The sequence below is a fragment of the Cyrtonyx montezumae genome, unplaced genomic scaffold (assembly GCF_038088225.1).
Source record: "Cyrtonyx montezumae isolate F1298 unplaced genomic scaffold, pur_monq_1.0 scaffold_29, whole genome shotgun sequence".
NCBI classification, from domain to species: Eukaryota; Metazoa; Chordata; class Aves; order Galliformes; family Odontophoridae; genus Cyrtonyx; species Cyrtonyx montezumae.
This window is the reverse complement of record NW_027072033.1, coordinates 319,227-463,405: the sequence shown is the minus strand read 5'-3', so window position 1 is coordinate 463,405 and position 144,179 is coordinate 319,227. Positions and strand designations below refer to the sequence as shown.

At 36.8% G+C, this 144,179-nt stretch overlaps 1 protein-coding gene across 1 annotated transcript; it reads right to left on the bottom strand.

Moving 5' to 3' along the window:
* Positions 1 to 44,368: 44,368 nt before the first annotated feature.
* Positions 44,369 to 112,029, bottom strand: LRRC2 (leucine rich repeat containing 2). Its single transcript, XM_065740592.1, has 9 exons — positions 111,948 to 112,029; positions 100,395 to 100,540; positions 87,554 to 87,764; positions 79,406 to 79,562; positions 68,445 to 68,581; positions 52,184 to 52,329; positions 49,939 to 50,094; positions 49,388 to 49,524; positions 44,369 to 45,394 (listed from the first exon to the last, which is right to left on the bottom strand). The coding sequence occupies exons 2-9, from the start codon at positions 100,517 to 100,519 to the stop codon at positions 45,345 to 45,347; spliced, it is 1,119 nt and encodes a 372-aa protein (XP_065596664.1). The 5' UTR covers positions 100,520 to 100,540; positions 111,948 to 112,029; the 3' UTR covers positions 44,369 to 45,344.
* Between the last annotated feature and the right edge of the window lie 32,150 nt (positions 112,030 to 144,179).

Here is a 144,179-nt window from a genome sequence, read left to right as displayed (position 1 = left end):
AGAACAAATGAAAACAGAAACCACACAGCATCCTTGTCTCTCAATTTTTCTCTCCTTGACTGTGCATAAAAGTATAGTCAGAGAAGTTATATCCAAAACCATTTGAAGTGAAGCAGTTTCAGGAGAAAGGACACAAGTACAAAAAAAAGGAAACGATCCCCTTGTCAGTGCCATAAAGTGTCTGTTTAGATTCTCCATATAAAACTTCAAGTCCCAGTGAAACATGTCCCTTTTCTTTCTCTAACCTATTACCATACTCCTGAACCATACAATGTTTAGAGGTTTACCTCCAATAGTACCTACTGAACAACAAAAAGTTACTTAAGAGAGCCAGACTAATCTGAAATGACCAGCTAGGACAATGTATATAATTGTTTTGCCTCTGCATTAAATACCTTGAACTACTGGTATTTTCACCTCTCCTGACAACAGAAATCTGTTGTGAAATATCTTGCATTCTCACCCAGAAGAATGCAACAATAAAATGTAAACTTTCCTATAATAATAATAAAAAAATTGTAGTGCATTTCTTCATGGACAAACTATGCCTTAGAAATCTGTAATGCACTCTGCTGCAGGGATATGCTCAGATTTAGTTTATTCCCTAATATTCCAACCTCCTAGAGAAGATGATGAAGATGAAGGGGAAAGCAAGAGGCCTCCAACCTCTCTTCGCCATATAGAAAACAAATCAAAGCTGCTGCCATGTTGTTATCAATTATTTATCTGAAGACTGACATTTATTTTTTATGGTCCAATTACAGTGACAGTTTCACAGCTATTCTACTCTGCACTGCTAGATTTCTCTTTCTAAATGGCATATAGTTTGACTGGAAGGATAGAGCATTGGAAGTTGTGTTTTAGGGTAACTAATAATAGCTGTAATGGTCATATAGCATGAGTAAAATGGCAATTAACTTTGTGAAATGCGTACAGTTCAAAATTTTATCACAACAAACATTTAGAAAGCTAACATTTTTTACTATACATCTCTCTAGCCAGTACATTAGTTATAATCTTTGGGATTTTTATTGTTGATCTACAATCATAAATAGCTAAGCAAAAAGAATGCTTTTGAGCTTACCTCCCACCTACAGCTGGCCCACTAGACTTCACGTTGACTGCTCATCTACCTTTCTCCTCCTTTGCCTGTTGCTTCAGGGAGTGCAGGAATACTTTCTTCTTCATGTTGTGTAACACTTTGTAACAATATTGAAGAAGAAAGCTCTAAATATAGTTTCTTGTATTCCCACAAGGAACAAATATATATATATATATATATTTAATATAAAAATAAATAAATAAAAATAAATTATAAAAATATAATTATATAATAATTTATATATATATAATGTATATATATAAATTATTAATAATAAAAATAATGTAAATAATAACAATAATGAGTAAGGCTATATGAAGACAGAATAGTACATTCCCAACATAAAAGAGCTCTGAAGTACTCTCCACCCAGTGTACATGTCTTACACCTCTATTAGTACTCTGCTCCCCCAGATACAACTTGTTTAGTACTCATAGCTCCTCTGGACCTGCTGTTTTTGCTTTATCCTAGAGTAGAAGTGCCAAGATGCTCCAATCTTTTACAGGTCTTTGTTCAAGTCTGGATTGAACTAGAGATTATGATAGAAGATAGTTGTTCAGTCTTTTTTCTTATTTTTACTAACATCCTTCTTTTTCTGCCTCACATACACAGAAGGTGTTGTTCTGGCAGCAACCAATAACAAATCCATTGAAGATAATGTAACTAGGTCTCACCTCAGGATGAAACTGAAGATATGGTCTTAATTGACCTGGCCAGGCCATTTCTGGTCTTGAAGAGAATCTCAGAACTAAAAAAATGAAAAAGGTACCTTTTTCATGGCTAAAAATTCACTCTCAGAAGAAACAGTCGTCCTTTTATGCCTATACTGTGCCTGAGACTGAAGTATTAAAATTCATCCCAGTCATCAAATAATCATCTTTTATTGCTTTCTTTGGAAACAGATTTTCCTTCCTCTGACTGTATGCATAGCTGCAGCTAAATTTCAGATTTACCCTTTGACTGAAAATGATTCTCTTACTATCACAAGGCACCTTAATCCCAGAAACTACTTGTGCTATGTAACTTGTCTTTACACCAAGTAAAGACTTCAGTAGGTTCAGAAGTCACCACTGAGAAACAGGCATGAAGAACACAATCCAAAGTTCTTTGTGAGTGCTATTTGTGAGCTGAGGAGCCTTGCTAAGCATGACCAGTTGTAAGCAGCATAATCTATACCTGTTCAAGGGGAATACACCAACACCATTCTCGGGCACACTATGATTTGCACAGTGCTGCCAACATTTCCCAGACATCTTTAACAGTTTAATTTCTTATTGTATCTGTTACACCGATTGCCCATGAACATAATACTATACTTAGCTAACCTGTTTATCTCATGTTTCTTAATAGTAATTCACTAATTGTTTTTCCAGCCTAGAATCGCATGGCAGTTATACCAACATTAAAGCTACTGAGGTGAAATTAGGCATTCCCAAACAAAATGGGACGGGGAGAATTCTTCCCTGAAATGAGAATCCTTTAGAAACAGAAGTCACAATTCCTTTACACCAATGTAAAAAAAAAAAAACAAAACAAAACAAAAAAAACCCAACCAACCAACCAACCAACCAAACAAAAAAAACACAAGGAGAAATTACCTGTTCAGATGAGCAAGAAAATGATAGTTGTGAAGTAACTTTTCTATAAATTTACCATGTTTATTTCCCTGTTTACACTTCCATCAGAAACTTGGTTTTTGGCAGTCTTGCTACAGGGAATTGAGTGCCTTTGTAAATGGTTTTGCCACTTGTCAAAACAGAATATAAGGAGTCATTTCAGAATGACTAAAACACATCAAAGGCAGAGAAACTGCCTTTCAGAAATTCAAGCATTATTGATATTAATCTGAAGTGACAATGACTTGTAATTTTATATATGTATATATACTGCAGACAGAGTATGTGTGTACAATGTCAGCCTGTGTACCTTATGAAAAAAATACTGAGTAAGCAATACCCAGCAGCCCTTAACCAAAGATATTTTTACTTGGAGAAATAACAAAGATCTCTTTCAAGTTTCAGAGCAGCTGCAAGTGCCATCTGGGAATCCTTATTGTCCTGAGCACCCTCAATTAAAGAGTACATTGCAATAATAAGTAACAGCTGCAGGGGAGGTATGAGTGTTGGCTCAGGAAGGCAGTGAGGAAGATTTTCATCATTTCTGGCAATGCTGACTGCAGAATAGAAGACTGTTGCATCGTTCCTAGATGCTGAAATACTGAAAATGGGAAGATGCTTGCTCTTCTAATTAAAAAGGTATAGCAAAGGGAATCTTTTTTGTCATTATCCTATGAGGGAACATTCCCTTTGAAAGACATATAATTGCCAAGAACCAGTGCTCCAGAAATGTAAAGCTTTTCCCTTCACAGTATGGGTCAGAATTATGACAGACATAATTGAGTAATCACTGTATTAAAAATCAGATAGGTAGGTAGTTAGATAGACAGACAAAAGTTTATCTTGGATCTCATCCAAGCCACGCTGAAGATAATGGAAAAAAAAATTAAATTTGGTCAGACACAATGTATTTGACAACATTTTGTTTTAATTATTTACTTATAGAATTCTCCATTTGCTTGAACAAAAGACAATTAACTGTGTAGAAGTGAAGCAGTTTACAGTATATTTTGTTAATCCATAGATCCCAACATCAGAACATCTTGGTTTTCAGGGCTTATGTTCATTCAGACAACAAGATAGTGGAGAAAATAGGCACAGCTCATCAGAATGATCTCTTTATTGACAAGAGAACCACCAAGTGACTTAAAAAAAAAAAAAAAAGAAAAGAAAGAAACAGATTTCTTGTCCAGGAAGCAGAAAAGATCCCATGTAAAAGAGCAGGAAAAAAAAGACTTCGTTGAGGTAAACACATACACAAATACATTACAGGTCAGTGAGTATACTGGAAGATGAAAGTAGAAATATTTATTGTCTCAGAATTATAAAGAGTAGAAGACAGATAAAAGAGAAACAATTCTACAGAAATGGATTGTACTTAGTTTGCTGAGAGGAAAAAAAAATAGTAAATATTTCATGGAATTTTTTCCACACATATAATTATACTCTTTAGAACAGAAAAAAAAGAAAAAAAGGCAAATTATGTTAGCTGACGCAGCTGATCTGATCAGTGGGATTACTAAAACTGGGAACATATTTAGCAGGGAAAACATCTCCAGAAGAGATACTATGGTTAAAATAGTACGAAGGCTTTATAATATCAAAGCAAAACCTGAAAACCTGTGATGATAAAAAAGAAGATGGGATGAGTCATTCTACACAAAGCTGCTTTTAGACTCTACTGCAAGAAGTTATGCTGAAGGACAGATCAGTCTTAAAGCTAACTGGAAGCCTCCATGTGAGTTAAGATTCTGCCTTGCTTTATCACAAAAGTTAATCCTTTTACAAAACATTTTTTTCTGCTCTGAAACAAGGGACAAAAAACTCAAATTTCAGTCAGGCCACATCTTTCAGAACAGAGTGCACTCTTGGGTCTTTTCTTGTAATATTTTTTAAGATACACAACCAGCAGTACAGATTATCCCCATTCATTCTTGATTTATTTTATTTTTTAATGAGCTAAAGTTTCAGCATTCAGTTTACCCAACAGTGGTGCAAGAATGCAACTAATTTCAAGAAAGCAGTTAGTGATTTTTTTCAGTAGCATTTCCCGAGGTGACCTCAAAATCAATCATTACTTTGCCCAACATCTTTCATATTATTATGAACAGAAAATAGCTGCCTGTGAAAACCAATGAAACTAAACTTAAATCCTGTATAACACTTAAATTTCAATCACTAACAGCTATGAGCTAGGATAACAATAGCTGTACACACCAATTTCTAGCATAACTCTGACAAAATCAAACTGAAGATCTTTCCATTATAATTTTCCCATATAAAAGTAAGAAGAAAAGTGTTTGCCAAATCATACTTACAGAGCCATTGTAGAAGGACTGTCTACCACTACAGTGTTTCCATAAATCCTTTGCGTTTCTGAAATTTGTATTTCTACAAGATATGAATTTATTTATATAGTAAGAAGCAGAAAGATAACTGAGGAGTACTTTTAAAATGTGAAAGAAAAATTTGTATAATATGTTAACTAGTTATAATAGATGCTCAAGCAGAATTGAACACCAGAAGGTACAGAGTTATGTTGTGTTCAGGCTACTTTCTCACTAAGTCTGTTATGTCTACAATCTCACTCTCTTTGAGACTCACCTATTCATAATCATTCCTTGGTTTTGGTCTACAGCCATGATCCCGTCGCAGAACTAAGCATGCAGGCAGTCCTTAGAACAGGATTCTTTCCAGTAGTTATTATTCTCTTGTCATTTTCAAACACTCCTGGAAGCTAAATGCATAGAAAAAATATCATCAACAAAGAAAAACATAGAAAAGAAAGAAAATGCTGCAGCAGTTGCTAGACCAATTAACATACTGTAGGCAAATCTCATCTGCTCTACAATATCATTTTTTGCAGGCACATTGATCAAGAACACAACTATCATACCTACCATTCAATAAAAAGACATTCCTCTTAAAGACTCCAATACTGGCAACCACACAGAGAAAGTTCAGTGGATCCAAAACCAAACTGGCAATGCATGCAACTCTGTTTTCATACCTTTTTTCTTCTAAGAGATAAGAGAATTATTTCCTTAGAAAGAGTGCTGCATATTAAAGCATTTATTTTGGACTGGCTTTCTACATGAACTTCAAGTAGTAGAATGCACTGCAATTCAGTTTTATGAAGGTGGGAAATATGTTAAAACCTTTTCCCAAGCAGTAAGTGTAGCCATGAGATGAGGCATGTGCCACAGGAGACCCCCTGCCTGCCTACCCTGCTTCCCCAGTTCCCTCTTAAGCAACAGGTTTGAGACACTGGAAATTGAAGGGGAGGTGAGTGGAGAGGCAATGGAGGATCTGCCTAGCAGGGAGCCTAAGACAAGGCGGTCACCTCCATGCTTGAGTCTACCTCCATCAGCAAAGAAAGAAAGGTGGTTGTGGTGGGCAACTCCCTTCTCAGAGGATTGGAGGGCCTCATATGAGGACCGGATGCAAGCCATCAGGAAGTATGCTGCCTTTCTGAGGCCCTGGTCAGGGACATAACCAGGAAACTCCCAAATCTGGTTTGATCCACTGATGATTTTCCACTACTGTTCAGGTGGGCAGTGATAAAATTGCTCAGAGAAGCCTACAAACTATGACAAGAGATTTCAGGGGTTTAGGGCACTTAGTTGAAGGAGTAGGAGCCAAAGTGATCTTCTGTTATGTACCTTCGAGGACAGCGGGGGAAACAGAACAGGTTCGGAAGGCACAGGTAATGAACAATTGGCTCAGAGGTTGGTGTTGAGGCAGAAACTTTGGATTCTTCAATCATGGGGCAGTTTACTCTGCCTCTGGCCTGTTGTCTATTCATACAACCCATCTGTCTCAAAGAGGGAGATGAATCCTAGTGCAGGAGATAGCTGGGCTTATCAAAAGAGGTTTAAACTAGCTTTGACTGGGGAAAAGGACAAAACAGGACTCACAAGAGATGAGCCTACGGGAACAATGCTTGAGCTGGGAGTGAGGAAGATGACTTAGCTGGAGTGCATCTACATCAATGCATGCAGCATGGGCAACAAGCAGGAGAAGCTGGATGCAATTGTGTGGCAGGCTGACTATGACCTAGTTGCTATTATGGAAACACACTGGAACCAATCCCATGACTGGAGTGCTGTGATAGATGGCTACAAGTTCTTCAGAAGGGATAGATGAGGAAGGAGGGGTGGTGGTGTGGCCCTTCATATTAAAGACTGTTTTGATGTTGAAGAGCTTGGGGTTGGGAATGACAAAGTTGATTGTCTGTGGGTAAGGTTCAGAGGGAAGGCCTGTAGGGGTGAAATCTTGGTGGACGTCTGTTATAGACTGCCTAATGAGGATGAAGAGAAGGATGAGGCATTCTATGAGCAGCTTGAAGAAGTCGCACAATTGCCAGCACTTGTTCTTCTGGGAGACTTCAACTTCCCTGATATATGTTGGAAATATAATATAGTGTAGAAGAAGCAGTACAAGAGGTTTCTAGAGTGTGTGGAAGATAGCTTCCTTATGCAGCTGGTACAAAAGCTTACCAGGGGTGGTGTCCTGCTAGACATGCTTTTCACTAACATTGAAGGACTGGTAGGAAATGTGAAGGCTGGGGACTGTCTTGAGCAGAATGACCATGAAATTGTAGAATTCTCTATTCTTGGAGATATCATAAGGGTGAATAGCAAAACTGCTATCTTGAACTTCAAGAGGGCAGACTTTGACCTGTTCAGGATGCTTGTTGCAAGGGTCCTTTGGGATTCACTCCTTAAGTGTAAAGGTGTCCAGGAAGCCTGGATGCTCTTCAAGATGGAAATTTTAAAGGCACAAGAAAAGGCTGTTCCTGAGTGCCATAAAGTGAGCTGCAGGAGAAGAATACCAGTGTGGATGAACCAGCAACTATTGTTGAGACTCTGGAAGGAAGCAACTCTATGTCCTCTGGAAGAAGGGACAGGCTACTTAGGGAGATTATAAGGAAGTTGATAAGGTATGCAGGGAGGGGAAGTTAGGAAAGTTAGGAAAGCAAAAGCTGAACTTGAACTCAGATTGGCCACTGCAGTAAAAGAAAATAATAAATTCTTTTACAAATATATCAATGGTAAGAGAAAAACCAAGGAGAATTTCCATCCTTTATTTGATGCAGTGGGAAATGTGACCACTGAGGATAAGGAGAAGGTCCTCAACACCTTCTTTTCATCTGCTTTTAATAGGCAGATTAGTCATTCTCAGGGCACTTTATGCCCTTATCTGGAAGTCCAGTCTGCTACACAGAATACACCCCCAGTGATTCAGGTGGAGACAGTCAGAGAGCTCCTCCTCCATCTGGTTTGTCAAAAGTCCATAGGACCAGATGAGCTCCACCCTAGGGTGTTGAGGGAGCTGGCAGGGTTGATTGCTGAGCCACTCTTGGCTATCTACAAGCTCTCCTGGTTATCTGGAGAGGTTCCAGAGCATTGAAGGCTTGCAGTGTGACTCCTATCTACAAGAAGGCTGTAAGGATTCAGGGAACTACAGGCCTATTAGCCAGACCTTGGTACAAGGGAAAGTTATGGAACAAATCATCTTGGGTAAGATCACACGGCATGTGCGTGGTATCCAGATCAGGCCCAGCCAGCACAGGTTCGTGAAATGCAGGTTGTGCTTGACCAACTAATCTCCTTCTATGACTAGCAGATGAGGGAAAGGCTATTGATGTAGTCTACCTAGACTTCAGCAAAGCCTTTGACATGGTCTCTTACTGTATTCTAGGGAAAGTGGTTGCCTGTGTCCTGGACAGGTATACTTTTCTTTGGGTATGGGACTGGCTATGGGGCTGTGCACAGCAGGTAGTGGTTAATGGAGTTAAGACCAGCTGGCCACCCATTACAAGTGGTGTCCCCCAGGGGTCAGTACTGGGGCCCATCTTGTTTAATACCTTCATTGATGACCAAGATGAGGGGAATTAGTGTATCCTCAGTAAGTTTGCAGATGACACCAAGTTGGGAGGTGGTGTATATCTTTCTGAGGGTAGGGAGGCCCTCCAGAGGGATCAACACTGTAGTTGTTTTAGTCATTCTTATTTTTAAGATATTTGCCAAAAAATAAAAAGGGTTTTCTTGATTAGACAAATTTAAAAGACATTACGCTTCCATAGTTCAGCATATAACTTTTAATAGCAACAGCGTTGCATCTCTAAATGTTACATGTATTTAGCCTTCTTAGACTTTACAGAACGCTCAGTGATTTTGTGTCTTTTTGTTTTGTTTAGTTCTAGTGTTGTTTTTTGTTTGTTTGGTTTTTTTTTAAACACTTACTCCATCTAGTGTCACATTGTCAAGTCAGAATTGCTGTAAGTATAAAATTCAGTATGTAGGAACACAAATGTTTTCATTCATATCATTTTATCTTTTCCCTTTAATGCCTAGATAGAAAGAAAGAAAGAAAAAATTATTGCAAGTCTCAGAATGAAAAGATGAACCACTAACCAGTATAAGCTTAAAATTGTAACTTTTGTTTAGTATAATTGGCAAATATGTGAAAACAAATACATGAGTTTTCAACTCTACAAAGATTTATTGTAATCATCTTTAATGTACTAATCAGAATCTTAAAATACCCTGCTTAATCAGCAAAATATCTTATCTCTCTGACCCATCCTGCTGTAACTGGAAGGTGGTACATATTTAGCTAGGACCTCTCAGTTGACAGTATTTTTTCAGTACATAAGGGAGAAATTATTCTTAAACTAATTACTACAGACTCTAGATCGAAGTCTCTTCTGGCTCAACTCTGTCTCAAAACAATCTTTTGGTAAATAGATGACAAAAGATCTGTAAATTATTTTTGATGCCAGTAACTGAAGTTCTAATAGCTGGAGATTAGCCTTTCAGCAATCTTTTTAACTTCTTTGAATGCATCTTCTATGTTAGATGTATTTTTTTTTTCTCATCTGATAGATGTATTCATTTGTTCCAAAAAACTATGACATATTGATAGCACAGTCAATATTTTTTTTTAATATTTACTATGATACCATGGTCTAAAGCAGGCATTTCCCAACAACAAACGTCATGTAGCCTTGGACAGCCAGTAAAGCAGCCCCACGATTATAAATTTTAACATTATTGTATGATTTTCAGCAATATTTTTCATGAATCAATTGTACATAACTCAAGCACAGATTGTGTAGGCAATAACAGAACACTGTAGAGGAAAGGGTACAGCATAGTGCTAATTCTACCTCTCATGCCCACCACACACATTAAGTCAAATCAAAACTTACATATACTACATGCATGTGCCAATTGGCAAGTAAAACACAGTGATTACCTTTACTAATATTTCAGTCTACCCACACATGTGTGCACCTATGGAGGCAAGCAGTTCTTATTATGAAGGAGAAGTGTAAGTTTTTATTTATTAATTATGAATGTCAGAGCTACAATTATTCAGTTTTTTAACAGAATTTGAAAATTTTCTGAATTGTGTACCTAGCAGTCACATTCTTTCATGTGAAAATAACGTTAGATGTTTGATTATACAATTTAAGACACAGATAAAAGTAAAGTATAAGAAAAAGAAACAGCATATTTATCAAATGTTAGAATTATGTATTTCAAAATTAGAAATAACATACATATCATAATTAGAAATAATTTCAGAATATTCTCTTTTAAGCCTAGCTTTATAGTCATGAAAGCGGTAGCAAATATAAAATTGCCAAAAAATAATCAATAAGACTTCTGGATGCAGACAAATAATGTCCACTAATAACAAATAAAACATACGGTGTATAGAAATTTCTGAACATATAATTTAAAAGGGTAAAAGTGACTGCAAATTCAACATTGTCCACTCCTATGCAAAGAAAAAAAAATGAATTACAGTCAGATATTCAGCTCAAAAGAAAAGATTGTCCCCTTATTGGATTTTTATCAGACCTATCTTATGAGAGAAAAATACCTCTCACTTCACAATCATGCCATATTCTGCCCTATTGATATTTGTTAAAGTAAATATTTTAAAAGTGCAGCTTCCTTTTTAGTCTGAGTTCAATTACTTTAAGCTCACTGAGCCAAAAAATTTATGCTTGGTTGCTTTGGGGATATCAACATCAGAATATTTTAATAGATTACTAAGAATTTCAAAGTGCCGCAAGCACTACTGTCAGTGAATATCCTTGGTTTTAACATCTGTAACCATTACAAGTTTGTTTTCAAATACTCATACTTTAAAACAAACAAACAAACAAACAAACAAACAAACAAACAAAACCCTATGTAATTGAATAACCAAGATTTACAGTGATAGAATGAAAGAGATAGCAGTCAGAAGTCTACAGCCAGAAGCAACTGAAGAAATATTGTTTTGGATTTAACACAATTTCATCTTCTTCTACTTTGATAGAATAAATGTTTAAACTGGGAAAAAAAAAAAACACTTGAAAATATAGACATAAAATATTTCTTTCCCAGCCAAAAAACAGTATCATAACCAATAAATGAGAAGTTAATTCAGAATTTTCATAGAATCGTAGAATTTCTTAAGTTGGAAAAGATCCCCAAGATCATCATCAAGTCCAACCCCAACCTATCCGTACTACCCTAACCCAACACTAAGTCAAGTCCCTGAGCACCACATCCTGACTGTTTTTAAATACATTCAGGGATGGTGATTCAACCAACTCCCTTGGGAGCCTGCTCCAACTATTTCCTTTGACTGATGATGAGAGGTTTTGTTTATAAGGGAGAATGGAAATTCTGCTGGAGCTTTCACAAATGACTATTCGTTAGTGAAAAATCTGTAACCTGAGCATCTTCTCTAAGTACCAGTGCAGTAGAAAATGAGCACAAGTAAACACATTTACATTCACTGCAATGAAAATTTTATGTTAAATGAAAATTCAAGAACTGCTACAGTGATTACCCCACATAGATATTCTGTGAACCAGTATTTGGAACAGAATTCTTATATACAGGATTTTTTATTAGTTCATTAATTAACTATTTGAATAATTAATAATTAGAAGGTATACAGACAACTTGAAGAGAAACTGGGAACAGTAGCCTTCTCAAACTTACAGCATCCATCTGCCTTACCAATTCTAGTACTAAGCATCAGTCAAATATATAGAACAAGGGGCAGAGAATGTTTAACTTCTTTTCCCATTCAGTGTATCTTCATACTGGCTTAAAATCACATCTTTGGCAAACAAGTAAATCAGCTTTTTAGTAATAATGTTTAAAAGCTTTGATGTCTAATAAGTAAATCTTTTTATTTCAGAGGAAGTCAAATAAAGTATTGTTAGCTGATTGGCAACATGCTATTGAGAGAACTCTCTGGGAGCTGCAAATGACCTCTACCCCTGTAAAAGGATTTAACTGTGGAAAGAAGTACACACTGGTCTAGTTTTCTGCTTGCCTCAAAAGTTTTTTAGTATCTATTTTTATAGTGCTTTTATTTTAATAAAGATGAGAAGAAATTCACTTTTCTCCTTATATCAATTTAAATGTTTTATTTAGCATTTAAATCTCTTTGTTTATTTATATTTTCAGAAATTAATGGAAATACAATGCTTTCTGTCTTGTTAGATTTACCTTAAATTAATACTTCATCTTTTTATGAACTTTTAATTTACAAAGCTGAACACTACTGAAATCATCTCAAGGCTTTGCAGTTTCTATGTGGTTGTCCTGCAACTAAATTAGCCACCATTACGGTAGTATGTTTTGACTGAGTTAACCAATCTGCCTAAGCTATAAAAGGATATACATGGAACTCGTCCATCAGGAGAAGATAGAGCAGTAAAAGTAGCTGAACCCTTCCAAACTGAATAGGTGACCTCTCATTAAATCTGTAAAAGAGACAAATGTTCTCCATCTCAAAAAAGTGCATCATAATTCCACATCCACTCCCAGCTGGCACTGGAGCAATTTAATTCTACTTTGCACTGCTGTATATCAGAGTACAAAAAGGCTTGCTGTATAAAACAGGTACATTGGATTTAAAAAGGAAAAACACTGCCACAAAGAGAAATAAAACTGTAGTCTAATCCTAGCTTTCAGATGTACTTCCTAAAGCAAATTTTCTTCAGACAAGAGTAGCAATCTTCCTCCAAATTTTCAGTTTCTTGAGCTATGCCTTCATGTTAGCTTATTTTTTTCAACTTTCATTGTTTTCCCCCCTCCACCATTGAAAGTTTGTTACTCTGCTTGTTTTCTTAATTTTATTATATCTAAATGTAATTAGCTATCTTCCTTGTCTGATCAAGCCATGTCTACCTTTTTTTTTTTTCAGTTGCATAAGCTTGTAGTTTCTGAATCAAGCTGCTTGGTGAATCCCTGTTTCATATTTTCACATGCATGACAACACATTTATTCATATACAAAAGCAAATTTCTTCTAAATTCCTGATGTAATTTTCAATTACCTTCTCATGACTCTCAGCTACATTCCATTCTTGGTCTTTTACCTGCATATGTCCTCTGATCAGTTATGACAAGATTCTCTTCAGACTCAGAAAATAAATAACAGTTTCTCATTATCACTGTAGTTTAAGACTTCATTTTAACACCTCTTCTTTTACTGTGGATATATTTCCTACTGCTTGAAAACTATCAGCCACTGAATAGTTTTTTGGGGTTTTTTTTGTCATTTGTCTGAAATTCAGACTGTGTTATCAATTGAATTGTTCTTTCTCACATACCGACATTTTTGTTATTTAAATGGATTCCTCTGGTATTTAACTTCATGCATTGTGAAGTGTCAAGCAGTTTGTGATGTCTTTTTGATACAACTTAAAAGAAAAACCTCCATCTTAGTCTTGCCCAATCCCTATCAGTTTAGTTATCATTTGTTGGTTGACTATTTCAATCTACCTCAAAGTTTTGATGGAAAACAACTTTCCCTAGTGGCTTCTACAGCAATTCAATGGTGTTAGCAAGATTCTGCAAGAGAAACTGAAACATTACTACAAGTTTCTGGACAGAAGTAACATGAATAACATTTTTCCCAATTTATCAGAAATTAGACATTTTTCACATAAGTTACCAGCTGTGTCATATATCTGGTGGAGGTGCCAGATTTTTACTAGAGACTCATACCCAAACACAACATATGAAACATATGAAGAAAGAACACTCCTTTAAACATTCCTTTTTTTATATTTATTTTTTTTTTGTAATTATTGACATAAATTAGCAAACAAACAAGAAAAAGTCAACAGATTTTTCAGATTTCAGAAAGGTATCTCATTCATACTTTTCTCAAGGGCTGTGAGAAATTCCTGATTATGAGGGGCAATATTCTATTATCATGGATCAAACACTCACTAGAGAACCAAAAAAAAAAGATTAAAATGTCAATATTTGCATGGTACCTTCATGTCTCTTATGAGATTCTATGCAATTCAGGGATCTGGAAATGGAGACATGAGATAGCCTAAAAACTTCAGAAAACCAAAAGCAATTTTGATTAATTACAAATAAAATATGTGAGGAACTTCAGAGACAGCCTTACTAAAATTAGATGACTGGGCAAAATGATGGCAGAAGGACTGACATATCTAAGTTGTGTGCAGTAGAGTGGGAAAAAAAAGCTGCTGATATACCTTAACAGATTGTCCTGCCATCTCTGTATGCAGCATGAAAACTTCTTCCATGTTCCAGCTACAAATGTATATATACACACACGCAAACACACACACACATATATATAATAAAGAAAAGGAAATTATGGTGTTAATTTACACAGTATGGCACAGTGACTAAGTTATGCTCTTATGCTAAAATCAGTGGTTCATGAACTGATTTAAAATAAGTGCTTTTAGAACTTGAACTTAATTAGCTGTTAAATATTATTGACATGGCAGGTTGCAAGGTACGAGAATCTGTACAATAGTTAAATGTACAAAAAGGGATTAGGTATTCATTTCAATATCATAAATAATCATAAATGCAGACCTTCTGTCAAACACTGATTAGTAGCAATAGGGAATAGAGTTAGCTTTAAGGGATTGTTATTAAATTACACAAGCAACAGTGGGTAAAGCCACCACCACAGAAAACATAATGTTTCCCAGTGTGTAAATTACACCACAGACAATGTAATGTAAGGCAACACTTTGGCATTCAAAGCTGTGAGTAAATAGGCTTTAACATACCAGGAGGAATCAAAAAATGAAAGGAAGAAGAAAGATATAAAAAGCATTTCATTTTTATAAAGAAGAGAATGGATGTATTATACTGGTTTGAATGTACTGAATTGTTTACAGAAGGTGATACACCCACCCTCGAATATATATTCTCATCCTCCAAACATGCTTAAGCACTGGGAGACAAGCCAAGTTTCCTTTCTCTTGTTGCCAGCTGCACCTTTCTTGCCATTATGCATTCCTAGTTTCAACAACTGGTGTATACTAGGCCCTATCTCAAAAAAAGCCTGTTAGCATTATAAGTCAGGAGTGCAACAGCACTCAGCATTCGCAGGCATCTTATGCTGAAAAATGGAGTCCCAGTTTATGATTCCCTATTGTTTAAAAACAGCAGACACATGTATACACAAGAATATGCCCTGAAAATATCTCCCCTATATCTCTCCTAGCTATACGTATTTTCTTCATCTTAAGACTTCTCAGGTAAGCAAAATGAGAAGTAAAAGCAGCTTTTCAATACAACAGGAAAATCCCCCCTTCCCCAAAGTCTGCAATTCTCGCTGCAAAAGATACACAGGAAAGTTCACTGATCTTTTGTGTTAGTCTACCATTAAAGGGCACCTTGTCGTATTGGGCCTTCATTTCAGTTCTTACAATGTCACTGGCAGGATGTGAAACATAAGAAGTTGTATTTTCATTCAGCCAAACTTTAACCAAAGCAGTTGCCTATGTTTTGTCTGGAACAGGAAACAGGTACTGCGTGTTATGATGTAAGGAGATGAACACAAGAGAGAAAAGACATCTCCTCAGAGAAAGCAAAGCAGTTTCACAACGTGTGGCATTGAGAAAGCATAGCAACAGGTTTTGTTGTTTGTTTGTTTGTTTTTTTAAAAGGATACTACAACAAAAATGCTACCTTAAATTTACGTTTCATGTAGAAAGGACAATTGTTTTTATTTCTAATTGTTAAATAACATCAGAAGACAGTCTAACCCAATAGCCCACTTCTGTCTATATTCTTCTTGGTTCTGTACTTCTCAAAATGACCAGTGACAGCACAAACATCAGGGCATCAAGTGACCCTGCAGGGTATGTGCTCTAAGAAAGGGAATTATTTTCTCAAGACACTGACAGAAAACTAATTTTCCCTTTCAGAGATTTTCAAAGCATAACTCTCAACATTGAAGTTACAGGTTGTGGTCAAGTCTTTCATGTGAGAGGTGTTTGATAGAATCCTTGCACCGCGATTCTTATCCAGAAGTTTTCATAAATTCACATATACATCTAGGTTCCTCCATATTCTCCAGGTGAAAAGACAGATTGCAGAAAAATTTGCATAAGAATGTGTGTTTTCCATGCAGACAGCATTTATTGTAAAACACCTTGCATATATAGGGTCTTGAACAGAACAAAACATAATCAAGTCACAATACTTCATTTGTGATACAAAGTAAAGAACAGCTGGTGCAGTACAGAAGCAATCGTTTTACAAAAATGGACAACACATTGAAATATTAGCATATGGATCAAGCATTGATTACATATTTACATTTCTAGTACTTCTGAAATTATGTGAAATGTTCTCTAGTATAATGATAACATACACAAAAATGAAAGAAAATTGGTCCTGACTCAAGCACTGCAGTGGCTTTCTGAAAAATAAATAAAATAAAATAAAATAAAATAAAATAAAATAAAATAAAATAAAATAAAATAAAATAAAATAAAATAAAATAAAATAAAATAAAATAAAATAAAATAAAATAAAATAAAATAAAATAAAATAACATAACATAACATAACATAACATAAAGCTAATTGCAGCATTAATAGATATAAGTATTCACGAGAAAACCAGACATTGCAAGAAAAAGAAAAAATATATAGTAAGAAAATGAGAAAAAGGATATGTTTATCTAGGGACTGACATAAAATATTATGCATATATTCTTAATGCTGACAAGAAAATTTAATGCATGAAGCTTTGCTGTTTTTTTTTCAACATTTCTTTGAAAACTATTGTATATTAGGAGTATTAGATTTGTCTCATGTTTGCCAAGAGTTACGTATAACATGATAGTGGAAATTATTATTATCAATAATACTACAATATTCAATGTTAATTAGGATTTCTATCACAACCACAAACTTTTTTTTTTATGTTCATAGAAATAAGTTTTACAAATGTTTCTGTTTTCTAAGGAATGAAATAGTAGAGGGAGTCAGCATATAGGATGAGATTAGTGAGATGGGGAGGAAGAAATCAAAAAATGCATGAAGATTTATTAATGTTAATTAATAAATCTGTTAATGTTGTTATCCTGAGAAATGCCAGCTATTCTGATATGTCAGTCGTTATAAAAGATGTATTGTTTCAAGTCATTTTCACATAGATTATAGAATTTCATTAGAATTTATTATTGTTTTATTAGAATTCATTATTGTTTTGAATTTCACTACTCTAACAAGATTTTAACTGATTTTGAGAAGGAGAATAGACAAGTTTTCATGTTCAGAGTTACACCTGAACTATAACGAATAAAGAATAAGTTAGATGCATATACCTTCCTAATACTTCATCATTGTCAAAATTTTGTCTATTACCAGAAACTGTTGTTATAAAACCTATTTGAATGTAATCACTTATGGACAGGTAATAACAGGTGTTACAACATTCTGCTAAATAACTGAAAAATATGTAAAACTGATTTTGCAAAAAGTTTCTCTGAGACCAATTGCTTCCACTGTGTCCATAGTTACAAAAATAATCAGTAGTATTTCAAAGAATAAATATTAAATTTTATCTATATAATTCCTGCTTTAATTTTTTAGTTAAATTAATTAAGCAACCTGGTCTAGAAGGAGCTGTCCCTGGCTATAGCAGGGTGATTGGAACTAGATGATCTCAACAGTCCCTTCCAACCCAAACCATTCGATGATTCTATGAAATGTTTCCTGATCTTGCTAGAACCACTTAGCCTTGAATTCACTCATTCATTTTTTAAATGAACGTCCAGCTCTGAAGACATTTTACAGCATTTAACATTTAAGCATTTAACACTAACTAAATGTTAACTATTTTAATGAGATGATGTGGGGAAAAATTGTTCCAGTCAGATAAGATTCCATTGTTGTTATTGTTGTTGATTTAACAGATAATACTGGTAATTATTTAAGAAAATATAGAAATGGTCAAGGACAAGACTGGACCTGGACAAATGTCAGAATGCACTCTCTAGCACTTTCTATGATGCTGTGATGAGTTCGGAAATGCTTTTCAATACAGGTTTGTTTCCAGAATTTTTCTTTTTGACTTTTATACTATCACAGCTAAAGTGAGAGTGACAATAAAATTCTGAACTCATCACTTTTCTGTACAGTAAGCATGAAAACCTATGACAACCTTGACAAAAAAACAGCACTTCTCTAAACACCTTGACTTTCTGTTGTGTTAAGCTTTGCACTGCAGTATCAACCTACATACTCAGGTTACTCATGATTTATTTGTCAACAGAAACTTTAAGTGACCTCTCAGCCAGTTTAACTGTATTAAATAAACTTAAAAGCTCTTGCTATTCAAATTTGTTTTGTTTTTCCATAAGGTACTATTCTGTGCTTCTCCAAAGATTTCAAATTTTTATCAACTGAAATGCTGCATCAAAATCTTAGGGGAAGAATATAATTTGAGTAAAATACAAAGCATACACTGGATCATTTTCAGAAGACTTCAGTTCATTGTCTGTTCTTGACTTCAGTTTTGCTTATAATGAGAGAAAGAAAAAAAGGAAAAAATTATTTTTTACTTAGTTGAGAAAAAAACAGATGAATAACAAGCATAAGAGCATAGATATATAGCATAGATATAACTATATAATTTTACACGTATATAGTTACATACTTTACTGAAATGTTCATTTTTCTCAGTAAGGATTAAGAACTCTACTAGTATGTTTCAAAATACTGTTTTTAGCCATTTGCATTCAGAAATCTGTGATTGCAAAACCACACTGAGAATGTTCTCTCCTGGAAATGTCGCTTTCCATTTCTACAGGTTTTCCTGACTATGTTCAGAAGTTAGGCATCTACACAGTTTTTGGAGATACTTCCTCACAAAGCATATAGTAACACCATGGTCCAAATGAATTATTTCTGGCATGGGAGAGAAATCATAACTGGCTTTCTGAAGTCTCGTTGAATGCCACTACACAGAGTAGTGTTGTGCAATAGGGATTGACCAACACATTCAGAGGTATCTGTTATAATCCCAGCTTTTGCAACCTAGCACAATTACTGCTCTACTATGCTAGAAATGCATTAACTGTATTACCTACATTTTATTATTTTTAATTACATTTTTCATTTCTTCCATAGAAAAATAAATAAACATGTATATCATCATTAAAAATATCACTAGTCTACTTCCCGCCCCCACTGAGGCCAACATTAAACTCCTACAGTCTTCAACAGCAGCAAAGCTTGACCATGATCATGTGCTCTCTAATAGCTACATTCATTTCTAGCATATTCAAAATATGAAAAAAAAAAAAGATCAAGTTGTTACTTCATGTATGTCAGAACAAGCAAGAGATGTCAATGTTCCTTGAGTTTAATGAGCTGCAATATTTGGTGATGAAGTCAAACTTACTATCCTAAATGTTTCTACCATACCAGTTCTGATGGAGTGAGCAACTGGGAATTTAGATGCAATGTTAAGAAGGCTGGTAAAAGTGGTGGAAAACACGTCCAGTGAGGAGTGGTTTGAGTAGGCATGTCTGAAGAAGAGGTCAGAAAGTAAACTCATTGCTGTCTACAGCTCCCTGCTCAAAGTAGAAAGGGAGGTGCCACTCACAGAAATGGCACAGGGGGGCACCAGTGGAAGCTTGTACTGAACACTAGAGAAAGATACTTTACTATGGGGTGATGGATGCCCAATATCTGTCATTTTTCAAGAGACATTTGGTAAAACCTTTAATATTTAATACCTTTTAATTTAATATTTAATACCTTTTAATTTAATATTTAATACCTTTTTTTAGCCTAAAGGGACTAAACTTTTCTATTATCTGATCTGTGAAGGTTTCTTCCAATAAGGCTATTTTATTCTATTCTATGTTATTCTGTTTTGATCTGCCCTGTTTTTGTTTGTTTGTTTGTTTGTTTTTCTGAAGAAACCTCTCTCACATCTCAGATCCCCTTGAGCTTATCACATGATAAGGCATCCACCAGAAAAATGAGACAGAATTTTGAAACCCCACGAGTCAATTTCAGCTGTGATTGGGCCAAAGCCTTTCTTACCTTTAGCTTAAGAGTCCAAACCTAAGCAAAACTTACTATTCTTCAGCTCCTGCTCTCATGCATGATATTTCAATTGCTTCTCTATGATGCTATGGCTGTTATCTTTTTCCATAGCCAGGGAAATGGATTGCATGCCTGTTGGACATGAATATAGCTGGCTGCCCACACAAAAGCTTCAACTAGCACCATTTTCCACCCTTTCACTATGCCCACACAGACTATACAAGCAGGAGGACATTTGTCATTGGGAAGCAGTTATCCAACACAGTAATGGTGTTTTAGGGCTTTGTTTTCAGGTTAAGTCTTGGTGGTATGAGTGGGTGTCATGGTTTTATGATTTTTGGTACTGGTATTCCACATCATAACATCATGTAGTGCATTTAGAGTTAAAGAGTTAATGCTCCAGCTCCAGATCCAGCTTGGATCATCAATAGTTATGGGTGTACCTGTCTCAGAAGAGAAGAAGAACTACATTCCCCAGAGGTCTGTGCGATGCTTTGAATTTTTATGTTTTTCCGCTCAGAGGGAAAGATAAAAACTGTCTGCGGTCACGGGACACTCTCTTTCCTTTGGGATGGACTCAGCAGTGGGTGCTCACTGCCGTCCGCCTTCAGCGTTAGCGTAAGGCCTTCAGTTTATCGGATGCTCTCTCTTGCTCATTTTAATTGATTTATTAGCTTTAATTCCAATTATATTGTATTATATCATGTTATTTTGCTTTCTTAAAAAAGCTTTAAATGCACTTTCCTCCTCAGATCACTGCCACTGGTTTGTTTTTTTTTTAGGCTCATCTCTCTTTTCCTTTTCCCTTTTCCCCTTTCCTGGGGCATGGGTCTGTGGATCATGGAACTGGGCTGAACCATCCTGTAAATCGTTGACAGTGGGAAGAAAGGGCAACTGGAGATGGAGGATGCAGACTTCAAAACATTTCAGCAATATCAGATTAGCTTAGAAATGTCTTAAAAATCAAGTCAACTAATTTTTCAACAAAAAAATAGAAGATACTATGACACACAAAAAAATCGATCTGTATAGCCTATTATCTTACAATAATAAATAAGGACAGAACTCTTCAGAAAAGTTCACAGTGGGAAGACCTAAGAATTCATAATAGAAGCAAAAACACAGCTGTGCATTTGAAGTGTTTCCTGGCTCAAAAAATGACAATATCCAGCAATCATTGATAGACTTCCTGCAGCTTCGTGTTTCTGCTACATCATTAAAAAATGTGGGTTTTTTAATCATATCTGCAATGAAATTCTAAATCTCTGCAAAAAGGAAAACAAGGAAAAACTGTTTATTCTACTCAAGTATTAAGGAGATACTCTATGCCTTTATTCCCCTCTTCACCATCAATATTTTAAGTAGGTGATTTAAAAAATAACAGTAAGCATATTATGACTTACATGTTTTGAGAGAGAATGAACTTAGGGACAGGTTGCTGGTAGTGATGGGATTCTGTCAGACATGATGGAGTACTAGAATTATTGACTAATAAGCTAAAGTCTTCTTATTCTTTTATGTAAAAATAAAACGAAAAATACTGCATTCTCTAAATCAATTTCTATATATTTTCACAACCTGCATCACTATATCAAATATACTCATTTCTTCCTACATTCAGCTGCTTGTACTTCAAAATAACATTTATTTAACTTTAAATATTAGTTGGAGACATATTGCACATCACTGCTGCAGGGAATAATAATGGTTTTGGAACTGAAAGTAGATGCTGCTCCCACTGAAATCCACAGCTAAACTGTTCTTGAATCTAGTTGCATGAGGATTAGTCTGCAAGTCTGTGCCCCTCACTTCAGCAAGACAAATTGCCTCTGTGAGAGTACATCTTAACTAGGCAATTTTAAAAAGATTTATATTAATACTGTTTCTATTGCCTAATTCTCTGGCTCCATTACAGCATTGGGTTCATTATTTTTAATAGAATAAAAGTAAATAAATTATGTAGATAGCAAATCTAGTTTAATGACTGAGTAAAATGAAGATATCAGTTGGGAAAGGCTTGGGATTACTGAAGTATTTGTGTGTGATAAAGTCAAGAGAGAATACTCTGCATCTCGTACAAATGTCAATAGAAGTATCAAATTAGTAGATGACTGATAATACATTTTATTTGCTTAAAGCATGCTTTGGAATTGCTTAGTTAATCAATGCCTGTGATTAACTCATGATTTTCAGCTACAAAAAGTAATTTTTCTATGATAATTCCAAGTCATGAATTGGAAAGTGACCAGATAAATGCTGAAATAGTAGAATTATCAAAACAAAATTTTTCACCATAAAAGAAACAAGAAGATACAGTATATCATCAGAATGGCCAGAAACAATCATTAGATATATCTGGGGCTTAACATTTCCATGCAAATATGTCTAAAACTGGTTAACCATAAAGTATGCTCTGCTCAGCATCAAACCAGACTGAAAATTTCTAGCGATCCCAAAAACTAAGAATGGGAACATTGCTAAAAACATTGGTAGTGTTGTTATTAGTACCTATATAATCTTTTCCATGTGTATCACTGGTCTGCAGTACTCTTTAAAATATTTAACAATAATTTCAAAGGCAGCAACTATTTTCAATTTACAAAAATTGTACTGTTTGTATATTTATCAAAGATTTTTCTCAACAAACTCATTGCTGAAATCTAGGCGTGACAACCCCATTTCCAAGACTATAGATTAATATTGTCATGCTAGTTTTACCCTTTTCCTTCCCCACACAAAAGTCCAGAGCCAGCTGATTTCAGAAGTTCTAAATTAATTTCTTCTAGATCTAAATGTAGCTGCTATCTTTAAAATCTTATAAATTTTGACATTGAAACAATTTCTGAAACAGGTAATATATTGATGACTACTCAAACCCAAGAAGAGCCCAGACAAGTTGAATCTGAGAAGGAAGAATTCCATCCAGAATTGGGAACATGAGACATTTTAGGTCCATAGTGAGAGAGAAGATAGCATTTGAAACCTATCAGTATTGACAAACTAAAATTGAAGCATGTAGAAAATGTGTAGTACAAGAATGAGTAATAAAATAAATTTTTCAAAGAGCTTGAACAAACATGACCTATGTGGATCAAAATAGATTAAAACTGTTACCCCAAATAAGTTTTGTCTAAAGAATAATATACCTAAATGTGTAACAGTGGCACTCAGATTGTTAGGAAAAAAATGGAAGAAGGTCAGAAAAAAAAATATATAGAAAATACATACTCCACTGGTTGTACTCATAAACTCTCAAAGATAACTATTTAAAAGACAACTGTTTTGAAGATATTCCCCTAGGTTATTAAATGTCAGAACTACAAAGAACCTTACATTAACTATAGCTCCTTCATATTCAGAAACACATGCCTATAAAATCCTTCTAAAGCTCATGAGTTTTTAGTCGCAAAGTTCCACAGACACCAGAAGATCTGCTCAGGCACTTTAATAGGTTTCCTCGTTTGTTAGACTGAAGCAGATGAGGCTTTTGCCACAAACTAGTTCTTTGGTTATAAAAGTAAAAAGTTCAGATCTTCTGAAACAGACTAAGAAAGAGGGATCTGTCCTCTCTGAGCAGCGATTTCAAAGCCGGCTATGGTATTAAAGAACTGGCACGTGTAATTGGGTTGCACTGAGCTATTTCAGTGATTCAATAGCATAATAAATCCAGCTTAATTTATTGCTTAAACTGGGCTTACAGCTAATGTTTGTTACTGACAGGAAATCGATTTGTACTGCAAGGACTTTGGATTAGAGTCTATCTTTTCCACTATATACTTTTAATTTGCAGCACAAAATGCTTGAGATACAGAACAAAAAATGACTGCAACATGCACAAATAAAGCACACTGGTGAATCAGCTTGACATTTGCTTTTGCCAACTGTTTTAGACTGTTCAGCTTTGGGTCATGTGATCAGATTCATACTAAATATTTACAGAGTGAACCAGTTTTACATCTGGACTGAAACAGATAAATCATAGTTTTTCTGCATGGAATTTACAACAAAATATTTTCGCAGTCTTTGGAGTAATGGGAAAGTAATGTCTTTGGAGACAATAGGTAAGAATTAAAAATGCTCCTTCATGACCAGGAAGCCTCTTTCTAACATCACACTGGAGTTAGAGAGCTTCCTTCCTGGATTTTGGATGACAAAGTGAGTGTGGCATCTTTTACTTTTCTATATGAATTATAATACAATGTCAAGCTGAACAGAAAGAAAAGCCAGAGCTTTAACTACTTACATGTTTTTCTGAAATACCAAATTATACGTTTATTTACAGTATAAGCTATTTTCTTTCTAGATGCAGAAAAAATCATAGCTAGGATAAAAATCCTTGATATTATTTCTATAAATCAATATATATTTGAGTCTTGGAGGATACATGATGTGTGTATGTGTTTACACAGATATAAAACAAGGAAGAGATTTGGCATACATATGTGTATGCACACTTGGGTTGGGGTATATGTACAACCTTTCCTCAGCCTTCCAACACATACATATGTATGCACAGAAATCACCTAAAAGGTGTTTTTTACTTTTTTTTTTTTTAATCGCTTTGAGGATTCAGGATGCCTGCCAGCTTTCTGACTCAGCACACCAGCATAATCCCACAGCTTTCTGAAAGGAATTCTAAGGTTTTAGCCTACCTGAAATCACTCCATTCATGTCAGTAAATGGCAAGCCTTTAGTAAGAAATTTAATACTGTCACAGATTGCTCCATGAGTAAGGCCAATTTTCCTCTATAGAAGCCTGCAGCATTAGCAGATATAAAGCTCTTTTACAGAAAACCCAAACCAAAAACACAGCTCCTTCTTACAGCAGCATACCAGCTCAATTTTCAACCTTTCTTTCCCTCACCAGTCTACTTTAATACAAAACAGCATTTTTCTTCAGTTTTGAGAATTAGGGAAGCAAGCCCTTGAAGAAGAGATTTGAAGCCCAAAAAAATCTAACAAATACTTTTCCAACCAATTAGATAAACAGTAAAAATCTTTACTATTCCAATACCTCTCTTCTTATTGCTCATCTCACCAACACAAAAAAAAATGAAGAAAATATATGAGATCTGACAGCTTAAAAATTAAAAAATCATTCCAAATGGTTCTCTCCTCCACATAATTCAGGGCTACTTAAACACAATACCCCCAATGCACAAGCACGTTTTGTCTAGATCTTCTAGGCTTGCACATACTCCCCTGTATGCTTCAGGAAATCTATTGCTTTCATTCCTTCTAGAGTGGTAGGACCTGCTCACAGCTATGCAGGCACTACATGACACTGTCACTCAGAAGAGCAGCAGCTAGTAATTATCTTCCCATTGAAGAGATTCAGTGCAGGTTACCCAATAAAACTTGCCTGTCAGAGGAAGCCACTTGTGCACATTACTTTTAAAGACTTTTTATTTGAAGTGAGGTGCTAAGGGTGATAGAGCCATGCCAAAGCACTGCATATCCTCCTCTTTTACAACAGAACAAATTTATGGAACACTGTGGAAGGCTTGTATGTATTGCAAGTGGTAAGTATATGATTATACCTTCAGTAGGTACATATAGGTGTCTGCAGGCCAATTAGAAGTCTGTAGTCTGCTAGTTTCATGAAAATTTTCACTGCTGAAAGAAAGTCTTACATAGAGGTAGAATCTTTTACTGAACATCTGCACCTCCTGCTAACCTTGGCCACATTTACCAAGGATGATCACTACACTCGGTTCATAAATATTTATATGACCTATAAAAATGCTTATAGACTCATTCTCAATTCTAATAGCATCTTAGAATGCATTCTACGAAACATCTTAACCCATTCAGTATCCTGTAGCTTAATGGCTAGCAGTGCAAATTACTGCTAACTATTAAAAAAAAAAAAAAAAAAAAAAAACTCTGATAAAAGATAATTGGGCAGTAGAGTTTTGCGTGTCAGCAAAAGACTATAAAAAGTTTTATCCAGGTGACTTCTCTGCAGACATTTTGGTAGTCATTATATCTCCTAAGAAATGCATGGACTCATATTCAGTTTAATCAGTGCAGATGACAAATTATAACATGGAAATCCTTAGAGAAGAACATAAATAAAATAGGATTCCTATAAGTTCTGTAAAATTCTAGTCAACTTGTGCAGTTTCTACTCTACTTTTAGAAAACTGACCAAATTCTTAGATTCAGCATTTCAGAGACATTTCATTGGCCCTGAAAAGCTAACATTACTTCTTAAGTCCTATAAGTTCTGTAGGTTTGGGTCATCATTGACAGCAGTCTTGCTGCTAGAACTGCTTTTAAGAAACTTGCTCAATAAATTCCAAGTCTACTGGTACAAATCCTTCACACTGCTATGTAAAAGGCCATCAACAATTTTGAGAGGTTAATTTTATTTAATAATTAAAGAAAATAGAATCTATTTTAAAATGGAATAACAACAGTAATGAGAATAATAACAGCTGATAATTAGTAAAAACTCATGGGAGACAAGTTTGAGACTGCCTTGATATCTTCCAGGGAGATCAAGAGGTTAAGTACAGAACTACTAGATAACTTACTTTATTCAGCTGCAGCAATTTGTAGCACAATCTGGCTGTTCTATCTCTCCTTCTTAAGCATGAGATTATTGATTACATTATTTATTTTAGTTGCTACATTGCTGGATAGAAGAGATGAACTAGAAATCAAGAATTTATTTACCTCTATAGTTTAATTCACAGTCATAAATTACACTAAATAATAAAAATTTTGTTTTAATAACCACAAAGTACCTATTCATGCTTCTACAGCAGGATGGAAATCTTAAGGGTAGCTGATCCTATAATTAGCAAGCACAGCAGTTTTGTTGTTTTTCACACTTATTAGAAGACATATTCCAGATGGGCTTAAAATTAATGAAACACTTATTAATAAGTATACATCAATATTCCCTCTCTGTGTATTAAAGAAAAAAATAATAATAAAACCCTTCAGCCTGTTGCTATGTTTTTTCATTTTGCACTGAGCTACTGGGAAACATTTTCACATCTGTACAACCTGTCAAGATCATCTTAAGACTTTTTCTTTCTGCTGTATCATCCACAGTTTTACTTCAGTACCATCTGTTGTATAAACAACTTAGGAATTAAAAAAAAAGTCTTTTCCTTCAAAACAGCATCATTTGGAGGCATAAAAAGCATTACACAATCACAAGTTTCATGTAATGCTTCTCCACTTACTATTTTAATTACATTTTTTCATTCATTTTTATTAACATTCTAAGCCAAGGCATACTAGATAGAATTGCTCTCTCTTTTCCTTCTCATCTAAAAGTGATAAAGCTTAACAATGATACAGCATGAAGAGCATGTTAAATTTTCTGTGCTGCTGACACTTTCTGTTGCCCAGATGTTTGCAATGACTGATCAGCTTTCTGGAAAGCTTTCCCCTCCGTTCTTCAATTTTTAAGGACAGGGAAAGATGTAATATCTGGCACCAAGCTTAAAACTTCTATTCAATGTAGTCCAAAACAAGTGGTGTCATTGGAAGCAATGCTTAGAAATCTGTTCGATCAGTCTGAAATCACTTATTTCATCCATTTCCTCAAGACTGGACAGATAAACAAATAAATAAATAATAGATTTATATTTATATATATTCTAAAAAGAAGAATATAAAGTATATATATATATATATATATATATATATATATATATATATATTTTTTTTTTTTTCAAAACTGCTCCTAAAACAAGCTTTATTGTGGCTCTGGGCTACAGCAATACTGAGCATTTTGGAGCCAGAGTCTCCATACCCAGCGTGTTACATGTGCTTCATGTAGTAGCAGAGGTGTATAAATTTTATTTAAACAAGGGAATTCATAGTACAGACATCTGCTAGTGATACAAATGATAGAGTAAATCAGCCTGCAAGGAGCTGTGAACTGCAACAGGACAGACTCTGGTATCAGAAATGGCTCACCCGGATCTGTTACTTATACAGCTTGCACTGTAACCCATTCATGGAAAAAATGTGGGCTTGGGAGGATTATTCATTTTTTGTCAGTACCCAAACCATATTCTAATGTGCAATCTTTGAACACAGAAACATAGAATTGTTCAGGTTGGAAAAGACCTTCAAGATCATCAAGTCCAACCTCAACCTAACTGTATTACCCCAACTCTAACAACCCACCACTAAATCATGTCCCTGAGCAACACATCCAGACAGTTTTTAAACATATTCAGAGGTGGTGACTCAACCACCTCCCTGGGAGCCTATTCCAGTGCTAGCAACCTTTTCCGTAAAGAAGTTCTTCCTTATATCCAACCTGAACTTGGAGCAACTTAAAGCCATTTCCCCTTGTCCTGTCACGTGTTACCAGTGAGAAGAGACCAACCCTGTTCTCACTGTAATTACCTTTCAGGTTTTTGAAGAAAGCAATAAGCATACAGAGTTGCTGCTGTCTCCACAGTTCAGTAGTGCACAGCACAAATATTCAGTGAGCTGATTGATTTTTTTGATAAATAAATAAGCAAAAACAAATAAACAAAGCCTCAGGACTTACAACTTCACTTCTTCACTTAATTTGAAGACTTTTGAGAAAACAAGTTGTTGTCTTTTGCACTTTAAATAAGTTACAGGCTTGTACCCCTGGACAATTACATAAACATTTACGGTCCGTATCATCACTTGCTCTTTGACTTTCATTTCTTGTTCCAAGGCAGAAGTGTGTGTTATGAGTCGATTCAGCCCTCTTGTCTTCTCTTGAAACTGAATGTCAGAATTAGCAACAAAACAAGTTATTTTTGGTAGCTGAACATGAAAGGATTCTAAAGAGGGCAGGTGGAAGACCAAACAAAAACATTTGGGTCTTCTTTATGCAACGATTAAAAATCTGTGCTATTCATTAACTATCCTTAAATATCTGAAGAAACATTAATCTTTATCTGGCTCAGTGGAAAAATTATGAAAATTCATCCTGCTCTCTGACATTGGACAGGAAAGAAGAATAGGATGCTTCAACCCTGTGCATCTAGATCATAATCTTCTTACATTTTTTAAGCAAAATTTAAACAAGGACTGTGTAGGATCTTAAAAGCATAAGTAGATTTACTATTTATAAAGATTCCCTGGAAAATATGAACTTCCATACTTCATCTATCAGAATTTGAATGTGTATTAATCATAATTTAATAAATTAAAACAATTATGTTTTAGATCATAGTTCTCTTTGACCTCAGAAGTTGCAAAAATCTTTGCACAAATGCAGAATATATACATGAGATCCTGTACATATCAAGGCAAATTGTCATGATTACATTCATTGCACAGTCCTGAGGAGACTGGCTGGTGTAGTTGTTGAGCCACTCTCCATCATATTTGAAAAGTCATGGCTATTAGGCCAAGTGCCTGGGGACTGGAAAAAAAGAAACATCGTACCCATTTTGAAGAAGGCTAGAAAGGAAGCTACAGGTAATTACAGAGCAGTGAGAGTCTGTACCCTTCTTTTCTCTCTTGGATGAAAGCTCACTTTCTGTGGCATTTTTTTGCTATAAGTCTCTGACTTATCTAGGTTCATAGGTTCATAGGTTCATATCATTCTTATCTAGGAAGTGAGTGGTGGATGTTGCCATTTGGCAGTCAGCATCACGTTGTGGACAGTTTTACATTTGAAAGCATTTGTAGCTGTTTGCCTTCAGGAGGGAGTGCTCATAAGTGTTTACTGGAGGAAAATCTGGCTTGTGAGCAAATAACTCCAGCTTGGTACAGGAGACTGGAGGGCGATACCATTGTATCCTCTGAAAAACATGATGCAGGTGGGCACCTCCTTGCTCTCCTCTTATCTGTTGTTAAGGCCCAGAAGATGAGAACGAAGGACTTCCTGCTGAGGTCCACAAACCTCCAAAGAGAGCTGACTCAATCTCTTTGGACTTAGAAATTATAAGTTTGTACTCTTGCTGGAAGAAGTCATCAGCAACTGAACAACACAACCTCAAACAATCCATCACTACTGAATATCAATATTTAAACAATGGTGTTGACTATCTCTCTCTTGGTTCCTACAAAGACTCCTTGTTTTTATTTCCTATCTCTTTTCTATCACCTGTCTTCTCTTCCCCATTTCCCTAAGCAACTGGGCTAACTAGGCTTGACCCATTGTATCTTAATCTCACTGTCAGGTACACATATATCAAAAGAATCCTCTCTTCCTCCTATAAATAGAAGTGTGACAGTGAGCCTCATGTCTGTTCTAGCAGACACAGAAAGATACTCTTGGGAGAGACGCTAAGGTACAAGAAACAAGAAGGATCCAAGACCGCCTTTCACACAGCCAGCACAGCTTCATAAAGGGTAGATCATGTCTATCCAATGTGGTGGGCCCCTATGCTGAAGTGACAGCATCAGTGGACAAAGGAAGAGAAATTGTTGTTGTCTACCTGGATTTCTGCAAGGCTTTTCACATTGTCTCACATGACATAAAAACTGGAGAGATGGATTTGAAGGACTGATGATTGCTTGGAAAGCCACAACCAGAGGATTGTAATCAATGGATTTATGCCCATGAGGAGGCCAGTCACAAGTGGTATTCCCTAGGGATCCATCCTGGGACTGGTGCTCTTTATCATCTTTATCAATTATGTAAACCATGGGATTAATAACATCCTCAGCAAGTTTGCAGACATCAAGCTGAGAGGTGCAGTTGATATAACAGAGGGAAGGTATCCATCCAAAGGAACCAGAACATGCTCAAGAAGTGGGCCCACATGAACTGAATGAGGCTCATCAAGACCATGTACAAAACACTGCACTTGGGATGAGGCAATCCCAGATATATGAACAGACTGGAAGAACTCCCTGAGAGCAGCCCTCCAGAGAGGAACTTGAGGGTTCTGTGGGAAAAAAGTCTGAGCATGAGCCACCTTGGAAAGCCTGGACTCTTACAGCCTGGAAAGCCAACTATATCCTGATCTGTATCAAAAGAGGGGTGAGCAGCAGAGTGAAGAAGGTAAATTGACCCCCCATATTTGGCCCTCATGAGGCATCATCTGCAGTAGGCTGGGTCCCCTGAACATGAAAGATATAGAGCTTTTGGAGTAGGTCCAGGTGCAGGCCAAAAAGATGACCAAAGGACTGATGTACCTCTCTTAAGAAGAAGAGCTGAAGAAGCTGTGCTTGTTCAGCCTGGAGAAAAGAAGGCTTCAAGGGAGACCTTACTGTGACTTTCCAGTACTTAAAGGAAATTTATGATCAGGAGAAAGATCAACTTTTTACCCAGCCTGATAGTGACTGGACAGCACAGAACAGTTTTAAACTAAAAGAGGTGAGATTTAGAGTAGACATTAAAAGAAAAATTATTTCTTTAAAGGGTAGTAAGACACTGGAACAGACTGTCCAGAAAAGCTGATACCCCACCCCTGAAGGTGTTCAAGACCAGACTGGATGAGGCCCTGGGATGCCTGATCTATTGGGTGGCAATCAGCACATGGCAGGAGGTTTAAATTAGATAGTCTTTAAGATCCCTTCCAACCCAAAACATTCTATAATTTTATGATCATGCTGGTAATACACTAGTTTCATTGACAGAGAACATAGGAGTTTATTGTGAGTTGGAAAAAAAATGGATAGAAGCATTTGAAGTATATTTCAAACCAATAAAAAGAAACAAAACACAAATAGTAAAATAATAGCTAAGTTAACATATGACTGTAATTTATGCTTTAAGATGATAATTCCCTTGTTCATTTTCTCTTTTACTATATCTAATATATGAAAATCTCTTCTGAAAAGAGGACCACCAACAGAGTAACCATTTCATTTTATGGATGAATTCTGTTACAAAAATAATAACAAAAATGGGAGACATTTATTTTGTGCCAGCTTTGGTATAAATGGAATCTGTTCTGTCATGCACCTCTGGTGGCTCCTAGTACAGGTAAGTGCATGTTGAAAATGGAAGGATGAAGGAGAAAAAATATTCTCTTACTAATTGCAAATAAGTCTCTCTCTGCTCAATTAAAATTTAAACTAAGTGGAATAATTGTACATATGGCATGCATAATAATGCCAACAATAACATCCTGTTCAATTCACTGTAATGAAAATCTACAACTGCTTCTAATGGTATGTAATAGCACCAAATTAAAAGAATTAAATGAAATAGCAGATTAAAAAAAAAAAAAGTCCTTCAAGAATGTACCTCACAGCAGTCCAAAAAATAAGTTTGTGATTGTAAAATACAAGGACACTTAGTAAATGAGGACAGTCTTTTCTTCACTGCACAGGTCTTACATTCTGTCTTTGCAATGAACTTCTCACAAGTAATAATGTCCAAGATACAATTGCACCAGCCAGAATTCTAAGCTGTATGCACTCACAACTATGACACAGTAAGAAAGAACTTCAAATTCTAAGTCACATCATATTATATAGGCTATCATAGGCTCTATAAATAAAAGTCACATTAATCACAATGATGGTTCACTGGACAAGAAATTGACACCAAGCTTTATTACATCTCTTGCAGACTCGCTAGGAAAAATATTTTAATTCTGACACCAAAGAAGTATTGTATTTATAATCATTCAGAACAGAATACCAAGTATTAATGTAGTATCTTCTTTTCAGCCTATTTGGCAGGATTAGTTGGCCCATTTCCCAGTAAAAGCCCTCTTGCTCAGCTCCTTGATAATTAATAAACTCTAAAACAATAGTTGCTATGAAATTAATTGACTTATTATTCCTTAGTATCCAGTTTGCATACTGGCATGATCATACACTTTATACTATTAGCCACAGATATTTCAGTGCTTTCTCTCTACAGGGCAATCCTCTAATTTTTTAATCTTGGCAATTCAAGTTATAGAAAAGATTGGTTTCACAGGAATTCCTTTTTCTTATAGATTATTTAACTCTAATTCAACTTACTGCCTTGGACTTGACTTGACATCATTTCCCTTTTATTCTTATTTCTTACAATATTTTGCAACAGTTTTTTTGTTTTGGTTTTGGTTGTTCTTTTTTGTTTGCTTGTTTGTTGCTAAAAAAGCAAAGACAAAATATACCAAAGAAGTAACATTCCTTCATTTGCCCAGCATGGTCTGCCAGACCCCAGGGCTGAGAGAAGGAGTAAGAAAGGAAGGAGAGAGCAAACATCAAGGCATCCACCAGTCAGTCTTGATTAGGTTACTGACAAGGCTTTATTTCTTCTTTATCTCCTGAGAAAGTGATTTCTTCTTGAAGATAAGTTGCATTTAAGTCTCTGAGGCAAAGAAAGACATTGTAGGCATGGAAACAAAGTTCTGGCATCGCTTCAGGGGAAAGGCAATCTGCTGGCTGTAACCAGTTAACATGTAAACATCTGATAGACACTTCATGGTTATTTGGAAATAACTATCTAATAATTATGCAAATCAAAACTTCCTCAGTCAGATTGTAGAGATTTACATAATTGAGAAATAAGCATACAATTATGGGTCAGTAGTGGCACAGTATTGAGACGCTTGAGAGAAATTGTTCCAGTATCAACACTATTTAAACTGTAAATGTGCAATAATTGAAGGAAATAGATGCAACATTCCTGAGTTTACAGAAATAAGGTTCCTATGAAAAGTTTCATTCTATACATCAGAATAAAGCATAAAATCCTCAGCTCCTGAGAGCCTGCACAGCTTCATTGAAACAGAGCTTCATAAATTTCTATAGATAGAAACAGAGCATTGGTAGAACAACTAGTTTGCTGCGCAAACAGGAAGATAAGAAAATGAAAGCAGGGAAAAATTTCTCACAGAGACTTGCAGGATTTTTTAACTTCCCCTGCAGCATGAAATGTGCCCTTCTACTGTCTAAGAAGCAAGTACTGGCAGCAACCCATTTTCCCAAGTTCTTTGCTTGCCCTGTGCACAAACATCCACAGGACTGGTGTGGTTCAGGCTTAGTGGCAGGTGTTTGCCCAAAACTTTGTCAGATAGAATTAAAATACTTAGGAATGTTTTCTGTTGGAAGCTTTCTCTAGATACAGCAGGTTTGTGTCTGGTTATTAAATTTGATTTTAAGTTCATTAAACGCATTAAAAGACATTAGAAATTTTTAAAGGTAAATATGATTTCTTTATGCATCAGAGTAATATTTAATTTTAAAAAATTAACCTGCCCATTTTTTTCCCTGCATTTTATTTAAGACACCAAAACACTCTCCTCAGAACTGTATGAGTTGATTTTCAACAGACACCTAAAGAAATGTATAACCTTCTATATGTTACCTCAACCTTGGACACGGTGGACCTCAGTTCCCACACATGTCATTCAAATTTAGATCTGATCCATGTCTATGAATATCTAATGAGCAAGAGGCAAAGGGACAAGTCCAGACTCTTCTCTGCAGTGTGTGGTGATAGGACAAGGGGAAATGACCCCAAACTGATGCAAAGGAAATTCTGCACAAACGTGCGAGGGAACTTCACGGTGAGTGTGATGAAGCACTGGCACAGGCTGTACAGAGAGGTTGTAGTCCCCTTCTTTGGATATGTTCAAGACACACCTGGATGCCTACCTGTGCAACCTGGACTACGGAGCTGTTTTGACAGGGGGGTTGGACTAGATGATCTCCAGAGGTCCCTTCCAACCTCTACAGTTCTGTGATTCTGTGATTCTGTGATTCTATGAAATTTGTCTTTCAGCATTATCATTGAGATTTTTCAGCTCTACTATCATAATTTCAAATTACTTTATCTCTTGCCAAGTATTGTTTCCATCTCTCTTGCATTGTTCATGCTGGAACTGATGGTACCCTTAAATCTAAGGCAGGAAAAAGAAATTTACATTAACTATGTATCATCATGCATTATCATAATTAGTTATATATAATCATTAATCATCATGCAAATGTCAGATTTTATGGGAAATTTTTAAAGTACCAATAAAAAAAAATAGAAAGTTACGAGTTTCAAGACAAATTTTAAAGCACATTCACATCTGTCCATTGGGACAGGGAAAAAAATCCCTGAGATGACAATTATCATCAACTATCAGGCATGTCCAATCCATGGCCCACAGCTTTGTTCTTATCATTATCACTTTTTTACTTTTCTGTTGCAAGTTCTTGTGTACATATATTGGGCAATAAAAAGATCTATCCTGTCACTCCTTTTCTTCACATGTTTGTTTGATTTCTTTTTTTGTGTGTGAAAGGTTAGAAAAAAATACAGAATTATGCCTTATTATGTAGCTGAGACATGTCTAAGGCTGAAAATTTATCATGCCAATTCAGAGCATGGCATCAGATCAGTTTTACTTATTTACTCTGTGAATACTATGTTCTATCCTCTATGATATAGGAAGTCTTCTTAAGAATTCTTCTGCTCTGTGAAGTTTCTCCCCTAATATACTGCTATTCCACTGGCAATTAAACACAACACAAAGAATTGGAAAAAAACGTCATTTTACAGTTCAACTGAAATGTCTGAAGGCTATTACTTGTCAATAAATGAAACATTGATTTCACAATCACAAACTACTGGTTGTCATACAAATCCTCTATCTCATACTAGGTTTATAAGCCAGGCTCACGATATACAGCAATATTTTTTTTAAAGGAACAATAGAAAGTGCCACATTAAAAGCAAGAATGTGCACCAGGCACTATACAAGTTATGCTGTATATCAGCTCTGATGTTAAAGAATTTTCTCCTTTTTTTTTCTTTTTTTTTTAGTTGATATGGTTCTTCTAATTTTACTGTTAATACAGATAAGAAGGCTGCTCCAAAATAATGCCTCTTATTTTATTATGTTGGCCTACAATGTTAGACATGGATGTTGGTTGTACGGTAGTAGAGGTTGTACCATTTTGCCAGTATCACATTTTAATTTGTTACCATGTGAGAGACAGCAGCAGAGAAGCAAAGTGCTGTCTGATCTAGAAGTGCATTTGAAGCAAAAATATGTAATTGAATTCCTCTACATGGAAAAATTAGCAACCATTCATAGTCATTGATGCTTGCTGAATGTTAATGGAGAGTGAATTTAAGCACAGTGTGGTGGTGGGTGAGGCGTTTCAGCAATGGCAACAGTGGGTCACCTCTGCTGATACAGGTTTCTGCAAATGTGGCGCACAGGCTTTTGTTCAGCTGTGGTGAAAATGCATGGCTAATGGTGGTAATTACCTTGAAAAACAGCATTTTTCTAGCTGAGAATGTTCTCTATCATTAGTGTCATTGTGCTCTTTGTACTGTGCCCTGTTGTAGTTTCCATGGAAATAAATGGGTCTCACGTGTCTCAAAGGGGTAAACTGATCCTAGCCCAGGAGCTGGCAGGAATCGGTGAGCAGGCTGTAAACTAGGCATGAAGAGGGAAGGGTATAAAACAAGGCTCCCTATAGATGAGCCTAGGAGAACAATGACAGGTAAATGACTTAGCTGAAGTTCATTTATGTCAGTCCATGCATCATGGTCAACAACAGAAGGAGCTGGAAGACATTGTGCAGCAGGCAAACTACTACTTAGTTGTCATTACTGCAATATGATGGGATCACTCTCATGACTGGAATTCTGTTATGGGCAGATACAAGCTCTTCAGACGGGATACGCGAGGGAGGGGTGGTGGCATGGCTCTCTATATTAGAGAGTGTTTTGATGTTGTTGAGATCAGGGCCAGTAATGTTAAGATTGAATCTCTATGGGTAAGGACAACAGGACTGATATTCTGTTAGGGGACTGTTATAGACCCTAGATAAAGAGACAGATGATGCATTCTGCAAGTAGCTGGTGACAGTTGCACAATCACCAGCCTTTGCTCTCATGGGGGACTTCAATTTCCCTGATATGTACTAGAAAAATAATGCAGTGCAGAAGAAGCAGTCTAGGTGTCTCTAGAGTGTGTGGAAGACAACCTCCTAATGCAGCTGGTAAGAGAGGCTACCAGGGGAGGTACCCAGCTTGACCTGCAATTTAAAAACAGATAAGGACTGATGGAAGATGTGGAGGTCAGGAGCTGTCTTGGGTAGAACGACCATGAAATGGTGGAATTCTCTATTCTTGGTGAAGTCAGAAGGTAGGCCAGAAAAACTGCTACAGTTGATTTCTGGAGGGCAGACTTTGAACTATTTAGGACCTTGGTAGAGAGGTAGCATGGCTACATCACTTCCATTCCACCACACAGGAATACTCCACACTCTCGTCTTTCCTGCAGCCAGTTGAGCTAGACACTGTTCTGTGCTTGCTGTTCACACAGTTTGCCCTGTGTGGATGTGTCTGACACTGTTAGAGTAGTGAATGCCTTTTTCACATCACACAGGACAGAAGAACTTATCCATGGAATTTTCTGTAACAGAAGCAGTTGCGCAATTTCCATGTTCACACACAGCCTACTGTAAAACTGAAATGAAAACCTCTTTATCACAAAGACAAGACCAGAAGGATTTAGGATAAATTTCCCCTTCAGTGCCCAGACTACTATTTCCTAATATAAATATTTGTTGAATCATAAATGCCTAAATTTTTTCTTAAAGTGACACAAATGGGAAGGAGTAACTAACTGTGTTCTGGGATAAAAATCCTTGAAACCTCATAATGCAAAGTTCAGATAAGATCTAAGGTGCACTTTTATTTATAGACCTCTAATAAATGGTAAATCAATAAAAGCTTTTTGTGCTGAAAAGAAGAGTTAGAAGTAGCATGTCCAGTAGATCCAATCTATGTGACTGTGAAACAGTACCCTGCCTACCATTCTGAAGACTACACAGAGCCTCCAGTATCTCTGGTTCCTGTATTGCAGCCCTTCTGCTATCTTCTGAAGCTGCATTGGCCTAGTTGTCATTTGCCAACAGGTGCTGAAATTTTACCTGCAGAAATAGCCAGATGAAACCAAACCCTAATTAGCTGGTTCCACGTTACATTTTACCACAGATTTTGATGCATCTAGTCAAAGGTTACAAGAATGGTCAGAATAAACATAAAACATTTGTCCCAGAAGTTGCTTAGCTCAGTTGTATCTCAGATTTTATTTATGAAATACAGTTAGTGTTGCAGGCTACTGATATTGATTGAAATAGTCAACAAATCTTAAAATTCAGTAGTTCATCTTGTCTCTGTTAAGTTGTTGCTTTTGTTTGCTTATTGTTGTTTTTTATTTTGCTAAACTGCTTTTCTTATCAGGTTAGAAAAATAATATTGTACACACATTTAGAAAACCTTCAATAAGACATGAAGATAGGGAGCCAGAAAATTATCCATTTCTAAATAGAAATTTACCAGCTTTGGCTGAGCAATTACAGAGAGGAGAAAAGTGCATAACTCACACCCAGTTCCTAACAGGACTTCTGAATGAAAGAGTTTTTAAGTTATGGATTGTGAACAATTTGACTTTGGAAAAACACAATAATGTGTCAGAATCATTTTAACCTCAATAAGAATGAGAGCTTATAGATTTAACAGTATTCCAATATTTTTCAAGGAACAAATTCCATCTATCTCTTCCAGTCCTACAACAAACTAAGAAAAGGACCATTTTTCTTACCTGTGTGGGGAAGAGACAATCAAGAAGACTGAAAAAGACTGAAATGATTTCTACTGTTGTTACCAGAAATTGCAATACATTTTAAACTGAAAAGGTGGTTCTGGATAACGATGTGAATTTTTGATTCTTTCCAAAACTTTTCTCATGCATCATGAAGTAATTATTTCTCTAATATTTACAGCCACCTGAAAGAACTTCTGACTATGAAACAAATGAAAACTTTGAAGTCTCAGACGTATGAAAAGTATTAACATAAATTAAAGCCTTCCCAAAATTCTGAAATGTGAATTTATGTGTTCAAACATAGGCTACTCATTTCATTCAAATAGTACAATAAAACCTCCATTCTATAGACTTCATCTTCTACATACAGTGCAATCTTTATTCCTGAAAATAATTTTACCTCCTAGAGATTCATAAAATAAAGCAAGAAAGAAATAGCATAAAACTGGAAGGTCTTTAAAATGGTAACACTTTGACTTTGGATCCCAGCAAGATGATGAACAGTGATTTGAAAGTTTATATGTATACCTGTGTTTCCATCCAAGTAATTAAGCTTTGATATTGCCCTTAGAATTAAAGCCTTGAGCTTATTAATAAATAAATAAATAAAATAAAAAAGATAATAGCACTAGAACATTCACCATTTTTCACAAATATCCAGAATACTACATAGGTCACTCTGAAAATAATGCCTCATATTTATTTTCATGGAAATTACAACAGAAATTGTACACAAAGCACAATAACAGCATTTAATCAGTATTTAGTAGAGCAGATTCTCAGCTACGAAGCACTTTTTTTCAATATGTTCACCACCTAGCTGTGCATTTTCACCAGTGATAAACAAGAGCCTGCAGCTGTGCTCATAAAAATCTGCATGAGGGGAGGAGACTCACCATCACTGTCACCAGTGCTGAAAGGTACCACCCACCACCTCACTGTGCTCACATCCACTCTTTGGTCTCCATAAACATTCAACAAGCTTCAATGAATGTCAGTGAGTGCAATTTTTTCAGCATGGGGGAATTCAATTCAACACATCTTTGCTTCAGAAACATTTCTGGTCTGATGCCATTATGTCAGACTGCCTTTTTACTGCTGTCTGTCAAGTGGAAACAAAATGTAAGGGAATGCTGATGGGAAGGTTCAACCTCTACTGCTACACCACCAATATCCACCTCTGACATTGAGAGCCCATATAATAAAATAGGAGGCAGTGCTTTTGGAGTAGCCCTATTAGTTTCAATTTAACTAAAATTTTTGGTGGAAAACTGCTCCAGAAGTTAGATTATTTCCTTCCTAAGTAAGTGAAAGAAGGATCATTTAATTCTGTGCAGAGCTCTTGTTGCCCAGGCAGTAATTAATCTTCCGTGGATTTCCTTAACTTTTTGCATTTTTATGTATATATGTTTTTTAGATAGGCCATGAAGAATTCATTATGAGGTTTTGAGGAAAGAAAGTAACATAATCAGACAGATGTGAAAGCTTTTTGAATTAGAAATTATTAGGAATTACATGCAGAACATAAATGGTAGAATACAATTCCCAAAAGATCATCCATTAAATAAAATACTTAAGTACCACCTGCACACCTGAAATTTTGTTTTTCAGATTTCTAACTGTGCTGATAGTGTTAATTATAGTTATTATTTTGATAATTTAAAGTAGCACTTTCAGTGTGTATATTGTGTTTATGTTAAATTGGTTTCAAATAGATTGCATAATTTCAGGAGCCAGATCTAACTGGATAGTCTAGATCTCCTATATAGCCTGGTTGCTAATTCAGCAAGGCTACAGTTTTGTGAACATTTATCTCAGAGGCAATGCATTTCGAAGCCTGTTTGTGATAGCAGATAGTGAAATAGACTGAGGAACAGATCTGAATTTAAAATAACTCATAAAAGCTTAACCTACATCAGTTCACTCAAAAGGAAAAAAGCGATATGAAGAACTTATGCTGACACTACCACAAAAGGAAATGAATATAAAACTCTGACCAGAGTACCTTATTAGCTCCTTCAGAGATTCCGTTTGCAATTTTTCTCCTTTTCACTGTCTTTTATATTTAAAATAAATTCACTTTCTGATCAGAATCTTGAAAGCAAAAATATAGCCAATTTTTTATCCACTGTGATCCCCTAGCCAAATCCATGTCTCTACATTTTGAAGACAATGGAGATATATGGCAGTATCAAAGGCTTTGTACAAGTCCATGTATGTGATGTCAGTTGTTTTTCCCTTGTGCAAGAAGGCATTATAGAAGGCTAACACATTTGTCTGATCCAATTTCTCCTTGTGAATCCTTGTAGGCAGTCACCAATCATCTCTTTGTCTTCAAAGCACCTTAGCATATTTTTCAGGAGAGTCTGCTATGTGATCCAAAGAAGAGTGCCAAGACTGGTGAAGGATGTGGAGAATATGACTTATGAGGAGTGACTGAAGGAACTGGGGCTGTTGTCTCTAGGGATAAGAAGGCTGAGGAGATACATTATTGCTCTCTTCAAATACCTAAATGGTGATTGCATCGAGAGCAGGATTGGTCTCTTCTCACTGCTGACAAATGACAGGACAAGAGAAAATGGTCTCAAGTTGCACTACAGGAGATTTAGGTTGGATGTAAGGAAAAACTTCTTTACAGAAAGAGTTGTTAAGCACTGGATTAAGCTCCCGAGGAAGATGGTGGAGTCACCATCCCTGAATGTACTTAAAAACCATTTGAATGTGACAATCAAGAACATGATTTATATAGGTGGGTTGTTAGAGTTAGTGTTGTATGGCTAGGTTGAGGTTGGACTTGATCTTGAAGTTCTTTTTCAACCTGAGAAATTCTATGATTCTATGTTTCTATGATCTTGTGGAGCTGAAGAGTCAAACTGCCTTCCCTGTAGTTCTCTAGGTCTTCCTTTTTCCCTTTTTTAGAAACAGGGGTTATGTTTCCCCATTTTCAGTCATTGGGGGCTTCATCAAATTGCAGAGAAATTTCAAATAAATGGATAGTGGCTTAGCACTTTCATTTGCCAGTTCTCTAAGGGTCTTAGATGTATCTCATCATATCCCATGGACTTTCAGGTTCCTTAGATGGTCTCTAACCTAATCTGATCCGATCTGAGATAAAAGAGGCATAAATGAATTCCCCCAGTCAGGAAACAGTATTTCTCTATTACGAACTTACAAGTGCACAAGCACTTGTTATGCATGCATTATTTTTCAAATGGTAGTTACTGCACCAATTCAGGGTTATCCCATAGCAGTTTATTTTCAATACCAGATAGTTAAAAAGCCCTTGAAAACTGCAAAATTCCAACCTAGACTAATGTCAGGCATAAGTATAGACTGGGAGACAAGTGGCTGGAGAGCAGTTCAGCAGAAAGGGATTTGGGGGTGCTGGTCAACAGTAGGCTCAGTTTGATTTAGCAGTATGTTGTGGCAGCCAAGAAAGCAAACTGCACTTTAGGATTAATTTAAAAATTCACATACAGAGATAGATTAAGATAGATCAAAAACATTGATTCTCCTGCTATATTTAACGTTGATATATTGGGCTTATATGGTACAGTTTTGGTAGTAGCGTGGGCTGTTTGAGTCCTGGATGAGCAAACATTAGCAGCTGCCTCATTTCAGATCAGAACCAGCTCCAGCTACTTCAAAAACAACCCGTCACTGGCCACAGCTGAGCCATGAGCAACGCTGGGTGCAGCCCAGGGAGGGAAGATTTAAGAAAGGAAAAATACTGTTGCACAACAGTAGGTGAGAGAGGGGCTTAAGAAATGTCAGAGAAACAATCCCACAGCTACCAGTGTCAGTGCACAGGGAGGGCAGGAGGAACTTCAGAAGCTGAGCAGAAGCTCTCATTCTCTCGTCCCAGAAGAGGCCATGGAGGATCAGGCTGTCCACTGCAGCCCATGGACACCGCACAGAGCAGATCTCCACATGCATCCATGGAGGAGCCCACTGTGCAACAGTGGATGAGGTCTGGTGGAGCCACAGTTCATGGAGACTCCCTCAGTGCTGGACCTGAGCTGCAGCCCTGGAGAGCAGCCCATGGTGGGGCAGGGTGGCTAGGGGAGCTGCTGCCCCTGGGGACACATGTGGAGCAGTCTGCAACTGAAGGATAGACCTGTGGTACCAACTCATGTTTAGCATTGCTTGGAAGCAGCTGGGTAAGCCCATGCAGGAGCAGTTCAGGAAAGGTCATCCCATGGGAAGGACCTCATGCTGGAGCAGGAAAAGAATGACAATGGAGGAGCAACAGAGATGAAGCATTATTGACTCACTGCAGCCCCCATTCCCCATTCCCCTGTACCTTGCGGGAGAAATAGGTAGAACATGGTGGAAAGTTAAAAAGTTTTTAGTTTGCTTTTAGTTTATCACTGTTCTGGTATGTTAGTAATAGGCAATAAACTAGATAAATTTCCCTATGCTGAATTTATTTTGCCCATGACAGTAATTGTCAAGTTACATCCCCAACCTTATCTCTACTCTTGAGCCCTTTTCAGTCATATTTTCTCCACCTGTTCCTTTGAGGAAACTGAAAAAGCAGTGCAGTGAAGTTTATCCAGGCATCAATGTGAAATCATCATAAGTAGCACATCTTCAACCTGAATATTATGTGAAGTTCTGGTGCTAAGGTACTTGAGAATGTCCAAGGGGCAACAAAGCTGGTAACAGGGCTTGGAGCCATGTCCCATGAGAAAAGACTAAACACATTTGTGCTGTCTAGTCTTCAGAAATTGAAGCCAGCAGGCAACTTCACTGCTCTCTGCAGCTCCATGAGGAGTGGAAGCAGAGGGAAGTGCTGTGTTTTGATTCCTGGAAACCAATGGCAGGAACATGGCAATCATACAAAACTGCACTAAAGGAGGGTCAGACTGGATATTAGGAAAGTAGTCTTTGCTATAAGAGTGGCCAAACACTTGAACGGGCTTCCTAACAAAGAAATTGTTGCCCCAGGCATTTCAGAGTCCAAAAGGTACTTGGATAATGCCATTAATATAGTTTAATCATAATATGATTTAACCTTTTTTTAGCCTTGAGGTGGTCAAGCAGATGGACTAGACGGCCCTTATATGTTCCATCCAGCCTCTAGTTTATTAGAGTTACAAACACTCAAAACATAGATCTCCTTCTATAAACACAGCTGCTATGATGTTCATGTGTATGATTATCAGTGGATCATATTATAAAAAAAATAAGAAGTCTAGAAATAGAATTTCAAGCAATGCCAGATCAAACATCTTACAGAAGTTTACTGCATTGATATCAATACCTAATCAAGCAAATTTATAATTTCATTGAAACATTTTTAAGTTAATTTCAGATAATACGATTTCTGTAAGTCAATTATTTTATCATATTTCAATTGTCTCTTATTAAACCTATTTCAGATCTTCCATTATTCTGTTTCAGATGATTCTCTAGTTGATAGGCATATAATTGCTTGAACCATCCCTATGATTCTTCAAAAAAAATGTTATATAGTACTGTTTTTTTGCAATTGTTTTAAAATTTTCCATTGTTCCAAGATTTGTTTAAAATCAGCATTAACACTCAGAGACCTACTCTGAAAGGTTTCCTTTCAGGTAGTGATATGACTGTAGAAGCTTGTGGCTAGAATAAAAATCAAATCTAGTATTTAAATATTTTCTTCCTTTAAAAGAGATCATTAAAAATAATTTTAAAGAGAAAAGTTCAAAAGCAGTATTTTTTAAATGGAAATCTTGAGAAGAATGCCCTCTGTTGCTCTGATTTTAAAATATAACTTAAGTGGCATCAACTGCAAAAAATTGGACATAGTTTGTAGACAGTAAAAAATTAAGATGTAAATATAATTTCTCCATCTGCATAATCTGCATATATCAAAGTTTAGAATTATTTAAACTCCCATATTTGATACTAAATTCTCAAAGTCTCAAGATTTTTAAGATTAAAAAGTATAGATTTATTACACAAAAAAATAGGTAGATCTAGATTTCTACAGTATATACACTTCAATGGTTATTTATAAGCATATTATTAAATAGCAAGCAACGGAACATTTTTAGGTAGCAAATACATTCAGCTTAGAAAATCCCCATCAATATCCACAAAATCCTATATTTTTAAACTACTAGTAGAATGAACATATTTATCAGTTTTGCAGAAGGTACTTGTTCACAATGTTTAGTCCTTAAAATCTTATTACCTACAACATTATATTATAAAACTGTTTTGCACGGAAGTTTCAGTCACATTGGTACTTCAATATGTGAACAGGGAAAAGTCTATAACATTCTTCAAAAAGGCTGTAGAATTTCTACAGGATCTATTTGGATAGTAAATGCAAATAACTATGTATCTGTTTGTGATTAAAATATTACAAACATTAAAATGAGTAATTTGGTCTTAAGAGTATAACAGATCATATTCATCTCCTATATTAATCTTTCTCTTTTATGAAATCAGATTATTTTCTGCCATGATTTATGTTTCACTTTTTCAACTACGATGTACAGTATATTTGTCCTGAGGGCATCTACACTCACATACACTTTCATTGTGACAATTTAGGGCTTGTTATGGTGTACATAAAAATATATGTGGATTTAGAAGGGTGAAACAGCATCGTATGATGATTCTCACACTTTCTGCTTTATCTGTAGTTTCTAGGAGCAACAGTGGTAAATAAAAAAAATCCATGATGATTTTGAAGTGCTTCAGGCAGACTAATTTTTCAGTTGGATTAAAAAAAAGAATTATTCTGGTATCCCCAAGTGATTTAGAGATTTTTGATCTTCAGAGCTGAAGACTGAATAATACTTTTGTTGTGTAGGAAGGAGCAGAATCTGTGAAAAGAGAGAAAAAAAATACATCTCAAACCTCATCTATGTAATCAAGCATTACATAGAAACAGCTAAAGAATATTTTTTGTTTCAAAAATATTCTACAAATGATGTTTGTGAAGATTTCATATGAAGAAATTCACTTAATCCATATTATACAGTAGCCATTGCTTTTCCAGTCTGCTTTTCAGAAGCTGACATTGGCATAACTTATAACACAAGCTCAGAATCCGTGTGTGAATCTCAAACTAAATAGCATCAATAAAAAAGGATGGAGATAAGTTTAGTCTGGAAAGGCAGGAATGTGTCCCTAAGCTGTTTTGATCAAAAGAAGTATAAAGGTTGACTATGATCAACCAGGTTTCAAGCAGCTTGGCAGGCACTGACACAGGCTTTGCATTTCAAACTTCATGAGTATCTCCAAAGTAAAATAAGGATCTCAGTTTCCCTCCATTCCTTCTATTTATTTTAAGAAACAATTTTACCACTACCATGATCTGTTACTTTCATAGCAAAAATGGTTTCACTTTAATAGAGGAATGCTTATCAGCAACAAGGAGCAAATTTAATTATCAAAACTGAAAAGCTTTCTTCAGGCAAGTCCCATTGTATTTTCCCACATTTCCATTTTACCAAATGCCACTACATAGACCACTCAATCACAGTATCATACAATGGACTGGGTTGAAAAGGAGCTCAAAATCCGCCCAGAGCCTTCTCTTCTCTACGCTGAAGAGCCCCAGCTCTCTCAGCCTATCCTCATAGAGGAAGTGCTCCTGCCTTCTAATCTTCTTTGTGGCACTCCTCTGGGTCTGCTCAGTGTCCTTATTGTGTTGGGAGCTCCAGTACTGGATGCAATACTCCAGGTGGGGTCTCAAGATAGCAGAGTAGAGGGACAGAATCAACTCCCTCAACATGCTGGTAACACTTCCCTTGAAGCAATGCAGAATACGGATGGCCTTCTGGGCATGCTGGCTCATGTTCAGTCATTCAACAATTGATGGTACTAAATCCTTCTTCCTTGGGCTGCTCTCGAGCTGTTCTCTGCCTAACATGTATCTTTGATTGGGATTGCTCTAACCTATGTTACAAGACCTTGCACTTGGCCTTGTTGAACTTCATAGCTTGACATGGGCAAATCTCTCAAGTGTGTCCAACTACCGCTGAATACAATTCCTTCTCTCTAGTATATCAACTCAGCTTGGTGTCATCTGCAAATTCATCAAGGGTGCATTTGATCATAGAGTCATAGAATTATAGAATACAATGGGTTGAAAAGGACATCATAGATCATCTAGTTTCAACCCCCATGCAGTGGTCATAAGCAATAGAACAGCAGCACAGTGCCACATCCATCTTTGCCTTGAATGCCTCCAGGGATGGTACATCCATAACCTCTTTGGGCAATATGTTCTAGTGCACTACCACTTTCTGAGTGAAAAACTTCCTCCTAACATCTAACCTAAATCTCCACTGTCTTAGTTTAAAACCATTCCCCCTTCTCCTATCAACTCGTGTACACAGTCATTCCCCCTCCTGTTTAACCACTCCCTTTGAGTATTGGAAGGTCACAATGAGGTCTCCCCAGAGCTTTCTCTTCTCAAAGCAAAACAAGCCCAGTTCACTCAACCTTTCCTCATAGGAAAGATGCTCCAGCCCTCTGATCATTTTAGTGGCTCTCCTCTGGACCCATTCCAAGGACTCAGTCCCACTGTCCCTGTCACCTACAAAAACTTTAAATAACACTTGTCCCAGCACTGATCCCTGAGGAATGTCACTTGTCACCTGTCTCCACTTGATCACAACTCTCTCAGTGTGACCATCCAGACAGTTCCTTATCCACCAAATCCATTGTTTCTTTTTTCAATTTGACAACCAGGATGTCATGCGGGTCAGTGTCAAACACTTTGCACAAGTGCAGGTGGATGATGTCAGTTGCTCTTCATTTATCCACTGATGCTGTAACTCCATCATAAAAGGTGACCAAGTTTGTCAGGCATGACTTGTCCTTGGTGAAACTGTGGCGGTTGCCACCAACCGCTTCATCTTCATTTTCCATATGCCTTAGTAGGACCTCCAGGATCTGCTCCATGACCTTGGCAGGCACAGAGGGGAGAGTGACTGGCCTGTAGTTCCCTGGCTCTCCTTTTTTTCTTTTCCTGAAAATGGTGGTTGTGTTTCCGCTTTTCCAATCAATGGGAACTTCACCAGAACTTCACCATGAATTTCACTTTCAAATATAATAGAAGATAGCTTGGCAACTTTATCTGCCAGTTCCCTCAGCACATCTGGATGGATCTCCCGGGTCCCATGGCCCTGTACGCCTCCAAGCTCTTCAGATGGTCTCAAACCTGATCTTCACTGATCTGGCAGGCAGATCTTCCTTCTCCAACTTCTTACTTTTGCTTTCCGAAGCTTCAGCAGTGTGGCTAGAGCCCTTGCTGGTGAAGACTGAGGCATAGAAGTCATTGAATGCTTCAGCTTCTTCTGTATCCCTCATGACCAGGTTTTCAGTTCCCTTCTCGAGAGTGTCCACATCTCCCCTGGCCTTCCTTTTGTCACTAATATACATGTAGAATTCCTTCATGTTCCCCGTTACCTGCCTGGCTAGATTTCATTCTGTCTGGGTTTTAATTTTTCTAACCTGATCCCTGAGTGCTTGGATAACTTCTTTGTAGTCCCCCCACGGAATCCATCCTTGCTTCCACTTCCTATAAGCTTTCTTTTTGTGCTTAATTAAGTGCTTAAATATGGAGAATGAAAAGATCTCGTAGCATTTGTTTCAGAAAAAAAAATTGTATACATACAATTTCAATGAGACTTGAACAGCCTCCATGAGTATTTTGGCTCACAAAAAATATTCCCTTTATTTCTTAAAATACTTCACTCAAGAGACTGACAGATATTTCACAATAGAAAAATAAAGTAATATATTTATAAAAATTAAACTTTTAGGTACTGTGTAATTAAAAACAGAAGCATGGTTTTATTGCGTTAATGTTTCACTGGTTACGTAAACAATACTATTATACAAATGCAGGAAGAAAGATCTAAAAAGAAAGAACATTTATATGTAGTTTATACGTTTTATACTTCTTCCTCAGGAATTGTAGTATTTGTTCTTGTTCCCTTTACCTCACTGGCTGGATTTAGTTCTATCTGGGTTTTAGTTTTTCTAACCTGACCTCTGAGTGCTCAGACCACTTCTTTGTAGTTCATCCAGGTGATCCGTCCTTGTTTCCATTCCCTATTGACTTCCTTTTTGTGGCTACAGAAGTCGAGGATCTCCTTGGTGATCCATGGAGGCCCCCTAGCATGCTTCTCTGCCTTCCTTTTTCTGCAGATGCACTGCTTCTGGGCTTGGAGTAGTCTGCCCTTGAATAACGACAGTTTTTCTTGAGCCCCTTTTTCCCTTCAGGGCATTATCTCATGCCACAGATATCTGTGAATTGTTGTTACCTGATATTGTTGTGGATATTTTTTACTCGGGCAGCTTCCTTATTCTTTGCAGTCTAAAAATTTATATAATAAAATACAAAGTCCCTTTCTATGAATTATTTATGCTTAGATCATCATAATTTTAACTATTCTATTAGAATTTAAACATTAAGTTTTCCAATGACAATAATTATGCCAATGTAATGTTAAACTTCAAAGTAGACAGTTTGTTATCAGAATAACAGCATCTGTTTGTGAGTTAATTCTGCAAAGGATTTAGAATTTTGGCTTTACAAATCAGAATAATAACACTTAGGTAAAGATTTCTACAGATTTGTTCAATTCCAAATGACTCAATCTAAAAAACAAAACAAAACAAAATGTACAATAACAACAAAAAGAACACATTTGAAATATTCACTTTTAGTTTTATTTAATACTTCGTCTGACAATTGCTCTCTTTTTGTGTATTGCTTTTGCTTGTAAAAAACATTGTTATATGTGTATGTTTACATTTATATTCTAACAGGAGTATGTTTACCATAAGTTAACACATACCTCTTTCCTTTAAGTCTTCAATGTAGGCTTTCATAAACTCCTTCTCAAATTGCTCTCGTTCACGTTCAGTTTCTATAATTTCTTCAGTGTCTTCACATACAATAGTTTCAACTGGGCTGTCCTTGAGACTTACAAATCTAAAAAGGGAAATTAAAGCAAGAATATATGGAGCAAGTTTCTGAGTATCACTGGGTAAGATTAATGTAATTTTAGAAGCTGCTACTAAAGACAAAAGGGGAAACGCAGGGAATATTCACTCAATTTTTTAAAAAAGACGAAATACTTAAAGATAAATTGTTTCAACTAATCACATAGCTTGTTAATATCTCATTAATTGTTCTTTCAGTTTCCAAGTGAACATCACTTGCAGAAATGCACATTCACTGTACATTCAGACAAAATGACCGTTAGTTTTATACTGAATGTAGTAACAAAATTCTGTTTCATAGAAAAATGTGCATAAACTACTAAATTTACATGCCACTATTTACCCTTTTAACTAGCTTTGTTTCACTACCAAGGCATTCTTTGTATCTCTCACTTCTACTTACTTTAAACCTGTGTCAGACTCACAGACAGCTGTGGGTATCTCAACCAGGTCATCACCGCTGACAACTAGTAAACTGAGTTTTGGCATGTTGACCAAAGCTCGTGGAAGATAAGTTAACTTGTTTTTCTGTAGGAGAAGTGTCTGGAGTTGATCTAATCTAGAAAATTTTAGAAGATAAAATTATAAAGTAAATAAAATAATAATATAAAATATATAATAATAGTTAAAAATTAAAAACATTAAAAACATAAAATATTTATTTCAGACAAGATCATCTGTCTTAAATGGTAGTACAAACTTAATCTAGTGTTGTAAAAAATAACTATAACTCACTTCATCTATTGTTTCTTAAACATTACTTGTACCACTTTTCCTAAACTTTGTCTTCAAATTCACTGTAAATTTCCATTAATGGTTCAACAGTATAGATACTAATAGCATGTCTGTGATGAGCAATCAATACAAAAGGTTACAAAAATTACTGCACTTCCATACAGAAGTATTGACAGAATGTAATATAAAGCCTCATTTTGAATATGCAGGAACAAAAGATAACTGTCGATCACCAGCTCACACCTTTACTGGTTGCTATAAATTAGATATATCTGTAATAGGCAGTATATTCTCACCTACTGTTTTTTGCTAGTAATTAGTACTGTGATGAGCAAAAAAAAAAGACAAGCTCCTGATCATGTGGTTCTCACATGATTTTGAGACAAATTTTCCCCACTGAAATCAATTTAATGACAATGTTTTGTGGAAGAAGGCATTAGAGCTCTTTTGCTTTATTTCCCCTGGCTTTTCCAAATGCAATAGTAATTTATAATTCCACATTTATTCCTCAGAGTAAATAGAAGACTAAAAGGACAGCAACCGATGAAAAAGGTTTATTTAATGTGACCAGAAGGGTTCATTCTCAAGTAGGCTAATGCTGATCAGGCCTGTGTGTTTTGTTTGAATTCAGGGAAAGCTGTTGAAGTTCAGTATACTTCCAACTTATCTTTTCTGATCGCAGATGATATGGTAATTTTTGACAGCCTTTGACAATGCTGGCAAAGACACTGAATGAAAATATATGTTTACGTTAACAGGGTGAAAATTTCTGAAATTCACTTGTCTTCAAAACTTGTCATGGTCACGTGACCTTAAGAGCTCTACATATTCAGAAACTAAAATCAGGTAATAAAAAAACTATTCTGTGATGTCTAGGTGTGATGTTTTAGTACTGAGGTTTGCACCTCAATTCTAAATGGTAAAGAAAAGGAATATTTTAATATGAATACATATAGGTTGCAAGTTATAAAGAAAAAATAACTAATAAATCAAATAGGTATCCATCAACAGAATAAAAATATTGTCTTACAAGCTTGTGTGAATTAATCAAACCTCTGCCCATATTCCTGGGAGCAGTGAGGGAGCAGCTTTACATTACTGTAACTAGACTATTTGACTGTATTTGAATTACTAATACAAATTAACACTTCAGCCTTTCTGTCAGAGAAATCTGTGATTATGCTGTGTCCCCAAGAAGTCTTTTTCCCAGCCATGTATTTTCTGAGAATGAGAAAGATACATGACTTTTCTATGAAGTCTCTTCCTCCTAAGGAATTTCTGTTGCCTAATCAATAAATAATTCTCTTTCTTTTCTTTGTTTTCTGTCTTTTTTAATAAACTTTAGTTAGTATGGGTTTTGGACATCTAAAGATTTCTAAACCCAGTTACAAATGGATTTCAAAATAAATAAATGGGTCTGAGGATGAAAAAAAATGCATTCTTAGCCTCGCAATTCCCATTAAAGGGATCAGAATTACATTAAAAAAAAAAACTTTCAGGGAGATGAGCATATACACTGAATAGAAAAGTCTGAATAGGAAAGGAACATCTTCAATGCCTTTTTCAATTTTAGCATTTTTCTGCTTTGATGGCAGAAGTTCAACAGCTTTCAATAATTGTGTGGACACAATGGTAAATCAGCATATTGTCATGACTATGGCAGAAAATATAATTTGTTAACTGAACAGTAGAGGAATTGACTGTGCAGCCTAGCATCAGTAAGCTAGGAAATGTAGTTTCTGTTCTCTGACCCAGACCACAAATAACAATTAGCAAAGCAAAAGTGTAGAACTATCTAATGCAATTTGAACTTTTATATCTGATTTTTATTAATGGCATCCTCTGGGAGTTTTTTACTTTCTAGATTTTCTTTGTAGTTCACAAGCCTGCCCATGAATTAAAATATAAACTACCTGTCTATGTCTTCTGGGAGATCTCTCAGGTTGTTGCTGCTAATGTCCAACCACTGCAAATTAGACATCCGGAGTACACAAATTGGAATAGAATGGAACTTGTTTGCTGACACATCCACAACTGTGACTTGCTTCAGGTTACTTAGCTGGAAAGAAGTTTTGCTTTATTTTAGTTACATTTTGCAAATACATGAAAACATTTCAAACTTCAAACAGCCTTTGTTCTCTCAATGCACTCAGAAAAAAAAAAAAAAAAAAACAGAATTGCACTATTTTTTATTCAAGCTTTAACAGTCTTTTATTTTACTCACCAATTCATTATGAAAAAAATATTTCAGGAATATCTACCTCAAAATCTGTTCATCACATTCTTAACATCATCATTTTATTGAATGAAATTTTCATTTTGGAAGATACACATAATTCAGACATCAGCAAGAAACAAAAAAAATGTCTTGGATTCTACCTAGGCAACATATGAACTAAGTTTCAAAATGAAAAATTGAAGTGTTGACCATTAATAGATGCAAGGTTGTCATTCTCAAAACCAGAGATTTTGCAATTATCATGAAAAAATACATTGATTTCCCTCTTTTATGTACAAAGAACATATTACAAGGGACTCCTACAAAATGAAATTTCCAATTAAAGCCAAGTGAAAATTTTGTTTACTATTTTCAATATTTCAAACTAGATACATAAAATGGTGTAATAGAGATTTTAACTCAATATTTCTGGAAGGAATCACATGTTCATTTAACTTAGATATTACTAATGTAATGAAGGTTAACTACAAATGTACAATATATTTTTTAAAGAAATAGAAGTTTTAAACAAAGCTTTTCATGTACTGAATCAACTAGTCACACTATCAGTGTTCACAAAACCATGTAGCTAGCTAATATGAATCATATATTAGTATTTTAATCCAGCCCTACAAATGTCAGTGCAGAAGAGAGTATAGCAGAAAGTATTATTAGTCTTTGTCAAAAGAGCCATTTTTAGAATGCAGATAATAATTAGGGGCTTCCAAATACAAGCAACAGTATAATGAAAAGTAAATAAATAAATTAAAAAAAAAAAAAAAGTCTGCAAGAAAATTCATCTAGAGTCTTTGGGAAGGATTTTTTTAATCAAGTCCTAGTTTGTTGCATTCTATTACCAAACTTCTATTTACTGCAATACTATTAAAATTACATCTAGTTACATTTAATTTGACCACTGTCATTGAAAAAACTCACATTGGTACTGTGACAGAGCCTGTTTTTTTGTTTGACACTTTTTTTAATTCATATAGCCATGAGACCTTACAATTTGGGAAAATCTTTTCAGTGAAAATTATTGAAAATACTGTAGCAGAAATCACTACACAGATACTTTATATTTCAGAAGCAGAGTTTGAGTCCCTCTGAACTGTCCATCACTGAATTAAAACAACCTTGGTGAGGCATTACTCTGTAAGTACTGATTGAGAACAATCAAGTACACATTTTATACTGACACTTTTCACTTTCTTCCCTTTTTTCACTTTGAGGACAGACTACTAGAAATGAACATGCAATCCCTCACTCCTTCACTGTAAATTTTCCAGATATTGACATTTTTTTCCCAAAAAAAGAGAAACTTCTTTTGCAGAAGTAGATCAGAGTGACACTTTCAGATATTATCAATAAGAGAATAAACAACTGACACCATTTTTACATGGCATTTACTTTGTGATTTCAAATAATTTTCACAAATCCAAATCTGCAGCAAATATTTCAAATTTTTCTGCACTCAGTACAAACCATTCCTCAAGAAGAAAAGTCAAGTAAAAGACTACTGTAAAATAAACCAACGTCATGATTCTTCCAAGTTCTGAATCACTCTTCTTCCATATTCAGTTACTCATCATGCTGAAACATCACCATAACATTAATCATATGTGGTAAAATGATATCTCTTAACAGCAACAACTGGTTTTGTATACTTTCATAAAAGTACCTAATTGCATTAAATATTAAAAGAAGTATCTATATAGCAGAATTATTATTTTTCATCAATGTTTCTGCCATTTTTCACACAGTATTGAACAGAGATTATTCTAATACCTCATTAGATCAAAACTTACATTTTTCATGATCTTGTGCTCCCACAAAAATATGAGCAAAATATGTCTGTCTTTATATGAAGTTTGTTTTAGTGCACCACAGAATATTTGGAGCAATTATTATACTGTGTAAGCTGCAAGCCGCCAGTACTTGCTCTTCTAGGGTAATGTTTAACACAGTCTGTTCATTTTCCCTGGCATGCTGAAACCTAATAGGGTTTTTATTCAATCTCCCTCTGAAATGTTCCCAGAAAACACCTATGATATATGAAGTACTGAAAATTACTGCATCTATGTATTACATTTTCCAAATAAAACCCCTCACACTTTATTTTATTTTTGAGAACAGATGGATTTTTGTACTTCTTATAACATTTCATTTCTGAACAAGTGTGGCTCCTTTATCATTTTTTATGTTAGAATTTATTTTTGTTTGATATTGACTTTTGTTAATTCCTCTATTATCTCATTTTGAATCAATCAGTATATAGGCTTTATGGAAGTTCAGTTTTTAAAAATAGCTGTATTTGATAGTCTAGCTACTAGACCTACTTATAGTGGGTCTTATATTTAATCACTATTGCCATCTTTATTTGACAAATTGCCCTCTTTTGTTTGTCTTAATAACTTTGTCCATGGAAATAACCCAAATAACACTGTAGAACTCCACTGCTTAATACTACATCTTGGGCAGAAGAAGTTATTTGATTAATTTTTGTGTTTCTATTTGTGAGAATTAGATTGTGTTTTTGCAGTGGAAATTTCCAGTATTTCTGTATGTAGCATGGGTGAGTTGCAAAACAGAGTCAAGTTGAGACTTGGGCATTCGAACATAGGTAAAATTGGCATGGATATAAGGTAATTATATAGGGCAGAAGAGAGCCTGGTACAGAACAGGACTAGTGTATAATTTATTGAAAATGTTGCCCTCTTATCATCATAAAAGGTACAGAACACACCTGAAGATGATAGGATGGGTAACAGACATTGTATGGAAATGTGAAGCAGCAACGGTGTCAGAAGATTGTGAGCCTGAGACGCCCAAGCAATGAGTGCTAGGAAAGCCTTTACCTGCGTCGGAACCAGAGTACAAAACAGAATGGATTTCACTGATGAGTTGCACAATATCTCCCTCATCAGGAGGAGATGTGCGTGCACTATTGCAATAATGAATAAAATTGCTGCTGTCACTGAAATCTTTGCCTAACCCCAAATTCTTGACTTAGTGCATTTCTAACATATTTGTGCCTGTTTTTTGTGTCTGTTCTGCCTTTTCTATGACAGGAATTTAGTTATAAGGTTGTATGCAGGTTTATCATGAGTTGAGCACATCATGAGTTCATCATTTTTTGAGCTTAGCATCAACAAATAAAAAGGTGTAGTCATGTCAAGCCTCACCTCAAAAATATTGTTAATTTCAATTACACAGAAATATTCTGTGCCAGAAGGAGTATCCAAGAAAAGTCAATATATGAGAAGACATAAAAAAGATTAACCAACAAATTTCAATCAGTTTACTGTTATACATTTGCTCAGACATTTCAGATAAAATGAAGTCAAAGAAAAATTGATTTCAGTAGGATCAGGCTAACATATATGTATGGGACATATATAAAATATATATGTCCCAAAAAGCATAGGCAGGCAGGCAGTATCTTGGTAGTGTGGTGAAAGCACTGTAGGATATATAACCCAAGGTATAAATGGTACATTTATCCTATATGTTTTCATGCACCTCCAGATTTTCTTTCACAAAGAAGTAGAAGTAACCTCATCCAGAATTTCATTGACAGTCCTGAAGAAAAGCATTAAGTAAGGAATTCTGTAAAAGACCGCATTTTGGGAGAGAAAATACTCTTCATCAAGATAGGTTATACATTTATAGCACAGTCTAACACAGTGTTTCTGAATCAGACTCTTAAAATATAGGAGTCAAATTCATATAACCAGTCACCCTTCAGTGATAGGGTATTCATTCACATATTTTTGACTGAACTTTTGAAGCATAGAAATAAATGAGACCAAACCAGTAAAAACCAATAAATGAGACGTAACCAGTGAAACATTAACACAATAAAACCATGCTTCTGTTTTTAATTACACAGTACCTAAAAGTTTAATTTTTATAAATATATTACTTTATTTTTCTATTGTGAAATATCTGTCAGTCTCTTGAGTGAAGTATTTTAAGAAATAAAGGGAATATTTTTTGTGAGCCAAAATACTCATGGAGGCTGTTCAAGTCTCATTGAAATTGTATGTATACAATTTTTTTTTCTGAAACAAATGCTACGAGATCTTTTCATTCTCCGTATTTAAGCACTTAATTAAGCACAAAAAGAAAGCTTATAGGAAGTGGAAGCAAGGATGGATTCCGTGGGGGGACTACAAAGAAGTTATCCAAGCACTCAGGGATCAGGTTAGAAAAATTAAAACCCAGACAGAATGAAATCTAGCCAGGCAGGTAACGGGGAACATGAAGGAAATCTACATGTATATTAGTGACAAAAGGAAGGCCAGGGGAGATGTGGACACTCTCGAGAAGGGAACTGAAAACCTGGTCATGAGGGATACAGAAGAAGCTGAAGCATTCAATGACTTCTATGCCTCATTCTTCACCAGCAAGGGCTCTAGCCACACTGCTGAAGCTTCGGAAAGCAAAAGTAAGAAGTTGGAGAAGGAAGATCTGCCTGCCAGATCAGTGAAGATCAGGTTTGAGACCATCTGAAGAGCTTGGAGGCGTACAAGGCCATGGGACCCGGGAGATCCATCCAGATGTGCTGAGGGAACTGGCAGATAAAGTTGCCAAGCTATCTTCTATTATATTTGAAAGTGAAATTCATGGTGAAGTTCTGGTGAAGTTCCCATTGATTGGAAAAGGGGAAACACAACCACCATTTTCAGGAAAAGAAAAAAAGGAGAGCCAGGGAACTACAGGCCAGTCACTCTCCCCTCTGTGCCTGCCAAGGTCATGGAGCAGATCCTGGAGGTCCTACTAAGGCATATGGAAAATAAAGATGAAGCGGTTGGTGGCAACCACCACAGCTTCACCAGGGGCAAGTCATGCCTGACAAACTTGGTCACCTTTTATGATGGAGTTACAGCATCAGTGGATAAATGAAGAGCAACTGACATCATCCACCTGCACTTGTGCAAAGTGTTTGACACTGACCCGCATGACATCCTGGTTGTCAAATTGAAAAAAGAAACAATGGATTTGGTGGATAAGGAACTGTCTGGATGGTCACACTGAGAGAGTTGTGATCAACAGCTCAGTGTCCAAGTGGAGACAGGTGACAAGTGACATTCCTCAGGGATCAGTGCTGGGACAAGTGTTATTTAAAGTTTTTGTAGGTGACAGGGACAGTGGGACTGAGTCCTTGGAATGGGTCCAGAGGAGAGCCACTAAAATGATCAAAGGGCTGGAGCATCTTTCCTATGAGGAAAGGTTGAGTGAACTGGGCTTGTTTCGCTTTGAGAAGAGAAAGCTCTGGGAAGACCTCATTGTGACCTTCCAATACTCAAAGGGAGTGGTTAAACAGGAGGGGGAATGACTGTGTACATGAGTTGATAGGATAAGGGGAATGGTTTTAAACTAAGACAGTGGAGATTTAGGTTAGATGTTAGGAGGAAGTTTTTCACTCAGAAGGTGGTGACACACTGGAACTGCAGGAGGATAGGCTGAGAGAGCTGGGGTCTTCAGCCTAGAGAAGAATAGGCTCTGGGAGGACCTTATAGCAGCCTTCTAGTACCTGGAGGGGGCCTACAGGATAGCTGGGGAGGGACCTTTCATAAGGGCATGTAGTAATAGGACAGGGGGAAATGGTTTTAAACTGGAAGAGGGTAGATTTAGACTAGATATTAGGAAGAAATTCTTCACTGTGAGGGTGGTGAGGTACTGGAACAGGTTGCGCAGTGATGTTGTAGATGCTCCATCCCTGGAGGCATTCAGGGCAAGGATGAACATGGCTCTGGGCAGCGTTCTCTATTGGTTATGACCCTACTCATGGCAGGGGGTTGAAACTAGATGATCTTTGAGGTCCTTTTCAACCCTGTCCATTCTATGATACTGTGATTAAATGGCCTATGTAGTGTCATTTGGTAAAATAGAAATATGGGAAAATATGTAAAGGAGAAAAAATGTAACTGCGTATACTTCAGTAAGAATATTTTATTCAGTATGAACTGGTGGTCAAAATAAGGAATGTATATATGTAATGTGAAATGCAATAGTTAACCCCAAATCCATCTGCCATTAAATAAATCAATTGTACACTTTCACTCAAAACGTGATACTTTTAAGTCTTTCTCACAGAAAAATACAGTAGATGGGATTCAGATAAACTTTCAGAGAAACTAAAAGTAACAGAATAGGAGAATCATTTTTTTTAATTGGTGTTCTATTGTTGTTTTGGAGTAGTTCTGGTAGACCTAAACCAAGATTAGGAAAGACTATAACGTTCAAAACCATTTAGTTCCCTGACTTCTAGTCCTGGGATTCTCACATTCCTCCATCTATGTTTCATGAAATATCTCAGACAACTATGAAAACCCTATTAGACTATTAAATTAGTGGGAATTTGTTTTTACAGCATCCTCTGTGCTCCAGTGTCCTACAGTTCTGAAGGATCCATCACATTAGGTCTCAAGTTTACTCAACCTTTTTGTTGTCTGTAATCAGTATTTCAAAGGGCATTCTGTATTACCTAGTAATCTGAAGACCTGGAATAAACTTCTGAGGATAAAAAATATGGCTGTAATAAAAACAGCTAGAGGTAAACTGACCTTGTCATAACCATCTTCTGATCCTGCAAGGAGAGTAATAAAATAAAGAGAAATAAAAAAAAATCAAAAGCAGAAATGGCATAGAACATGAAATTGTGATGATGGAATGTGAACCTGAAACCTTCATCTTTTAATTCATTTCATCTTCTCTGCTACTGTGATCCCACAAGTCAGCCATAACTTTTCACTGACCAGATCGGTATTTCGAGACTGAACAAAACAGCAACATCAGAACAGGTTGGCTGCCAGTTTACACTGTCTGACAGGACAGAGGCTAGGAGTCATAGCTCCCAAGAGTTTTGTGTTGCAGATTCTCCATAGTAGTATAACCATATAACTGTATAACCATGTTATATAATCAGACACATTAGGAAAATTTAACACAGTTACATACATTCACAACACCAACTTTGTACAAACATTGATGACATATATCCAGCATCCACACTACTCGTCATCTGACACATGGATTCTCAAGTTTTGGGTTCATGCAACTTCACAGACATGGTTTTTGACATATCAGTTCCAATTAGACCAGAAGACCCACTGGCAGTTGTGAGAAGAATAAGAGAGAGAGTGGGGTAGTAAACAAAAATTGTGTCTACTAAGAATACAGAGGAAGAAAAAATTACTAAGATCAGTTTTGCAAATAGGAGAATGGGAGAAGAGAAAGGAATCTTATTACTGCAAAGCAATGTTTACATCATAAAACATGAAGGTATTTTAGCTATACTATTACCTCTTATGTTTTTATTCTTCATAAAATTACCAAGTTCCTTCTAAACTCCAGCAGCAGTAACCAATTCTATGGCAAGCCAAATAATGAATTAGATGGATAGGCTAAACAGCAGGTGAAAATAAGCTACTTTTAGCATTTGTTCAGTCTTTTCCAGCCATCAGTTTCATAACCTGAAATTTGTGGAACTTTGCATTGCTCTTCAGAAGCATGACAGAGGCCCAAGCTTGAGAGCTTTCATCTCTTCAGTAAAAAACTGAGCTACATCCTCAACTGAATTGCCTTGCATCTACAGTATCACTTGCATTTCATGCTGGGCATTATTCTAAGCATTTTTTGTTCAGCACTGGTAGAGCAGAGGTCCTACCTGAATGAGTCCCATATGAGGGGAAAAAAAATGAGTAAAATCTACTTTCAGCTCATAGAGACTGGTTCTTATCTGAATGTCTTCCTCCTCAATCAATGATGATGAACTAAAGTCACAGCCAGTCTTATCAAGTGTTGTTTATAGCTGTGAAGAGTTGAGCAATCATGTAACTATGTATGTATGTAAGTAAATATGATTAATTAACAACTTATCAGAATACATTCAGTAATAAATGTATTAACTTCAGTTAGACTTTTCAACTTAATTCTTTACACAGAATAAATTACTTTCACAAGCTCTGCACTTTATGGAATAACTTGCCATGGAATAACTCTCTTTCTGTTAAAGGGCTCTTGTTTCTCGTCAATCCATGCATGTGGACACCAGAGACAAACTCATGTCTCCATTAAGTTAAAATATCCAAACAAGAGAACGCTATGAATTTATCCCCTTTTCCATGCTGCCTCTGTTCAGAAGTTACGTAAATCTGCCAACAATAGATGTGTTGGAGACTCAGAAGCATGCACACTGAGATTCTGGAAACCTTGTTGCTGGATTCAAAGAGATTTTGAACCATTTAGAGAAAGTAAAGCTGGAACAATATCAAGCATACTTTCCAACAGCAAAATTATTTTACAATTAGACTCAGGTTTTTAGTGGCAATATTTTATTGCTCACGTTATGCCCTCTTGCTCATTCTTTTGTGTTGCCTTACCCTATGAAACTATTATAGAAAAAATTCATCCCATGAAGAGTGATATTACTTTCACTGAACTCATGAAAGGTTAAGGGAAAGATCATCAGCACCACAGCATGGAGGTATACACTGATTGGTTCTCTTATGAAAGGAGCTGTTATTATTAGCTGCTGACTTGCTCTAACCATGGAGTGTTTTGAAGTGATGCTATATTAACTAGAAGACTTAGGAAGCCCACTGTCAAGAACAGGATAAACTGATACACTTTCCAGTGCCTAACTGCATAATCCTGTTTCCTAACATAGAAATGTTCCCCCCTTTAGCCCCTTGTCTATTAAAACATTTAAGAGTGCAGAAGTAAGGTCTCCATGAATCTTCTCTGACATCTAATACCTTTGCACCTGCTCTTTTGGGTTTCACACCCCTCCTGCTAATGTCTGATGTCACATCTTTCACCAGCTCCATAAAGCAGCTGTTGCTTTGGATGGATTGACAGAACTTTGGCCAGCCATGACAGAAAGCTCCTTGCCATGGACACTTAGCAAATTTGAGAAGAGCATCAGCACTGAACGAAGGAAGACAAGGCAAAAATCTCTTTAATAGAAATTAATCCAATTCAATCAAACGTTCATTGTTTAATGAAGCTCAACTCACACTGGCTGCTTTTTTTTTTTAGAATTGCACATGATAGTATTGTTAAAAGATTCAAGATACACATAATTAAAATTGTATTTTTCAAAAAGTAGTGAAACTACAGCAATTGTAGCTCCTGTCATACTGAATATTTTGAAAGTCTGTTCTTGATTAGGAGTGAAATCTTCTATGTATCAGGAATACAAAACTAGATTTTATTTAATCTGTTGAAAATGCGGTATGCTAAAACAGTCAGAAAGTATAACCTTGCCATTTAGCTGAAATTCAAGGGTCAGATTATATGACATTGACATGGAAACACAAGTGTATCTAGATAGATTTGCTCTTTCTTCAACAAAGTATTCATACACTGTGTCTGCCTTATTTCCTCATTTTGCAAAACCTAAACCTCACAAAGGATACAGAAATAATTTCAGATTAGTTAGTGTGTGTACTCAGGTGTGGCAGTGAGCACTTAGCAAAATAGAGTAATTTTGTAAACGTTTTTTAAAATTGATTTTGAATACAGAAACATCTATCAGAAACATTTTCAGCTTGTTGCTGCTGGGATGGAGTGATTTGCCTGCCCTGTGACTGACAAGACCACAACAGATGGCACATGTGATATAGAAAAAGAGCACTTCCTCATCTTCCCTCCCTTCTCATCAAAGTTCCTCCAGCTCACATCTTTCAATATGCTTGGCTGGTGTAGCACTACTAACAAAAACCTACAGTATGGAAGCAGATCTGGTCCTTCAACACAACAAAGTTATCTCCAAAATATCAGCACAAAGTAATTATTCTGCCATATGCAGGAAATATTAATTCTGTGATTTAGTAAATAAATATAAACCAATAGTTTTTGAAGGAAGCACACCTCAAAACAAGGTCAGAAGTGTTTTTCAAAAAATCTTATAGTAGAAATTATATGTAATTTACAATATTGTCTTTTTTTAAATAGAAAAACAAATTATTTAAATAACACGTATGAAAACAAAATAGGAATTCTATTCATCAGTTAAAATACCAATATCTTAGTAATTCTTAAGTTCATCTACACATGCACAGGTGGTACAAGAAATTTAAAAACTTATATATCCATCCTTCTTTCTAGTTACAGAGCATTGCACCCAATATAATCCCACTATGGTAGGATAACCAGCTAGCAAAGAGGAAGAGCATGCAACACTTGAGTATCCTAGCTAGAGGAAAAAATTCACCTCCACAAATGAAGTTTATAACTATAATCTTAAGGAAGATTGCATCTAAACTTCATAGTGGATCCTTCTCTTTTAAATCTGCTCTACATATAACTTTTAGTAACTGGCTATATAAACATAATAAGTTCATAAGTTCATAAGTTCATAAGGTTGGAAAGGACCTATAAGATCATCTAGTCCAACCATCCTCCTATCACTATCCCTACCCAACTACTAAATCAAATCCCTTAGCACCTCATCTAAACGCTTCTTGAACAGCGCTAGGGATGGTGCCTCAACCACCTCCCTAGGCAGGCTGTTCCAGTGCCTGACCACTCTTTCAGAAAAAAAATGTTTCCTCAGGTCTAATCTATATCTTCCCCGGCGCAACTTGTGGCCATTCCCTCTCATCCTGTCATAATTTATCAGGGAGAAGAGGCCCACCGCCTCCTCACCACAACCACCCTTCAGGAAGTGGTAGAGTGCAATAAGGTCTCCTCTGAGCCTCCTCTTCTCCAGACTAAACAATCCCAGCTCCCTCAGCCGCTCCTCATAAGACTTGTGCTCCAGACCCCTCACCAGTTTTGTTGCCCTTCTCTGAACACGCTCCAGGGCCTCAATGTCCTTCTTGTAGTGAGGGGCCCAAAACTGAACACAGTACTCGAGGTGCGGCTGCACCAGAGCTGAGTACAGGGGGATGATCACCTCCCTGCTCCTGCTGGCTACACTATTTCTAATACAGGCCAGGATGCTGTTGGCCTTCTTGGCCACCTGGGCACACTGCCGGCTCATGTTGAGCCGAGCATCAACCAACACCCCCAGGTCCTTTTCCTCTCTACATTCTTCAAGCCATTCTGCCCCAAGCCTATAGCATTGCATGGGGTTATTGTGGCCAAAGTGCGGGACCCGGCACTTGGTCTTATTGAACCTCATCCCATTGAGTTCAGCCCAGCTGTTCAGCCTATCCAAATCCCTCTGAAGGGCCTCCCTACCCTCAGGCAGTTTGACACATCCTCCCAACTTGGTGTCATCTGCAAACTTACTGAGGGTACACTCAATTCCCTCATCTAGGTCATCAATAAAGATATTAAACAAGATGGGCCCCAAAACTGACCCTTGGGGGACACCACTCGTAACAGGACGCCAGCTGGACTTAACTCCATTAACCACTACCCTCTGGGCACGGCCCTCCAGCCAGTTCTCCACCCAGAGAAGAGTGAACCTGTCCACACCACGGGCTGCCAGTTTCCTTAGGAGAATACTGTGGGAGACCGTGTCAAAGGCCTTGCTGAAGTCCAGGTAGACTACATCAACAGCCTTTCCCTCATCTACCTGTCTGGTCACCCAGTCATAGAAGGAGATGAGGTTGGACAAGCATGACCTGCCCCTGGTGAACCCGTGCTGGCTGGGTCTGATCCCTTTATTGCCATACTTAGTGGCTATTTATATCTATTTCAATTCATATTTTATTTCTCATCCAGTGACTGACAATTTTAACTTAAAATCGTTGCCAAAATAAACTGAATTCAACTGCAGGTTAATAAACCTGTCATAACAAAGGACTTATTTTGCAACTACAATGGTACTTTGAAATTAATTCCTCCTGTATATTTGCATATAAAAATATATATTTTTGATATTAAAAATACTATTTGACAGAGCAAATATTCTGAACTACAAAACACTATTTTTGAACATAATCATCACCATTAGCTATGCATTTTCACTAGTTATGAAGAGCATACATGCTACAATTGTAAATATCTGCAACAGCAGAAGTGACCCAGTCATTGTCACTACTGCTAAAATGCACCACCCAACACCTCATTGTGCTCAGTTACACTCTTTGGTCTCTATAAATATTCAGCAGTCATTGGTGCATGTCAATTGAAGCTTTTTTTTGTGTGTGTGTAGAATACAATGATACACCATAATACAGAGCTATTAGAGATTCAATAGCAAAAGAGAGAAAAATAGATGCTGACGCAAATTTGTACTTCCTTAGGTGTGATATGGAATAATATGAAATCCTAAATGTTTTAGTAAAAACATGAGAGTATATGCCCTCATTTTTTTATGGAGGATGAGATCATCTCATTTTAAAATGAGCAAGATGGCTTAGTGCCTTTAAAGGCAGATAAGAATTATATACAAAGAATGAAGACACACATGCACATGCACAAAGGTATTGCTACCAGATATTGAATATATCTGACATAAAATTAAATTCCACAGGATTTCAGTAATCAAATAATCTTAACCTACCTCAATTTAAAACATCTGCATTCAAAAATGAAAATGTTAGACTAAAAGGGCAGGAAGCATACTAAGAATACATGTTGTAACCCTTCTTAAAAACTGTAGGCTGCCTGAAAAGTTGCAAAAGCTAAAGCTTCTTAGTGTCCTTCTTGAGCTTTCCCACTTTTTGGAACTTCTTAACATAAATTAGCAGACTTAACAGACCTCATGACGGTTTAGGATTTGTTATTTGGCTGACAAAAAAATTCAGACATGGAAACAATTTATATGATAGCATAATTTTATAAGTAGATATGGCAGTTATTTTCAGAAATTACAATCTTCAATTCAAAATGTATTTTGTTTCATGGTATAGTTTTGCATAATGGACATATGTTCTCCCATTTCTGGGTAGTAGCTACACTCATTTTATGTGATCCATGTCATTGAAATTTCTCTACCTAAAATTCTTTGTCTAAGAAACAAACTAAAATGTATAAATTAAATCTCCAAGTCTTCTCCATTTTATGTGTCTGTCCTGAAGAAAACTGATAGAAAGGTAACAGGGAGACTGCTTATTGAAGGTGTAATTCAGTCTTACAGTTCTGACAATCTCATAAACCTTTATAAGTCTGTCAAAAACTCTTGACTAAATTACAGGCAAGTTGGCAGTCTTTCTGAATCCATTACTGTATATGATATCAGTGTGTCTCTAGCCATTATTATATGTAAAAAACCAAGGTAAAATTAGACTTTGATCATTTTTTGTTAGGTTGAATTTTCCCTTCATTTATTTTAAGTAAGTTTTACACTGAAGAATGCTGTTGCTCTTCTCATGCATTTCTTTAACTTTACCATAAGTTTTTAAGAATTTGAAAGTCAAATAAAACTGAACTTCCTAAAGATGATAAGCAGAAAATAATTTTAGTAATTCTCTACCTTATTTTATGCATCAGTTGCCAATTTTGCTCTTTTCATCCTAAAGTTTTAAAGGGATTTCAGCAACATACTAGAGCAGAGCATACATATACTTGCTACTTTACCCTTTCCAAACCTCACTGTTCCCCTCACTGGGAGGATGGTGACCAATTAACATGAAAATTTTGTTAGAGAAATAGGTCTGAGCAAACCTTCTATTAGAAAATCGAAGCTGTCCAATATGGGGTCATAAACAGTTGTCTTAATGTCTGTGGCAAGGTGTTGGCGTGGGGATTGCTGTGAAGCTGCCCACTTTGAAGACTCTTCTGGAGAATGCCCCAGAAGAGCTACAAGCACAGCCACATTTGTGATGCCATTATGAAAACATATTTAATTAATTAAAAATGCCAGACAGGCAGAGGACAGGGGAACAAAGAAAGTGAAAAAGAAAAGAAAACACCAAAGTCTGAGCAGGAGCATATGCTTCAGCTTGGAGCAGAACTCCATAGTGCATTCCACAGAAGACCCACAGTGAGCAGATGGATATTCCTGAAAGAACTGCAGGCGAGCCCATGCTGCAGCAAAGGTAAAACATAAGGAGGAGATATCAGCAGAAGCAGCTATTTATTGACTGCAATTCCTCCCCATCATTTTTGCACTGCTTAGGACAGAGGGAGGAGTCTGGAGTGAAGGAATGAAACTGAGCTTTGGAGAGGGTTAAGAAAGCTAGTTGTTTGGGTTTTTTTTAATCTCTTTCTCAATCCACAAGTCTATTATTTTTGGCAACAAATTAAATTAATAGTCCCCAGACAAGGTCTGTCTTGCCCATGACAATAATTGTCAAGCAGTTACCCTCCTTCTATTTCATTTCTTGAGGTTTCTTACCCTATTTTCTCCTAGTGGTATACTGAGAAGGAGGGAGCATGAAGCTGGGTGTAAATTTGGCTATTAGCCAAGATTAACATACTACTAAACTTAACATCATGCATTTTCCCTTTTCAGACAATATAGACTAAAGCAGTACTTTAATTCATAAACCTACTAGTGACTACCACCTTTTGCCCATTTAGAAATCAAGCTTTGATGCTATGTATAATACTATTACATTAGCAAGGATACTGATGTAATTGCTCTGAATAACATCAGCCATACTGAGTACATCAAAGGTTGACATTGCAACTTTTAAAATCATTTGACAAAAATGCTTCTCCAATTGTATGTTCAGCTTCCAAAGCTGCCCTTGAAATTTTGACTCTGGGAAACTAATTTTATAAACTAAATCAGTGGAGTTTATGTAGCCTGCTTGCCAGGTCACTTCAATCATAAATTAACTGTTATCCTCCAGAGAAAAAAGGAAATACAATAGAAAATGCCAATATTTATCCTGACTTTTTAGATCATACTGACTTCTAGTTTTCACTGTTATATAAACAGCCATTTGCACTTACATGTGCAGTTTCATAAACAAAGAAATGGGCAGGACTTCGTGCTACAAGGCATTTAGAAACAACTTGGAAAAAATTTAAACATCAGCAACAGAGACTGCTCTGATCCATGAGGTTGAATATACTCACTGTGTTCCTAGATGCTTAGATTTTACAGTTCAACATGTTCAGTATCTATTTTCTATTTATAATCACTGTCTACTTTTGCTAAACCTTTGGACAAGAAGAAAAAGAGAAACCTGCAACTGTATTGTTTGTGTTGTTGCTAGCATTTCTATACAACTGTCCATTTGTCACATGAAGTTTCAATATTGTCTACATCATTTTTGAACAGTTCTTTGCCTTACAGCAAAATGTCAGAGAGAAAAGTTCAATGCTGTTCGCATTTCCTTGAAATATAACATAAGCATGGCCTAAGCAGACCTCACATAAGTTTAATTCATTCCAATAATGCCTGGAAATCACTCATAAGAAATGTTCGGAGAACAAAAGTAGAAATCAGCAAAGAATGGTCTAATAATTCTTCCTGATGTTCTTTCAATTGTTATCCAGAAATCAGGGGTCTGAGAATCTGAAATATTGATTATATCTGAAACTGCCCTCAGATACCAGCTAAAGGTTTCACTTCTCAGTGACTCCTAGTGGCCAGGACAGAGAACATTTATTCATCCAACACAAGAAAATGTTGGTGCATGCCTGGAAGTCATTTTCTCAGTCTTTGTTACATATTCATGCCAGGTCTCACAAGTAATACCCATTTCAGAAAGACATTTACACTCATAGAAACATTCAGTATTTTTTATGTATCTTTCCATATTCTTGTTAAAGAAAATGAACATTGGGAACAAATGAAGGTTAGTAAATGAATTTGACTGCCAAGTACACTTTGCTAAACAGCTATTTGCAGCCTTCTCCTTATAACTACAGGTTAAATTCCCTTTAGAATCTTGTCCTTCTTCATATATCAAAACAAATATGAACAAAATTTAGTCACTTCAAAAACAAAACAAAGAAACTTCATCCTATTTAGCTGATACTAAGCCATTTTCAGCAATATTACTACTATAATTTTATCATGAAAAACTATAAGGAATGTGATTAAATCTGTTTGCATTCTGAATAAGAAGGTTAGAAAAAACAGTTTGTTGTCTTACTTCAAATGGAAGCTCGCTTATTTCCAAATTTCCAGACAAATCCAGTTTTTCAAGATTCTCACAGTCACCCAGTTCTGGAGGGACTGATTTCAAATTATTAAAACTCACATTGAGCACTCTGAGATTTTTTAAATGGCCTGTTAGAGAAAGATAATTAAAATCAGTGAGGGAGAGGAAAAAAAGAAAGAGAGAGAGAGAGAGAAAAAGAGAGTAAAAATAAAAGGCTTATTCGATATAACATACAAAAAACTCCTTAATGTTGTGATGAGAAAGAGATGAATCAAATGAATAAACACTATCTGTAGTGATCACTAACACTGGAGGAGTAGGAAGAGCTCTGTTATATTCATAGAGTTCTGGTAATCATAATGACTTTGGTTTGGATTTGTAAGTAGTAACAACTTGTTAAGATTTTGGTCCTACCAGGGAAAAGATATCTATAGACCTCAGCTAAAACTAAAGAAGTTGGTATCCACCTCAAGGAAACTTGTCTGACAACTGAAAAACATCTTGTCTTAGAAACTCTTGGATAGGAAAAGCTGTTCCTACCTAAGTTACCATACTAGCAGTTCTGTCTCCAGTACAAAGAACTGTGTACTTTTTATTATAAAAGATAAAGGATGTGTTTGTTTCATTATTTGTTTTATTGCAATCCTCCATTGTTTGACAGCTTTACTTTAGGGCACCAATAATATTTTAGGCTACATTTAGCCACATTACGTTCCCTGTTTCTCCTGTTACAGCATTAGACAACCTTCAACAAAAACAGGTTCGAAAGCGTTATTAAAATGCAGAACATGTTATCCTGCAAAAATGTGTTGTGATTTTGCATTTTGGTGCTGGTATTCCACAGCATGCTGGGAATTAAAGAGTTAATGCTCAGTGGGCGAAGGGAAGAAGGGTGGAGCTTCGGGCTGGAAAGCAGCTGCCCTTGCTGGCTGCCTTTTCTTTCAGCTTGCCATGGGGCTAAAGCACGTGTGCTTCCCCTACAGTTTTACTACTGTAAGATTCTCAGATTTTTGAACACTTTTGTTTATCTATTTGTTCAGATGTTTGATTTTGTTAGATCTAGTAAAATTACCGTTCCTCCTCAAATTGTTGCCTTTTTTTTTTCTATACCCGTTATCTGCGTACCTTCATATCTGAAGATACCAAATAGTTGATGCATTAACAAAGGGATCCTTAAGCACACATGTAACAAAAAGTCAAGAGAATGTTCTGTAGATAGCTGTCCTGCTGTATTTCATGGATTATATTCCTCACTAACCAATGAGGAAATACAGCAATCACAATAGAAAGCACTAGTAAGAAATTTAAATGAGATTCTGCAAATGAAAAGGAGAGAATAGCATCTAGTGTCAGCGGGCTTTCAAAGCAGACTATATTATATTGGCAAACCATGTAGGCATGAGAAGTAAAATTTTGTATCATCTTCTACTTATAATCAAATTCTAAAGAAAAAGAAAAAGCTATTTTTAATTGAGATTTGGCTAACAATGGAGAGAATCTCTGCAATACATCACAAGTGTTCAAAACACTGTCATAATAGCAAGCTTATCCTTAAGATACTACACTTAGTTAAATTCCCTTTAGAGCGGGATTGTGGTGGTACTGAGCTATTGCAATGTATTAAAATGGATGGAAGCTGTTACTGGAAGCTAGGTGGTGCTTGCAGACAAACAGAAAAAAGCGCAGAGAATTGAAAGTCTTAAATGTTTTTCTGAAAAAATTTTAGTAGAGGCATGCAATTTGACGATCAGTGCTAGCAGGCTGAAATCACTCAGGCCTGCAGTATTTTACATAGATCACATATTTACTTTTAGACAGAAAATAATCTTCAAAGGGTAAATCTAGATGAACCAGCATCCATCTAAATTTTTCTATGAATTTGCCAGGCTGAATATGATCAGAACACCTTAGAACAGAGAAAAGTATAAATGTTTCCACACAGCTTCTCTCAGTTCTAGTTCTAACAGAAGTAGAAACTGTGGCATTTCAAAACCCAACTCCATCCTTTTAAGAAGGTGACTTTGTCTTTACTCTTTTCTGTGAAGTCTCATTTTGGCTGAAATAGGTCCTGCTTAATCAACCTGATCTCCTTCTGTTACCAAGTGACCCACCTGGTGGATGAGGCTAAGGCTATTGACACAGTCTACCTAAACTTCAGCAAAGCCTTTGACATTGTTTCCCACAGTATTCTCCTGGAGAAGCTGTCAGCCTGTGCCTTCGGCAGATACACTCTGCAGGGTAAAAAAGCCTGGCGGGCCAGGCCTAGTGGGTGATGGTGAGTGGAGTTAAATGCATCTGGTAACATGTTATGAGTGGTGATCCCCAGGGGCTAGTATTGAAGCATGTCCTGTTCAATATCTTTATTGATGACATGGATGAGAGCATTGAGTACGCCCACAGTAAGTTTGTAGATTACACCATGTTGGTAGGAAGCGTAAATCTGACAATCTGACTGGGAAGAAAGGCCCTACAGAGTGATCTGCACAGGCTGGATCACTGGACTGAGGCCAAAGGGATGAAGTTCAACAAGACCAAGTACCAGGTCCTGCACCTAGACCACAAATCCAGGCAGCACTGCAGGCTTTGGGAAGAGGGTCTGGAAGATCATACTGGTGAAACAGACCTGGGAGTATTGGTCAGTGCTCAACTGAACATTAGCCAGCAGCATTCCCAGGTGTCCAAGAAGGCCAATGGCATCCTGGTTTGTAATAGAAATAACACTGCCACCAGGGTAGTCGAAATCCCTCTGCAGTCAGCGCTGGTGAGGTTGCACCTCCAGTACTGCGTTCAGTTTTGGGACCCTCACTTCAAGGAAGAAATTGAGGCCCTGGAATGTGTCCAGAGAAGGGCAGTGAAGCTGGTGAGGGGTCTGGAGCACAACTCTTACGAGAAGCGGCTGAGGGAGCTGGGATTGTCTAGTCTGAAGAAGAGGCAGCTCAGGGGTGATATTATCGCTCTCTATAACTACTTGAAGGGAGGTTGTGGTGAAGTGGGGGACAACCTCTTCTCCTATTTAACTAGCATTAGGACAAGAGGGAATGCCCTCAAGCTGTGCCAGGGACATCTGGGTTGGACATTAGGAAATACTTCTACAAGAATGTGGCCAGGTGCTGGAATGAGCTGCAGATGGTGGTGATGGAGTCACTGACCCTGGAACTGCTCAAGAAATGTTTATATGATGTACTGAGGGATGTGATTTAGTGGGAAATATTTGTGATAGGTGGATGATTGGCCTGGATAATCTTAGAAGTCTTCTCCAACCTTGGTGACTCTATGATTGGCTTACCACCTTACTGCAACAAAATAATCACTGATGGAGATGTGCATCAGAATGAAATAGAGAATGAGACAGTCCCACATTCTTCCTCTCCAGATTAATTCCTCAAGTGAAGAAAAGTAAGCCTGACTGAAGTGAAAAGGTAACTGCTTCTTCATCAGCACAGTAATGTTTTGTTTACTCTTTTAGCAAAGAAGTATTCTCTTTTAGGAAAGTAATATTGTATTCAGTCCATCTGGGATAGAGTTAATTCTCTTCATAGCAGCTTGTATAGTGAAATGCTTTTGATTTGTGATCGAAACAGTAATGATACTACACTACACAATATTTAAACTATTGCTGAACTTACAGTATTTACAAACCATCAAGAATTTCCAAACTGTTTCTCACTCTGTCCAACCATGAACACACTTGAGCTAGGGATAAGCTGAGAGCAGGCAAGAGCCAGAACAGCAGGCCCCAATTAAGAATAACATAGCACATAATACCATAAAATCTCCAAGGGGAGTTGTTCAAGGTGGGTATTGTTCAGTGACTGGCTAGATATCAGTTACCAGGTAGTAACTGTTTGATTGCTTTGCATTATGTGATTTTTTTTTTCCTTTCATCCTTTTTCCTTTGTTCATCGTTAATCAAACTTTTTATCTCAATTCAAGAGATTTCTCATTTTTTTTCCCTTTTGATTCTCTCCCTTCACTGCAAGAGAGTGAGAGATTTAGCTGCCTATTGGGTTTAAACCACAACAACCACCACAGTCTCATTTCCACTACTTTCTGAATCGTAGTCAACGTACCCAGGGTCACAAGCATTCTAGACATCGTTTTGTCTAACTCTGCTTAGAAGATGTATCTATGTCACACAACTGGCAGACATGGAGCTAAAGAATTTAAATCCTTTTTTTGAGTTTGAGTGATGGGTAGGAGCACAGATTCCTATTTTTACTTTCCTGCCTTCTGAAATCAACGCTTTCTTACATTTTGTTATTCTCATTTTCCAGTTTCTGATATATATGCTGATTTTCACAATATGGTTTGCCCCAGCTTGATAGTATGGGAAAGCAGGTAAAAAGAGATGCATCACATTTTTTCTTTTTCATGTTATCTCTGTCTGATCTGATAGAAGAGTATTACAGAATCAACAGTCAGTAACTAGAAACTGCTGTGGGTAAGATTATTAAAATTACTGGATAAAGCCATATGCCTTATGACTGAATTTAATTCAGGGTAAATGAGTTTCCGTTCACTCAGATCTGTCTATGAGAGCCAATATCTGGCATTTCTGTGCAACAGCTGTTTTTTTCACCTCTGATCTCTCCAATGAATGTAGTAATGTCATCTGACTGCTTAAAGGTAGGCTAACGTTAACATCCCCTCTAGAACCAAAACACTTCAATAGGGCACACCAGGACATCCTTAATAAATCTCTTACACCACTACTTACATAAGTCCAGACATTCTATCTTAAAATTGTCTTTTGACATCCGTTCCTCTAATGGAAAAACAAATTTACAGAATTTCACTTCCTACATGATTAGAAATGGTCTTCTAATTGACAGTTTTATTTGTAGAAATTTTGTAACTACTAATTACTTTGTTACTTTTATATTTAAATAGCCCTCTTCCATGCCTGCTCTTTACTTCTTTGATGTTTTCATAAGCAACAGACATATCAAAATTAATTTTACCTATCTAAACAAGGCAATTCTTGCAATTTCCCCTCATAAAATATTCCTCCTCAAATTGTCTTACTAGATTTTTTTTAGTATCTGAATCCATCTCACAAAACTTTTCTTGAATCTGAGTGACCACAGCTACGTGTAGTACTCCATAAAAATTCTTACTATTGTTGTGTATGATGGCAATTAATATTTTTTTGCTTCTACTGAGAATATCTTGCCTTTAGCTTATCTTTTACTGCCTTTTGTGTGTTTATCACACTGAATTTTTCTTCTGTGGCTGTTAGCATAAGGATTTCTCTTCATTAATCTTTTCCATTTAAAGAATGCATGACCTGCTGAAGAAATTAGTAGCTTCTGAGTATATGGCCTTGAACTCTGCAGCTATGAATTTAAACTCTCTTCTTTCTTTGAAACCCATGTGCCAATTCAACATCTCATGTCTTCTCCAATTTATGTAGTGACAATTACTCACAAACCATGTGAGCAGCAGATTACAATAGCCTAATTCCTCAAAATAATTAAGAAAAAACTCCACTGGTTACCTTTCCTGAAATTAAAATTCTTCCTCGCAAACATGCACATTTACACAGGCTTGCACTCAGTTTTACAATTGTTGTACCAAAGTCTGTTATCTTAGGTTCAAAAATTCATTTTTCATAGAATAGAGTCAACATATTATCACCTTGCCCACTAAACCATATCCCTCAGTGCCCTACTCTTGAATACCTATAGGGATGGTGACTCAACCACCGTCACAGGGAAGACTTCCACTGCTTCACCACACTTTCTGAGAATATATTTTCTATTATTGAACCTGAATGTCCCCTGGAACAAATTGAGGCTGACCCCTCTCATCCTATCACTGTTACCTGGGAGAAGAAGACAATCTCCATGTTGCTTCTTTGAGGTCATGTAGAGATCAATAAGGTCTCTGCTGAGCCTCCTTTCTCCAGACTAAATCATCTCCGATCCCTCAGTGGCTCTTTATAAGACTTGTACTCTGAAACCCTCACCAGCTTTGTTGCCCTTCTTTGAACACACTCTAGGGCCTTGATGTCTTTCTCATAGTGAGGGGCCAAAAACTGAACACAGCACTCAAGGTGCAACTTCACCAGTGCTGACTACAGAGTAATGGTTACCTCCCTGCTCTTGCTGGCAACACTATTTCTGATACAAACCACGATGCTGTTGGCCACCTGGGCGCACTGCTGGCTCATGTTCAGCCAGCTGTCAACTAACACTTCAGGTTCTTTTCTTCCACCACTATCAAATGTTTTATGGGATGACAGATAGACAAAATCTACTACTTGAAGCTCAACCGTCTTCTCATGAGGAAGATATATACTAAATGAGTTAGACACAAATTATTTTTTGTGCCATTCAGAAGACCTAAACAGGCTTGAGCAGTGGGCCTAGGTGAATGTCATGAGGTTCAACAAATCCAAGTGCAGGGTCTTGCGCCTGGGTCAAGGCAGACCCCATTAGCAATAAAAACTGGGGGATTAAAGGATTGAGAGCAGCCCTGATGAAAAAGACCTCGGGGTAATGGTGGATGGGAAGCTGGACATGAGCCAGTAACGTGCCCTTGCAGCCTGGAAAGCCAACTGTATCCTGAGCTGCATCAGATGATACAAGACCAGCATGTCAAGGGAGGTTATCCTGCCCCTCTACTCTCTACTGGTGAGGCTTCACCTGCATCCAGATGTGAGGTACTCAGGATGGGTGATACGTAGACCTGTTGGAGTGTGTCCAGAGAAGGGCCACAAAATGATCCATGGAATGGAACACTTCTCCTGCAAGGACAGGCTGAGAGAGCTGGGGCTGTTCAGCCTGAAGTAGAGAAGGCTGAAAGGTGACCTGATAGCAGTCTTCAAGAATCTAAAAGGGAGCTACAGAAAAGAAGGTGACAGAAACTGTAGCTGTGTCAGTATTGATAGAAAAAGGGGAAATGGTTTCAAGCTCAGGGAGAGTAAATTCAGGTTAGAGATTAGAAGAAAATCTTTCACAGTGAAAGTGATGAGGCACTGAAATAGGTTACCTACTGTTGTGGTTGACTGGAGACTGGACATGGCCCTGAGCAACCTGATCCAGCAGTAATATCCCTCTTCACTGCAGAGGAGTTGGACTAGATGGCCCTCAGAGGTCCCTTCCAATTCTAAAGATTTTATGATTCTATTTTTCTTTTATAAACTTTTAATTTCAACATCTTGTATATTTACCTTCACATCCCTAATTACCCCTTCTTCTAAAAAACTGTCTGACATTCTTACAAGTAACAAGAATTGAGATTGTATTGGGATTGGTTTTTATTGGTTTGCAGCCCAGGCTATGAATAATTAGATCTTTTCCTGTCTAATGAAATAGAACATGATTATCACTCTCGTTTTAAACAAGGTCACTAGGTTATCTTTGTCAGAAAACAATTTCAAAAATGCTTATCTATGACACAGTATTCCTGACAAATTAAAATTCTGAAATCCAAGTACCTTGTCAAAGGAGCACAAATGGGGAAGCAGTGGACTTCTAAGAACTCTAAACGCATTATCAGGCAGATTTCCACTATTCTTAGTCACACATGGAGTTTGTTGCTATAACATGTGTCAGAGACAGGAAGGGACGATATTATGATAGGCTTTTGATATGTCCCATAATCTTTATGCAGGAACTTACTTATATATCTTTTCAGATGCAGAAACTCACATTCTTAGGTGTGCTGCCCAGCCATCACTAGATTTTATGAGCATAAAATATAACAATTTACATAGCCCTGGGAGGGGACAGAAGAAGTGACACCCTTTCTGCAGCTGTACAAATGTAGAACAGGATGTGACCAACATAGCTCCCAACAATTCATCCAAGTGACAGTTAAGCACAGCTTCTCTATTAAAATTAGTAATGATAATATTGTCACTGCTACAACGTTGTCATTAACTATGCTTTATAGCACAAAATTTTCAGGTGTATTTAAAAGTTAAGAGATAATAGTCTATTTAAGAGTTAAAAGTCTCTTGTTTTCCAAAGAGGGGCAGTAAAAAGCAGCAATGAAATCCATGGCTTCCCTAGTAGTTTCACAATTAAGAATATTTTATTTTTAAGTGGGAGCTTCAATACCTCAGCTGTTACCTAAGCTAGTATTTATTCCCAACTTAAATTTTTACTTCTTTATTTTTATTTTAAAATTAAACCAGTAATTAAACTCTATAATTTTAATGTGCAACACAGCATTGTAATAATGCCAATGTAATTTCATCGTTTAGACAGACCTACACTGGTGGTTCTAGTAATGTATTGGATATAAAACACAGGTGAGGTTGCAATGAGTTACTGTCTAAGGAATTCATTCAATACAAATGCAAACCTACTTTTAAAAATATAGTAAAACAGAAAGCAAATTTTTTATTGATCGGACATTGTCAAGCCAAATTAGCTAACACAGCAGTTTGCTGTGGGTCAAGACAAACAATTTCCTTTTTCCAGTCCTCTCTGCTGAATCAGTGACACTGCCGTTGATTTACTGGAAAGGTAAAATGGATGTTCAAGCTTACAAGCAACAAGGAAAACAGTCATTGTTTTTTTTTTTATTTTATCTTTTTTTACATCTAATCAAAACAACCAAGTCAAGAGAGGGATGAAATATGGAGTCTTCTCACACTTCTTTAACATAGTAAAAATAAAGAAGCTTTTCCTTTTTCACTAGGACTTGTAACAGATTGAGCCTGGGCAGGTAAAATTTCAGTCATTAACCAAGCTTCATGAGTTCAATTAAAAATAAAAATCAGATGTGTAGAGTGAAAAGGAAAGCAAAAAATAAAAATAAAAAGAATAAAGCTGGGGATTTGGGTCTATGAACAGAAGAGTATTAGTACTGTGTAAGGAGACAAAAGTTTTCTTCTAGCAAAATAGGGGTAAAAAAATTAGGAGGGAAAATAAAAGGCATAAATTAAAGATTTACTGAAAGTACTGAAAATAAAAGTAACATAAACAAAAAGGCAATTAGCTTAACTGAAGATATTTTGGTAGAACAGAAATCCTATAGAAAAACGTGACTTCTGTTTTTCATATTAGTAGATAAGTGGACCCCCAAAAAAGTGTGCATCTTACAAAGGTAGAGAACAGAACTTGTCCCTGAGCTGGAAAACAGCACTTGATCAGCCAAACTAAACATAAGCTGTATAGGAATTGAGTTGTTGGGCAAACACAGCTCATCAGATTAGCTTCTGCTGGATGATTTGTTGTACTAAACTTGGATTCAATTCTGATTGAAGATTAAAGACTCAACAGTGTTCATGTCACTGTGAACTTTAACCATCTGTCATTACTCTCAAGTATGTTTTAGCTGTGATATTTACTTACTTGCAGCTGTTTTGTAAATAGAACACAAAATGATAAATACCTTAGTACTTAACCTTCCAAGAGACCTTATTTTTTGATTTAGCACCCAGTCCTTACCACTCCTTACTCAGAGTTCCCAAAAGAAACCCACATAGAGTCTTTTCCCTGCTGTAATTTAGCAGTTAGTGGACTAAAGACTGAAGTTTTATTTTGAAACAGCATCCAACACTTCAAAATATCCAACATTTTTCATGATATTGTCTTGATAAGATAATAGGCAATTCCAGTACATATTAATGTCTATGTTTGTGTGCGTATGTTACATGAAATGAGAGAAAACTACCCTTCAGAAGCACAGCACTGTACCTGTCCATAAAGGGAGCATTATGCAAATTGAGATAAACAATTATTTGTAATTTACACCATAATGAGGACAGCGTCACTGTGTTACTAACAGGTGGTCAACCAAAAAAAATCATCAGGCAGTTTTGGACAAAAAAAAATGCTAAACAGTTCAGCTACATAGTCCAGACATGGCTTCTTTATATTATTTATTTTTAAACTTCATTAGTGAATCTGAGTCTGGAAAAACTAGAGTTCGCTGTTAAGAGTACAGTGGTGAATGCTATAACATGGTGTCTGAAGTAAGCAAACTAAACAGATTTTAATATTCACTGTCCATTCCAGTCAACTTTTGATTAAAAAAAAAAAAAAAAGCAACAAAAATACTGAAATTAAAGGCAACATTATGAAGGCTTATTCTACACAGATGAGCATAAATTAGAGGGGAAGTAGATGAATTCAGTAGCACAAGAACTACTGAAGAGCAGAATTCCCATCATTTAAGTGCAATTGAAAGAATAGTGATTGCTACTCAGAACATCTCAAACTTAAAACATTACTTTCAAGGTTTTATAGACTCTGGAAGGCAACAGTATCTTTTTTTCCTTTTCATCTTTACTGCCTACTAAAAGGTGTTAGTCCACTAAACTCAACTGACTCATATGAGTTCTGTGATCAAAGTGCTTACAAAGCAGTTATTGTTTATTTCATGTCCATTATATCCTGCTTGTGTTTTCCTTATTATTTGCTATTGTATATAGTTGCCAGGTTGAAACTTTAAAATATATCTCAATGTCAGAGGGGAATTTTACGTTTAAAAGGTAATTTTAGTACATAAATCAAAAATCATTCCTGTTACTCCATTTGACGGAAAAACTAGCACTGGTTTCAGTGCTTCAGGATGCCCACAACCTTTCTTCCTGTTTTTCTCAAAGTGCACATAGTTCCCTCAGATCTCAAAGGAATGACTACTATAACCTTGCTTGTAAATACTTTTTCTACTTTTCTTACTTGCAAGGAACATGAAACACCACTTGTTCTCAGGAAGAATTTTGCCCGTACTCAAAAACAAGCAATAGCTGTTCCATAGACAGATAGCAAAACTGTGTTAGCTTTTCCAATGTTTGAGCCTTACTAAACTCATGCAATTCAGCAATTACAGCCACAACCTGCTAGCTATGAAAATTTAGATACAGTTATTCACTGGGAAAAAAAAAATAAAAGTGATGTTATCATTAAATTCATAAGAACATCCATGAATGCTCATTTTCCTGGAATTTAATAAGATAGAACACACATAAATAACAGTTTGAACCAACATACCTATTTCCACTGGAAGGTGGTTGATTTGATTTTTTGGTAACTCCAGAACTCTCAAATCTTGAAACGAAGCAATGTAGTCTGGAATGGTTTGAATCAGTGTATTGCTTACATGCCATTCCTTCAGATAGGTAAGATCTTTTAGAGATTCTGGAAATTCCTGTGAATTAAATAAAACTATATAAGTAGAAATCAAGATAGAATTTTGTTCAACCATGTTTCTACATAGAATTGAAAGAGCTTTTGTAGCCAAACCTCAACACTTTGCCTTAATTATCCTGATGTGGAGAACAGTTTGCCAAATCCTCACAGGAACTGTTTTCATTTGAAGCACTGCAGCTGTCTGTTAGCATTTTTTTAACTGCTGATGCAGTCACTTTGCTCTGAAATTGAAACCTATCTGAAGCAGTCACCTACTTGGTGTCTCCCATATTATCTCCTTTTTCCAGCTGGAGGATTTTTCTAAAACACACTTTAGTGCATTAATTCACACATCAAGATACAGTCAAATGCAACACAAGAACAGAAGAGTGGGTGTGTATATAATGTCTAAGTGGCTTTTGCCACCAAAACAAAAAATGTTACTGTGTTCTTAATATCTGCCAAAGGACTAAATTTGTGTGCCAAGATGGAAGGTGGTCGAAGGAACAAAAGTGTTTCAGAAAGGCTATGTATACTGCTTTTGGAAGGTCTTATTTTAGATCAGTGAAAAAATTCATAAGCCATTTCAGCTGTTGGAGATACTTTGCTCTTTTTTACTTTTTTCTTCTAAGAAGAATAAAAATACTCTGCATTTATATTAGTCCATAATTGCAATTATGGTTCTTATTTTAGTCATACAAAATTGTTTTCTTCAAAATTTCTAGGATTGTTTCAAATACACAGCAATTGTTTGCTAGTGGGTAACTTTCAGGCAATATTTTACTTGTCTAAAAGCTCCAGTTTATTACAGTTACATAAATAGGGGGTTTTGCAGCCCGTAATTTTTTTGTTCTTTTTTAAATTTTTTTTGTTCATTGTCATTCAGTTCAGACGTATGTATCTCTGAATTATGTCGCCAAATTCCTTGAGCTTGAATCAGCTAAAAATCAATTCATAAAGATGATGGTCAGATCTTTTAAGCTCAACTTTCTAACCCATCACATAATTTACCAGTTTATATCTGGAACAAATAATTTTGATGAGGTGCTATTATTAACTTTATCACATAAGAAGTAAGAGTTACAGTCTTTAGTTCTTTTATATCTTACAATAATGTTTGCTGTGCATGAAGAATTGTACAAGGTTTGTTTCATTCTAAGTCTCGTAGATCCCTCAAGACATTAACTAGGGTGATGCATTTCATATTTATTGTTTGCTTTGTTTTCTTTAACTCTGGAACCGGAAGACTGCTTCTTAACTTGTAACTAAATTTAAACATCTAAGTAATTAAAGCTATACTTGACTGTTAATCACTGTTTTTAGTTTAGTTACTTCTACCATAAATGTCAGTACTTCTCAAATTTACACATGCAGACACTTAGATTAAATTCGCTGTTCTGCCTTGCTACCTGTCCTTTGATGTTTGATATGGACTATTTCATTTCTTTATTCATTTTCCCGTTACACGTAATTGCACTGTGATCCATCTAGATTTACTGTTTTATTGCAGTTAAAAAACAAAATGCCTGAAATGCCTTAAGGGTAGTAATGAGAGATTTCTCCATCTTTATGGTGAGAGTTATTGCTATCATACCTTCAATCTGCACATTTTTTCTGGAGCAAAATAAAATAAATAAATAAATGCAAATAGTAAATTCAGTTAGTATTGTTTTTCCCACCTTCACAGAATTAAAATGCATGACATAGAGAATAGTATTTATCTGGAGTGTCACAGATGCGACTGCGAGCAAGAACACCAATTCATCAAGAAAGAAAATGCACAACATTAATACAGGAGAGAAAAACACCTCTCTGAAACACATATCATTTGCAGCTCTATTTCTGCTGTGCTGTAGTCTAGGTCTGTCTTGATCTATTCCACTGATTATGTTTTTTTTACACTTGTTATCAAAACAAAGTGTCTCCAGCTCCTGACTATCAGATGCAGCAGAGAGCAATGGGGAACACTTGCCCTTGTGAAACAAGTAAACTTCTTGTTCTCCCAGAATGAGGGGGGTATCCCACAAATTTCTTGATACACTTCAAAGACATTATAAAACAAAAATCACTCTCAGAATAAAATCCAACTGTCTGGCTTCTTCATGACTTCAGAAAAAAATTAAAGCCAAAAATTTTAAAGATTAATTAAAAAAATACTTTAGAAAACCCCACAACATTATGTCATTATTCAGTATTTAAATAGCATCAAGATATGTTTGTGCAACTGTTAACCTAAATTCAGTAATAACACTCAAGAAATAGAATTAGATTCCTTTATTATACCAGTTGTCCAGACTTATTTTTCATCTTCAGGTAATTTCTTTACATAATTTTCAAGGAAGAATTTCTTTACTGTCGGAGTGATGAAGCACTGGCACAGGCTGCCCAGAGAGGTTGTGAAGTCTCCTTCTCTGGAGATATTCAAGACCCACCTGGGTGCCTACCTGTGCAATCTTCTGTAGGGAACCTGCGTTTGCAGGGGGTTAAACTAGATGATCTCTTGATGTCTCTTCCAAGCCTTACAATTCTGTGATATTTACATTTTGCAGATGTAATTGTACAAATCCTTTGCTAAAAACTGCTTTTCTTTAACATTCTTAATCTGACAAATACATTTGTCATTGTTACTGAAACATAAATTGATGTGATATTTTACATCATTTACAAATTAGATAGGGATGAGAACTAAAATGTGCAGAAGTTTTATGTCTGCTTTCCTCTCTGATTCCCTTGTGCTCTTTTATAATCCTTTGCTGCCATGCTAAAGCTGGCAGCCTGCTGATAAATTACTCCTCAAAGACTGACACTTGGATGGTAGTCAGGCTTTCATTTTAACAGCAAAACAATACCTCCAAGTACTTTCATTTGGGGAAAAAGAAAAATAGTGTTAAAAGAAAATAAAATGCAAATGTAAAACCACTCCTGATTTTACTACTTCCAATTAAGGGAGAATTTACCTGCTAGATATGAGCCTGAATCAAAGTATTCATCTCTGAAATGTTTATGTTCCTTTTTTATTAGTAGCCCTGTGATCTTATCTATCACTGTCAAAAACAAAACTTTGAGTGCAAATCTCTCTTATCTTTCAGAATCTTTGGATCTTTGAACCCAAAGCTGGATTGGGCATTTTGTAAGTTTCAGGGGAAAAACCTTCTTCGGAAGTGAAAACTAAGAGAGAGGTTTTCTCTATCCATTCAGTGCAGTAATTCTACTCAATTTCAATGGTAAACAAATATGTTACTGTCACTAACAGCTGGAAGTAACAAGTGGAAATTAGCTGTTCTCAGTGAAAAGAGATTGCATGTCAGATGGTAACAATGGCAGAAAAAATATAAATGTAGTAATTAATCTGCCATTTTCTGAGAAGAAATGATGAAAGAAAGGCCACAATTGACTGGTAAAGAATATTTCATCACTGCTTTTTGTGAATATTTCAGTTGTTTAAATCTGTTGGATCCATATTATCTGGTGAGGAAGAGCAGAATATCCAAGTGTGGTTCTGCTGATCTAATCATATGATCTATTTGCCAATACTAATGTCAAAAATTCAACAAATGTCTTTTCCTGAACATTTTCTGAAAATAATTTTATATTTACTGATCCACTAGACAATTCATTACTTAGGCGCAGAAAGCGAACACTCAGAAGGGAAATAACAGTTAAATTCATCAAAAAACCATACAAATATTCACAGCATTATTTTCTAGTTTTTATTCAACTACAATGGCAATGCTGTTCTTCTGAAGAATTTTAGAAAATTCAGAGTTTAATTCAGTAGATATATGTTAACATATGCAAAGGATCTCAATTAAGTGTTTCATTAACTCTCCATCATTTTCTCCTATGCAACTAATTCAGATGAACAATTCAAGAGTCCATAGCCACTAAAGAGCTCCTCTCTATGATGGGTTTGCCTGAAAAACTGTTAGAGAAAGAAGTGTTTCTGAAACATGCCTTTGCAATCTTGAGTTACTTGTGGCACAGTATACTTCTCTCATGATGACAGGTCTCAGGGCTATTATAAGCTCAACAGGAAAGGGAAGAGAAAAGCCTGTCTGACTTCATTCATAGTATCAAATGATAAGACTAGCCTGTTTGTTATTTTAAAATCTTTTTTTTTTTTTGTTACTTACTTGTAACAACAGCTAAATATAAATACTCAGTAATCATTTCTCTCATCTTGCAGAGATGCACCACACAGGGATGTAGACACTTTACACATAAATATTTGGTTGGTATACAGAATAGGAGCTAAGGGTCATTGAACCTCATTGATGTCGTCACAGAGGCTCTTCAAGGTAGAGTTTTGACAAGTAAATCTATCTCATTACTGCAGTAATCAACCACAACTCATAGCCAAAAGCTACCCACTCTGGAGAGACATGGCCAAATCAATAGTTAGTTTACTTTAAGATTCAGAGAGGCTCACTGAGTTTAAGTTACATGCGAGAAAAGGTTCAATGTTGGTATTGCTTATAGTATTTTTGCTTAGAAAATTGCCAGTGCATCCATACTCTTATAATAAAACTACAGTGACTTGAGACATCAACTGGTTCAAATTGCATATCTCAAAAATTTTCCTAAAAGTGAAGCATAGCTAGTAAGAAATAATGTTCCACAAGGAAATATGGATCTGCATATACAGAATACATTTCCTTACAGCTCATATAGTATAAAATCAAGTCCTACCCTATTTAGCTAGAGGTCTGTGCCTATTTATTTAACCTACTATTCATAATATGAATAATTGTCTCAGAAATGATAAATACTTACTTTATAATTTAAACAAACAGCAAGTCTCCACTTACTTAAAATGCAATATAATTTCCATGATATTTAAGAAGTGGAACAGATGTGGCACTGATAGTTTGAAGGAAGGAATTCCTTTTAGGAATTCAATCAAGTGATTTACTTTGAATTCCTTTGCTTCTAAGCTTATTCTAAGGAGATCCAAAATTATTTTCACAAGAACATTCTCCAGATGATTTTTAAAATATTTGTCCAAAATATCCCAGTATATGATCAAGCATTTTATGAAACCCATTATTGAGTTTGTAGTCAACAATGCTGAATCAGTGAGCAACATTTACTGTTATGCTGTATGGATCTAAAGCATGGGACAGTAAGAAGCATCTTTGTTGTAACATTTTCATCATCTATGTAGGTTGCCATGAAAGTAATTTCACCTATTTATTTCCATGGAAAGTACAATGGACACGAAGAGCACAGTAACACTATTTGATAGAGCAAATTCACAGCTATAAAACTGTTTTTGCAACATTTTTGCCAGCAATGAAGAAGACCCTGCGTGACACACTTGGAAAAATCTGCTCCAGCAGGGGTGATCCACTGTTTCACAGCTGCTATTACAGCACTGTTGCTAGAAAAATGTTTCCCATGCAGTCTAACTTTCATCAGCCCAAACAGATGGAAGTCAGAAGGTGCAAAATCCAAACAATACAGCACATGTAGTAGGACAGCACTGCCAAAATTGTCAAGGTGCTCCATGGTCTCAGACTGGTTTGGGGCCTGGCATTATCATGCTGCAAGAGAAAGGTGGTCTTCTTCTCTGTCTTGACTCTGGAAGTGTGAGCCTTCAGCTTAGTGCTGCAACGTTATAGCGTGTTATGCGTTCCAGGAAATGCAGAAGGACCACACCTTTCTTATCCTAAAAGCAGAGTGCACATCACTGTATCTACTGAGATCTGAATCTTGAACTTTTTCTTTGATGGAGAATTCAAACTTTGGCTCATAGTGATAACACTACTCCTCAGCAGTAATGATATAATCCAAGAAATTGTTACCTTCAGAGTGGACCTGGTTCAATAGATCCTATCAAACTTGTATATAGTGTTCTTTCCCTTCCTGTGTGAGCATTTGTGGGACCCACCTGGCACAGAAGGTACAATATTCCAATATTACCACCACTTCTTCCAATGCACTGAAGTCAATATTCAGCTCCATATACAGTTTCCTGAACACAGTCTATCAATTTGCATGGATAAGCTGATGTCATGGTTTTATGATTTTTGTCATTGGTATTCCACATTGCAACATCATGTAGTGTATTAAGAGTTAAAGAGTTAATGCTCCAGCTCCATGGATCATCAATAGTTCCAGGTATACCTGTCTCAGAAGAGAAGAACTACATTCCCCAGAGGACTGTGTGATGCTTTGCATTTTTACATGTTTACACTCAGAGGGAAAGATAAAAACTGTCTGCGGTCACGGGACGCTCTCTTTCCTTTGGGATCGACTCAGCAGTGGGTGCTCACTGTCTTCTCCCCTCCAGATTTTAGCGTAAGGCCTTCAGTTTATCAGACGCTCCCTCTTGCTCATTTTATTGGATTTATTAGCTTTAATTACAACTATATTGTATTATATTGTGTTATTTTGCTTTCTGATATCTTATTTAGTAAATTAGCTTTCCTCCTCAGATCATTGCCACTGTTTTGTTCCTAGACCCATCCCCCTTTTCCCTTTCCCCCTTCCCCTTTCCTGGGGCATGGGTCTGTGGGTATCCTGCACCAATCGTCATGGAACCGGGCCGAACCAGCCCGTAAACCATGGACAGCCAATTAAGACATTTCATTTCATGATGTGACAACTGTGCACGGCCATCCTGAACATGGCTTGTCTTTCGTATCGCTGTCACCACTGCTGAAATGTACCACCCGCTGCCTCACTTTGCTACATCCACTGTTTGGTCTCCAACAATCAGTAAGTACCAATAAGTGTCAGTGGGTGCCATTTTTTTCAGCATGGAGAAGTTCCACATGCTTTCATTTCCACATATTTGCTTAATACACATTTCCATGTCAGATGCCATTGTGTCATATTGCCCTTCTGTTGCCACCTGTCACACAGTAACAAAATGTAAAGGAATAGTGGCAGGAAGATTCAACCTCTACTGCCATACCATGATATGCCTCTGATGTCATGGGTCAACATAACAAAAAAGGAGGCACTACGTTTGGAGTAGCCCTCATAGAAAACATGTGCATTGATGAATATCCAGTAAAAGCTACTATTCTAATTTTCTAACTTAACATTGAAATTTGACATTGAATTTTGACATTGAAAATTATTCCATTTTATCATTTGTGTGCTCTGCTCACTTGCTACTGAAGTTTTCAGACAGACTTTGTTGGAGACCTCAGAACAATACAGTAAAGCTACTTTGTTCTTGCAAAATCCCTATTTCTGGCAATTATTGTACTTTGAGACTTTACAGCATTTAGAAAGAAAATTGCTACAGAAGCAGAAGCAAGCCAGTTCCCGTAAGTCAAAGGAATAATATACAGTTTGATATGTCTATTGTCTGGAGCAGATATTGCTGCTTCATTGACAAAAGTAGAAATACAATAGAAATACTTACTAGCTAAATAAGACGGAGAAAGAGCAGTTAGTTCCCAAATAGACACTTAGCCTGGCTTTTCTCTTCACTACTGACAAATGTAAAAGACCACCCAGTGGAAAACTAAACTGGTTATGCACCTGCAAGACTATACAGGCAACCCCACTTTTGATACATCCTAGTGTCTGAGTGCTTAATCTTCCAAACTTAGTCATTGATGAATTTATGTTCAAAATCTGTAACGAAAACTAGAATGTAATTGATACTACTGCTCTTGTCTACATAAAATACAGGGTTTTTGAACAAAATTTTGATGTTTATAGACATTTTTACATAGAAGTTCTCAACCCATACAGCAATTCATTTTCCTTACCTGCAGTTTCTTGTAATAGAGTAGTAGAGAAAAAGAGATTTGTGTCTGATTCTTTGGGCTAATAATAATAATAATAGATACATTAAGTTATTGTTAATAATAATAATGAATTATTTAATCCTTCAACAAGACAAAATTCAGTTCTAACACAGTGAAATAGTGTTGTTATAACATGCAATGTTATATAAGTGGCGATGAGAAAAACTTTTGGAAGCATTAAAAGTCACAGTGTCAAGCGACAAAAACTTAACAATAAAAGCATGTACTCCATTATATTTACCATCCACTGTTCTCCAGAAAGCTGAAAAATAAATTTGTTTCTTTCTTTGTTTGTTTCATCTGACAGAGCATGCCTCTTTTGTAGCTGAGGAGTCTTTCCACACACATCCAAGATTTTCTCATCAATGTCTACGAAACCATTCTTTAGGTATTTTGATTGGGGAATGCCTTTCTTCCGACACTCTAGTATGAAATTCCATTCCTGCTTTATCCTGAAATAGTACCAGAAAGTGTTTATGAGAAAGAGCTTTATTTGGACAAATACCTTAAAAAAATAATCATGCATCTAAGGTATTTAGCAAATAAATGTGTTCTTGGAATTGTGCTTAGATTTTCTAGACTGACATAGATTTCAAGTTGTCGGGAATTCATATAATCAGTGACTTTCTGGGAATTACAGAGATGTAAAGACTGCCCATCGTCACAGAACAGTGTGAAATATGCCTTTTATTACATATGAAATTAAACAGACGTGATAATATATACTTTCTTAGAGAACAAGTTACATGCATACAAATATAAAGATCTGGTAATATATGCAAAATTTGCATTTAAAAAAAGAAAGCATTTTAACATATTCCCCTTCTCCTGCCCTTTTCTGTTCAAGTATAATGATCCCCTTCGAAATTTTTTAACATTTTCCTACAACATCATCTTAGGAGGGGAAAGGAAATGTCAAAGTTATTACATGCCAACTCATTTCAGTTTAAACTTCATTGTAACTTCAGTCTCACCTTCAGGACAAAGTTTTATCCCTATAACTGCAGGGACAAGTGCAATTTCATATAATTAGGCAATGCTAAAAGCAAACGCTTTATTTTAAGAGAGATTTATTTCAGCTTAGTCAATTAAGGAACAGGCTGATTAATCGAAGTAAACCTTCCTTATACCAAAATAAAACTCTGCAAAGCCCCTTGTGTCATAAATCTTTTCTCACACATTGAATGCTAGATTCCTTTGTATGTAAGGTTCAGTTACGTGACCTCCACCCTCTGGCAGAAATTTTAAGCTAAAGATTTGAAGAATACTGACAAGTGCAGGTGGGCACAAAAGATGAGGATAAAATTCCGTTTAGAGAAAGTAATGTATGACATTTCCTAGAGAGAAAAGCAGATGTAAGTTTGTAAAATTTAAGCAGGAGGTGACAACACCTATAAACATATTCCCAGTTAAGCATGGGATTTTCTCTAAAATTCTAAACTTCTGGTTTTAAATTGTGTACAGGGAATCTGTTACAAAGATAAATACAAGAAACATCTAGAAAACATGGTGAAAATAAGCAATTTTTGAATACTCATAGGAAGGCTTAAGAAACATGAGAGCAGAGTATATTTTCAGGAATATGATACTTTACATTGAAAGTCATATTTAACATATAACTTTGATATAAAAACAAACATATAAGATTCAGAACAGCTCGTTTAAATAGGAAGGGTATTACTGAAACAGCATTAAACTGGCTAGTGCAAATTGTTGCACTTATTAAAAAATTAGGGGGTGCTGGAATGATCTGAGAGCAGGGAGCACAGCAACAGTAGAAAACTTCATGTATCCACTTACACACAGCACAATGACACGATGCAAACACTTTATCACATATGATATTTATCAGAACAGCTAGTCTGAGAGATCACAAGGGACATTATTTAGTTTCAAATTAAGGATGCCATATATGGGTCAACAGAGAACTGCAGAAAACCTCTGTAATAACAATCACAGTGTATTGTTATGCAACATCCTTATAAAGAAAAATATAAGAGAAAAAGTTGTTTACAGACAAGCTACATATTAATGCCAAAGTTCATTGAAGGTGAAGCTCAGTGGGTGCAGTGCAGCCTAATTGCATAAGTACATTCAAATGAAAATATCATTTTTTCCTTCTATTTCTGAAACCAGAGAAAAGCTAAAAGAGAAAATGGCATTTCTGTTTAAATAAAGAAACGGGGAGGAATTATAACTGACAAATTAAATGCAAAACCACAAAAAGACAAGTTACAAAGTGACAAAGGTATACAAATGAATAGGAAAATAATTTCTAGCATATCAAATGCAGATAGTCTCTCAGAAATATGGTGGGAGCAACAACCTAACAATATAGGAAAGAAAAATATCTTAAGAATTCTGTGACTCTGTAAAAGAAGTTATTAAGACAGCAGGATGTTAAGAAAGCAGAAGAAAAGTTAAAGTCACCCTTGGCTTCAGTATTATCTAGAGAGATCAGTATGCTCTTTACAAGTAAAAATCTGGAGAACTTTTAAATTGAAGTGTCAGCAGAAGAGGCTTGAAAATTAAAAAAAAAAAAATTACCTAAAGCAAACATCCCCCTCTCTGTTAGTGCCTAATTGTGGACTGCTTTATATAGCACAGTGAGCTAGAAATGAGTAAGGAAGAAAAAGACTGGACAATCAGAAAATTGACCTACTAATACATTTCTGCTCAGGAATTCTCAAGAGGGGAACTGAATTTGCCAGCACACTCAAGAAAGAGTTCATCACCAACCAAGAGCACCTCAAAATCTTCTTCTAGGATACTTGATGTAACAAACAATAGAAAATGGGTTAAAGCAGATGCAGTTGCTTGGTGCATTTTGTGATCCTTCAAGAAGCTTTATCACTTACCTCCAGTTACAGAAGGACATACTTCCAAGTATGCAATTACACTTGACAGCCCTAGCACAGAATATTCCCTTCAGCTGCAGCCTGGAAGAGCTCAGCAGGAATTCCATATAAGGAGGTGTGAGAGTTGAAATACCTCTTTCATATATTTTTGAGAAAGTAAAAGCTTTCTTTTGATACCCAATTCAGTATTAATGTTGATCTTGCCTACTCAGTCAGTCTTTTGAATCTTAGCGATCACTGCTGAAGTAGAAAGCAGATAATGCAATAGAAAGAGTTCAATAGGAAAAGCTAGTACAATACCATTTTCATATACTATAAGAAAAATAAATAAGCCCTAAATACCTACCATTATTTTGCCAAACTAGTGAGCACATCTAATTAACTATAAAATCTCTCTATTACTGTGTAAGGTGGCTGAGAGGTGTAGTATGAAGAAAAAATTACTGAATTGAGTCCCTGAGGAGGAGAACAAAATAAGGATCTGAACCATTAAAAGGAAGAAGCGGAAAAGAACCGAAACCCTGGCACTCTTCTTTTCTAAAATCTTCTAAATAATCCTGGCTTTATATACAACTGCACTTTCTCACCTCCTCCTCCAATTCTTTACATGCAGCTTTTCAATCAATCTGTGAAGTTGAATTCAGCAGTACTGCCCTATCCTTTCTACTAAATTTCTTCATTTTGAACTGAAGAATAAATAATTTTTGAACCAAGGAATTAAATATTTTATTTCAACGCATAATTCAATGAACTGCAAAAGCTTATTCTCAAGACACCTTTCTAATATTCACTGATCTTCACTTGTGCAATAAATGACTGACTTGTTTCTTAAGAGTATAAACTCTAAGAATGTTAGAAACCTTATCAAACAGAAATAAAATGGCAGAAAGTCTAAGAAAGACAAGAAGTAAAGTACGGAGCTACTGTACTACACCTCAGTGCCAGTTTTGTCAGGTGGGCCCCAGGAATAGGAGTGTAGAAAGCTTAGATCTAAGATGTTACCCTCTCACAATGGATGCTATAGGAAAGAATAAAAAGAGAATAAAAAGATGAAATAATACACTGTTCTCTGACACTTTATTAGTAACACATAGAAAATATAAAACTCAGGAGAGAATGATACATTGCTAAAAAAAATACAATGCAAATAACAAAGAATACTCTTAATAAAATCAGTTGGTGAAATGATGTCCTCAGACAAAAGATAGGCATTAAAAATTAAATACAGTGAGGAATTCAGCATGGATATCACTCACTAATGTGGAAATCCTATGGCAAATATTTTTATTAATCATATATCATATTATGTCAGTGTGCTTTCTTAAACTTTAAAAGAATGCTCTCTTACAGTTACCAGGCTAAATACTATGTGCAAGGACATCTTTAACAGATGGAAAGTGAATCAATAACAGAACAACAAGCATGCACAGTTTTGTACAGAATGAAGACATGATATATGCCAAGGGCAGAAGATCCCTCATTTATGATCCCTCATTGTACTCTTTTGGTATGCACTAACCAAATGAATCAATATGAGCCTTTTTGGCCTGGAGGTGGAACTGGTGTCAAGCCAATATATATAATGAACAAAAGATTACACAGCAGTAATTTGCATGCAGTATTTGAAATCAAATCTAAGGGATCTATTCAGCCACATGGCTGTCACCCAGCTCTATCTAGTCATTGCCAAAGCACAGAACTTCTTGAAGGATCTTTATGAAAATAAAGATCATTTTAAGTTTTTTTTTATTGTGATCCCAAATAAAATAAGATTGCCACATTTTTGTTATCACAGAATCACATAACTATTGGGGTTGGAAGGCACTTCTGAGGATCATCAAGTCCAACCTCTTGGCTAAAGCAGGTTCCCTACAGTAGATTGCACAGGGAAGCATTCTGGTAGGTCTTGAGTATCTTCAGAACTCCACAACCTCTCTGACAGCCTATTTCAGTGCTTTGTCATCCACAAGGTAAAGAATTTTTTCCTAACATTCGTTTAGAGCTTCCTGTGTTCCAGAATTTGCCCATTGTCCCTTGTCATGTCGATGTACAGCATAGAAATTTGACTCCCACACTTCAGATATTTATAAACATTGATAAGATTCCCACAAAGTTTTCTCTTCTCCAGCCTGAACAGTACCTGATGGCTACTACATGAATCTTCAGGGGGGAAAAAAAATTGCCTTTACATATGCTAATATTCTTCTAGAGAGATAATATTTCGCAACTTGGTGCCTTAAAGACTATGGATATTCCAGGACCACAATTTCATATGTGACAAACAAATAAGATGGCTGGAAAATTACAGCTCTCCTGAAGTTTATGGTTTTTTATCACTATAAAAAAAGATAGTAATAAACTATTTTTATCTTCCTCCATAGCTTGATTTACCAGGTGTAGTCAGATTTAAAAGAAAAAAAGTAGGTAACAACTGTTTTATGTGAATGTTAGTCAAGTAAAGCCCAATTTAGGGTGGAGTGTGATCATACAAAATATTTTTTCTGGACTTTGGACCCAGATGAGATCAAGCTCATCTTGCTACTCCAGTATTTCAACACTAATCATGAAATTGTCTGAATAATTGTAATAAGTCTTATTACATGCCATTTATATTTATCAAAAAAGATACGTGTTTCGTACCCTTATTTCTATAACACATTAGTATGAGTTTCAAAGATATCCCACTAACTGGAGAGTAATTGAGTTTATTTGAATGGTTCTTCCTCCTACAATTACTCACTGCTCAATGTCTGTACATGAAGTCTTGAGGAAAAAGCTAAGCATCTGAAGTGAAGAGATGATGTATCACTAGATGGCACTCTTTCCTCTAAACCGGGATGGAAGGAGCAGCCACACCACTACATGGCACCAGGTTAGCACTACTGAGTGACGTTTAATTCAGAATCATTAGCCATGTAGAATCATTAAATAATTCTATTGAATTTTTATGAGCAGCACAGTTAAACTGGAGCTCAGCCCAGACTAATATTACTGACAGATGAGTAACATTTTCCTCAGTTTCAGACAAATTCAGTTTCAGTACTGTCAGGCTCTTCCATGGTTTATTAGAGATTGTGGCTGAGCAGCAACTTTTATCTTTCAATTCACTTGCAAGCATTATATTAAATGTAAGGTCTGTATGCGTAAGTGCATAAGAAAAGCAGCAAATAATATAATGGAATCATAGAATCATTAAGGTTGGAAAGGTCAACAAGATCATCCAGTCCAACCACCAACCAAATACCACCATAACAACTTTCTAGTAGTGAGAGGCCTGAAACTGAACAAAGGCAAACTCCCACTGAGGGAGGATCTCTTGTTAGAGATCCCTCCTTCTGGAGTTCTTCCTCTGCAAACCTACATCCTTGGAGATGGATGAGCATTCGTTTTCCTTCCTTTTGTAGTATCACCTTGTTTGCACTTGTCCCTTTAGAACCAAATACAAGTCTCTTGCAATATTCTCAGTATACTGTTCTCTAGAATCAGATTTCACTGGCCAGATGCTTTGACATGTGTTCTAGAAGCTATAAATTTCCCCAGATCTTGACAAGGTCTCACCATTAATGCAAATACAGTTCAAGCTTTGAGTTTATTTGTGAAGTATATTTACTTGAAAATCTTTAGACAAGAACAAGAAATATCTTATATGTGACTGTTTACTGATCGTGCATGAATTATATTGCCTTGCCTCAAGGTATAAAAAAGTTCCCTAGAGGTTAATTGGAAGTTTTTCCTCAAATAACAGATAATACATTTCACTATATTCAGGTCAATTTTTGTAGCAACACGGCTGATGAGGAGCTGCAAAATCTCAAGGGCACTGGTGAATTTTAACCTTTTTGAAGAAAAATAGGAGATTTTTAATTAAAAACAAAACAAAACAAAAGTAGCAGGCTAGATTCCAACCTCATCCGTTACACAAGTAGATTTGCAGAGTAACTATTAATTTCAATCTTATTTAGTAATTCACTCTGCCTACTGGCAAAAGTAAGTATCCAGTATAATAACTGTTGGAATGCAGCCCTCAGCTAAGGGCTTACTTAGAATATCTTCGTAGAAATAACATTTTCAGTTACAATCCTTTCAAAATACTTTCTGATTGTTAATTGACAATAGGTTCTAGCAGTGATTTTGACAGGCCTATTTGACAGTGGAGTTTAATCTTCAAGTCGGATACAAGAATTTGGCACAAATGCAACTTTCTGAATTAATAAAAACTTTAGAGAGTGAGACATTATTTCTGTTATGTATTTAACCATCACTACAATTATCTATACTTTCAAGTTAACAACAAGGATAATTTTATCCAATATTTTACCCAATCTTTGTAAGCATAGGAAAGCATCTAAGAAATAACCTATAATTACCCTTTAGAAACTCTATACCTCATAAAATAAAGATATTTCTTTTAATTGAATTTTGCATTTTATTATCAAAATTTTTATGACTTTGGTCATCATTGTATCAGATTTATCCATTCTGCAAGGCCCACATTATAAGAACGAACAAAAACTTTGCCATCCATTTCAGTAGGTAAATTACTATTCACTAGCAGGTAGGACAAAAGCCTGTTTCATTATTGATGTAATGAAGATGTACAGCATGACACAGTAGTCACAAATAACAAGCAAGTGGAAGAACACACAAATCTTTTCTGAATGCTTCAAATGTGCTTGGAATTCTGCATCATGTCCTAAATTCACCATCTCAAGTTGATTCAGTAAGATAATGGAATGAATTTGAATATCATTAGCGCAAAAGAGTAGAAAAGCCCATGAAGCTTTACCCCTTTAGCTGAAAGGGTACTGACAAATAGTCACAGATGAAAACAGAAAGGAGAATGCATTTTTTAAATTGAAAACTCAGCTCACAATAAGAAATTAATCTTAACCTGTGCTACTAACAAAAATGGTGAGAGCTGAAATTAGATACCGCTGAGCATACAGGGTTACCCTCTTTCCCTCTTCCATACGTAAGCTCCCCTTTCTGGTTTCCTTTTGTACTAGTGAATCTGTCTTCTGCATCACAGAAAACCAAAACCCAAAGAATACATGGCCAACAGATGTTAACACTGGAACAGACCTCTCATCAGTCCCACAAGTTAATGCGTAGGCAGTTAGAAGTTACATAATCTAACCATAATGTTCCTTTCAGTAAGAAGGCTGCAGTGGCATTCAGAGAACCACTAGATGACATATACAGAAGTGACATAGATTCTTCTGCTTTACTTGCCACATAATTGTACAAAAAAGAAACACTTCTTAAGGCTGAAATAGAATTGAACTTTTCCTGGAATGCCAAGCACAGCAAGAAAGTCTCCAAATACATCAGTGACAGAAGGCAAACTAAGGAAAATGTGTCCCCTCTGCTGAATGAAATGGGAGACCTATTCACAAAGGGCAATGAAAAGACTAAGGTACTGAATGCCTTCTTTGCTTCAGACTTTGTCAGGAAGACAAGACTCCAGGAAGGTCCCAGATACCAGGCTGAAAGGCTGGATTAAAAAAGATGTGCCTTTGGTGGAATAGGATCAGGTCAGTACTTAAGCAAACTAGGCATACATAAACCCATGGGCCCTGATGCAATGCATCCACAACTCAGAAAGAGGTTGGCAGATGTTATGAAGCCACTCAGCAACTTCAGGTCAATCATGGAAAATGGGAGAAGTGCATATAGACTGTATGAAAATAAATGCTACTCCAACCTTCACAAATGTCAAGAAAGAGGCCCAGGGACCTACAGGCCAGTCAGCCTCACATTGATCCTTGGGTAGGTGATGGAACAGCTAATACTAGAAACTATCTAGTTGGAGGTCAGTCACAGGTGGTGTTCTTCAGGGCTTAGTATTGGCTCCTGTCTCTTTAATATGTTAAGCAATTATGTGAATAATAAGGGTATTAAGCTGTATCCTCAGTAAGTTTGAAGACAAGAAGTTAAGCAAAAATGTTGATCTGCTTGAGGATAAGTAGGCTCTACAGAGGAATCTTACCAGGATGGACCAATGGGCCAAAACCAATTATAAGGGGTTCAGCAAGGCTAAAAGCCAGATGCTGAACTTGTGTCACAACCAAGCCTATGCAATGCTATAGCTGTAAGAAAAGTGGCTTTAAAGCTGCCTGGTGTAAAATGGCCTGGGTTTACAGCTTGGTAGGCAGCAGAAATACAAGTCAGCAATCTGCTCAGGTGAGCAGGAAAGCCAACAGCATCCTGGCTTGTGTCAGAAATAGTTTGGCTAGTAGGACTCAGGACATGATTGCATACCTGCATTCAACTCTCTTGAGGCCACAGCTTTAGTACTGTGCTCAGTTCTGGGCCTCTCAGTAGAAGAAGTATATCAAGATACTGAAGCATGTTCCAAAAAGGGCAACAAAGTTCCAGGTCTAGAGGACAAGTCTTGTGAGGAACAACTGAGGGAACTGAAGTTATTTAGCCTAAAGAATGAGAGACACTAGGGAAGACACTATTGGTCTCCATAACTACCTCAAAAGAGGTTGTAGTGAGAAAGGGGTTGGTCTCTTTACCCAAGGAACAATCAGTAGGACAATAGGAAATGGCCATAAGTTGCACAAAAGAAGTTGTAGGTTGGTTATTAGGAAAAAGTTATTCACTGGAAGAGTTGTAAAGCATTGGAACAGGCTCTCCAAGGAAGTGGCTGTATCATCATTGCTGGATATATTTAAAAGGCTTGTACATGTAGTGCACAGGGACATGGTTTAGTGATAGACTTGTCAGTGCTATTTTAATGGTTGTATTTGATGATATTAGAAATCTTTTCCAATGTGATTTTACAATTCCAGGCATGTGAAGGAGAAGATATTAATCAAGAGTTTGGATTCAACAAAGAAAGATCATGCCAGACCAACCTGCAAAGTTATTATGATGAAATGACCAGCCTAAAAATGAGGGGAAAGCAACTGTTGTCATCCTAGACTTCAATAAGGCCTATGACACTGTTTCACGTAATACCTAATAAATAAGCTGTTGAAATATGAGTTGGATGAGCAGCACTGATGCTGATCAAAAACTTTTCAGTTCCCTCTGTGCCTCGGCATTTCTGATCCCATCTCTTAGGTCCATATACCTCTCCTATACTCTTCCCAGGCCAGTCGGAGGGTACTTTTATTCTATCTTCTCTCTCTTATTCAGAAGCAATTGCATGTATCCATTTATTTCACTTATTTTGTTCCTCTTGCAACTTGATAAAAGATTTAACATAGTTCACAGAACTTTTATGAATGTGATTTCATGAATTCCATAATAAAAACTATACTTCCATATAGAATATAAGTGATAGAAAGGTACAAAATGTATTATTTTTCTCTTCAAATTAAATTTTCACAGTAGGCAAGTGAAATACACTGACAGTAAACTACGGTCTACCTTGGAGTGACCAGAGACAAGTGAAATACAACTGTAGTTTCTGCTAAACTCTTAAAATCTTAGTTTTGCAGAATCACAGAATTGTACGGGTTGGAAGGGATCTCCAGAGATCATCTAGTCCAACCTTCCTGCCAAAGCTGGCTCCCTAGACCAGGTTGCACAGGTAGGTATCCAGGTGGCTCTTGAATGTGTCCAGAGAAGGAGATTCCACAACCTCTCTGGGCAACCTGGCCCAGTGTTCCATTATTCTTACTGTGAAGAAGTTGCCACACACATTTATGCAGAACTTTCTATGTATCAATTTGTGGCCATTTCCCTCCATCTTAAAGGAATGAGGAAAGGCAGCATGAAATCAAGAATATCAACCAAAAAGAAGAAAAACTGAATCATCTGATAATGATTAATATATAGCAATATTACTGGATAATGTTCCATTCTGGTTCAATTATTTACAGTCTGACAAGAGGTGAAATACTGTGGGATCTGGTGTTCACGAATGCAAAGATCATTTAAGGCATTAAAATTGGAGGCAGCCTAGACTGCAATAACTGTGTTCTGGTTGAGTTTGTGACCTTGAGAAATGTTGGCCAGGCAAAGAGTGGGGTCAGGACCCTGAGCTTTGGGAGAGCAAACTTTAGGCTTTAGGCTTTCTCTGTTAAGGAATTTTTGGATGAAATATCCTGGTAAGCTGTTGTTGGAGTCAAAGGAGCGGAGGAAAGCTGGTTACTCTTTAAGGATGCCTTTCTGAGAGTGCAAGAGCTCTCTGTCCCTCAGAATAAGAAAGTGGACAGGGGAGACCAGAAACCCACATGGCTTGTTAAGGACCTGCTGGTCAAATTGAAGGAAGAGATTGTTCCAGTTGTGGAAACAAGGGCATGTCACCAGGGAAGAATACAGGGATGATGTCTGCAGTTGCAGAGAGAAGTTTAGGAAAGCCAAGGTGCAGATGGGACTGAACGTGGCGAGGGATGTTAAAAACAAGAAGGGATTCTATAGGTCCATTGGCCAGAAGAAGCAGGTCAAAGAGAGCATACCTTCTTTGATAAATGAGAGAGGAAGACTGACTATGACAGGTATGGAGACGGCTGAGGTATTAAATGAGTTTTTTGCCTCGTTCTTCACTGGCAGCCAGAATTCTTTTATTTCTCACATCTCTGAAGCTTGCATCCCTGGGTCTCCAGATGGGAACTGGGAGAGTAATTTCCCCCCCCCCCACCCCCCACTGTAACAGCAGAACAACTCCAAGGCCACCTCATGAGACTGAACGTATAAGTCTATGGGGCCAGACGACATGCATCCCATCACCATAAAGAGCTGGCTGATGTGGTTATTGAGCTGCTCTCCATCATATTTGAAAAGTCATGGCTATTGAGTAAAGTCCCCAGGGACTGGAGACAAGGATAAGTCACTCCCATTTACAAGAAAGTGAGGAAGGAAGACCAGGGAACTACAAGCTGCTGAGCCTCACCTCTCTGCCTGGGAAGATCATAGAACAGATCCTCCTGGAAGATATGTTAGGGCACATGGGGGATAAGCACACGATCAAAGACAGTCAGCATGGCTTCACCAAGGGAAGGTCGTGCCTGACCAATCTGGTGGCCTTCTATGATGAAGTGATGACACTGGCAGACAAAGGCAAGGTGACTGATATCATATGCCTGGATTTGTGCAAGGCCTTTGACATAGTCCTCTACCTGGTCTTCTCTCTAAATTGGAGAGATATGGATTCAAGGGGTGGACTATTTGGTGGAAAAGGAATTAGTTGGAAGAATATAGACAGAGGGTTGTGGTGAATGGCACTGTGTTCAGATGGAGGCCAGTGACAAGCGGTGTCCCACACGGGTCTGTCTTGGGTCCAGTACTCTTCAACATCTTCATCAGTGACATTGATGACTGGCTCAAGCGCACCTTCAGCAAGTTTGCCAGTGTCACCAAGCTGAGTGTGAAGATGACACATTAGAAGAAAGGGATGCCATCCAGAAGGACCTTGACAAACTTGAAAGGTAAACCTTCTGAGGTTCAACATAGCCAAGTGGAAGGTTTTGCACTTGGGTCAGAGTTACCTCAGAAAAGTGTACAGAATGGGAGAAGAACTCCCTGAGAGTAGCCCTGTGGAGAAGGACCTGGGAATCCTGGTGGTTGAAAATCTGAACATGAGCCAGCAGTGTGCTCTTGCAGCTTGGAAGGCCAATGGTATCCTGTGCTCCATCAGAAGAGGGGTGGTTAGCAGAGACAGGGAGGTGACCACTCCTCTCTACTGTGCCCTTGTGAGGCCTCATCTGGAGTACTGCATCCAGGTCTGAGGCCCCCAATACAGAAAAGATGTGGAGCTGTTGGAGAGAGTCCAGAGGAGGGCCACAAAGGTGATCATAGGGCTGGAGCACCTCCCCTGTGAACACAGGCTGAGGGGGAAGAGAAGGCTGCGAGGAGACCTCATTGCAGTCTTCCTGTATTCAGAGGAGGATTACAAAGAGGAGGGGCATCAACCTTTTACATGGGTAGTTAGCGACAGGACAAGGGAGAATGGTTTTAAGCTTGAGGAAGGAAGGTTTAGATGGGATGTCAGGGGAAACTTTTTACAGAGAGTGGTGAGGTGCTGGAACAGGCTGTCCAGTGACGTAATGGATACTCTGTCCCTGGAGATGTTCAAGACTAGATTGGCTGGGGCCCTGGGCAACCTGGTCTGGTACCAGGTCTGGAGGTTGGTGGCCATACCTGTGACAGGGTGGCTGGAACTTGGTGATCCTTTGGGTTTCCTTCCAACCCAAGTCATTCTATGTTTCTATGATTCTATGATAACAATAACTAATTTACTTCATAAGAATAACAAGAAAGTTGACTTACTTCTCCAATGAGCTTTTTTCTAACCTTTCTTTCTCTTTCCTCTGACGTTCTTTGTTCTTCTTGACTCGGGACTCCCACAGTCCTCTTATGAGAGAAAAGTCAAATATTATCACCTGATGCCCCATACTGTTGACATTAAGCTTCTCCTGCAAGAACAAGCCACCATGAACACTTCAGGCAACCCTTAAGAAAAAATATAACTAAGAGAAACATCATGTTTCATTACACTTACCTGGGAGAAAAAAGAATCCAAAAGAGTATTAGGATAATGTGCTTTCTACATCATAGAATTTTTCTAGGGTTTTGTACCTGCAGTGATCAGTGTAGCATAGAAGGGATTTCTATGCAAAATCAACTACATACTGGAGCTAAATGCTGAATTTTCTGGAGTCCTTGCACTTTTCCCTTTCAAAAATAAAGACATAGATGCAAAGAGCTACTAACTTGATGATAAAAATTGCATGACTTTGTGTTTTTACCAACCTAGAAGAGTAGCATTAAAAGAATTATCAAGGTGTTTATTAATCATAAGCTATGCATTTCAACTTGAGCTCCTGCCATATTGATCATTATGCTCTGTATGGGAACTGTTGAATCACGGCCTGAACCACTGATTGATCACCTGAGGTGAGCACTGAGTCAGCTGCAGGAGCACAGGTGAAGACAACTCACTTGTGTGACCAGAATGGGTGGAGTCTGGCTCCACCTCTCCTAGACCCCATTTAAGGGCTAATCCCCACAGAGGTAGGTTCTCTCTCTGGAGATTGCTCTTTTGGAATTTCCTATCTCAAGCCTACAGCATGGGTGAGCATTTCTCTTATTTCATTTGTCTCTTTTCCATCTAAATAATGTTTCTATTTACATCACCTATAAAACATCTCAGCTAACCATACTGTTTGGTGTTATTCGTTTTGTTAACTTCACACCTTATGTGCATCCACATTAATCATGCTCCACAGTAATTGTGTCCATAAATATATACTTATATTTGAAAGGTGATTAAACACCTGCCCTATGACATGCAGTGAAAGATTAACCACTGCTGAAACAAATGTTTGTGAACCCACGATCCCTGCTTATATGGGCATGTAGAGTTTCCTTCCAGCAGTTCAAAGTATTGGGCTCTGAGAAGATCCTTTAATGTGCAGTTAAGAACTGAACTGAACTAGAGCCTAATTCACCAATCTTTCTCTGCTGAGTTAAAAAGATGGAGAAACTTTTTGCAGGGAGCCTTGTTTTTTCTGAAGTTCAGTGACAAAGTTCTCATTCCTTGTAACAAGCATTATGCTTGAGCTTGGTCAGATAGGAACTCAATATTGTCTTTCAGCTCAAGGAAAAAATTCTGCAGTATCTTTAACAATCACAATAGAAGACCTCATAGTTACATCTCACAAAACATAGTGTGACTAAGAATATAGCATTCCTTACTAATCTGTAGCAAAGGTTCCGTGACAAAAAGGGGAAAAAAAACACCTTCTATATCATTAGCACAAGTTCAGATTATAAATTCTGATAAGTAAAGCAGCACTTTTAGTCTCTTGCTTGGAATCATTGGTGAGAATGTGAGCATCACCAAACTTTTTTTCATTAAATGCATCTACGTTATGTGCCAATGGCTTTTGTCAAGCTTGGTTCTTCAAAAAGTAGTCTGCTAAACCACTGTGAATAAGTCTTATAAAACACAAGTTCAAAGTATTTTAAAAATAATTGCTTCCACTAAGATAAAAACAGTTATTTAAACTTTGTTTGAGGTTAGGTTTTATTAGATGCCACTTTTATTATACCATATATGGGAACTGCCAGGTCACAGCCTGAACCACTGATCAAGCACGTAGAGAGAAGACCTAGTCATCCCTGGGAGCACAGGTAAAGGCAAAATGAACACAAAATTTAAGGGCTGACTGCTACTGAGAAAGGATCTCTTATTGAAATCCCTCCTCTTGGAGTTCTTTTCTGTGAACCTAGATCCTTGGAGATCCTCTCCTTCTTTTTGTAACATTTTTTAATTTGTGCTGGCCCATCTGTCATTATACCATGTGTGAGCTTAAAAAAAATTGTGGAAAGAATACAACTCTCCTGAAATATCTAATGATAATCGACAAAGCAATGTGCCCTTTTATTTTCAAGATTTCTGCTACTATGTTTTCCTCAGACCTTCTGAGATCTTTTTTTTTATTTTTATTTTTTCCAGACTGTAAGTCCTTCAGTTGGGGCTATTTATTATCTATAATTTTGTTATAATACTGGGGAAGAGGGGGAAAATATTCTCCCCCTCTATGTTGTTCCTCTTGTAACTTCATAACTGCCCATTTTTTTCTTCACCGATAAATCTCTCTTTAATACATAACACAAAGCAATAATTTATTCTGAGCCAGAAAACACCTTCACATCCTCCAGAAGACACACAGTGTGTATTAAAATTAATTATGCAGATGTACACCAAGAAGAAAGCTTCCTACCTGTCCACCCTATATGTCATCATTGTAAGGCAATGTAAAACATTATAAGACTCCAAATGCTGGCACAGAGATACTAGTAAGAAACCAATAATTTTGTATGACATTCTTTACCTTAGTATGGTTTTATATCTACTATCTTTGCTGTCTGTAAGGCTTGTTTACATTTACAGGCACTAACAATTATTCAAAAAGTAAGTTTATAGCTTATCTGGTACTGGCTGCTGACAACAGACAAGTTAAAAACATGTTATTATTAGTGTATATAAAATGGTGACCTTATTCTCAGTGAAATGACTTATCTATAATTGGATATACCTTTTTAAATTGTTTTCATCTGTTATCTCCTAAAATAAAACACTCTCCTCGACTGTCCAAACCAAGAAACAGCAGCAAGGACTTCCACCTCAAGGTAGCTGCAGTCACTCTGCAGGATCTAATTCATTTTAATGGAACAATTCATATCTCAGTGTTTTGGTAGAAGAGCTATTGCCAGAGCTGAATTGCTGGGAGATGCTGAAGTGGCAGCTTGATACTTGAGCTCTGCTGGAACTAGATGGCCTTAATCAACACATACTTACAGAATTCATTCAGACTATTCTGTTTCCTTGACTTGTTCCCCACCTTCCTGTCTGCCAGGTTAAGTCACCTGTTCTTTATTAAGACACTGATTTATTAGGGACTCAAGTTGGAGAAGTTCATATGACTCTTATCCACAAATTGGATTAGATTGCAATTCATTGGGATTTCTCTTCAATGGTAAAACCAGGTACAAGAGGAATGCAGCTGAGGGGTAAGACATATCCATCTAAATTCCTGAGGACTGTTCTGTTCAAACTGAACACAGCCACAAATATGATTTGAAGACAGCATCTGCCAAGGCATAATTAAGCTGGCTACAACTTAATTCTATCTTCCCTGGTTAACAGCTACATCTGTAATCTGCCCAAGGTTATCAGTTAATCTATATCTTAACATTTTATAAATATTCTTTCAGTCTTATGAATTACTAGTGAAATATCACAAAAGAAAGGCTCTTCTGTGATGTTATTTATGAGAGATACAGAAGTAATTTCTCTTATTTTATTAGGCTGGCCAGTGACATCAGAGGCAGATGTTAGTTGCATGGCAGTAGAGGCTGAACCTTCCCACCAGTATCCCTTTACATTTTGTCACCATGTGACTGATGGCAGCAGAGAGGAAGCCTGACAAAGTGGTGTCTGACATGGAAGTGCATGTGAAGTAAACATGTGGAACTGAATTCTTCCATCAAAATCAAAAATTGTCCCTATTGATATTCACTGATGCTTGCTGATCATACATAGAGACCAAAGAGTGGATGTGAGAAAGTCAGGCAGTGTATAGTGTGTTTCAGCAGTGGTGACAACATGAAAGACAAGCCACATTCCAGACAGCCATGCACAGCAGTCACACCTCAGAATGAATTGTCTCAATCAGCTCATCCATGCGAATTGATGGATTATGACTAGGAAACTGTGTACAGAGCTCAATATTGCCTTCAATGAGTTGGAAATGATGGTGACAACTTTGAAATATTGAAAATTTTTTGCAAGGTAGATCCCACAGATGCTCACAGTGGAAGAGAAAGAACACTATATGCAAGTCTGTCAGGATCTATCAAACTTACGCAAGGCTCAAGGCAATGCTGACTAAACTGAAGGCTCTCACTTCCAGAGTCTGGACAGAGAAGAAGACAATCTTTCTCTTGCAGCACAACAACACTAGGCCAATGTAAGTATGAAGACCATGGTGCAGACTGCCAGTCTTGGCTGAAATACCCTCCACGCACACCATATATTCTGGATTTGGCACCTTCTGACTTCCATCTGTTCAGGCCAATGAAAGATGGATTGTATGGGCAACACTTTCCTTGCAACGATGCCACAACAGCTGCTGTGAAACAGTGAATCACCTCTGTTGTTGCAGATCTTGACAAGCACAGCATGCAGGCCCTTGTTTGTTGCTGGTGAAAATGCATAGCTAACAGTGGTAGCATGTTGAAAAATGGTGTTTTGTAGCTGAGAATTTGCTCTATCAAGCAGTGCTACTGTACTTTTTATATCTGTTGTAGTTTCCATGGAAATAAATAGGAGGCATTACATTTAGAGCGACCTACCCATCATAATGAGAACACAGAACTTTTCAGGAAAGAGGAGATTCAGTAACATGAAGAGGAAAAAATTTACCATTTACAAGAGAATCACTTGTGGAGAAAATAGTTTTCTGTGTGTGTCTACAAATGCAGATAATCTTATCCATCACCATTACACATCCTAAGAAGTAATCTACTACTTAACATCCTTAAAAGGCAACATTCTTGAAAGTCATTTTGTTTTCTTATTTAATTCTTTCTCTTAATGGTTAGCTCAGGAAAAAAAAAAGACTATTCAAGTTAAAAAAAAATTCCAACATTTGCAAGGTTTTTCTTTCATAAGCTGGTACACATTGCATTTTAGGCAATATTTTTAAGAAATGTATGTTTTAAGTAATTGAAACTTGAAAGTTGTAAAATAGTACAAATCTTTATTACAAAAAATAATAGCAGAGTCCAGTGAAAATTGAACTAATAGCAGAAGACGGGTTTTTTTTTTGTTCTCTCATTCCCTCTCAATATTTTTTATCAGAGAAGAGGGAAAAGATGAACACTATCTTTGCTTTTAAAAAGTTCCCTTTAAGCATTATGACCATTCTAACAACTTCTTTTCCCCACTATTAGTCTAAGTAATCTTTTATTTTCATCAATAACACACTCAAAGGAATCTTTAAAACTAACACCTTTCCTCTCTACATTCTAAACTAGGAATTTATTGTTCTCCCCAGATGAACCCCTTTCCTCAGCAGCTCTCTCAGCTTGCTGTACTATGGGCCTCACATCAACCCTGAAACCATATTTTTTTTTTCTGGGCTGTTTGACAATAGAATCAAGTGCACCTTCAGCAAGTTTGTGGACAATGTCAAGATGAGCGGTGCAGTGAATAACTGGAGGGAAGGGAAGCCATCCTATGTATTTATACAGACTGGGAGAAGAACTCCTTGAGAAGCCCTGCAGAGAAGGACTTGAGGGTCCTGGTGGACAAGAAGCTGGATGTGAACCAGCAGTGTGTGCTTGCAGCCCAGAACACCAACTATATCCTGGGCTGCACTAAAAAAGGGGGTGGCAAGCAGAGAGAAGGAGGTGTCTGTCCTCACAGTGGCCTTCCAGGACTTGAAGGGAGCACAAAAACAGGAGGGGGAGGAGCTACTGTTTACATGAGTTGATAGTGATAGAACAAGTGTGAGTGGTTTTAAACTAAGACAGGGAGATATAGTTTGCAAGTTAGGAGGATGTTTTTCACTCAGAGGGTGGTGATATGCTGGAACAGGTTGCCCAGAGAGATTGTGGATGCCCCGTCCCTGGAGGCATACAAGGCAAGGCTGGATGTGGCTATGGGAAGCCTGCTGTAGTGGTTGGTGACCCCTGCAGGGGTGAAGAAACCAGATGATCTTTGAGGTCCTTTTCAATCCAGGCCATTTTAAGATTCTGTGATTTGATTTAATAATCTCCCAAATCTCTGGGCCAGCAGAAGTTGAATAAAAGTGCAATAACACTCTCACAATTGGTATTTAGTTCTAATTTTCAGATTACCATTCACTGTTCCTATATGTGTGGAAAATAACGCATGATTTTACAGACATTTGTAAGATCTCTAGTTTTGAAAAGAAGACAATACTATGCCTTTACAATCTTGCAATAAATTTATTCATTCAACTATATATATATAAATAGAGATCTTAAAATGTAAGACAATTTTTATGTGTATAAGGATACTGAAGCACTTGGAGGATTAGGTGACAAAAAGAAACTGAGATATTTGTGATGGTATACTCATCATGTTTTCACTTGAACAATTGAGAAAAATGATCATTTGCACTAGATCTGGAAGTGTAACAAACCTGAGCTACAAAGAGCCACTCTGGGTTTTAAAACACTGAAGGAGTTTCATCTCAGTAACTTGTTCATACACTCTGAGATGCCACAATATGTCTGACTTTGATAATCAAACTCTTAAGGACACATGCTAAAAGTAACACAGAAGTTGACAGAAGTGTACTTCAAAGCAGAAGTTGCATTATATGAACAATATACAACATTTTTATAGTAATTTCAGCACTGTATCGGTGCATAGCTGCACTGAAGGGCATACTACAAAAATAAAATTTAAGACAAGACAAGGTCTTCTTTGTAAAGTAGTGAAACAGAGTAAAAGAGCTCTTACGTACAAAAACTGTACAGCTTTACAGGACTGACAATATCAAATTTCCTATGGCTCTTTGTTGTCTATCAGGGTTATCCCTGTATTGATTGGTTTGAATACAGATAGTCAGATGGCAAACTTATATTAGTTTTACTGAATGACATTTTTGCCTCCTCTGAACGTGGTTTTAATATCAGTGTTAATAACAGCCAACAAGTCTGCACTGTGCATTCATAGAATAAGACTTATGTCTTTACCTTAGACTGAAAGTTGTTCTATGTAGTTTTGATATTGCTATAATAATGTTTATAAAACAATAATTTGTTTATAAAACTTGTTTACTTGTTATACTTGTTACTGCTATCCTTCAGAGTCTGAATGGGCTCTGACTGCCTTCAAACCAACACCATGTACACCTTCATTTGCTGACATACCAAAATGTTAACATTTTTGTTCTTCACACCCATGTTCACTTCAGACTTTTTTCTTTTAGATAATCACCGTGGGAGACCCGATGTAATCTTACTGGCTGGATTACATAGGGGAAATGTAGGTGAACATGTTATGAATCCTGCAAATAATTTCTTAGGAAATAAGCTGACTTGCACAGTGTGTGCTTCAGAAGGATTGAGTCATTTATCCCATTATACTTTAAATAATTCAAGAGAACTTGACATTTAGATAGCATCTGAACATGTTTGTTTGTTTGTTTTTATGTGTTTATTATCAAGGAAAGATTAAATTACATAAATATGTTATGATTGAAAGAACAGTAGAAACTGTGACAATGTTCAGAGCCAATGATTTTACAGCCAATGATTTTAAATGTGCAAAGCTTAGATGTGAGGCAGCAATGCATTATGCCACTTTCGATGAGGGAAGAGACTGCAGAACAGGAAGCTGCTCTTCCCTTCCTAGTCTTGCAGCTGATAACAAGCCCTTTGTTGTACACTCTCAGGGCATTATTCTCTGCACTGGATTTCCTGGTAAATTTGTAGCTTAACTTGCCTGTTCAGCATCTTCATCAAAGACCTTGATGAGGGGATAGAGTTCATACTCAACAAGTTTGCAGATGATACAAAGCTGGGAGGAATGGCCAACATGCTGGAAGGCTGTGCTGCCATTCAGCGAGACCTGGACAGGCTGGAGAGTTGGGCAGAAAGGAACCAGGTAAGGTTTAATAAGAGCAAGTGTAGAGTCTTGCACCTAGGGAGGAATAACCACGTGCACTGGTAAAGGTTGGAGGATAACCAGCTGGTGATGATCTCTGAGTAGAGGGACCTGGGTGTCATGGTGGATGGCAGGTTGGCCATGGTACATTGGTGGCCAAGAAGGTTGATGGGATCCTAAGGTGCATTAAGAAGAGTGGCCAGCAGGTCAAGGGAGGTGATCCTCACCCTCTATTCTGACCTAGTCAGGCCTCACCTGGAGTATTGTGTCCAGATCTGGGCTCCCGGTACAAAAAAAGAACAGGAATCTCCTTGAAAGAGTCCAGCAGAGGGCTACAAAGATTATAAAGGGCATGGAACACCTTCCTTATGAGGAAAGGCTGAAAGATCTGGGTCTGTTCAGCCTTGAAAAAAGAAGACTCAGAGGGGTTCTTATCCATGTCTATAAGTATCTAAGGTGCAGGAGGGCAAAGGGACAAGGCTGGACTCTTCTCAGCAGTGTGTGGTGATAGGACAATGGGGAATGGCCACAAACAAGCATAGGAAGTTCTGCACAGATGTGTGTGGGAACTTCTCCACAGTGAGGATAATGGAGCACTGGCATAGGCTGCACAGAGAGGTGGTAGACTCTCCTTCTCTGGAGACATTCAAGACCAACCTGGATGCCTACCTTTGCAACCTGGGCTAGGGAGCTGCTTTGACATGGGAGTTGAACTTGATGATCTCTGGAGGTCCCTTCCAACCCCTACAGCTCTGTGATTCTGTATTTTAACAGTCTCTTTTAGGTAACAGATCAAAGTTGGTTTATACATCAAATCATATATGAATGCATGCATGAGGAGCACATAATCAGGGATCACAGCAGTCCCCAGTCTCCCTGAAGGCATGAGTCTGCAGAAATCCAGAAAATATTAGACTGAAAAAATAAAAGTGGGAAGGGACAAGCTACATGAGGCTGGAGAAAGTTATCCTGACACCTGGACATAAGCCCAGATGTTTGTGGAGTTTGAAATGTTCCCTGCTGCTACCTCAAGATCACGTTCTAAGCCAGCCAGCTCCTAGACAGACAAACACAGACAGCACCACTTCCAAACTATTAATTGGTCCAGCTTTCACCAAAGTTAATTCCAAAAATTAGTGTCTTTGCAAATCACAGGGCTTAACCCTAAATGGTCTGATAAATTCAATTAATTTTTAATTTTCTACTTATACAGAATAAGTATTTAAGAACAGGATCTTAAAATATTTGCCTGTTTCACATACAAAAATAATAATAATAGTAATAATAATTTTGCATTGATAATATATCACAGCTAATAAAGATTTCATGTCTTAATGTATTCCTTATTCTTTAGGTAGGAATAACTGTGAACATAAAAAAAAATTAAAAAGATAGAACAGACATGTAAGGGCTGAGCTTGGTTCCTACATATTTTAATATATCTTTTATATATGCTCAGTTTAATATATCTTTTATGTATGCTCAGCTCAACTTGCACAAAGTTTTACTGACAGTTTTCATTAATTAGTTTGTATTCTAGATGTAAGTTATCAGTCACAAAAACAAGATTTCCCTTTATCACTGCATTCTTCACTTCTTGATTTTCCGACAATTTTTCATGAGGTTATTCATTAATTAGTTATTTAATTATGCTTTAATTAGCGGCTGAAATTCAACATTCCTTATACCTCCTCAACTCTTGTAGCACCAATATGTTTGCTATCAGGCATGATAGACGCTACATATGCAAGGGGATTTATTACTGATGTACTCCCCTAGCACTTCATCGAGGTGACTAATTATTCAAAGCAATTCTTCCACTGACAATGTAGATAACAAAACTCTGGTCTGACATCTGTGACACAAATCTATTACTTATTTTTTCATGGAGCATTTCTGAAGAGAAGTATAACTCTCGTAATATTAAGAAGTTCTGATGTATTTGAAATTGGATTATATTTTACAGTTGTTTCTTGTCAAAGAAATATCAGTGAACTCAAATGTGTATTACATATTTTTAAGGGCTGTTGAATCTACAAATATAGCTGTAGTCATTAGGTGGAAAGAACCATTATAGGTAGTAAATCTGGGAAAGCCTGAGTCTGTACTAAGAAATAATTAGAGATTCCCCACTTCATTAGTTACAAAGATCCGTTGCAAATAAAGATACAGTGAACAAAATATGGAAGCTTTCATATATGATTAGATTATTTTAATTAATCAGAAACCTAAGAGAAGACTCTCAGGTTTCTCAGATCTGTTCTATGTCATCAGGTCTTTTAGCTACACCTAATTGACTTATCTCACTCATCATAAGCATAGTGGACTGCAGCCAACCCAGGAAGCAGCGCTGCTATTGTTACCTTTCATGTACTGGGACCAGCCCAAGGAGTTATCTTTACAGAGGATAATTTCATAAATACTATTTTGGATTCCCTATTCTAATTGAGAATAGCCACAGAACTGAGAATAACCAAAATTTTGATCATGTCCTTTTGTTCCGTGTCCATTTTCCATGCAGCAATCTAACAAGAATCCTATACTACCTTCTGCATTTTTCCTTGTTGCTGAACTAAAGCAAAAATCTGTGACTGACCTATAATTTCAAGCATTTTAGACATTTCTCATTTACTCGTATTCATATTCCTTGATGTAAGATGACAAGCACAAACAATTTAGGTAGGTGGGAAGAGATGGTGCTTTTAACTACTTCAGCAGACAAGTTATTTCAGTTCAAGAGGCTCAAACTCCACCTCACAACTGTGAGGCAGCAGTTGTATTCTCTCTCATTTCTCCTCACTGACCACAGTTATACCTGTAGACTTTCCCAGCAAACTTTCCAAAGCCTCTGTATAGAAGGTGCAGGTGACAGAGACAGATGGACATCCTTCTCATTACAGTTCCCCACCTCCACTCTCTGTCTGAGAAGAGCAAAGTAGATGGAACTCCAGTAGGATCTAATTCTTTGGTTAATATGCCTTATCCATCACTGACCCTCTCAAGTTTGCTGCTTGCTAACTACTACTAAGAAGAACAAGTTAGCCTAGAGAATATAATGTATCAGTGACAGACAGCGCATAAGTACTCAATAGCAACAACAATAATGACAGCATTTGACTTTAAATGATAGGTTTTGCTCACAAAAGATTTAGCAGGTCAGATTTTCTATACCATCTTAGATTAGCTTTAAGTGGCCTTCAGAAACAGAACCTCTATAACTCTTTTTTAGTTCCACTCTAAATTTTGACAGACAGCAAAGATAAATGACCAACCTCTCCAACCATTTTTTTTTTATTGAAAATCATTCTCACACCAGCATACATCCTTGAGATGTAATAGCAAGGGTTTATTACAACTGAGTCATGAAGTAAGCAAGTAGCTGGAAATCTTGAAAACTTCCTTAAATTATAAAGTTTGGATTTGTCACAGATGTGAATCTCCTTAGAGGAACGACATACGGTATGAGTCTTGTTATCTTTAAAGGCATCCAGAAAATAGATCACTTTGGTATAAAACTCTACATTTCACCTATGTTCCCCATATATATTAGCATTTAAAAATCCACAATACAGTAGCAGGAAAGACCTCATAAAGACATTTCAGTTTCACTATTTCCTACCTTGACCCCACACAACTGAAGAAACACAGTAATTAGCAAAACTGTCACTTACCTACTACTAAAGAACACTAATGTCCAGAACTCCTGAGTGTACTCTGTGTTTATTTAATGTGGGACACAGAGGTTGTTTATAGCAGCAGCATAGCTCATGGCCAGCCAAACCTATTTGAAACCCACAGCGTGACTAGCCTTCCAGATGTACTAATAGGCTATATTTGTAAAGTGATAACATGATCTGTGGTCTTACAGCAGAGACATGAAGAGGATAAAATATCTACACTGCATGACTCAACACAGGACAAGAAACAGCAGTGTTAAGAGAGCAGCATCTCATTTGCACCTAGGAAAGTGTGACAGTACTAATGTTATTCATGCTTACGTGTTTTACTTGGGCAAGGACAATAGAAGTACTCTGTATTCCTCTGGGACACTCTTCTTCTACATGTCCACACAAGACGGACTGCATCATGATACAGTTGCCCTGAGTGATAGATTTATAGTGAATACTCCTTTTACTTGCTCATTTTTTTAATGTATAAAGCTCAATATGGATGTTAGTATTCCTATGAATGTTGCCTCTGAAAGGAATATCACTACAATACTTAATATCTGCCAAGATTCTCTGAGGACTAGCAGTTCCCTTAGGGTTCTCCAGGGATTTACTGGGACTGGGTCTCCCCATGGGGGTGGCATGGCAGGACCTGGCAGCTGGGCTGGTTGCATCTCATTAGCCAGAAGCAGGACAGCAGAGGGCTGCACTGGCAGCAGGCACCAGAATGAGAGTGGAACTGAGGCTGGGCCTGGACACAGGCCTGTAGGTGGGTTTGGCTCAGCAGGGCCCTTGGTTGGGCCAGGAAGAGCCATGGGAAGCTGTGGAACATCTCTGCTGCAGCCTCACTATTTCAGGCAGGGGCTGATGACACTGATGCCTGAAGTGAATCCTGGGTAGAGGGCATAAGGGGTGATTAATTGGCATGCTGAGCTCTGAGCATGTTGAAGGGATTTCAACTGAACAGGCAGGGATGAGGATCGTGTGTGCCTTCAGGGCTCTGGCAATTCACCTTAATTAATTGAAATGTTCAGATCCTTATTTCCTTAATGAAATATGACTATTCATATCTAATTATTAAATATTAGTAAAAAAAAAAAACAGGTTTATACCCACAAACTGGAATTTTCAAACCATCTCTTTTTCGTATATATCACTGCCTGTAATAAGCATCAAGTGCAGCAGCTGGGCTTGGCTCAAAATTTATACAGTAGTTTTGCATTGCTATGTTTTCAGTGCCTTCAGTGAAAACTCACTGTATTGGTACAAACAGAGCAAGAAAAGGAGAAACATGAACTGCAGATGTAATCATTCAAGTTTTTCTTCAAGTCTGAAGGAGATACTAGGATTTGCCCTGAGTTGTTTTTTGTTTTGTTTTTTTTTTTTCTTAGTGGAATGCCTGAAGAGTCTGCATCACAAATCCTTACTATTTGGTCAACATATTTTTAACAAACATTGGTAATAAAATATGATAACCACTAATAAAATATGATCACCACTACCACATCTGAGATGCCTAAGATGTATTTGTTGTCTGCTACATCTGCTCAACTATGTGCATATTTTTGCCAAATAGCTATCTGGGTTTCCTATGGCAGAGATGCATATTAGACTTCATCTGCATGATCTGACTAAGGAACTGGTAATGGAGACAATACAGAGAGGTTCTGTGGAGTAGGCAAAATGTATCCCTTGTATAAGCAAAAGCACACTAAATATTTTTGATTGAAAACTACTTAGGAATACTTATTCTCATACTTTTGTTTGGAACGCAGTAATACAAAGTTATTCTTAGTTCACAGCTATATTAATAAATATCTCAGTGCTTTATGATCCACCAGTCATCACTTTACAGGTGATGATTTTGACTAAGGAAGGTAAGGTCTTGTGTTTAAATGTGGACAGACACAGGTCTCAGTAACATACAACTCTTTTAAACTGTAGTGACTTCCCTGGCCTTACTCAAGAAGTCATAGATCAGTTGTTCTTAGATGATAATCATAACCTATCCATGAGAATCATAGAAACATTGAATGGCTTGGGTTGGAAGGAACTCCAAAGGATCACCAAGTTCCAGCCACCCTGTCACAGGTATGGCCACCAACCTCCAGACCTGGTACCAGGCCAGGTTGCCCAGGGCCCCAGCCAATCTAGTCTTGAACATCTCCAGGGACAGAGTATCCATTACGTCACTGGACAGCCTGTTCCAGCACCTCACCACTCTCTGTAAAAAGTTTCCCCTGACATCCCATCTAAACCTTCCTTCCTCAAGCTTAAAACCATTCTCCCTTGTCCTGTCGCTAACTACCCAAGTAAAAGGTTGATGCCTCTCCTCTTTGTAATCCTCCTCTGAATACAGGAAGACTGCAATGAGGTCTCCTCGCAGCCTTCTCTGAGTCAATTCATGCTATGTTTAGTCAACAGAAGCTACGTCATCCAAAAGTATTCCCTGCATATTGCATCCCAGCACCACAGCAGCAGTGATAGTCTACCAGTGTCAAATTGGCCTCAGCGAAGTCTGAGACATTGTTACTGCAGTGCCCGTTGCAGTGCTAACCTGGGAAATGCTCCTCACTGAGCTTATGGAGTAGACTCATTTAGGGTCCATGTATTCATGCAGCACTACAGTTAAATAGATTGCCATCTTGAACAAAGACTACAGCCTGGGAAACAGTACCAAAGCAGTTATTTCACAGATACGGGTACATCCTAGGTTCTGGAGCTAATCAACCTCGCTAGATTGGAGCTATCACCAAGTGTAGTTGAAGCCTGCACTTAAATCACTTGGCATCCCAGTCTTGAGAATAACATGCAAAAATGCCCAAGCTGTCACTATGTGAAGCCAGCTGCTCCGTGAGACAGCAAGTATATCACTTTCAATGAATAGTGTCTTTGTCATGAATTAGTGTATTTATCTAATCCTGCTTCTATCCTAAGACAGAGGGTCATCTCCACATGACACTGATAAATCCACAAATCTGATATCTTATCAGGGTGACCAAGTGTTACCTATTAATGCACAGAACCTCTGCCTAAAAGATATCTTCTATTATGCCACTTTATAGAAAACTTACAATATAGAAGCTGTCAAAGATACTAACAAAATTATCTACTTAATAAATGACTGCAATAGATAATCTTGGTTTTCTGTCATTTCTTCTCTGTCTGTTCTAATGTGAATAATAATGTACCATTGGATTAATGTCAGTAGAAGATTTCAGTCAAATAAGGTGAGTATGCAGAAAACACAGACCCCGGAACAGAAGTGGGAAGAGTATTTAGTATTTACAAGAAACCTTGACAATAACACTTCAGAGAAGAGACTGAGAACAGAAGTTCTTCTAGCATAGCTGTCATCAAATCTCCTACCATAAGGAAGCACATGACAATTAACAGATCTTTAGTGACACATTTTCCATAAACATCCAACAAAGCCAGATTTATTAAGTCTTACAGAAAGTCTGAACTGAAGATGAGATAGAAATTTCTATGCAATTTTTTTGTTTGCTGAAAAGAATATTTTACTAAAAACAAAATTTTTTTGCTTGTTGCATTATTTTCATAATGTCTATGTGACCTTCAATCTGAAGCTGTCAGAGCTGCAGAATGACTGTAATAATATTGTAGAATCCACAAGTCCTATTACATGTCAGTTCAGCAGGGAAGGTTCTTACATCAATGACCTTTCACTCTTGAGGGGTCAGCCTTTTCTGATTGTTTCAGTAGGCACCAAAGGAAAGATCCAATTTATAACTCATGGCAGAGCTACAGCTCAGGGGTAGCTGCTCTGAATTGTGCCTGGAGCATTAATACAATGGACAAAGTCTCAGGCAATGTTTATAACTGTGGGCCATGAGTCACAGTGTCTTACAGTCTTATCTGTGTTATGAAGAGTCTAGCACAGATTTACCTCTGCTATCACAAGAGCTTCAGCAGGACTGACTTATGGTGAAGTTTCATAGTCCTGCTGAAAAAAATAATTCAAGTGCTACTGGGCACTTCATTAGGGAATTTTGTTGACATAGTAGGTGAGCCTTCTACAGTCACAAGTCACAAGCTCTCAAGTGATTTGGGAATAAGCCACTCTCAGAGGACCACAAAATACCTCAGGAATTGTCTTTAGTGTTTTATGAATGTCTTAAAAATCATTTCAGCTTGTTGAGGCTGTCTGTCCAGAGGGAAATCACTCTCCAGTAAATGTGCAACGACCTTAAAATCACAAGAGGAAGAATGTCTAAGCGTTCCTGAAGGATTTTGCAGGCACTCTGGGGAAGAAATACTGCACTTAAAGTCAAGAGCTGTACAAGAGTTCACAGACTTTGTCAATTTCTTAGAGTAGACTACAAGGCTTTCACTGGTGAATACTTCCCAGGAGGCCGTTTGCAAGATTATAAAGGATTCCAAAATAAAACTATATCAGTGTAAATGATCATACAAAGATTAGTGCTTGATGATTGATTCTCCATGTGAAAGATGCATGCACACGTCATGTGGAAGCACAGCTTTCCTCAGCCTCGGGCTCCTTTTCAAGCTGCTTACACTTGTACCCGATTTGAACTGAATCACCTCATTTAAGAAACATTTTTGGAACAAAACAATGGGTATGTTATCAATCGATCTCCTTCTTATTGCATTTAATTGTCCAACAAATCAAAGGCACAAGAGCCCGCTGGTGTGAAGGAACAGAAATTGGATGTATGTTATATTTGACTGACTAGCAGTTCCTGAGAACAGGAGAGGCTTCTTCATCCAAGCCACACTCAGCAGATAGCCTCATTAAATGTGTCATTAATAAAAGCAAACTGTAGCTATTCGTCCACCCTGAGCAAGTCAGTGAAGCAGAACAAGCTATTTGAGGGGGTGCATATCTTCATCAAAGTGTAATAAAGTGCTATCTGGGAAATGAATATGTTGTTTTCCAAGATTAAACCTGGAAGAAGAAGGGTAATTATAGGAAAGATTAGCTCCCTTTATAGCTACCTTCATTCATTCAGAGTACAGGAGCAAACTGGGAAAATGCAAAACTCTGCCGTGACAGACTATTCAAAGAATATGTTTGAGAGGGTGAGATGACTTGCTGGCCCTTTGAATACTGCATCATCCCATGGATTCCCATAGATTTACAGCTTGTGTCTCATTGCATTCCACTATTAAAGAATATTAAGTATTCCTACTCTGAGCCCACTAAGATGCAGTGTACACACTGTTGTCACTCCTCTCTTACAGACCTTCTGCTTTGCAAAACTACAGCAAGAGGACATTTTTAAGACTGAAACAAATGATGCCATCTACTGTCCAAATGACAGGGACATCTAGATCCTTTGCATATAAAGCAATTAATCTTGTGGCTTTTCTGCCTTAAAAAATACTGCTGCTGATGAATAAATAGGAATATTTGCTCTTTCCTTTATTTCTATGAATGGTATGGAGGCCACTTTGGAAACGTATGCATGCAAGAATATGTTACCTGTATGTAATTCTCTGGTGTGAATTTGCTGTCCCAGTAGTACCGTTGTAGTCACATAAACAATATACATTACTCAGGGGTCTAGGTCTGTATGGGCAGCAATTTTTACAGAGGAATAGTGTGCATGAGCAACACAGCTACAAAAGAAAGAAAGAGATAAACTGTCTCTTTTCTAATCCAGAAAGGCATTATTAATTTCTGACCTGCTACTAGTAAGCTGAAAAGTTCTCCATAAGTAATCTTTTCTACCTAGTCATTTATTGTAGCATACTTTAAATAACTCATGCTTGATATTAATTATCACAGATGATAGAAAGGCAAACAAGAAAATAGAACTGACTTCTATTGATCCACAAATCTAATGTCAATAAGCCTACATTTAGTGAAATACAGAAATGGAGACACCCATGAGTTAAAACAGGAAGACCAAGGGTCATTGTAGCTGCATCTTGACAACTTGTGAGACCTACATGTGAGCCATGTCAGCAAGTGAGGAAAATTTGTGACATCAGAGAAAAAAATTTGACCTTGAGCGCCAGGTGCCTGCTCTTGTCCTTACAGGGGAATAAGCATAATCTGACCTCAAGTTGCCATTATAAGACATGATAAATCAAGCAAGGCTCGCAGTGAACTTTAAGATTCTGAGTCATGACTGAGGACTGCCCACTGTGGCAGCAGTCATACACTGCCCATTGTCTGCTTCCCATCAACTACACTCATGTCTAAGCAGACCATGAAAGGACTCCAAAGTATATTTGCAAACATTTTGAGGCTGGCTAGCACCAATTTCAATTTACTTATTCATCCATAAAACCAGACAGTTTTGAAGTTTTGCTGGCTCAGAAACCACCTCCTGGACTACACATCAGACAAAAGAAATAATCGCTTTCCATGAATATGTAACCTAAGTGGCTTAAATAGAAATTTTGCCTCAAGAATTTATAAAACTTGCTTCTTGCTGATGCACAGTCAGGCATAATTTCTGCCCTGACCTCTTCAGCTGCACAACATTTTTGACCTTTTGCCAAATTCTTATAACTTTATAAGGTAAAGTAAAGCCATGAGGAAAAGGACTTTTAATCCATACCTGCAAACTACAAGCAGAGAAAGTAGAATCTGAACATGATCCTCTATGACAGAAACAGCTTTCAGATAAGCATAGCAAAAAATTGAGCTCAGCATCTGTCTACCTATTATAGATTAAATTCAGATGACACAGGTATGACCTAATAAACATGTCAACAAAGGTTCAGGTAAATTTCCTGTGCTAGAAACCCACATGAAACGGCTACTAGATAAGAAAAAATTCTGTACCTAAAGTGACACATAAGAAATGAGCTCAAACTAGGGCTACATAAAAAATTTGTTCTCCCTGAATCTATTGTGCCATCATAGTCTTAATAATTCTGTAGTGCTTTATTCCTCACCCTACTTCCTACTTTGTACTGCAGACAGCACTGAAATAAATTACACAAAATGAAAGTTTGACCTCAATAGATACCATTTTAACATTGCAGGTGTAAAGAGTTCCATAAGAGACCTGAAAGAAAGAGGAATAACTTGATTTTGCCAGTCTGCTGAGATGTTAATGGCTTTCAGTATTATACAGTGCTTGATTTTAGCTTAAAAAGAGAGAAGGACAAGGACCAAAAATAAGAATGGCAGCCTGGAGGTAGAAGAAGTGTTTTAATTTTATGAACATTCTTTACACATATTAATATTAATGAGGTAATTCTCTCAGAAATAATGAGGCATCTCCCAGTGCACATAACTCATGGGGCTAGTTAACAGAAGCTGGATGCCACTGAATCAAATATTTAGCAGCAATGGAGTAGTCTGTGGCAAAAATAAACACTTTTTTGTAAGGAAAGAACTGCCAAGTTTGCTGACCCTGCTGCTTATACAACTTCATACAATCTAAGCCAAGCAGTACATATTTTCTTGCTGTAGACAACTAAGGGGTGAGATGTGTTTGCACAGGGTAGACGTAAGGCTTAGCCCCAAGAGTACCACCGTGCACAAGACAAAGAGCCAGAACTGTATTTGGAAAATGCCTCAGTCTGAGACTGAATGCTAGCACTGGTCCTAACAGTCCTTTCTGAATATTCCTCCCCCGTCACATATATATTTGTTTATTTATTTATTTATTTCTGTGCCCATGTAGACACACAACCAGACATATTTCATAGTCTCTGGACATAAAACATGGTTGAATGTCTTGCCAGTCTTACAGGTGAAAAGGTCTAGACCAGCCACTTCTGGTCTGCAGTACACTACAACAGCTTTATCAATTGTCAGTACAGTTTTAAGCACCTGAACTTTGTTTTTGTTGACATCAGTAGACTACTAAACTTTAGCTACAACCACTAAATATATATTTAAATTTATATTATCTTTCAGACTGTCAAGCAAATATTGCAAGAAGGGGCAGTGGCATTTACAGAAGGTAATTACAGGTGGGAGCAAAGTACTTTATCACAGTAGATGATGAATTGCAAGAAAGGATGAAGTTCCTTTGTTCTGACTAGGCAACTCATACAGATTAAGCAATAACTTTAAAATAATTAACCTATTAGAATACAATGATTAAAAAAAACCAGTTTAAATGGTATTTAATTTGTTTAAATGAATCATCCCATTAAGAGTCAAATTCATCATTTTTATTTGAAAGGAAAATCTTAATAAGTTCAACCTTTTGCACAGTTTTAATAACTGCATTACAGTTTTATAAATAAATGTCTGAGGTCCAAAATATCCTAGTACAGTGAACTCATACATATAGCTGGAAATTTTAAAATCAAAGAAACTGGTAGTAAGTTTAATGGAAATAATATTCTATGTTTTTAACTCTTAACAACAGACATCTGTAATTTTTTATTAAGACTATAAAAAAGTATGATCTGTAGAAACAAAATTACCTGCTTCTATGATATAAAATATAATGAAAGAAAAAGTTCAAGTACTACAGTGGAAATAACAAAATACCCTCAAAAGAAGCATTAACCAAGGAGGTTTTTATGGATAGCCACTCTGGTGAAATTATCTTTTAAACAGGTTTCAATAACCTTCTTTAGAATTTGGTCCTCTAGTGCTATACTACTATGGGCATCAGTGCTTTTCACCAGCTGATGAAACTCCATTGGTATGATATTGAAGAAGTAGCTATTGTAGAAGTGACTCCTACATCCCATTTGCTTGGACATGAGGAGTTCTCCTCTTGTATTCTCCCTGTACTTAACTCCAGCCTGCTCTGGGCTGAAGCAGATTGCTGTGTTGTGTGGAGACGTGCACAGCTCTAGCCCACAAAAGCACAGAAGATGGATAAGGCAGGCCTATACCTGGCTCCCTGACTCTGTAACTGTTACCAAACAACACTGGATGCCAAGAATAAATCAACTCAGAAAAACTCATAGCGTGGAAAACAGCAATTAAATGCCCATGTTGTTCTGTAAATTGAAAGGTAACTTGAGGAGCTCTTTACTCTGTACCCACAGGAACTAGGTGCCAGAAAGAGAGAAAGGGAGACAATGGGTTGTTTACTGACAGTAATTGATTCTCAAGTGTTTTGTGTTTTAAATAACTCTTCACTTGATCTGACAAGGATAAATAGAACACTGTATTTCAGAGATTTGAGGTCTGCATTGCAAGAAATGAAGGACCATGGAAAATAAAATACATTTTTTAAGTGAAAATAAACTGATTCAAGAGCCATTTTTTTCATAGTGAAGGGATAAATGAGTCTCTTGATAGGGAGCAGAAGAAGCTGCTTCAAAACCTGCCAGAGAAAAGAAACCTACTGCAGCTGCTTCGATCATCTCACCTCCCTCTTCCTCTTCTTTTGGATACCTACATCCACCTATCTCTTGTGTTGGTAATGGTATTTGCATTTTTCCAGAGACAGCAATTCTGGGGAGTTCAACCACTTGAGGACAAATACATATATTTTTGCAGTGTTAGTTTTCAATTTGGTTAACTCCCTGCCTGGCAAGCCACAGCCACAGGTGAGAAACCAGCGTCAGCAAAAGAGAGATGTCCCTCCCAGGCACAGTTCCTAGCAAGCAGAACCATATCAAAGCCAACTTTGCTGAGGTCTTGAAGTAAAACAATCTCAGCACAGTCTAGGACAGGCAGCCACAACTGTTTTGGACCACCAAGTTTATGATGTTACTGCTACTGGACATATTTTAAGAGAAATGAAAAGCCCCTTCAGGGCCTTCATAGTCCATTCTAATCTCTATCAAGAAATTCTGCATATGTATTTGAAATCTTATAATTTTAATGTTTACTGTTAACTATAAATATTGGTAGGTTTGTCTCAAGTGTTGTCCATTGTATCTTGAGGATCTGGTAAAGACCAGTTGTAACTTCTGTGGTGTGTTGTTCTTGTCCTCTAGTCCTCTACATTAGACATCAGTTAAAACCCAGACATTGAAAGTATCAGAACTCTTGCTTTATCCTGTGTAATTTCTGATCAGCACATTCATAGCACCTTAGGAACAATTATGTTCCTGCTTGTGCCTCGCCAAGACAAATGACAAATTGTCAGACTTAATAATTGTGAATTATTGTTTTGTCGTAGATGAGATTGATGTTCCCAGTTCTTAGGATCCACAATTTCTTACCTGTTTATTTAATCACCTATATATCCAATGTGAATTTCAGTAGGCTGATGCAGACCTTGCTGACAGAAGCCAAGCTTCCCATTTCTTCCTTTTCCATATCCTCTTGTCACTACCTATTTTTGGCCAAGAAATACCCAACCCGATGTCAGTTAAGGCAATTAGTGAAAAAAGGGAAGATATCTTTTCTTATTGTTGAATGTGTTTTCTATCTGAAGGGATGGCGTAAATTGGCAGCGTAACTTGAATGATTAGCCAGTGACAAGAAACACCACGCTCAACAGAACTTGCTCAAATGTTTCCCCATTAAGAGGCATGCCCTTCCCAGCCTGATTTAGAACGAACTATATCATAGCAGTAGCAAGGAATACAAACAGCTAGGAATACAAAATTCTACTCTCACTTGAACACCAGGAATCCTTTGTATTTTCAGCACTATATGAATGGTGTCCAGACCATGACATTAGTTTCACTAATAATACACAACTTCTATGAGTTCTGTCACAACAGTGAAATGGTATGAACTGCATACAACATAGTATGAATTTCTCCAGTCCTGAATCGAAGTAAAAAATTACAATCACAGTTCACCATGAGAAAATCAAGTGTATTCAAATGAAAATCTGTCTGAAGGTTTACAATTTGCAAGCCCTCACATATTGGTTTTTATACCTATACATATACCAACATATAAAATAAACAAATCCCTTTTAAATCAAATTTGATGAGGTTCACACAGCTAAAAAACTCAAGACATTTCTGTGGAGCAGCTGATAACTACTATCACTGCCTCCTCATTGACTCTTCATTGGCAGCGTCACACTTTTTGCAGTTCTGCAAGCATCAGTTTAAGGTGTCCTGTAACACTGCCAGCTCATTTTAACAAGAACTCTAAGGTAGTAAAAGAAAGAAAAAGCTATGCAAGTTCTGCAAGAGAAAATAGAACCATAAGTTTATTACACAGTAGATCTTGGAAGAAACATTGCTCCCTCCTTCTTATCTATTTCTCTTTTTGCTTTATTTGAAAACCTTGGGAATATATAAGCATACAAAGAATATTGATAACCCTGTGTAAACTTTTAATGACAACTTCTTTGTGCATATATTTGTCCTTTACTGCTCCATTTTCCCACCATAGCTAGCAAGTCCTTTCTCATCTCGCTCTCATAGTTTTCCACGTGACAAAAAGGGAGGCATGTTTTTCCAAAGACTGTGGTCTTTGTATAATTGCTCTCTTTGCACTAAGAAAACTGCACAAACTGTGAAATCCATCCCAAATTGTAGCAAACTACAATGTACATAAAACATTAACACTGGGTACCCAGGGGCCACCACTAATTTCAACAGTAGTAGAATTAGCTGATTTTTAGTCCCCAAATGAAATGACATTAATATTTGCTTAATGGAGGTACAGATTCTAGCCCTTTATTCTCTATTGCCATGAAGCACACAACGCAAAATGAGTGTATAAATCCATATTGTCATACTAGTTCTCCCAAAGGCCTGGGCCTTTTGATGTGGCAATTTATGTATAATTCATAATGTCCATAAAGTTTCCATAACTTGGGTTAAACCTGCCTAACATTCACCTGATAATTTGATCAAATTTAAACTCTATGCAGAATTTCCTTAAGGCAAGCACCAATTCAAATACAAGGCCCTCCATTTTGCATGTGCTTGGCAGGTCCTTAATCTTACCTAGAGATGCTGTGATGTCATGAGTTTTGACAGAACTCCAAGCTCAAAAAATGGTCAGGATCTCCACCTGGGACAGAAGTAATTGGACAAAGGGTCAAAAATTTTTATTACATAATTTACATGTAGTTTAGACATCCCAGATTTAATGTAATTAACGTTCATCTCAAAGATGAGAAGTCATTCAATTTATCAATGCAATGTTTCAATTTTTAATTGAAGATTTCCTTGAATATGTTACAGATGTTTTCTTTTATTTACAAAATTATTTTTGCTCAACCTGTTTGCTTTCCAAAATGTGCCTGGGGCTATTTGTGCCTGCATAGGTATAAATAAGTCTTCATGTATAATGGTGAGATTGCAGACTAAGGCAGTTTGTATCTGTTGGGTCACAAGTTCATTCAGGTGTGTAGTAGGGGAGATACGGGGAGTGAGGGGTAGACAGGTCATAACTGCCTTTCAATTGGTTACTGACTGACTCTCTAGGCAAGAAAGCAGAAATAGCAGCTTTTAAGTCTTATAGGACACAACTTGGAAAGCTGCTTCAAGTTTTCAATTAATTGTTCTTTAAACAGATGATGATGAGCAGTGGCTAGATGGGTTTGACAAGAAAATACAGTTATTCCATGATTTTTAAAGGATAAAAGATACCTGGGTAAGAGCCTTCTGTCACTGATCTTGTCTGATATTTTTTTTTTTGCTGAATGACAGGAAAGTTGACTGATTAATGTAAAATTATTATTCTTCTTTTTTTTTTTTATAGAATACATAGCTGTTTTGATGTATTTGTTCACCTTCCCCACCTATCCTGCAACTCAGTCTCTCCTTCACACCTCTCCTGAGCACCCTCTTCTGTCTTAGATCCATTTGTACAGAAATATGCACTGTAATTGTTCTCTATGTTTCTTATTCTTGCTTAAGATGATTTGCACTTATTTTAAAATCACATTTCTAGCATGATAGTTCAATATAAGAGGATTTCTAGGATCATTCTTACAGGAAGGTATTTCTGCTGCTAGTAAGTTTTTTCATTTTGGAAAACTCATAGTAAAGGAAGATCACTAGTAGGATAATCCAAGCATGTAACCTTTCTATGTATTCATCAACATCGAGTTGATAATTTTAAATCTGTTTTACAGTGGAAGCCAAAGAGAGCTTGCTTTTTAAAAGTATCTATTTTCCAATCACTTGAAGCAAATAGTTTTTAAAAAAGCTAAGTAATGTGGGAAATGAACTAGACATGCTGTGCTTTGAAAATAACCTTCTCTGCATTAAAAGAGACTTGCTCTTTCTAAGGAAAGGTCTGTTATGGTGAATGAGCTAATGTGTTTTTCCATAATCAAAATTTAAAACTTTGGTAATATCCCAAATTTATTTCCTCAAAATCATTTTTAGCTGTACCTCTACTTAAAAAAAAATAAAAAATAAAAGCTCCGAAATTTTCTCTGTATCCTTGCAAAAAGTAATGCTGGCAGTAGATTGATACAGATCCCAGACCACTGCAGTCTGGGATGATTTTCTACTAAAAACAGTTCTACTGAGCCATTTTCTCCTTTCACCCTGATCTGTTAGGCAATAACATGAGGCAAATATAGTACTGCAGTTCAATCCTCTTTCTCAGCTTTTGCTAAAAGATTATCAAACAATTACAGAGGCACAAAAAATAAGGGAGGCAACACATCAAGAGGCTACCTTATCACCCTGCCCTGTGGACAAGCTTAGGATGAAGAATACTCAAAAGCAATATAATCCTTTTACTGCAGATATTTCCAATATGTCATTATTTGTTGTTGTTGTTGTTGTTGTTGTTTTTATTCCTTAGCTTATTGCAGTTATGTACAGTGGAAGAAATATCACTATTTAAAACTCTCATATGTTGACAAATGTAAAAACACTTGCATATGTGAATGTAAGATTTAGGAGTGCAATTGCTTTTAGCAGAACTTCACAGGTAAATTGTTGAACTCGTTAGCAAAAATGAAGAACTTGGACCTCAGGTAAGTTTTTGTGAATGTCTTAAATATGTCTTAAATATGCTTGATACCATGATTTTAGTGGAGGAAAATAAATAAATAAATATTTTTTTAAAGTAGTCAACCTTCTTTTGGTTTGCCAGTAGGCTCATTTTAAGAATGTTTCGGTGCTGTTCATTATTCCATGCTTAACAGATTCTGATGCTGTCATTCATAGTAAGAAGAAACTAACTCTTCTCTATACAAGCATGTTTTTCATAACATCCCCACAAATTTCAATATGAGTGTGGTAACTAAATTACATTCAGAGTCTGAGACAACAGGTGTGTTTAAGCATTCTGTCATGAAGCTTGGACCTGAACTCTTAAGCTGCAGAAGGTAGCTGACATCAACATTGTAATTAGATCATTAAACATACCAAAACGAACCTTGGAGAAACCTGATACCACAAGACAGTGTTCGAATTAATAGGGGAAAAACTGCCAAATTAGAGATTTGTATTAATGAAACTTACAGGAAAATATAGGTTTATAAAAAAAATAAATTACTTTTGTCTACTAGACAACAAAAAAAAAAAAAAGGGGGGGGGGGAGCGGAAAAAAAGAAAAAAAAAAGGTCAGAATTTTGGTCTTAGGAATGCCACTCTCAGCAGCTATTCACAGGTCCTTTCGAATTTCCTGTGCTCCCGAATGCCCGCCAGAAATGCATTCCAATGGCTCGGAAATGTTTTTAAACAGGAGAAAATGTGCATGTTCACTGCAGAAAGAATCCTTCCTTTTGATTTATGCTTGCAGAGGAAAACCGGGATGAAGAGAATATTCTCTTACCTATAGAAAACATGTTTTTCCACACTGCTTGTGCTCTCCCATGCAGTATGGAAACAAGCCAGATTAGTTCAACTTGTCTTCAGGCTTACAAGTGAGACTTGAGAGTTGGGTTTTGTTCCTTTAACAGGAACGTTTCATAAAATGTAACTAACAATATAATCTTCTCCAGCATGCTCTAACGGTCTGTTGAAACTGAAGAAAATATTTCTTCTAAAGCTGTGGTTTACCACATTTACAAGGATGTTTCCACTGCTGCGCAGAGGATGTAATGGAGAAGCCAAAACATCTGCTATGACATCTCAAGTCAGTATCCAGGGACCTTCACACCCTTCTGTGAGGAGAAAAAGCAGAAAGGGGGAGGGTTGGTGGGAGCTGTTTACAAATAGAGATTTTGACACAAGATGTCAGGTTCTGCAAATGTGTAGAGGAGGTATTTGATTTCTTTTTCTTTTTCTTTCTTTTTTTTTTTTTTTTCCATTGAGTGCTGGAGAAATCTAGTTATATTTCTAATTCCCCAACATGAGCGAAATGAAATTTTTAAAGCAGTGCTTTTTTTCTAACAAGGTCTGCAAGGCAAAAAAATAAAACAAAATAAATTACACATTTAGTTGTGTTATAACCTGTTATAAATAATTGTAGCTACATCAGTGCTTTTCAGTCTTGATAAAACAGACAAGGCCCATCATGTTTTTCCAGGCCCTCTCTTCAATTATTTAACTCATACCAGAAATAGAGATGTTTAATAAAGAAACATCTTCCATGCAAAAGCAGTATAAGCTGGAGTGTTTTAACAGCATGATACTTGCTGGACTGTAAAAGCATAAGACTTAAAAACATGATCGATTTTGATCTCTGTAAGGCCATTTCCCGATTTGCATATTCCAGTAAATCTAATTTTTCGATGTTCCTACAGAGGCAGTGTCTTCTAAGAATGTCTGTAATGGGCAATAGCCTGTCCTCACAACTGCTAATAGGCTGTGGTTTTCCATGAAAAAACAAATTCTCTCCTGCTGCAGGGCTGTATTAGGATGGCCAGTCTTTGTTTCAAAGCAGTGAAGTATAACTACAAAGACCAGCTGTGGAAGTCCTCTGTTCTACAGCTTCCAATAATGTCCTGAAGTGCAGACTGAAGGGATCCCCTGCAAATCAGCACTATGGATTCCACATATATGCTTAACAACAACATCTTGGCCTACAACAAATAAAACTTTTTCATAGAAATATTTTACTGTTGAGAGGATTACATCTTAAATGAAGCAAAGCAGATGATTTAAGGAGAAATTAAAATTCACTCGTTTTAAAGATTCAAAACTGAGCTCCAGGGAGAAAGTGGCTATAGAGCAAAAGGTGCTTCCAAAGAAAGCCTCACTAGAATTTCTGAGGCCCAGAACAGACTCTTCCGTAGAGCCAAGGATCCAAATTAAGAAATCTAATTGCTGAAGCAGGCTTACATATGATGTCACCAGTGAAAGTCTGGTAAGTACAGCTTTCAGGTCTTTATAACCCAGAAAAAACTAGTTATGTAGCAAACACAACTCTTGAAAGAGCAACAGTTCATCAGTGAAGAGGTACCACTGGGGATAAATGGCATGGTATCTCCAAACTGTTTTGTATTATCTAGGCATTAATGTCACTCAGAATCTAGCTTGTACATGACTATCTTACAAGATTACCTCATATCAACTGGCCAGACTCATCTGTGGGACAATATGAACTTTCTTTCTGATACATTCATTTAAAAAGTGCCAAAATTTTAAACTGCCTTAAAATTTTACACTCCTACACTTAAAATTTAAAATTTTAAATTTTAAATGGGAGTTTCTTGCCTTCTCTAACAGCTTCCTATCTTGTTTCTAATCTCATTATTACCACAGATCTCAACTAAGTAGGTTAAAAGACTGCTGCTGTGGAGCACTGAAATTCTGTCTAGGCAATCAGTCATCTGTTTAAAGCAGTCAAGTGAAGCTTTAAATTAAACATGAGGCCTGAGTCAAAGTGTTAAGTCTACGCACCTATACCCCATGGGATAGACTGGATACCCAGTCATGCTTTGTGTGCTTTTTCTGAGCAGTTTAGTTACCTCACTTCTCACAACCATCAGTGAAAATTTCTCACTTGCTCTTTGAATGTTTCTGACAGAAAAACAAATATTCAAACAGAGCTATAATAAACATAAATAGTGAATGCTAATTAATATCAGATATAATCTGTTCAGTAGGTGAACTGAGAAGTTCAACAACCTATATATGCAGAACATTGATAGTCAGGTTCAGATTGTCTTTGGTGATTAAGTATGAACACCATTCAGTTTAGGAGGAAAGTAAGATGTGAATGCATTTATGTAACTCCATAATTTATATCAAATTGTACTGTGGGACAAATACAAGAAATACAAAGTGGATGTATCCCATTCTTCACCTTGACACATTTTTCTTTTTTGTATTGGATGTCCCTGAAAAACCAGCAGACATACTGACACAAAGGAACTCAAATGCCATTGTAGAGTCAGACTCAGAGTTCAGATAAAATAGTAGCAGGTACAGTGTAGAAAGGGATGACTGTGGCTCTATAATCTAGTACATCTTGTATTGAAGACTGATGGATATGAAAACCTTGCCTTAAATGATGCATTTATTAACAGTATTCCTCATTTAAACTGAAAAATTTGAAATTTTTTGAAAAATTGAATTTTTTGAAAATTGAAAAAACAGCTTCCAGGAACAGGCCTTAACTTCAGCTCCTTCCAGAACACATAGCCGTAGCAGAAGGTGAGGAATTCTGGCTACAGTGCACTTTGCGAGAGTCATCATGAGGTTGTGATAAACTAGAAAAAGGGTTGAAAGAATTCCAACTAATAACCTCATACTAGATGTGATCTTTCTGAGTAACAAATCTGACAAAAAATGGCTTAATGCAAAAATGTGGACCAAAACCCACCTCTTCTCTTTCTGCTTCTCAGAATAGCTTTCACAGAGACAGATAGCAAACACATAAATGCAGCAAAAATATACTCCAGCACTGCTTTTGTAAATATAAGAAAGTCATTGAGAGTACATCTAACAGCAGCATAATGCTGATCTTAAAGGGACTTTGATAGTACAATTCTAGTGAAAAAAACTTTATCAGATACTTATTCTGACCATATTGCTGCCTGAGCAAAATTACTTTCAGCAGGATCCACCAATTTTTCTACTACAACTCTGACCACACCACAGATTCTCTGTTGCTTTATTTCTCTATTGAGAAACTTGAAAATACAGCTATGGGCTTTCTGATCCTCAAGGGGGAAAAAAAAATAAGTATTTTTGTGACCATGGCTACAGTACATTTTATTTTATTCCACATTTCTAGCTGAGAAAAATTAATCTACAGAAGAACTTTTGTACAGAAAGAGAGAGATAAAGTAAGACAGAAAAAGTGAAGAACAGCTTTTCAGGGCTTTGGTTGTTTTTGATGCCCTAATTTGGGTTTTAGAGTTGGATTTATAATTTTTTTTTTCCTAGAAAAAGCCAGGAACAACATCTTCAGTACGGAATCAGTGCCTTTATTTTTGTTGTTTTGTTCTTTTTGCAATCTCATTTTAGGATAGATCTATGTCTACTTGACAAATACAGAGGCAATACTTGTTCCTCAAGGAGGGATCTGGAGAAATTCTGACCCTTTTTAGTGTCATGTGAAAAGACGCCATATTTTCGAGGGGAAGTGCCTGCTGTGCACAGCAGGAGATGGTGCCAGGCGATAAGTCACAGGATAGTTTGTGACAAGATCTGTTTTTTCCCCATATGTTTAAACTTAACCCCCTAATTGCAAAACTTTTGCAACTGGCTTCATTGCTTTCAGTTTTAAATTGTAATGGAATATCATGCTGATGTAATAATTTATTATTAGCAAGGTTTTATTTTTCTTTCTGTCTAATGGACAGTTATATTGTTGTTGTTGTGGCAACCTATACCCCATGTTGTGGCAACTCATACTCCTTTTTCCAAAATCAGTCTACATACAAAATCATCAATCTTACAAATTGATTGCTTCTTTGAAGAGGCTGAATGATCATCTTGAACTGCTGATGATGATGTGAAGACTTAACGTTAATTGTTTGCTTGACGTTTTTAAGACTGAAAGTCTTACTTTTTTAAAGTTCATAGCAATGTATTTATTTTGTAAGTGGGGAGGCTTCTCCCAGTCACCCTTTGCATCAGAATGAGATAAAGGGGCATATGCTGAGTTTGTACAAGATTTATCACACTAACTCATTAAAGAATTTTCCAGGTTTTTGAAAAAATGCAGCCACTCCTAAGAGTCCTTCATTTATGCTTCAGTTTTGAAAGATGCTTACACATTACCTAGGCTGGTAGGCTAGAGCAGTGCCACTTACTTAAATCAGATTAAATTGTAGCAGTAAAACAGGTTTTATGGTTAATTCTGAGCAATTCTATACTATGAGGTATCTTTACCATAGTATAAGTGTGCATTCAAATAAGAATTTATGTAAGGAAATCACACCTCTCACCTAAGTGATTGTAACTACAAAGCACTTAGAAGTTTAGGCCAGTTGTAATGACACTGCTGAAACATTTCTTGCATTTTTTTCTCTCTAGGAAGGTTTTCTTAAGGAGGCTTATGTTGGAAAGGTATGTATAAGAGAATTAGAAGTCACAGGCATTATCCTATGCAGTAGAATCAAAAGTATAGAGATACTCACCCCCATCAGCAAGGCAAAGTGTATTGTTCTTTTCTATAAAATCTTTCATAAACCTTAGACATGGGGAGGGTATGAAGTAAATCCAACTATTCTGTGTCTCAACTGCAAAACTTACACAAGACTGGAGAGTAAGCAAGCCAAAATTACTTATATACTGTGCTATTTTGACAGCGTTAGACTGGGTACTTGACTGTTCCCATGATACATTTTCATATTTCATGGACAGCCCAACAGTTTATTATGAATTGCTTGATACTTATCTTCAAGAAGCAAGTCATAAATAAATTTCTCAAAAAGCTGAAGTCCATCAAATGAATAAATAAAAAATGCAGAATTTCAGTTTTCAGAGATAAGATAAGGACAACATAATTTAGCTACAAGTAGTTTTGGGACAGCTAAGTGCATATAGATAAAGCAGTACAGGAAATGAAAGCTTCATACTGCTAGGACAATATTTCTAAAACATGTTTTACTATCAAAATCTTTAATTTTTAATAATAATAAATTATTTTTTATCTGAAACAAAGATGAGAAAAAAGCAAATGCTGTTTGCCGATTTTTTGCACCAAAAGAGATCAGACACATGTTTCAGCAAGTGTGTTCAGTTGCATTTAGGTAAATTTCTCTGGGTGCCTGAATAAAACAATAGCTATTCCATACAGTTTCCTTTACTTCCGAGCAAATAACTGTCATAGAAGTCAGTCTAAAGGGTTGAGACCAAGGGAGATGTTAGTTAAAAAGTGCTAGCTTCTGTAGTTGAAGGCAGGATCCTTTATAGGAAGATAAATGTACAGGGAAATTATGGATGACATAATAATGGACGTTAAGTGTGGAACTTGAAAAATTGGACAAGTATAGAGAACTACTAGTATAATATATGTTATACCTAGCACATACTATATACCTAATATGCATTATCTGTTGATGACTTTCTCATCAGTATTCATAGGCAAGCACTACCTAAATCATCGGGAAAATTTTGATCTCAGTATCTAGTTTTCACGTGTGTTTAGCTGAAACTAGTGCATATGGTCTTTAAGGAATAAAGTAATCAGATCTCTTCAGCTGACAAAATTTAATTAGTTTTCTGATTCTCAGCTGGTTACCATCTTTATATAAACAGCTGCTCATCTAGGATGATCTTTTTAGTGTAAGCACCTCCCATTCATTTCTCTTACATCAGACATCTGTAAGCTTTATATTAAAACTTAGCTATCAGCAAGGGCATCCTTGACCGTAGCTACTGAAGCTGTGCCAGAGCCCAAGTGCCCTGAAGTAGAGAGAAATTAGAGTTGTACTTTCAATTTATGTTAGTGTTAAGTGCACTCATTTTCAACACAGATCCTGTCTGCCAGTTTCCATTTACAGATTTCTTTTCAATTTACATAGATACAGCTGAGATAAAATGCATCAATTTGTCAATGTACAAGAAGTACAGATTTACTCCTCCTCTCTAGCCCATGGTAAGGGTTGTTACATAGGAACATAATAGCTTCAGAAGAGCATTTTACAGAGTAGTCCCACTCTCTCTTAGGAATTTAATCTGTTGTTAGGTGTAAGGCCACTCTCAGCAGTTATAGGAGACATGAATTTGAATTGCCTTAGGCTTAGAAAGACCTAGAATACATATTTCCAGTTACTTGTTCTCTAAAATTCTCTTATAATAATAATCCTTATCAATAAAACATTCAGAAGGGAAGTGTGCAAAACTCCTGCAGATCAAGTGAATCTGATAGCTCATGTGAAATGAGCAGAGCTAGGGCAGGAAAGAACTCTAAATACTCAAGCTGTAGATTTTTCTTAACAGAGACATATTAAGGATAAGAGTATATCAAAACTCCCTCTGCACCCTTTCATATTTTAGAAGTTATTATTTTCCTTTTGCATCATAGTCACCCAGCGTCTCATCCTAATCCTATAAGCACAAATAGGAATAGATCATTGCTTCAGGACAGCACAGAAGAAGAGCAGAATACAGACATCCTGCCTTTCTGAGCCCTTGTGATATCTTTTTGTCCTTGGCACAACACTGGCATATCCAAGATCCAGTGATCCTTTACATTACTGGAACAGATTGTATTATTTCAGCAGGCATTGAACAGGAAAGCATTCAGCTCTTCCACTGGACAAAGTAAATCTTAAACTATTCATTAGGCAAGGCAGTAGTGCAGGCTTTAGCAGTGCATGTGCTGCTGGTGGGACATTTATCCAGAAGGGGTGCTCAAGCAGAACTTTTGCCTGCGAAGGAACAAAGAGGGAAAAATCACAGGATTTGAGCATTTTGTTGAGAACTCCTTTATTACCCAGCTGTTGTTATAGCATAAGATATGGATATCCTAGATAAACATACACCCATACCCATTATCCATTATATGCATTCAATACAGGTGTCGTGGTTTTATGATTTTTGTTATCAGTATTCCACATCATAACATCATGTGAGTCACTGGGAACTAAAGAGGCAATGTTCCAGTTCTGTGGACTGCTGAATTTCTGGGTACTTGGTTCTTAGAAGAGAACCACATACCCTAGAGGACCTTGTGTTCCCATTCTCCACCCAGAGGGAAAGATAAAACCACACAAATGTCCCAAGTCTTCCTCTTTTTGCTGTTCATTTCAGCAGTGGGTTCTTCCTAGCTGTCTCACCTTCAGCTTTTAGGCCTTTGCTTTCAGACAATCTCTCTCTCAATTTGATTTATTAGCTTCAATTCCAATTATATTGTATTATATTATTTTATTTTGCATTCCAATATCTTATTTGGTAAATTAGTTCTCCTCAGATCGTTGCCACTGATTTTTTTATAGGGCTATCTCCCTACCCTTTTCCTTTTCCCCCTTCCCCATTCCTGGAGCATGGGCCCATGGATCCCCTGCTCCATTCATCGCACAACTGGGCTGAACTGGCCTATAAACCATTGACAATAGGGAGATTTTTTTTTCTATATATCATAGATCCATCATCATATAGATTGCTCAGTGAGATTCAGGCATTTCACACCCACCATTCTTCCATTTTGGGAAGTGGTTTCCCACATCAAGGTGTAGTAGTCCTAAAAGCAGAGTAACAAACAATCATGTGGCAGTTGTTTCACAATAATTGTGACATACTTGTTCAGATCAAGTGATAAATATGAAGTTCATTTCTTTATGGTGGAATAAAGTCAACTTCAAATTCATAAGGTAATGTACCTCACAGAAAATATTAGACTGTTTAATGTAATATGCATTTTGCACATATTTAATTTGAATCTATTTATGAAAAGAACATATTCAACTGTGAAATTTTTGGAGGTTTTGGAGTTTTGGAGTTATCTAAGTCATGGCTTAGATAGCATGTTGTATGCACAAGGTTATGTAGGCAGACAGTCTGATAGCCTAGTGAATTCAGGTTTCTAATCTGAGTGCCTAAAACCAGCATGAAATTTATTAAAATTAAAAATAATAATAATTCCTCAGAAAAGAGTTGGCAGGATCACTAGGCTTAACATCTGAAAAAGGCCTTTACAAGATCTAAACGAGTCAGCACCTCTGCTGCTTTTCTTTTTTTGCTTTTCTTTCCACTATGTCTTCATAGGCTACCTCTCATGACAGACCATTGCTTATTAGAAGAAGCCTCAAGAGGGGCAAGGAGAAAGCTAGGTTTAAACTACAGTTCTCTTTATCTAGGATCCTGTGTTCATTTGGCTCAAATACAGTTGTTTGAAAACAACAGCCTGGTTTCAAAGATGTCCCAGTACTTTTCAAGTTGTTCTGCTGCCCTTCCTTCTTTCTCTTGGGAAGAGAAAAAGAGGCACAGAGGAAAAAAGATACCTCAACACATCCAAGTAATTAATAGGCTATGGAAGTAAAGTCTGACTAGTTGTATGATCAGTTCTGAACTTCCCTAATTTCCAACAAGATATCTAGATTTTCTTTCTCCCCTTGTTCTGAAGCTGATCGTACTTGTCCTGTTGCTGCTGTTTTGTTCAAACCACATTTTCAAAAGGAAAAATCTAGTAGAAGAAGAAGTACTAACTTCTTTTTCACTCTTTTTCAAATATCCAAATAGAAATACGAATTGAACTTGGATGTCAAAATTTTAGAAGCATTACTCCAGTAAGACACAAAGTGTATGTGCATGCACACACTTGTAATAGCGATGAAGAAGCCCAATGGCTGGAAAACAAATTAACAAAACAAAACCAACTCTATCTTTGGAAAGTAATAGAGGTTACATTTCAGCCCAGTGATCCTGAAGGGAGAGATTCAGACCAGATTTCATTTCATCACCTGCAGACTTTCCTTTAACCTTTTTTTCTAAACTTCCACCAGTCATTGTCCTTTCCTTCCCCTGACAGCTTCTGTTGGTCCTCCATTTGATTTCATCCTACATTTTTCATATGGTTGCAGAAAAATTTTTCCATTGTTTTGTTTTTTCAGCTTGTCCTGTTCTGCTGGAGCAAGTAAACACCTGAGCCACAGTAAGTGCAGCCGCATGTTGGAGCAGCAGCTTGTGACAGCCCCTATATTCACAGCTGAGGTACCATTTCCGTCTCTGTCCAAAACTCTGCCAAATGCAAAGCCAGAGACAGATGCAGCCCCAATACAAAGAGGGTGCACAGAGATTACAGCAGATAATTCCATGTGCTTTATCTGCTGTGTTGTAGAAGTCTACCTTCCCTTACCTCCTTACATCTGCACTTGGGGATCAGAAGGAAGAACTTGTACCAAAATCAAACTGAGAACACAAAAAATAATTAGAAAGGAAAAAAATCTGCCCAGATACCAACAATTTAATTGCATCTAGATTTCATCAGAATAACTGATTTGGATTAACAGGGCAGAAAAGCTCTGAATGCTGCCAAGTAAATTTCTCACAATTGCATAAATGGGCAGAATAAAATCATGATCACTGCAGATGTTAATGGTAATAAAGTTAAAAGGTAAAAATGGGCTAAACTGTAGCTTTTCCTAGTGTTGATGTCAGGATAAATAATCTGTTAGACAATTAGTCCACTAACAACCTACTTAACTGCACAAAGTATGGTAAAATGGACTGAGTCTAGGTACTGTACTATGAAAGCTCTGGATGTCAGATGTGGTCTGACAGGAAACTCAGAAACAGCCTAGACACAGCCAAAGCCACATATAGCTGCAAACCTGAGGCCTGGGTAAATATAACCTCTCTCTATCTCATCCCTGATTTTTTCAGCCACTCAGTAAATCAGTTAATACAAACTCAACAGTTGAAAAGCAAATGCAAGCTCACTATAGGAATAACTGCGCACTGTATCTTTGCTAGTTTTATGTTTCACTCTGATTTCAAAATGAAATTTTGAAATGGAATTTGTTTCAGACTGTACGTTGCCCCTCAGTTCTCACTCCCTAGGCCATAGCTAAATTTCAGTTGTCCACCTACTATGAGTGTAGGAGTAAAGAATTAGAAAATGCATACATTATCTATAAAAGAGTCTACAAAGGTAATAGATATGGTTTGGATTTTTGGTGTGGAAATGTTGAGAACCTTCTTTCCTTCTCAGTTCAGAAAGGAAAAAAAAAAATCAATGCCACTTGATGTTATTTTCTACCAATTTTCTTGCCTACATTTACACAATACCAAGAAGATATGAGTCTATAATATAATCAATAAAAAGAATTAAAGAAAAGGATATTAAAATTGCTATAATTACCTTCCAAGCAGAGCTGGGAAGAAAATTAATTCCGTGTCCTGAAAATGTTCAGATTGAAAACATCTCCCTCTTAGCACTTTCCATCAAGACAGAGCCAATGCTTTTCATATTTTCATATTTTTCTGGTGCCAAAACAGAAAGCAAACCCACTGAACATGAAAGACAGAGGAAGTCAAAAACAGATGAACGGAGGGGTTTCAAAATAGCTAATATATTTTGTTCAGAATACTCAAATTAGATTTTTCTGAAAACCCAAGCCCACATCTTAGACTAAATCAGAAAAATAGTAGTATTCTAATCTGGGTCTTACTAATCCCAGCTGAGAGCTACAGCTGTCAAGCTATTTCTCCTTTTTGAAGGTGAGTTCCTGTTCTTGAACAATTCTCTGTCAGAACAATATATTTCCACAGCATCTAATTTGAACATCAGGCCTTTTCCAATTTGTCAAAATTTCAAACCAGCCGTAGTTATAGAACTGCACCCTCAGTGTCAAACTCACAGAATGGTTGCTTGAAGCTACTTCTGTGCAAGCACAGAAATTCAACCTGGCATAAAGACAAAGTACTTTAATTTTTTTCTTAGTGTCTATTGATAAGTCCTCTTTTTGCCAAATAGACACTTGGGAATGGACATTTTCTGACAGAGAATAGCCTTAGGACAGAACAGCCTTAATACAGAATAAGCTACACTGAAAGTAGGACTCTGCTTTTAAAACAGTACAACCAACATTTTATTTGAATTTTTGGCAAAATATTTGTGATTTTTCTATCCTTTGTTCCCTACTACATATTGAATTCCCCATTCAGGAGAAATAACAATTTATAATCTTATAATCCTCTTCTCCTTTCTCGAGTCTCTGCAGCAGGGTCTGTTATCCTCCTAGACATGCTTGTTACCCAAGTGTTCGGAAGGCTATTCCATATACTAGTTGGGAGAAAGTTATATTCCTGAAAAATAAACTCTGCAGCAAAATCTGTTGTGCTTCCTCGTCCCCTTATTCTTAATACAAATTCACAGGTAAGTCTCCAAAAAACAGGAAAATAACATGACAAGGCAGAATACTGTTGTAGCTCATGGTTTACGCACTTCTAGGATGGAATTCTTTCATAATCAGACTGAAGTATGCAAGAATTTAGAGCTGAGATTTAGTCACCATTGTCTAAAAGCAGCATCAAGCCAGCAAAATTACCCCTTCAGAACCACATTGAAGCATGGCTGAGTCTTGTGGTAAAAATAGTCTTGCATCATTAAAGTCACCCAAGCACTGCCTTTGTGGCTTGAGCTCCACAAATTAAAGAAATTAACTGCATGTAGTGTATATATCTGTATTTAGCCTACACTTTGTGACCTTGGTTTCTTGAGGAACCTTTTCATGACATACACTTATACACTTCATTTTCTCTTTTCTTTCTAAAATAAAGTGTTCCCTGTGTGTGTATGGGGGGAGGGGAGGGAATGGCAATCCATACACTAGGAGACTTTGCAATTCCAGGAGAGGGATAGTATAAAGCAGAAGCAGAACATCCTTCAGAAAAGCCATGCAAAACCAAATTTCCTAATATAGGTTTTGAATGACCTGCTTGGTATTTCTGTTTTGTTAACGTATATATAAAATTTCAAGTTAGAAGCAAAGCGAGAGAGTGGATGTAGGAGAACATATGTGACATAGATCACTGGAAGGGCTAATTCATATAAAAAGAGATATTGCTTTGCAATTCTTCTTGTTCTGGGTCCTTTGTTCTGCAGAGCAGAGGGTTATAGATGCTTTGCTGAAAGTTCTAATGCCACAAAACTGTCAGCTACTAATGAAGAGTTACACTGACAAATAACTGAGTAACTCTCTACCCTGACAACTGCCCACTGTTCCTCTGCATAGTCTACAGGTGAGCAACATGTACCTTGCTATGCACAATGGGAAATATGAAACATACCAAAGAGGTTAACCAAGGTGAGAAGTGCACACCACTGCATCGAAGTGTTAGCATCAGCTCTAGTTTGAAAGAGAGAGAATAGAAAGACCCCATGTTAAAGGAATCTATCATAATACACCTCAATATCAGTCTTCTTTGGTTATAGACTAGTTGATAGATTAGAACCACAGAATATTTAAGGTTGGAAAAAACCTCTAAGGTAACAACTCCAACCATCCATCTACTACCAAAATTGCCTGCTGAACCACAGAATCATAGAATCATCGAAGCTGGAAAAGACCTCTGAGATAATTCAAGTGCCTGACCACTTTCTCAGGGAAGATGTATTTCCTAACATCCAACCTGAATCTTACATGGTACAACTTGAGGCCATTCCTTCTAGTCCTTTCACTAGTTATATGGGAAAAGGGGCTGCCCACCCCCCTCACCACAACCCTTCTTCAAGTAGAGAGCAATAATGTCACTCCTGAGTCTCCTCCAGACTAAATAATATCCATTCCCTCAGCTGCTCCTTATAAGACTTGTGCTCCAAATCCCTCACCAGCTTTGTCACTCTTCTTTGAACATGCTCCAGGGCTTTAATGTCTTCTTGTAGAGAGAAGCTGTTCCTAAATACCACACCTAAACATTTCTAGAACACCTCCAGGGGTGGTTACTCAACCACCTCCTAGGGCAGCCCATTCCAGTACCTGAACACTCTCTTGGAAAAGTTTTCCTAACATGCAACCTGAATCTCCCTGGGTACAAATTAAGGCCTATTCCTCTCACCCCATCACTGATTCCTGGGAGAAGAGGATGATCCCCTCCTCATCATAACCTCCATCCACACAATTGTAGAGAGCAGTAAGATCTCCTCTGAGTCTTCTCTTCCCCATACTGAAAAATCCCAATTCCATCTGCTGCTCCCCACAGGGCTTGTGCTGCAGTCCCCTCACAGCTTCACTGCCCTTCATTAGTGCTTTCAAAAGTAATTTATTTCCCTTTTTCTCCTTATTTGTCTTCAAACTGTAAAGCTAGAAGTTAAGCACTTAGTGATTTGTAAGCACTGTGAAACAGAGGCTTTTATATACATCAATATTTCGTTGAACTCATTCAAACAGACTCCTAGGTAATGATGAAACTCTGGCTGGCCACCATCAAATCAAGCAGAAGTAATGCCCAAGAGAGATCTTAAATGCAAATTATATCGACTGTTACAGCTGTTAGCCTCCGGATATCTTGATCAACTTTCAGCCTCTGTGACAAATTCCTGCCAATCCTCCAATTCAATGTAGGAAAAGTTTAAAAGGCAAAATGATCCGCAATGGTTTTTGTTTTGTTTTGTTTTGGTTTGTTTGTTTGTTTGTTTGTTTGTTTCTCATTTGCACAAGTTGAGAAAAGCAAGCTTACTTTGACACTTGAAGTGTGCAGGAAGGATCCCCTGCATAGGATAAAGAATATGTACAGCCCCTTCCCACAGAACAACAGCCAGTACCTACAGAATTAACAAGCCCTTTCCTTTGACATATATGCATGTCATTTTGCTATTTCTAGACAAACCACAAGCTGAATGGAGACAGTTGTCTCAGAGCAAAATCTCTGTGAAGATGAAGCACACATAAATATTATCCTGATATAGTACAGCAAGGTCAGGCACAAATAGATAGTCATTGGAAAAGGTCACCATGCATCAGAATATGTCCCCAGAAGTACTGCTAGACTAACTATTCATCAGTGTATCTCTGCATCTAATTTGCACATTGACCTGCCAGATGTTTTGTGGTAGTTTACAAACATCTGTCATAATTTGGTAAGAGTACACAAAGTGTAATTTTGATAAAAGTATATAAGATGTGTATATGCATGTACAGATTAATCACTGTGAGGCTGCTGGGCGGGGGTGCTTCAGGGACATTAACCCCAGCTGCACAAAGACTATTGCCGTGTGATACAACACTTCTATACATCAGAAGAGTATCATGACCACTGTATTCCTCTCCCACAAATGTTTCTGGTCTTATGAACAGAATCTTCTCTGTCACATAGATTTAATCTATTGTATATGCACACATAGCCAGACCTACAGCTGTAGAAGAAATTTTATACCGCTAGAGAAGCATCAACACAATTTACTAAAAGAAGAAGCAATTTTTTTACTGCCAGTTTTATGTGTGGAAATGAAGGGCAGTTTTCCAAATGATTAACTGTCATAGTCCCTTGGAAATCTGTGTCTCTGTAAAAATAGAAAGATTTAGCAGGAAAAAAATGGTAGATTTTCACTTTAAGAGGAAGTTTACAAGAGTTGCCAAAGCCTTTATCAAGTATCAATTAAAATTAATTAAGCTAGGACAGTTTTCACCATAAATGTTAATCATATACTTAGCTCAAGCTGTAAAGTCAACACAGATTTGCAGATAATTTCTCTACAGTCAGTGCCTGGATGAGGTTTACTGCCCAATAGAATTCATCAACTACTTCAATTTCATCTTTAGCCAAACAAAACTGTATTAAAACACACCATGTTCTCATTTCAGGCCTTTATATCCCTTGGAGACTCAAGAGAGTTTTAAGTTATTAAACTGGTTGAATCTTTCCTTTTTTTTTCTTTTTTCCCTGAGTGTGGCAACAAGCAAACACTGCTGAAAATCACCCTATTTATGGAATTTCAGTTTTCTTCAGTCATTCAGGTGTGCCATATTTGGGAGAGCTAAGTGCACACATGAATGTCCAATTTAAATATGGCTAGATCAGTTCAACTTTTCATGAGGCTGCCTTCTATGTATGATCTGTAAAATGACTAAATTTAAATGAAATAATTGGAAACTTGGATGTTTTTACAGTTGTGAATGATAATCTGAACAGTTGGGCAACAAAGCTGAGGAAATGGTAATAGGCAGGAGAAGGAACAAGGCAGGAAGATTATAGAAATGAGCTTTTTCTGACAAAAAAAAAAAAGACATTTGCACAAATACACATATGAATTTCACAGTGTGAAACTGCAGCTGGCATGCTGTCTTTTGCTCTTTATAGTCTTTATTATCAAGCAAAACTTTGTGTTCCAGAAAAACTCTCACTATCGGTTCATCATTTCTGACTTCCAGAGATTCCTCCTCAGAACACAATATATTTGATGTTGAAGTAGTTACACCATAAATACTCACAATACATCCAATTTAGCTGGATCAGACTATTTCTACCCACTTGAAGCAGTTTGTCATCAGTAGGCATGTCACTCCTGTTTCTTCTCATCATATAGCCATGCTTAAAAAAAAAAAAAAAAGCAAAAAAAAATTTTACTACTTGCAGACATTTCATAAGAGAGAATGGAATTATGCTAGTGTTTTTCCCTTAAACCAAAAGGGAAAAGTGATGTCAGAAGTCAGCACTATGTCAAGAACATGCTCTGTCACTGGCAGTGTGACTCTATTTGCACAGATCCCACTTTTGCTTTTCTTTCCACCTCTTTAGTCCCACTGTCAGTGGAGAAACCTCCAAAACGGTGAAGAAGTACTCTTTTGCTAAAAGAAGCATTGCTCCTTTTCTTCTATAGGCCTAAATGTGATCGAACTGCATAAAGTTATTTTAAGACTTCCAGAATTCACCCACAGGGTTTATGGTTCGTTCTTTATCACAAATAATAATAATAATAATAATTGCATTTTGTGAACCAATCATTCTATTCTATTCTAAATTCTAGGATCATATTGTACTACAGCACCATTAACAAAGGGATAAGCCATGCTTCAGTACTAATGAATGAGAACAGAGAGGAAAAAACAGACCACTAACCTTTCAATTATTTCTTTCTATACTTCTAAAAAATTTCACTATTGTTTCAGCTGAAAGCACTAAATTGCTAAGCCAGGTCAAAATATGCTGTCAAACTGAAGCAATTTCTTTTTGATTATAGAAAATATAGATTTTCAGGTAGGTCCCTAATGTGATTTTACGTGAAAGATATAGATTGGGTGCATGATTACATTAATACAATGGCCCTAAATGTCCCCCTTAGCAAGGTAACATAAGTCTCAGTATAATTTATTCAACAGAAAAGAGACTGTTCTTAAACCTGAAATGTTAATATAGATTTCTGAATGGCAGGCAAGGTAGAGGCACACACCTGATATTGTGTGGAGAAGTACATTGAGTCTAAATTGTGATTTGAGCTCTCCACTGTTTACCCCACAAAAACACATCTTGGCTCCCTGAAGAGCCTGGGTGGTTAAAAACAAGTTTTCTTTTCAAATTCTGAATGAGATACCTTGCTTTTGCTTTGTATTTTCCTTGGTTATTTTTTCAATAAAAGATAGGAAGTCTCAGTCTAGCAGTCTTTTGATGTTGGTGTTGGTTCATTTGTCAAAAGAATCTTTCTCTCAGACAAAGAAGACCTGGATCTTCTTATAATTTTCCATATACTGCCAGGAGAAACATAATTTGTTGTTTACTGAGCATAAAAGACATAAAATACAGTCATTTTCATTATAAAATTCCTTTATTTATACATTGATTTTTTCATACAATTTAATGATTAACCTCTAGACTCAGTAGAATGAATATCTACAGAATAATCTATCATGATGCTGGTAATAGCCATAAATTTATGTCAGGCTGAGACAGAACATTGCATCTTAGGGAATTGCATCTTTGTACTGCATCTGCATAAGATTTCTGCTCCAAAGGACTGCTAAAGCTGTTTCCTCTCGTTTGATAATATCACTCCCATCTTGTTTGCACTAACCTTTAACCATACATATTCTGTCAGAGAGATGCAGAATGATGGCTCTATTTCTCTTCATTAGTCAGTGCTAATAGGATGGAAGCATAGAAGTGGTATCATCATATGTGGGTTATTTTCCAAGGAGGAGAACAAGAGTTTAAATTTACTGACTGATGTGTGTTTACAAACTCCACAGCCATTTTAATCTGGTACAAAACAGGTCTGCTTCAGAAAAAGACTACCAGTCAACTGGCCACAGCTCTTTATTCCTGTCTCCTGCTTCTGCCAGTTTCATGTGGTGAACTACATCAGGGAACTGATCCAGATGAAATTAACCATTTTTTGCCACCTCAGTTTTCAGTCAAATTAACTCCCTGTTATAGCTGACTCATAGATCCACAACAGTAATGATGGTGTGAGCAAGTTAGTATTAAGGAACAGACCATGCTGTAAGACAGAGGCAAGCCCATTTTTTTTTAGTATCAGTAGCAATTTATCCTTCTTAAGTTGATCTTGGTCCAGTGGCATTAGCTAACATAGTGCAGATCACTGTGCAAATTATCCTATTTTCCTCCTTCTTATATCGTTAAATCAATTAGTGACAGATTCAAACTAAAGTATCCATTCTTGAAGCAATGTTAAAAAAAATAAATAAA

Excerpts from the sequence above, each read along its gene's own strand:
- LRRC2 (XM_065740592.1), bottom strand. The coding sequence starts at position 100,519 with ATGGGGCATCAGGTGATAATATTTGACTTTTCTCTCATAAGAGGACTG. Across the intron at positions 79,563-87,553 it reads TTTCTGGAGAACAGTGGATG|GAATTTCCAGAATCTCTAAA; the intron begins GTAAATATAATG and ends TTTAATTCACAG. Across the intron at positions 68,582-79,405 it reads CCACCTTCCAGTGGAAATAG|GCCATTTAAAAAATCTCAGA; the intron begins GTATGTTGGTTC and ends TTTCTCTAACAG.